Source organism: Monodelphis domestica, chromosome 7 (genome assembly GCF_027887165.1).
Source record: "Monodelphis domestica isolate mMonDom1 chromosome 7, mMonDom1.pri, whole genome shotgun sequence".
NCBI lineage: Eukaryota > Metazoa > Chordata > Mammalia > Didelphimorphia > Didelphidae > Monodelphis > Monodelphis domestica.
In genome coordinates this window covers 146,744,447-146,885,576 of record NC_077233.1, presented here as the reverse complement: position 1 = coordinate 146,885,576, position 141,130 = coordinate 146,744,447, and the positions used below count along the sequence as shown (strand labels likewise).

General features: G+C 42.1%; 7 protein-coding genes across 15 annotated transcripts; 1 reads left to right on the top strand and 6 right to left on the bottom strand.

The window, feature by feature from the left end:
* The first annotated feature begins 7,967 nt into the window (after positions 1–7,967).
* SRRM2 (serine/arginine repetitive matrix 2) lies at positions 7,968–26,089 on the top strand. Of its 8 annotated transcripts, none has more exons than XM_007499149.3 (15): positions 7,968–8,249; positions 11,880–12,150; positions 12,948–13,055; positions 13,404–13,568; positions 13,769–13,846; positions 14,325–14,384; positions 14,469–14,501; positions 14,704–14,754; positions 14,947–15,039; positions 15,735–15,951; positions 16,378–23,318; positions 24,230–24,520; positions 24,770–24,883; positions 25,034–25,144; positions 25,504–26,089. In XM_007499149.3, the coding sequence occupies exons 2-15, from the start codon at positions 11,909–11,911 to the stop codon at positions 25,511–25,513; spliced, it is 8,514 nt and encodes a 2,837-aa protein (XP_007499211.2). In that variant the 5' UTR covers positions 7,968–8,249; positions 11,880–11,908; the 3' UTR covers positions 25,514–26,089. The 8 variants fall into 8 exon arrangements, with proteins under 8 accessions (XP_007499211.2, XP_007499210.2, XP_007499208.2 ...); XM_007499148.3 differs by having other exon boundaries at positions 14,322–14,384; positions 25,037–25,144; XM_007499146.3 differs by having other exon boundaries at positions 14,322–14,384.
* Positions 26,090–28,554: 2,465 nt separating this feature from the next.
* Positions 28,555–31,672, bottom strand: ELOB (elongin B). The gene is made up of 4 exons (XM_001371533.4): positions 31,549–31,672; positions 31,166–31,300; positions 30,075–30,180; positions 28,555–28,726 (listed from the first exon to the last, which is right to left on the bottom strand). Exons 1-4 carry the CDS (start codon positions 31,549–31,551, stop codon positions 28,614–28,616), a joined length of 357 nt encoding a protein of 118 aa, XP_001371570.2. The 5' UTR covers positions 31,552–31,672; the 3' UTR covers positions 28,555–28,613.
* Positions 31,673–32,512: 840 nt separating this feature from the next.
* Positions 32,513–40,554, bottom strand: LOC100018359 (serine protease 33-like). The gene is made up of 6 exons (XM_007499154.3): positions 40,185–40,554; positions 39,430–39,474; positions 38,866–39,040; positions 37,478–37,752; positions 35,466–35,617; positions 32,513–34,435 (listed from the first exon to the last, which is right to left on the bottom strand). Exons 1-6 carry the CDS (start codon positions 40,240–40,242, stop codon positions 34,166–34,168), a joined length of 975 nt encoding a protein of 324 aa, XP_007499216.1. The 5' UTR covers positions 40,243–40,554; the 3' UTR covers positions 32,513–34,165.
* A 5,583-nt stretch (positions 40,555–46,137) lies between these two features.
* On the bottom strand, positions 46,138–50,634 carry LOC100018399 (serine protease 33-like). The gene is made up of 6 exons (XM_056806286.1): positions 50,433–50,634; positions 49,905–49,969; positions 48,995–49,332; positions 47,774–48,045; positions 47,267–47,436; positions 46,138–46,707 (listed from the first exon to the last, which is right to left on the bottom strand). The coding sequence occupies exons 1-6, from the start codon at positions 50,482–50,484 to the stop codon at positions 46,471–46,473; spliced, it is 1,134 nt and encodes a 377-aa protein (XP_056662264.1). The 5' UTR covers positions 50,485–50,634; the 3' UTR covers positions 46,138–46,470.
* A 26,783-nt stretch (positions 50,635–77,417) lies between these two features.
* On the bottom strand, positions 77,418–85,445 carry LOC103106146 (serine protease 48-like). Its single transcript, XM_007499153.3, has 6 exons — positions 85,273–85,445; positions 85,055–85,081; positions 84,725–84,887; positions 83,975–84,267; positions 78,208–78,371; positions 77,418–77,997 (listed from the first exon to the last, which is right to left on the bottom strand). Exons 1-6 carry the CDS (start codon positions 85,337–85,339, stop codon positions 77,710–77,712), a joined length of 1,002 nt encoding a protein of 333 aa, XP_007499215.1. The 5' UTR covers positions 85,340–85,445; the 3' UTR covers positions 77,418–77,709.
* A 9,198-nt stretch (positions 85,446–94,643) lies between these two features.
* Positions 94,644–99,566, bottom strand: LOC107649624 (testisin-like). The gene is made up of 5 exons (XM_016424128.2): positions 99,161–99,566; positions 98,666–98,828; positions 97,081–97,361; positions 95,343–95,509; positions 94,644–95,216 (listed from the first exon to the last, which is right to left on the bottom strand). Exons 1-5 carry the CDS (start codon positions 99,267–99,269, stop codon positions 94,908–94,910), a joined length of 1,029 nt encoding a protein of 342 aa, XP_016279614.1. The 5' UTR covers positions 99,270–99,566; the 3' UTR covers positions 94,644–94,907.
* Positions 99,567–100,521: 955 nt separating this feature from the next.
* On the bottom strand, positions 100,522–108,808 carry LOC100618901 (serine protease 27-like). 2 transcript variants are annotated; one of them, XM_016424131.2, is made up of 6 exons: positions 108,053–108,808; positions 107,778–107,804; positions 107,421–107,583; positions 106,594–106,643; positions 104,782–104,948; positions 100,522–104,603 (listed from the first exon to the last, which is right to left on the bottom strand). In XM_016424131.2, the coding sequence occupies exons 1-6, from the start codon at positions 108,108–108,110 to the stop codon at positions 104,319–104,321; spliced, it is 750 nt and encodes a 249-aa protein (XP_016279617.1). In that variant the 5' UTR covers positions 108,111–108,808; the 3' UTR covers positions 100,522–104,318. The 2 variants fall into 2 exon arrangements, with proteins under 2 accessions (XP_016279617.1, XP_016279616.1); XM_016424130.2 differs by having other exon boundaries at positions 106,360–106,643; positions 108,053–108,807.
* Positions 108,809–141,130: the final 32,322 nt, after the last annotated feature.

The window sequence follows — 141,130 nt, the reverse complement described above, 5'->3', positions numbered from 1 at the left end:
TCCTATCCAATAATTTGTATTTTGTTATATATGTTATTTCCCCAATTGAAAGTAAGCTCCTTGAGGGCAGGAACTGTCTCACTTTTGTCTTTGCACCTAGCACCCAGCCTAGAATGTAGTAGGTACCAAATAAATACTTATCTATTTGGATGAATATTACATGAGGACTTTTTGTACAAATTAGTAATTACTAAGAGAGTGCTTTACATAGTTCTCACAATGAAAGGTGATTGATCTTCTGCACATAAGCTCTGCTCACTGAGAAGACTTAGGTAGGCCTAATGTCCCTTTCTACATTGTAAAATTTATGACATATGCTTGAATCTACCCATTTCTTTCTGAAAATCAATAGACCATTTAAGAGTTATCTTAAATTAATCATGAAGAGTATTAGCTCTAGCTTGAAATAAACAGAATACATACAACCCTGACCAAGGGTAAACTAATTCTTCTATCTTTTCTATTCTAACTTTTTTAGGTCCAATTCTTCAAACCTGAATACCTTGTAGTACCTCCTAAAACAAAGAATGGGGATCCTTTTTACTATTTCCCCCCTCTATAGGCAATAGGAAGCAGCTCTCAATCAATGGCTATTTGAGGGGGAAAATTATTTTAGTTTTTTTTTTCTTTTCAGAGAAAAATGTGAGGTTTAACAAGATTTAGCAGCTATTAACTCCTCTGTCAGTATCTTTTGCAAGGCAGTAAATGATGGTGCTGTTTGAAGGTAAAGACTGAAAACTCAATTTGGAATGTGATAAGGAAGCTATAAATATGTAAAAATAAACTAGAGACTTTCCCTGGGATTCTGACCTGGAAGAGGGTTCTTCCAGACCAAATGAGTGGTCTGGCCATGGATATTCAGAACCTAGGGATCTCTAAGAAGACTTCCATATTTTTGCATTCACTTAATTCTTCCTGTTATTGAGTTTGTATCTTTTAGAAATTCTCATGATTGGAGTAGAATTGTAGGGTTTAGAATTAGAAGAGACCTTAGTGATCACCTAGTTCCAGTGATGGCAAACCTGTGGCATGTGTGCCAAAAAGGGCATGCAGAGCCCTCTCTGTGGGCATGCCTGCAGTGGCCTGCCGGAATTCATTACTAGAAAGCCAGAGGGACTCCAGGTAGAGCTGTTCCTTTCCCCTTCTCCCTGTGTTTTAGAACACAGGGAGGGCAGAACCCAGTACTCCATCTCTAAAAGGTTCACTGGCCTAGTCTAACTTCTTAAATTTCAATATTTCAATATTTCAATTTCAATAATTATTGAATTTCTGAGTTGAGTTACACATCACTGAAGGCTTTTTGTGTGATGGCTGAACATTGGAGATGTAGAGAGGATTCTTCTTAGGTAAGAACTAGGAGTGTCTTTGAAGTTATTTAGTCCAATCCTTCATAATATAAAGAAACTAAACCCTAGTATATTTACCTTGGGTATAATATGGACTTTTAAAAATGCAGTTGATATGAATTTATACATGCATAAGAAATATATACAACACATATATGTACACATACATATATATTTAGTGGATTGGGGCAGTTCCCGATGGAACTGGATAGGATTCTTAATCAATCCTTTAACCTGGGCAAGCCACTTAACCCCAATTACCTAGTCCATACTGTTCTTTTGCCCTGCAATCAGTACTTAGACACCATTTATTGGCCCAAAGGATCCTGGGGGAACAGTGAGATGTAACCTCAATGTAATAGTAATATATGTAATAAATGCTCCTTCAGGGGGCAGTTGGGTATCTCAGTGGATTGAGATCTAGACCATGAGATGGGAAGTCCCGGGTTCAAATCTGTCCTCAGACACTTCCTAGCTATGTGACCCTGGGCAAGTCACTTAACCCCCATTGCCTAGCCCTTACCACTCTTCTGCCTTGGAACCAATACACATCATTGATTCCAAGACGGAAGGTAAGGGTTTGGGGAAAAAAAAAAGAAATGCTCCTTCAAGCAGTGGGGTCTAAGAAGAGTCAGTGTTACACTAGTGTTAAATGATCTTTTACCTGGGACTTCACATAGCACTTTGTACTATAACTCTGTAATGTACTGAGTATATTACATATTTTATAGTATAGCAGTTACCTGTGTCTTACTTCCCTTTTTTTGGTTAAAAGACTAGATTTGAAGAAAATGCCATCTAGGGAATTCAGAATGCTCCTTCCTCTATATAAAAGTCTAAAGTTCAGAAGACTGTGTCCTTGAAATCTCCTCTTCGGCTTCATTCCATGCACTTTTACCCAATAGAGAGTGAGTAGGAAGAAATCACCACCACCACCACCATGACTCTTTCAAGAGATAAAGGAAAAAGGTGAAGAGATAATCCTGAAAAATTTAGAGCTTCCTGAAGAGTTCAATTCTTCCTCCAGAGTTAACTTTCAAAAGCTGATGAGTCCAATCTTCATGCTGACTGATTCAGTGAGGTCAACTTTCTCTTTAAAGCATCAAAAGCATGGTCATATGCAACAAGGTGGATAGATTGCTGAACTTGGAGTCAGGAAGACTTGAATTCAAATTCCCAGCTCAGATAATTACTGTGTGACTTTGGACAATTTACTTAATCTGTCTCAACCTTACTTTCCCCATTTATGAAATGGGATTAATAATAGTATTTACCTTACAAGGTTGTTATGAGGAACAAATGATATAAGATGTGTAAATGGATTTGTACAACTTAAAGAGCTATACGAATGCTGGCTATTATTATTTTAGAATGATGTATTTAGAACTGGAAAGAATTTTAGAGACTATCTAACCCAATGTATTAATTTTACATATGAGAGAATAAATATTTGGTGATGATCTTACAGTTTTTAATCTATCAGGGTTAAATAGAGGGTTCACCACTTAGCAAAATTGAGTGGCAAAGGCACAGAATTATAAGCATCCAAACTGAAAATTATTTCCATTTGTTTGAACACATATGTCAAACTATCTTCCCTCTCAATGTGTATATATACACACACAGGGGAACATACCTTAAATTTATTTCGTGCTCACCTATGGAGTAGTATACCATGGTTAGATGTAATAAAACCACAAAAGTCTGGGGTTCTGTGAAACTGACTGATAAATGGCTATTCTGACTGGTTGTAGGATATCCAGAAGTTGATAAGATGATTGCTAATATACCCTGATGTCCCCTAAAGGCTTGTGGGCCTTGTTATCTATTCTGCCACTGAACCCTTAGGAACTCCAAACCTTGTCATCTTCCCTGAAGCTAAATTCTCTTCTATGTATTGTCTCCTCCAACTAGAAGTGAGTTCTTCCAGAGTGGAGGGAATAACATTTTCTTTATTGTCCTTAGCCCTAAGTACCATATTTGGCACACAGTAAATACTTAATAAATGTTTTTCCATTAATTCATTAACAGGAAGTTCTTACTTCCTGTTAATAAATTCACTAAAGATAACAAAATTCTTGACCACCTCCCTGTGGGATACAATAAAACAACATAATGCCAATATATTGTTGGCATTCCATTATGTTATGGAATTATGTATTATGGCACAATTTTTTAGAGAGTTTCCTACAAGCTCTAGGTTTGCAAAGATGGCTAATGTCCCACAGGATATTCAAACATGGATAAAGTGGGCAGCAAGTTGATTAAAAGATCTTTAGTCTTTTACACTGAACAATTACTCTCCCCACACTGGCTGATGAAATGATTCAGAGAAAACAAGGTGTTTCTGTCCTAAGTAAAGGGCAAAGAAATGTCTGTACTTTGTCTTTGTTACCCTTTTTTGAGGTGTAGAGTTCTTCAGTCAAATAGCATAGTTAGAGGGCAGCCAGCTATTGACTGGCCAAAGGATTGCCCCCTGGTGGCCCTTTGAAAAGTAAGATAATCTCTCGAGAGATTCCTTGGAGGCATAGCTATCAGGTCTGTAATCTCTGGCAGCAGAGAAGAGACATCTATAGAAGAACGATAGCTCTTCCGAGGAAATTGTGTTTCACCTGAATCCAGCAGAGGGGATTTCTCTTACTGTCTCTATTCCTACTGGCTATGGTGACTTGCGTCAGAACTACATTCTTGTAGGAAACACTGAACCTAGCAGGGAGTAGGCCCAAACAGTCAGGGCAGTATGTGAGCTGTGCTGTGCATTGAGTAAAGACTCAGACCTGGTTGTGGAAGGCTGAATTGCAGAGAGAAATGGGCCCAAGGTGCTTAGCTTAATGAATGACTTGGATAGAAGAGACACGACCTCCAAAGGGAACAGAAAGGAAACATCATGAAAGCCCTGTAGTACTGAAGATCTGAGTTACATGGGCCATGTTGTGCCTTATGCATGTACCTCTCTATTGAGGTATTATTCTGTGTGAGTACCCACTCTTCCCACTGCCACTATATGTAGTTCTGGAAGACTGAGCCCCAGGATCATGGGGCAGTGTTTTGTTACAATGATTCTTCTGATGCTATCTCAAGAAATTCCTTTCCTTTGGGCTAAAGCTAACTATTGGCTGACCATTAAAAGTATATGCACTGGTAGAGGACAGGGAGCTCTAGTTTTAGGAGTATGGACTCCTAGAATGAACCTACAAAGCAGTTATCTCCCTGGACACCCTACCTGTAAAGTGTGATTTGAGGAATAGTTCAGAGAAGGGTGATAAACTAGTATGAGGGATGAGGCAGAAGGTATCAATGACCTAAAGCTTAAACTCCTGCAAAATATAACATTTACTATTTTCAGCTTGATCATTCCCCAAGACCCTCTAGTTCAGCCAAATAGTCTTTCTCATAGCTATCTGAACATGTGTTGTGAATTCTCTATCCCCATGCTTCCTGCAAAGGAAACATTGTGAAGACAGGGATTGTTTCTTTCTCTGCCTGTCTCTTTTTGGTATCCTCATCACCTAGGACGGGGCCTGGAACTTGGCATATAATAAATATATCTTATAATATATTTATATTATATATAATAAAAATAATAAATATATATATTTACATATAAATATAATAGAATAAAAATTTATTAACTGCCTAATATATATTATGTTCTGGAGATACAAGTACAAAAAAGAAGGAAAGGCATTCCCTGTCCTGAAGAAATTTATAGTTGATTGGAAGAAGACAATGAATAAAAGGAAGCTGAAAAGAGAGTGTGAAAGTATATGCAGGGAAAGATACCCAAGTGTGGGGACATGAGAGAGTTCCATCCAAATGAGTATAGCTAATTGGAAATGAAGAAATGGCTGGCCTGGGAACCTCCTTTAAGTAGAGACTTTGGAAAGTTATTTGCTCCGCCTTCCACTTCTCCAATAAGAGGAGCAGAGGGTACTGATGAAATGTGAGTAGCAAGGCTGAGGAAATCTTGAAAGATGAATTTCCTGATGAGGAGGCACTTAATGTTTGCTGATTGAGTTGGTCAAGGGACTCCCCATACTGATCCCAACTCTTGTATTTGAGGAAGTTATAACCTAAATATTGATACTACCAAGGTTATGATACAATATTATGATGCTGCCTACTGAGTATGTTTTTTGTGATAAATCCTTTGTGTGAAAAGGATTTCATGAAGTGAAGAGGGTGGTGTACTAGATTCATGGAGTTCCAGAAAGATAAAATTTTAATTTATTTTATTAAAAAAAAATCTTACCTTCCATATTAGGATCAATACTATGTATTGGTTCCAAGGCAGAAGAGTGGTAAGGGCTAGGCAATGGGGGTTAAGTGACTTGCCCAGGGTCACACAGCTAGGAAATGTCTGAGGTCACATTTGAACCTAGGACCTCCTATCTCTAGGCCTAATTGAGTTCTCAATCCACTAAACCACACAGCTGCACTCAAGAGATAAATTTAAGATGCAATTTTGGGTCTCAAGGACCCCATAGTTCAGGGAAATGACTGGCTACTTACTAGCTATGTGAATTTTAAAAGTAATTTTAATCCTCTGACTCTCAGTTTCCTCATCTGTATAAAATGGGGCTAATCATACATATATCAATTAACTCAGGACTTTTTGTGAGGAAAGTGTACTATAAATATAGAAACACTACAAAACGAATTTTCAGAGGTTCTCTATTGTACATGAGCAAGATTCAAACTCATTTGTTGTCATTCAAGGTCCTCCACAATCTGGTGATACTACCTTTTCAGTCTTCTATGGTGTGATAATATGGTGAATGGAATGACTATTGGATTTGGAGTTAGAGAACCTGAATTTAAAACCTAGCTCTGCCATTTAACAACTTTGTGTCAGGGTTAGGCAATTTGAGTTAAGTGTCTTGGCCAGGGTCATATTGGTGGAAAGTGTTTGAGGTCACATTTGAACTCAGAGCCTCATGTCTCCAGCTCTGGTTCTCTATACACTTGAGCTTTCTAGCTGCCCCTAAATCTAATATGACTTTAATATGGGCCACAGACATTCCTTATTAGACAAAAATGGAATCTAATGCTTTTTTGGATCAACAATAGACAAAGTAGAATCTTGTATTCTTTGGACCTTTCAGTCAATTGTGTGATTGTGAAGATGAAACCTACTGTATAAAATTGTTTAAGTTTCTTTTCCTTTTTCCTTTTTAATTGAAGACACTTTCTAAATGTATATAAATTTCATAAAAATTTTCAATAGGAAAATAATTTCATTTTTTGTCCTTGTATCATCAGCCCCTAGTATACTACCATGTACATAGTAGGCACCTAAAAAATGTCTGTTGAAGAATTGCTGATGTTTCTTTATTATCTTTTCTGCTAATGATACCATCCCTGGTCTTTTCAGTTTTTTCCTCTTTGAGGTATCTTTAAAAATTGATCCCAATGTATTATAGAACTTCATGTTTTTCTTTTGTGTAAAATAACCACTCACATTTTTGTATCACTCTAAGATTTCTCTCAATGGTCCTTTGATGCATGTAGTAGATATTTAATATTTGATTGATGAATATCAAAGATTCCATTGAATTCATTCCATTGAAGCAGCTCACAAACCCTCATAAATACAAGGGATAGCTTTCCAAAATTCCTATGGGCAAAAAATTAATCAACTTGTAGGTGATAAGCATCTATGAAGGAAAGGAGGCTGTTCTTAAAATAACACTTACATAAACTTTACTCAAAGCTTTTATACCTTATTGGGACATGTCTGACTGTGTTCTTTGTGATATTGAGAATCTAGCTTGATGTTTGATGTGGCATAAAATAGGACTTTTGTGGAAGTCTGAAGATAATTTCATTTTATGTTAGAAAATGAAGGCTAAAGCTATTAGTGACTCTCAAAGTCACATAATGAATGTGTGTTACACTGAGGTTTTTATTGTACTAGGTTGCCTGAATAATATACTGGTAACTATTAGGGGTGAGCTGCTAGGGGCTGTTAATTGTCTAACTCTAGGGGCCAGTGGGCCATCCCTAATCATATGGCCTGCTAGAGAAAATGATGTTTTAAATCTGCCTGTTCTCCGTTACTTTCATCAAGTACACCCTGGATATGTTTGTGGACCCTTCTAATAAACACTTCATACAAATGAATTATGGGTAAGGACCGATGAAGGTCAGGACATCGCCTCTCAAGATGGCGAAAGACAAAATGGCAAACCCATCCCCCCAGACCCTTGCCCCTGGGATGATGTTAATAGACAATTCCTCTCCCTTCTTAAACTACGACTCCCAGAATTCCTCCGGGACTAGAGGAATTGTGGTTTAGGCCTTCTCAATGCCTTATGGGCATCTTATTGATGTGGCGTTAAGACAATACTCCCTTTCCCCCCAGTGGCCAGCCTCCAGAATACATTTCCGCTGCTTTCCTTACTCTCCCCTACCCGTAGTGCACGACGGGAGTCGTAGTGAGTTTCTAGTCGTATTAAGCAGACGTACATGCTAACGGGACTACACTTCCCTGAAGGCATAGCGATTCAAAAGTTTGTGGGGGTTGGGGTGTGTGTGGGTAAATAAAGGAAAGGGATTAGCGGCTTGCGACTGCGCGGAGAACCAGTGTAAAGAACGTGGAAAGAGCGCCTCCAACACTACGCTTCCCGACGATCCCTGCGACGTGCGTGCGTGCTGACGTCCTCTGTTAGTCGTGCTGACGTGCGGCGCGGCCCAGGCGGGGTGCGAGTGGCGCAGTCGGAGCCCGCTGCGGCCCCCGAGGAAGCGAGGAGGCGGCGGCGGCTGTGGCACGGCAGAAGAGGAGGCAAGGCGAGGTAGCGACTCCAGGTCCCGGAGGACTCAGGACCCCGAAAAGCAGTCGCAGAACCCCCCCCCCCTCCCCGACCCAGCGGACGGAGGCGGAGGAGGAGTCGGCGGCGGCGGGTGAGCGGGTGAGAGAGAGCCGGGCGGTGGGGGGAGGGGCGGCCGCGCGGTGGCCCCGGCGCGAGGCCAGGCGCGCGGAGAACCGACCAGGCCTCACGCGCACGCGCTTTCGGTGGCTCGCGCTTATTCGTTCCCTACTCTTAATACCCCTCTCTCTCTGTCCCCCTTCCCTCGCAGTCGACCCTGGCGCGGGTACTCCTTCCCCCCTCCCCACTTCCCCCTCCCCCTCCTCTTCCCCTTCGGCTGCGGCGCGCGTCGCCAACCGAACGCGGTCTCGCGCGCGCGGGGGAGGGGATGTGGGGGGGGTGATTGAGACTCGAGGGAAGGGTGCGCGCTTCTGTAACTAACCCCCCCCTTCCCGTTCCACGTGCCAGTTGTGGAGAACTGGAGAACTGTACGCCTGTGACGACCTGTGGCCAAACCCTTCCCTTCCAAAAGGAACAAAATCCTGTTCCCCTGTACCTTCCGGTGGGGGAGCCGGGTACTCTATAGTAGGCCAACCTTGTCGCTCCTTTCTCTGCTTATTTTTCCTATTCAGCTCCTTCGTCCACCATTAATTACAACCCTTTCGGCTCTCCCTTATAGGCCCTTGACCCCCCTGGTCTTTTACTCTCTACTCGCTTGTCTTCCCGTTCGCTGGGTTCCTCTTAACTCTCAGCCTTTTCTACCTAGTTCTTATATTAGCCGTTTGCTGCTCCCCTTTCCACCTATTACGGTTGTTTTGGTCTCCAACCTTCTCATTCTTTTACCCAATATTTTCCAAACTGTTTACCCCTTCCTCTGCCATCTTAGACGATTTCCCCCCTCTTTCCCCACGTAAATGCCAAAAATGTGTACTGATGGTCTTTGGAGGCTGTGCCTTTTGTATTGGGTACTCCAAAGCTTTAAACAAATTTGAACTGGAAAGCCTCTTAACCTTAAAATGCTATAAATACTGAAAAGGAGCCATACAAAAACATGTATTTAGTATAGTTTCTTGTGTAGGTTACATTTATTCTTTTTTACTTTAAATAGGCTTTTGTATGCCAGACACTGTGTTAAGCCATGGGGATACAAAATTAGTCAAGAGACAGTCCCTGCCCTCCAGGAACTCACAATCTAATGTCTCCTTGAATCAGTGTCTCCCTGAGAATAGGAATGAGGAGTCGGGAAACCTGGGTTTCTGTTACCAATTGTGTGACCTTGGGCAAGTCACTTCTTTCTCCTCCTTTTCCCTCATCTATTAAAATGAGTGGATGGATTAGATGAACTCTTAAGGTCACCTGCTCTTATATTCTATGTGGATTCTCTGTTACATGCATAGTTATTCCCCTGAGTTACTCAGTTATAATCATCTAGTATCCTTTTATTCCACATTGCTGATATGATCAAACAAATATAACTTTTTCTGACTCTTTAACAGGTTTTATCTAGCTCCAGTCATAATATATGTCCTTTTTCCAGGCCCTCCCCATGTGTTTTGGTAACCTCCCTTTTCTCCTGTTAGTCTTTTACTTGTAGATCCAAGTTTCCTTAGTCTTGTATTGTTATCTTGCATTATTGGCATTCTTTTTTTTTCTTTTTTTTACTGTAGTTCTTTGAGAGAACCTATAAGTTACTCCTTCCTACTGTTTTCCATAAAGGTCCTCCACAATTCCTAAAGTGTTTTAAGATTCATAGCAGTGTTCTCTGTATGTGTCTTTCTCCCCTTTTTGCCTTTTAGTTTTTTTTTAAATACACTTTCCCACTTTCTGAATACTGTTTTCAATACTTCTCCCACAGCAAGAGATTCTTTTTTTTTTTATTACAGTTCTCCCATTCCTAATGATTCTCCTCCACTGTTTCCTGAAATGAAGTCACTTGGTTTTTCCTTCTCTAGGGGAGTGGAAGGGAGTTTGGGTGAAGTGGTATGGAAGTGTGGGTGAGTGAACAGGTTGAACAGTTTGAGAACAAAATTCCAGAACCTTGGAAGGGGTGTGGAAATTAGACCAAAAGGGTAAAAGAGGATTTGGGGTTTTGAGGAGTGAGGAGAAACGTGAGAGGATGAGACTGGGATTCTGGATTATTAGGGAAATCTTTCACTTAAGGTTGTCTTTTTCTTTTCTCCTGCTTTCACTTTTTTGCCCCTTGCTTGCCCCTCCTTTTTTCTTTGCTCTGGTTTTTATCATCTTCCTTTATCCTTTTCCTTATGGCCTTTGGGGCTCAAGAAAAAGGCCCTTGTTGTTATCCTTTTTTTTAGAGCAAGTAGAGTTCTAAGATAACATCCTCCCCTCTTTGGAATAACTTTCATACATTCTATCCTTTACTTTCTAGCTTTTCCTAGACTGTACTTCTGGTATACATTATCTACAGTTCTACTTATTTAATTTTTTTGCTTCTATTTTGGTTTTTTCATTCTTTTCTCTCTCTCTACATGGGACTGAACCTCAGCTTTCTACTTAGTATCTCTTTTTTTGTGATCCTTTCCCTCTGTAGGACATTTTGAAAAAGTGGGAGAGAGGAACAGAGTGTACAGGAAAGCAGTTTTAAGAGGGCCAGATGACAGTTGTAGATGGGGAAATGTGGTGGTAGGGGGGAGGTCATGCCAAAGAAAGAATAGTGTGATAGGTCAGAAGTTTGTGGGAAATAAGATCTAGGGGACAATGTTTTGAATAGGTGATTTAGAAGTAAAATTCTTGGAATCGAGGTACTGGAAAAAGTGGGGCTACTTGAAGGGAATGAACTTAGAGAAAAGGGACATGCTGATGAAGAAGGGATGAGAGGAATGTTGAAAAGGTAGAAGAGAAATTACGGTAATTGATACTTTGGAAAAAATGTTTTTCTAAGTTATAGGTAGGATTCCATGTGAAGAAAGGATAAGTAAGAAATTGCAAATATTTGGGTTCAGGAATATGATCATTTTATACTGGGAGGCAATATAAGACTAGGAATGTGAAAACAATGGGTGGTAAGAGGGTGATGTTCTCCGAAAGAGCAGTTCCTATTCCAAGGCTATATTTCATACATGTGTTGGCTTCTAGTTTTCTTCTGGGACTACACAGAGCATTTCAGTTTATCCCAGTAATGGTTTAGTATACTTGATCTTGTAGACTTATGAGCCTCTTTAGGTGACCTGATGCTGCTGTGAATTCCTGTTCTGATCTCAGCTTACATTTTTGAATGGCTTTTGGTGACTTGGAGTGGGAAGTTTTGTGCCTCTAAAATTTATGCCTGGTGTATGTGGTGCCCTCTTCTGGAGGCCACTTGCCAGCTACCAAAGGTTTAGAGTTAAGTGTTGGTTGTGGGTACTGTGGCCAGAGGCAGCTTCAAGAATTGTGATAAGGTTAGTAGAATATGAGTTCCTGTTGGCTTGTGGAGGAATCGGACAGAAATTTGCAGTCTGAAAGGGATTAGGCCCATTGAGAATATAAGAATAGGATGGTGGGGAGAAGAGTATCTCAGTAGGGTGGAAATTTGAGGACTAGAGTTACTTTAAGAAGGGCAAAGGAAAGGCTGTGCTAGAAAAAAATCCAAATGAGAAGTATTGCAAGTGGTGAGCTTCTTGTATGGATATTATAGAGAAAAATAATAGCGGTGAAGGAGAACATGGTCTTGGGTGGTGGTTAGCATGGGGTCAGGGACCTGACCCGTGTTTCCCCCGCTCGCCTTCAGGAGCGGTGGTGCCCCCTGGGCACGGGGCCATGTACAACGGGATCGGGCTGCCGACGCCCCGGGGCAGCGGCACCAACGGCTACGTCCAGCGCAACCTGTCCCTGGTGCGGGGTCGGAGGGGCGAGCGGCCTGACTACAAGGGCGAGGAAGAACTGCGGCGCCTGGAGGCTGCCCTGGTGAAGCGGCCTAACCCTGACATCCTGGACCACGAGCGCAAGCGGCGCGTCGAGCTGCGATGCCTCGAGCTGGAAGAGATGATGGAAGAGCAGGGGTGAGGGGAGGGCTGGGGGAGAGCTGAAGGCTGAGTGATTGAAGAGCAGGAGGGAGCTGGGAGTGAGATTGAAGTAGAATACAGGAGGCTGAGGATTGGTTGAAAAGGATGTAAGAAGGAATTGGGGAAATAAGTAGCTAAGAGAAGGAACTGGGAAGGGTTAAGTAACAAGTTTGGGGTTGTTGGGGAGATGCTTGAATAGTTGTATTATGGAATATTGGGAGAAGGAAGATAATAGAAGGGGAACTAAGAAATTTTTGAATTGATTATTAGGAAGAGTTTGTGGGAGGCAAAGGGCTTTAGGGGACCACATATAACAGGGAAGGATAAGCAAGTGTTGCTTTAAATAAGGCAGTGTAGGAAGGTGGATAGGAATAGGAGTAAGAGTTGGAACAAATCTTAGGATAGCTACAAAGGCAGGGGAGATCCAGGGCAAGTAAAGCCAAGGGGACTGGGGCTAAATGCTACACTTGACAGATCAGGAGTGTGAAATGAAGAGGACAGAATAGATAGAATTTGGAACTGGGTGGTGAACAGAAAATGTAGGTATCAAGGGGTGGGGCATATACAGATTAAGAAATTTGGAGGGAGAATATAGTTAGATGGAACATTATAGAAGGGAAAGGGTTAGGGAGTAGGGTCTTTTAGATTGTATCAGAGTGAAAGGTTTGTGTGTATGGTGAGAAAAGGGTGAATGTATGAGGGGAACTTGGACCCTGTTGGAAGACAAAGGGGATATGGTATAGGACTAAGGAAGGATGCTCCTCAACTCCTAATCTGGGGAGTTTGTGCTGCAGGTACGAGGAACAACAGATCCAAGAGAAAGTGGCAACCTTCCGACTCATGTTGCTGGAGAAGGATGTGAATCCTGGGGGCAAAGAGGAGACCCCAGGGCAGAGGCCTGTGTGAGTGTTTTGTCTCATAGCCTTTTTCAGCCATTTGCCTGTTTTTGTGTCTACCCCCAAACTTGGCTTTTCTTGTATTCCACTCTATCCTTCCAGTGTCTCCTACTGTCCTGCTTCCTGTACCTATTCAACATCTACCTATGGTTCTACCCTTTGCATGTATTTTGTGAGTGCCTTGTTTTTTCTCTTCTCATTATAGCCTTTATATTACCATGTCTTTTTTCTAGGTCCTCTTTGTATATACAGTTGTGCTTTTTGGTTCTTTGCCCTATGTTCCCAACTTTCCTAGTCTCCTAGTCCCAGCTTTGCTTCAGTCCAGTCTTTGACCCTGATTCTCTTTCTCTGCAGAGTAACTGAGACTCACCAGCTGGCAGAGTTAAATGAGAAGAAGAATGAGCGGCTCCGAGCTGCCTTTGGTATCAGTGACTCTTATGTTGATGGTAGCTCCTTTGACCCTCAGCGTCGGGCTCGAGAGGCTAAGCAACCAGCAGCAGAACCTCCTAAACCTTATAGGTACTCAAGGAATACAGATGATCCGTACTTTAGACTCCATTTCTTTCTGTAAAAGTGCAGGTCTTCTACCCTAGTCTTCTTTGAGAATGTTCTTTCTGAAATTCTTGCATTTTGATCTAGGATTTATATTTCTCCTGGGATATGAACGTCCCAGTCAACTGCCCTTGTTAACAATTTTACCTTCTCCCTCTATTTTTTAGTCTTGTTCGGGAGTCTAGTAGCTCACGATCTCCTACCCCAAAGCAAAAGAAGAAGAAAAAGAAGAAAGACAGAGGCCGGTGAGTTATATTGAGAATGTTTTTTTTTTTAATGGATAGTCAAGGATAGCTGCTGGTTGTGCTGTGGAATTAGGTGTGACTATCAATGATCCTGAGTCCTAGGGTGAGATTTTTTTAGTGATGCTAAAGATCATCAGAATACTGCTCTTCACAGATGAATAGAAAACAAGTATTTGGTTTTCTCCCATAAGACCTAGGACTGAAGTATGGAGTGTATTTATGAATGAAGATCAAATTCTGGAGTTTTTTTTCTAACTAGAGCTAACAGACAGGGTATCTGGAACCTGTTCTTATTCATTGCCTGAAGTATTTAGAGGTTTCTTTTTGTCTTTCTCTCTTTGAGAATTAGAAGATAGAAGTAGACCAGGAATCATTGAATGGTGTCTTTGGGGCAATGTAAATGGGATAGGTAGATCATGGCAGAATGTTGAAGGTGTTACCTATCCAATGACTTTCCTTCTGAACACATTTTTAGCAGGTCAGAGAGTAGCTCTCCTCGAAGGGAGAGGAAAAAGAGTTCAAAGAAGAAGAAGCACAGGTATGATGCCTAGGCATTTGAAGTGATTGGGGACCTTGAAAGATCTTTGGGAAACATATTAATTTTTATGTTTCTACTTTAAAGGTCAGAGTCTGAGTCCAAGAAACGGAAGCATAGGTAAGAGCTCTCTTTATCTTGCTGGGTTAACTGGTCGTTTGGGAGTATCCAAAGCTATGTTTTTTTGCTCTGTATTCTTTAGGTGTCTTTCAGTGGAGCTCTTTGGCTCTTTTGAATCTCCTGTTAGTAAATTGTTATCAGTTTCTATTTTATCTAATATTGTTTTTTGCTTTCCTCTTAATTTCTTTGTTTGTATTTTCAGGTCTCCTACTCCAAAGAGCAAACGCAAATCCAAGGACAAGAAACGGAAAAGGTGAGTTGATTATCTTTGGAGAAGAAAGGAACTTTTGATGTTATTGTGGTATTTTCTGAATGTTTGTCCTTGAGGGCGGGAAAAGTGACACCTGATTTGTGAAGAGTGATAGAAGTAGAAAATCTAATTTGAGAGGTCTAGAGCAGGAAACATTCGAATTCTTGATCCTACTCATATCCCCTTTTCTTTTAGGTCTCGAAGTACATCACCTGCTCCGAAGAGCCGCCGGGGTCATCGTTCAACCTCAGCTGATTCTGCCTCATCTTCTGACACCTCCCGCAGTCGGTAAGGGGTGATCCAAGAGGAAGGGAGGGAATGGGTCTAATGGGTTAATTAATTTAATATTTATTGAGCGCCCACGGTGTGCTAGGCGCTGCACAGAGCATTCCGAAGACACGGTCCCTGCCCTCTAGGAGCTGACAGGCTAAAGCGACAGGATGGACAGACATATACATATCCCCTTCTCTTTTTGTTGTTTTTATTTTGTTATTTTTGTTTTGTTCTGATGTATATGGACTGCCAGGCTAGGGGGGGTGGTGGTGGTTTGTCAGCAGTTCCCCCGGGGAGGAAGGAATCCTTACCCTGGCCTGCTTAAACAGGGAAGGCTTCCTGGAGGAGGTGGGCTCCGAGGTGAGTTATGAAATGAGTTGGGGGGTAGGGAGTGGAGTGGGTGGAGGGAATGGGGAAGACATCCCCAGGTGGTGGGCATGGTCTGGGTGGGTTAAATAGAGGGTTTGAGGGAGGGATTATATTGGAAAACAAGGGAGTTAATATAAGCCAGGATAGGATTGATTATTAGGTTGCATATAAAATATAAATCTTTTGATTAGAACAATGGGAAGATTAGGAGGAAATTTTGAGAAAATAGGTAATATGGTCTAAGAAGTATGGGTAGATGAAGAGGGAGATGGGGAGGGGGCCTTCTCTTCTCCCGCTAGCTGATTCTCCATATTCTCCCCTTCCCCAAATTCCTTACATAGGTCTAGAAGTGCTGCAGCTAAACCCCGTACAACCGCCTTGACTCAGCGCAGCTCCTCTCCTGTTACACGTCGTCATGGAGAGGGAGATGCTCCATCCAGGGAATCTGCAACCATCAGCACAGAGCGGCCCCACAGCCCTGAGGTGCCGCTTCCTGCTCTACGGTCCAGCAGTCCTCATGAGGATAAAGATAAGGAAAAAGAAAAAGACAAGAGGGAGGTGAGTCCCTACATGGAATTAACATTGAAGTTCTAGGACCTTAGAAATGGATTTATGAACAATTGCAAGAAGTTAGGAATGTGAGAGGTTTTGAATTCTTGAAGTTTGCAGTAGGCATGTGGGATGAAAATTATTAGAGGGAATCAGGATCTGATAGAATTGGGAGATAGAGGCAAATGAGTTAAAATTGAATAAAAGTAATACTTTAAACAGTATAAAATTTTATATGCTTTATTTTTACACATTCTGTACAAATGGAAAGTTATACCCTGCAGGGGAGAAGTGACTAGGAACACTTAGGAGAGTAGGGGAAAAAGTTTCTTCAGAAAATGTATTCTGAAATTTTGGTGTTTATGCATTCCCTACTTTTTCTTCTAATCCCTACTTTGGTGTTTATGCATTCCCTACTTTTTCTTCTAATCCCAGAAATCTGCAACCCGAACTAGCCCCTCCCCGGAGAGGAGCAACACAGGCCTAGATCGACCTGCCCCTACCCCGCTCCTTGCTGAGCGAAATCGCAGCTCCCCGGAACCCCCTGCAGCAACTCCCCAGAGTCAGGAGCCAGTGAAGCCCTCAGCTGAACCCTCCCCATCCCGGGGCCACTCGCCCCCTAAGTCTCCTGAGAAACCTATTCGGTCCTCTTCCTCAGAAAGCTGCCCAGCATCTCCTCAACCAGCCAAAGCTCCCCGACACGGCAGTTCCTCACCTGAAAGTCCCCCCAAACCCGCACCAGTTCCTGCTCCTCGCCGGGAGCTTTCTCCTTCCCCCACAACCAAGAGCAGCCGTTCACGGGGACGTGCAAAGCGGGACAAATCAAGATCTCACACCCCTACCCGTAGGGTGGGAAGGTCTCGCAGCCCTGCCACTACTCGAAGGGGACGGTCACGGTCCCGGACCCCTAACAGGCGGGGTCGTTCTCGATCTAGGACCCCACAATGGCGTAGGTCACGGTCCCCACAGCGATGGGGAAGATCTAGAAGTCCCCAGAGGCGTGGCCGATCGAGGTCTCCTCAACGGCCTGGCTGGTCTAGAAGCAGGAATGCTCAGAGGCGAGGAAGATCTAGGTCAGCAGCAAGGCGAGGCAGGTCACGCTCTAGATCCCCAGCAACCCGGGGAAGATCTCGCTCTAGGACACCCGCTCGGAGGGGCAGATCTCGCTCTAGGACACCTGCCAGACGGCGGTCACGCTCTAGGACACCTGCCAGACGAAGGTCTCGTTCTAGAACTCCAGCCCGTCGTGGTAGGTCTCGTTCCAGAACACCTGCTAGACGAAGGTCTCGTACAAGATCACCAGTACGACGGAGATCCCGAACCCGATCACCAGCCAGGCGAGGTGGCAGATCCCGTTCCAGAACACCTGCTAGACGAGGTGGAAGGTCCCGCTCTAGGACTCCAGCTAGACGAGGTGGCAGATCCCGTTCCAGGACCCCTGCCAGGCGTGGTAGGTCCCGTTCCAGGACCCCAGCAAGACGTGGACGAACTCGTTCTAGAACCCCAGCCAGACGAGGGAGATCTCGTACTAGAAGCCCAGTCCGCCGTGGAAGATCTCATTCTAGGACACCACAAAGAAGAGGCCGGTCTGGCTCATCATCAGAGCGGAAAAACAAATCAAGAACATCTCAGAGGAGTAGATCTAACTCCAGTCCAGAAATGAAAAAGTCTCGCATTTCCTTGAGGCGTAGCCGGTCTCTTTCTTCTCCAAGACCCAAAGCAAAATCTCACCTATCTTTGAGGCGAAGCCGCTCTGGATCTTCTCCACGTCCTAAACTTAAGTCTAGGACACCACCCAGAAGAAGTCGTTCAGGATCATCTCCTCGTCCTAAAGCAAAGTCTAGATCTCCTCCTAGGCGGAGTAGATCTGGTTCCTCTCCACGTCCTCAAGTGAAATCCAGGACTCCACCCCGGCGAAGTCGATCAGGATCATCACCTCCAAAACAGAAATCTAGAACTCCACAACGGCGAAGTCGTTCTGGGTCTTCTCCATGTCCAAAGAGGAAATCTAGGACACCAACAAGACGAAGCCGATCAGGTTCTTCTCCACTCCCCAAAGGGAAATCTGGAACGCCACCCAAACAGAATTCTGGGTCAAGTCCCGTGACAAATGCAAGATCTAGAACACCCTCAAGGCGAAGCAGATCTGGGTCTTCTCATACTAAAGAAGAGTCTAGAACTCCAAGACGTAGCCGCTCTGGGTCTTTTCCTGGACCTGAGGTAAAATCTAGGACTCCAAGACGTAGTCGTTCTGGTTCTTCTCCCCACCTGAAGGCCAAGTCTAGGACATCTCCAAGACGTAGCAGGTCTGGATCTTCCCCACGTCCAAGTGTGAAATCTAGAACTCCACCAAGGCATAGCCATTCTGCATCTTCTTCTCCAAGTCCTAGTAGAGTGACTTCTAGAACACCACCAAGGCAAAGCGGATCAAGATCTCCATGCTCCAAGGTGAAGTCTAGAACACCTTCAAGACAGAGCCGTTCTCGGTCCTCTTCACCTGATACCAAAGTAAAAACTAAAACACCACCAAGAGAGAGTCACTCAGGGTCTGCTTCACCGCGTCCCAAAGCAAAAACTAAAACACCACCAAGGCAAAGCCATTCTCGATCAACTTCTCCATGCCCACAGAATATGTCAAAAACCTCACCAAGTCTAAGTCACTCTGGATCTCACTCCCCTTGTCCCAAGGTGAAGTCTAGAACACCACCAGGGAGGAGTAGATCAGGGTCCAACTCTCCACCACCGAAAGCAAAATCTCCAACTCCAACAGGTCAGGAGTCAGATTTATATTCACCAAGTCCTGAAGAGATATCTAGAACATTATTGAAACCCAGCTGCTCTGAATCTTCTCCATCTTTGAAAAGAACATCCCAGACACCCCCTAGGGGCAGCCGGTCTAGGTCTTCATCTCCTAGCCTTGAAGTGGCATCCATAATTCCATCAAGACAGAGGGCAGGATCTTCAAGTCCTAAGATGAAATCTGTAACACCGCCTGTGCAGCCAAGCAGTTCCATGTCTGAGTTTTCACCATGTCCCAGAATGGACTCTAAATCTCCTCCAAGACTCAGTAGCTCTGGATCTTCTCCAGAAAGAAAAGAGAAAGCTAGTTCGCCCCCTAAGCAGACTCTCTTTGATGAATCTCCAGGACCAAGGGATAAATCTAGACCTCCTTCAGTTCAAGGTAGCCCTGAGTCCTCACCAATGAACAAAGACATATCTAGGAGCCCTCCAAGGGAAAGAGAGGGCTCAGAGTCATCTCCAGAAGTCAAAGATACTGTACTATCTGGGCCACATCAGATTGAGGTATCTGCAGATGTAGTAGAGAAATTTGAAGTACAATTCAATGAAAGCTTGTCTCATTTCTCTCCAGAACTTAAAGATTTAGCTAGAAGCATCTCTGAGTCATCTCCAGAAATAAAAGAAAGCCTTGCTGTGCCTCTTGGACAAGTTCTGCCACAGACTTCTTTAGATGTGGCAGACATTCCATCAGTGACCCAAGCTTGGACTGTGGCGTCACAGTCTCCAGAACACAAAGAACTACTTAATACTGCATTCAAACAGCAGAGTTTTGGATCTCCTTCAGAACTCAGAACAAACATAATTACAGAAATTAAACCTGCATTATCCCCTGAAATCAATGATGATTTAGGGGTTCCTTCCCTAAGTCAACTTGGGTCAGGTCCTTGTCTTGCCATAAATGAACAATCTAGAACATCTAGGCACAGCAGTTCTGAGTCATCTCCTGAAGTAGAGAAATCCAGAATGTTTTCAATTCAGAGCATTACTCGGTCACCTTGTGGATTTGATGGTGCACCAGATACACCCTTAGGAGGAAGTGGTTCTGGATCTTCTCCAGAACTCAAAGATATACCCAGAACCCCATCAAGGAGGAGCAGGTCTGGGTCTTCTCCAGGACTGAAAGATGGGTCTGGGAGTCCCTCTAAGCAGAGCCATTGTGGTTCTTCACCAGGAATCAAAGATATACCAAGAACACCTTCAAGGGGAAGGAGTGGATCAGATTCCTCCCCAGAATCAAAAATGCTTGATACGCCAACCAGAAAAGGGAGTCATTTTGGATCATCCCCAGAACTGAACAACAAATGTCTGACACCCCAAAGAGAGAGAAGTGGGTCAGAATCTTCAATAGAACACAGGGGTGTTCCTAGAACTCCACTAAGGCAAAGCTCTGGCTCTTCTCCAGAACTTGATATAAAACCCAGAACACCCCCCCAGGGAAGAAGTGAGTCTGATTCTTCTCCAGAACCCAAAGGTACAACTCAAACTCCAGTTAGGCAAAGGAGTCGCTCTGGATCATCTCCAGAAGCTGACAGCAAACCTCGACTTGTTCCTAGACGCAGTAGGTCTGTTTCTTCTCCGGAAGTCAATGATAAGCCAAGAGCTTCACCTAGGGGCCAGAGTGGCTCAGAGTCCTCTCCTGAACCCAAAACTGCTGCTCCTCGGACTCTCCTTAGGCGGAGCCGATCAGGTTCATCCCCAGCCAGTAAAGGGCGAGGACCATCACCTGCAGGGAGCAGCAGTTCTGAGTCTTCTCCAGAACATCAACCAAAATCCAGAACTCCTCGCAGAAGCTCTAGGTCTTCTCCAGAGCCAAAGGCAAAATCTCGCACACCACCTCGGCGTCGTAGCTCCCGATCATCACCTGAGTTGACTAGGAAGGCCAGACTTTCCCGTCGAAGTCGATCTGCTTCATCTTCTCCAGCAGCCCGTTCTAGGACCCCTCCAAGACGACATAGAAGTCCATCAATTTCATCTCCAGAACCAACTGAAAAGTCAAGGTCCTCACGTCGTCGACGGTCAGGCTCGTCTCCAAGGGCTAAGACAGCTTCCAGAAGAGGTCGTTCTCCATCACCAAAGCCTCGGGGACTCCAGCGTTCCCGTTCACGCTCAAGAAGGGAGAAGACAAGAACAACCCGTCGTCGGGACAGATCTGGTTCCTCACAGTCAACTTCACGGAGGAGGCAGCGGAGTCGTTCAAGGTCTCGGCTTACTCGTCGACGGCGAGGAGGCTCTGGTTATCACTCACGCTCACCCACCCGACAGGAGAGTTCTCGGACATCATCTCGACGTCGACGGGGGCGTTCTCGAACACCACCTACAAGCCGTAAGCGCTCTCGTTCTCGAACATCACCAGCTCCTTGGAATCGCTCTCGCTCTCGTGCTTCCCCAGCTACTCATAGGCGGTCTAGGTCAAGGACACCTCCAGTCACCCGTAGGAGGTCACGATCTCGAACCTCACCGGTTAGTCGTAGAAGGTCAAGGTCCAGGACATCACCTGTGACTCGAAGAAGGTCTAGGTCTAGAGCATCACCAGTGAATCGTAGGAGGTCCCGTTCTAGAACACCACCAGTAACTCGCCGCCGATCAAGATCCAGAACACCAGCAAATCGCAGAAGGTCACGATCTAGAACTCCACCAGTGACTCGTAGACGATCCCGATCTAGAACTCCTCCTGTGACTAGAAGAAGGTCTAGAAGCAGAACCTCACCAATCACTCGCAGAAGATCAAGGTCCAGAACATCTCCAGTGACTCGTAGAAGGTCTCGTTCACGTACTTCTCCAGTGACTCGACGGAGGTCCCGTTCACGAACCTCTCCAGTTACTCGGCGTCGGTCTCGATCTCGAACACCACCAGTTATTCGACGCCGTTCCAGGTCCCGAACGCCTTTATTAACCCGCAAACGTTCTCGAACTCGTTCACCACCTGCTATCCGCCGGCGTTCTAGGTCCCGTACTCCACGAGGTGCTCGTGGCAAGCGTTCCCTAACTCGGTCCCCTCCAGCAATTCGACGGCGCTCTGCTTCTGGAAGTTCCTCTGATCGGTCTCGGTCTGCCACTCCTCCAGCAACCCGGAATCATTCTGGCTCCAGGACTCCCCCTGTGGCTCTTAACAGCTCAAGAATGAGCTGCTTCAGTCGCCCTAGTATCTCACCAACTCCTCTAGACCGCTGTAGGACTCCCCCTGGAATGCTTGAGTGCTCTGGCATTTCTGGGGCCTTGGGGAGTTCTAGAACACCATTATCGGTTCTGCAACAAGCTGGTGCCTCTATGCTTGATGGACCTGGTCCTAGAATTCCTGATCACCCTAGAGCCCCCTCTGTGGCAGAAAACCATGCACAATCCAGAATTGCCCTTGCCTTGACAGCCATTAGCCTTGGCACAGCTCGACCACCTCCCTCCATGTCAGCTGCAAGCCTGGCTGCCAGAATGGCCCAAGTACCAGCCCCAGTACCCCTCATGAGCCTTAGGACGGCTCCAGCTGCAAACCTTGCTAGTAGAATACCTGCTGCTTCAGCAGCAGCCATGACCCTGGCCGGAGCTAGAACATCTACTTTACCACCAGCCGTGAACTTAGCTGAATCTAGAACACCTGCAGCTGCAGCAGCCATGAATCTAGCCAGCCCAAGAACACCAGTGGCACCCTCTGCTGTGAACCTTGCTGACCCTAGAACACCTGCCGCCACAGCAGCTGTGAACCTGGCTGGAGCTAGAACCCCTGCTGCTCTCGCCGCTTTGAGTCTTGCAGGCTCAGGCACTCCACCAACTGCTGCAAATTATGCAGGTTCCAGAACACCCCAAGCTCCAGCATCTGCAGGCCTTGTGGGTCCTCGGACTGCTCATGCTCCAGCACCTGTGAACCTTGCGAGCTCTAGAACACCCCCAGGTCTTGCGCCTGCAAGCCTTGCTGGTTCTAGAATGCCACCGGCATTGTCAGGGGCAAACCTCACCCCTTCAAGGATGGCACTCTCTGCCTATGACCGAGTCAGTGGTAGAACCTCACCACCCCATCTTGAGCGAGCCCGTTCGAGAACCCCACCTGGAATCCCAGGCTCTAGAACCCCACCCTCTGCCCCAAGCCAATCTAGAATGGCTTCTGAGCGTGCTGGCTCTCCTCCTCCCCCCCTTACCTCTCGAATGGCCCTAGCTCCTTCTCAGTCTGTTCTCCCTCCACCTCAGGATCGGGCTAGGTCCCCTCTACCACCTATTGTTTCAGACCAACTCCATTCCTTGTCTACCCAGACCCATCCTCTAGGAGGGTCTCAACCCCTACCCCCTGCTATGGTGGCTAAGACCATGCCACCTTCTGGTGATCAAAATGGCACCCTCTCTGGTCCTGCTCCTGGGGGACCCTGCTCTGATGGTGCAGAACCAGTTGCTGCAGCTGGCTCCCAGCTGCCTTCCTCCCCACTGGCCAGCTTGCAGCCTGCCAAGGAGAGGAGGAGCTCCTCCTCATCTTCATCATCATCCAGCTCCTCATCCTCCTCATCCTCTTCATCCTCCTCCTCATCTTCTGGATCTAGCTCCAGTGACTCAGAGGCCTCTAGCCTCCCATGTCAACCTGAGGTGGCACTGAAAAGGTGAGAAAAGGTTGAGGTTTGGGAAGGAAGGGGAGGGAAGTGGTTATAAAGTTTCATATTCTCTTTCATATTACACTTAATGAGTGGTTGAACTGAACTTTTAGAAATAATGTTGGGGAGGGCAAAAGTCTTGGAGAGTGCTGGATTTAGTCAATTTGAATTTAAATTTTGGGGCTCTGTTACTTAACTATCTGTATGACCCTGGCCAGGGCAATTTATCTAGGCCTGTTTTCTCATTTAAATCAATGAAGTTGGACTAGATGACATTTTAAGGTCCCTTCCAGCTCTGAATCTGTCTTTCTAAGAGGGGAGGTTAAGCTTATGCAAGGGTGGGAAGGGTCTTGGCTCTGTGGAGATGGGGGAAACTTGATCTTTAAGCTGGGGTGGTGGGGGGTACACAAATCTCCAAAGGTTTACTCTCTCGAGGGTAATGATAGTTTTCCATCTCTACAGAGGACAGAACTAGAGGAAATGGACTTAAATTTGCAGCAGGAGGGATGGCAGTTAGACCTCAAGAGGAACTCCCTGGGCTGGAAGGATCTTCAGAGGTCATCCTATCCCTCTCCCTGCCTCTAGGCAGGCCAGCCCCTTCCCCAGCCCTTACACACAAGGGCTTCCCTCTTTCCAAGGAAGGAGATAACCCAGCCTTCCACACCTGAGCCAGGTTCTTGGATTCCTCTGTCAGGGAAATCTTGAGGTTTAACCTTTTCTCTGTTGTGCTGTGGTGCTCCAACTTTGTGCTTATGTTAGCAGAGGTTGGAGGATACCAGCTCACTACTCTTCAGAGAATAAACACTTGGGGAGACTGAAGTCCGTTCAGTTACCCCTCCACTGCCATTCCTCTAGGCCAAATAAGGTAGGGTTGGGGTTGGAGCAGTTCTCTATCTGACAAAAAAATCTTTTTCTCACAGGGTCCCTAGCCCCTCCCCAGCCCCAAAGGAGGCTGTCCGAGAGGGGCGCCCCCTGGAGCCTACCCCAGCCAAGCGGAAACGGCGCTCTAGTAGCTCCAGCTCCAGCTCTTCATCTTCTTCATCTTCTTCCTCCTCCTCTTCCTCTTCCTCTTCCTCCTCCTCCTCCTCTTCCTCTTCCTCCTCTTCTTCATCTTCCTCTTCCTCCTCCTCTTCTCCCTCCCCTGCCAAGCCTGGTCCCCAGGCCTTGCCCAAACCTGCAAGTCCTAAGAAGCCGTCCCCTGGGGAGAGGAGGTGAGTACTATGTAGGTTTTCAGGCCCAACTTATCCTGGGATGCCAGCTCACTGCCTAATCTGTGTTGGGAGTATGGGTGAGTGGGAACAATTGAAGTCAAGCTACCCAGGTCCATTTGTATAGTATATGAAAGAACTTGGGACACTAGATTCAGGGCCAGTATCTGCTTGTGGTGATAGAGATGATTAGAGAGAAGATAGAGAAGTGTTAGGGAGGGGACCTTGGATGACTCCTCTATTCCCCCTTAGATCCCGAAGCCCCAGGAAGCCCATAGATTCCCTTAGGGATTCCCGTTCCCTTAGCTACTCACCTGCTGAGCGCCGCCGCCCTTCACCACAGCCCTCTCCGCGGGACCAGCATAGGTAGGAATTTGTATTTTTTTACTGCCTCCCCACAGTGTGCTGTTGGACTCCACTCTTCCCCTTCCCCAGATCTCCAGGCTAGGCTTGGAAAACTTAATATAGGGACCAGTAGCTCCAAGCATACGTTATGTATCCTATTTTATGTTACAGTAGCAGTGAGCGGGGATCCCGGAGGGGCCCACGTGGGGATAGCCGCTCCCCAGGTCACAAACGTAGGAGAGAGACACCCAGCCCTCGACCTGTCCGTCATCGCTCCTCCAGGTATGCACAAAAGGGGGAGTGGAAGGTTCTCTTGAATCATAGATTGTTGGAAGTTGGAAGAAACCTTAGTCCTACTTTCTCCCTTAATAGAGATCTAGGATGGGAAAGTACTTTACTTAATTAAGGATTATAGAGCTTAGTTGGTTGTTATATGTAGAGTTGAGACTAGAACCCAAGTCTCTTGACTGATTCAATCCAAGGCTTTTTCTGCTATATCTTACTGCTTCTGTTCTTCGCCCCACTGAATCGTTTTTCTTTCTGTTTCTAGCGTGTATCCGTAACTCACCTCCATTCTCTCTTATTATTAGTGAATATAAATGAAAGTTGTTATTTGGACTCAATTATCTTTTCTGTTACAGGTCTCCATAGTTCCTTTTTGGGGGAATCACATCGCACCCCAAGTCCTGGAGCCGCAGGGAGCACCCCTCTTATCTCCCCAACAGAGCCGCAGGGGATGGGGACCCCCATCTGCCTCCCTCTCCTTTGAACTCTGGCAGCGTCTTGGGGGGAGGTCCCCTTTCTTCCCCTCCCCCCTTTAATTTTTTTTCTTTGTTCCTGTGAAATGTTGATCTCTGTGAGTTTTTTCCTGGTTCACGTGTTTTGGGGGGTTTGGGGTGGGAGGGTATGAATAGGGAAAGGTACAGTTTTGGGGTTCCCCAACCTTGAGTTCACGATGATAGGAGGGAGCTGCCACCCCTCAGACTCCTGAGTTTACCAGGGGCTGATGGTTTGGAACTTGGGTGGAGGGGACTATAAGGCAAGCTCCCGGGGGCAGGGTTAGATTGGAATGAGTTGGTTAGCTCCATGTGCCGCCCCCTCCCCCCAGATTGGCCATGGGCCCCTCCCCCCAACTTTTCTTCACGTTTCTTAAAGGCATTTTGGTTTTTTTTTAATCTGTACAGCGAGAGCGACTTTTTCTGTCGAATAAAAATGAGAAATGCAGGAGCCGGGTGTGGGGGTCTGTTTATTTGTTATTGAGAAGTGAAGGTGAAAGGGCTGGATACCTGGGTTATTCAGCAAGGTAGGATGAAGTGGGGAGAGGAGACAGAATCTAAACCCATCTGTACTGTGATTTAACATCCCCATAGAGATACTCTGGGTAGCATTTATACCCCCCTGCTGGACAAAAAGAAACTACAAGCCTCGCGGTGATTTCCTTTCCTTTTCCCACTCAATGCTTGGTGGAGGGAGAGACAAGAATTCTTAGAAATCACACACAAGATGCTAACTAGACCAGTTTGGATGTTGAGGAGAAAATTTTCATATTGTCATTGCTTTCTTAAATGACTATGAAGAAGTTATAGAAGAATTAAAGCTATTTTAGGAGGGCCTATAACAGGACCAAGGCATAAAAGAGGAGGCAGTAGATGGTGGTTTAAATGTAAGGACTTTTTAATAGGCATTTAAATAAAGTAAGATGCTTTGCTAATTTGTCGCTGAAAGTCTTGGAGGACATAGTGGAAAAACCCTTTGAGAAGGATGTGAAATATTCAGATATATTCCCATTTGGTGAGGATGCAGCTGAAAGGTTACATAAATGACTCCCTGGCTTGTGTCAGTACTTGCTTCTTCTAGTGCCTTTTCTACTATTTTCAAAGACACTCTTGGAACAGCAATCCAATTTTGACCATTTGTCTCACCAGTAAATAATTTTATGTGCCCCATGATATATAGAAATTATGTACTATACACTAAATATTACATAAATTTCAATTTTCTTTAATGGTATGGACAAATTTTTTTTTGGCAAGAAAACATTTAATAAGCATCACTCTTAAAGCCCTGGGGATAAGAAAGACTAGACAAGCAGTGAATTTTTAATATACTTTAAGAAGATAAATGGTAAATACAGAAAAGAACATAAGTGAGCATGAGAACTTTTTAGAGGTATATTTTGGGGCAGGTAGGTGTCAGGCTGGAATGCCATCCTTGGAGATTGGAGATCCAGAATTCAAATTTGACTTCAGACACTGCTAGTTGTGACCCATATCAAGTCATTTCTTTGTAGCTACATATATACAACACAAAACCAAGCAAAAGTGGCTAATTTCCTTTGTTGTGTGTGTATATTTTAAATGTTTTTGTTGCATATTTTTTCTATGAATGGGACATACATGTGATCTAGGAAAACTTGTATGACATGCAGAATTGGAAGGGGGAAATGTTAGGCAAAACATTATTAAGAGATGATTGTAATAGCCCAGGAAAGAAGTAATGATCCTGTAATGATAGAGGAGATACCAGCAATGTTGTGAACTTTACAACTACAATTTGTGTACTCAGACATTTCAAAGGAATATGGAAGTTGTAAACCTAGATGTTCAGAAAGATGATTTTAATCTTGACAGAAATGGGGTGAGTTTTTGGTAAGAGATAGACTATTATTCCATGAGCCCCATAAAAACAAGAGCCAATCTTTTTTCCCACCCTCTGATCTTATGCCCCTCAGGAGTTATACTATAGGGCAGTAATGGGTAAGCTTTCAGAGGGGAGTGGCTTGTCATTTGAGAAATGTTCTCAGGTGCTTGTGGAGCAAGCTGGCTACTAATCCTTTGATTAAATAAGCATGAACTTTGCCCAATGTTGTGCCAAGTACCCCTTTGGCACATGGGCTATAGGTTTGCCACCATGGCTATAGATTACAGGCTATAGCTGTTAAATTAAAAGGTCATTTCTCTTAAGGAGTTAGGAAAGGAACTAGAATCCTAAAGTTCTGATTCTAGATGAACTTGAAATGGCTGTATATTGATTCCTGCACAATGTTTTAAAATTTTTTTTCTGCCTTAGAATCAATAGTATGTATGTATTAGTTGTAAGGCAGAAGAGTGAAATGGGCTTGGCAGGGTAAGTGATTTGCCTAGGATCACACAGTTTCTGAGGCCATTTTTGAACTTGGGACCTCCTGCCTTTTAATCCACTGAGTTACCCAGCTGCCTCTCACAATACATTGAACTCTTTGGTTTCCCAATATTCTTCACTCTGCTCAGCTTATATACATCACTTTGGAGTATGCAAGGCCTACACTTCATCTATTGTATATTTTTTACATCAAGAAGCCAGGAAAAGAACCACATTAAAATGTAATGGGGAAATGCCTGACATGTTTTTCTAAGTCAATATGCAACCCACCTTGATATCACTACTTTAGATAAATAGCTAGAGGACCAGGGCCATCCATCCCCTGCCACAGGTCCACTTCACTACAGCTTTACTAGAAGCATGTGCTTGCCCAAATAACATCTGGCTTAGGGCATAAATTAGGTGTATTTAGAATCTCGGAGCAGGAGATGGGTAAGGGCATATGTTTGATTAAATGGGGAAAAAAGCTTGTGCTGGCAAAAAACTCAGAATACTTCTTGGGACAAAAAAAGAAGAGTAAAGAACAGGCCACAGGAAGATGGAGGCAACAATCCTGACACCAAAATTTTTTATTGTATTAGATCACTATAGAGGGTGGGGCCTAGGGCCCTTACTGCACAGCTTGCTCGTTGGTGCCACTTCCAGAGTCTTGAGGCTTCATGACATCTGGGAGCTCTGGGGGACTGGAGAAAGACTCAATGCGCAATGTTTCAAATGCATCATCTGTGGAGTGGGAGAGAGAAACTTACTGGTTTGGTCCAGAGTAGTTGAAAGACTTTACTTGCCTCATTTTATTATTCCCTGGGGTAACTTGAATGGGCTATTATATTCTTTTTAATAAACCCTTTACCTTCTATATATTGGTTCTAGGGCACAAGAACAGTAAAGGCTAGGCAATGGGGAGTGGGGTGGGTATCAAGTGACCTGCCCAGGGTCAGAGCTAGAAAGTATCAGTCCATATTTGAACCCAGGACCTCCCTGTTCTCTGGGCCAGCTACTCTGAACCACTTAAGTTGACCTCTACCCCTTAAACTTACCTGATTACTCCCACCATGCCTTTCTTTCCTCACTATCTACAAATCACTTGATATCTGTGCCACTATTTAGTACTTCAGTAGAGGTCTACCTCTAGGATATGGTTTCATTATTATTCTCCATACCAGTGCAGATAGTTTTCTATATTTGCAGTAACCAACAAATTCATGACTCAAGTTTAGTGATGAATCTCTCAACTTAGTAGGATAGTTCTCACATAAGTCTACAGCCCACAAACTAGTTTGTTTTGACAATTTGACTTGTCAGAACTATACTGGCAAGAATTCAGGGTTATCCTCCACACCACAAGGAGGCATCATGCAGGATTTTAATGGAGATGGTTCTCATAACAGTTTTATCTGCTTCACTGGACTGTCAAGCCTCTTGGCATCCACCCCTGGCTTAGCACAGATTTTTGGGCCAGTGCTTATGGACTGACAACTATGACTAAATGAACTTTGTTAGTAGGCAGATTTGATAACTACATTCTGAAACCTAGAGCCCAACTAGGCAGTAGTAGCTCTATACAATATCACCAAACCATTATTGTAACCCCAGGCATGTCCTTTTAGACAACATTATTGATCTCGGCCTTAAGAGTTGTCGAAAAAAGCACTTCGTAAATTTCATATGGGAAATGTTAATATAGGCAACATTATAGTCTATCACATCACTGCATTTTGAGGCCAGAGTGCTGTGCTGCCTTCTCCCTGTAGTAAGGGCAACCTAAAACTTGTTTTCCTGTAGTTCCCTGAACATTAGCCACAGCCATTGGAGTGGTGAGTTTGTGAGCAAAATCCTCCTTACAGCACAGAAGTATGAAGTCTCCTGGCCCCTTACCATAATGTCATCCACATGCCCAAGAAAAATGCAGTATGTGTTGAGAGATACAGCTTTATGTGTATTTCAGAGCTGTACAGTCTCACTGTTAACAAAAGTTCTAATTCACACCCTAATTTCCAGCTAGAACTTTGTATTCTAGGTTATATAACTACCCAAATACTCCCATTTTTTTTTTCTGGTCCTCTTTCCCTACCTGCTCGAAAGGCTAGCCCCACAGTTGCTGGAGCTTGAGGCCTGGCTGTTTGACTTGTGAAGCCACATTCACCCAAGGTCTTACTGTCATCCAGCAGCTGGTCATCCTGGGAAAAGAAAAGCGATGGGGAGATCCTAAGAGTAGATCAGGGATAAGACTGATGACAGCACGTGTGGCCCTATGGCATTCCTTTCTGGATGGGATGCGTTTTAGAGAACACTCCTGCCAGGAGAGGTAGGTCTTCTGGTATGGCAGGAAGAGAAAATGGCGTATTAACATGGTGAGAATGGTGGATACTTAAGATATGGTACTATGATTGTTCCCACTGGGCATAAAGTTCATGGACTGACTTGCCTAGGGTCTTAAAGAAGCTAATTAGTAGCAGAAATGAGGTCTGAATTCAGGTCTCTTAATTATTCCAAATATAGAATTTCTAATTTCTATAATTCCAAAACACCATGCAGTTTCTTAATCAGGTGATGCCAATCAGTAGTGTTGGTCAAAGTGAAGATGACCACAGGGCAGACTAATTATAAATCATGAAAAGAAACAGCTAGCTCTGAGATGGGGCAGGAAGGACCACGATCTTTTCTCCTCAGGGTACAAAAGGAAATGAAACTTAGTGCTGTGCAAGACAGCTGGTTTGAGGTTACCCAATAAAATCTTTAGTAAATAAAGCCTCTGCTTTAAGTGGCATTAAGGATATGGGACATGAGAAAATACTGAGTTGAAATAACCCTTCTACCTTCTCTCTAAAGGAAAATGTGTGGAGATCTTGGTTCTGGCATTCCAGCTAAAAGAGGATGATAAGGTTCCACTCAAGAGGGAGGTTCAGATTTAGAACTGAAGCTCGACCTTGGAGACCCTCTAATCAACTTCGCCCCCTCATTTTACAATTAGGAAAACTGAATCTGAAAAAAGTTAAGTGACTTGTCCAAGGTCACACAATACTTGCCAGAAATTGGATTTTTGAATCTAGTTATTTAATTTCCAAACGGAGCGTTCCACGACAAAACAAGGATGGGCAGAGAGGAACAGAGGTGTGGGTATGTAGGGAGGGGGGGAGGGCGGCCGATAGCCGGACCGCAAACCTTATAGAGCCGCTGCTCATCTGGGGGCCTCTTGAGGATTCCTTCCACGATGCGCTTCAGCTCATATACTGTGCTCGATTCCTTCGCATCTGTGAAGATGGTTGTCTTGTGGCGCCGGATCATTAGGAACACATCCTGGGGGCCGGGGGCTGGAATGAGTCTTCTCCGACTCAGATAGCCCCGGACGCATTCAAGCCCCTCTCCCTCCAACTCAGGTCAGAGCTGGGCCTTCTTCACACATCCCCAGGTTTCCCATTCCTATGCCCCGATCCTAGCCCAGTTCCCCATCTCATCCCCAAGCCGGCCCGGACCCCCTAGCCTCCAAGCCCCCAGCCCGACCCCTCCCCTCGGGGCGCCCCTTCCTTCTCTTCCTCCTCACTTACCATCTCGGCGTCTACCTTCCCTCCCCCCCCAATCAACTGCCCGGCGCAGTCTCAGTCCGCCCCAATCCCGGGATGCTTTGAGCATGCGTCAGCGGAAGTTATATACCGGGAGGATGCGTGCGCGTGCTCGCACATCCTCCCCTTTCCGTGCGTCGCTGCCGCCATCTTAGTAAGGGTTTGTACTATAAATAGCAGTCCCGTGTTGCTCCAAGATGACTATATTGGTAGATTGGTTCTTTCGGATGAACTAGGAAGCCAGGAGGGGAAAGCAGCAAAGGATTTCGAAGGCACAAGGCAAATGCCATCTTGGTAAAGGTAGAAATGATGCCGCCATGTTGTTAAGGTCCCGGAGCAGGGAGGAAACAATGCGACGGCGAGGCCATCTTACTGAGGTCGCAGCGGGGCTTTGGGGGTGGTGACCTAAATATCGCTGGGCCGGTGCTAAAACCCCAACAGGATGAAATAGGCTGAGAATGCCCCTTCCTTACTGGTTAAGCTACTTTTGTGGGAGTGAGGGAATACAGACCCTTTATATTGACATTTAAAAGTCGAAGCTACGTTTTACGTAAAGGAAAAAAATACCTAACAATGGAAAGGGCCTTCTCCTGAAGTGTTCGAAATGAGGCCGGCTGACCACCTGAAATAGTTTGTAGAGGAAGGGATATATTTGGTGGGATATAGTATACAACGTGTTTATCAGATCTTGGACGAGCGACAGCCTGTCGCAAAAGGCTTCCAAAAGTAACCATATTGAGAAGGTCTGTCATTCCAGGGATTCTGCTTCCTTAGTAGTAGTCAAAGACTTTCTGATCGCCATGATGAGAAGGTCATTCTGGGACCTGTCCAAGCTTCCATTTTGGGATAGTTTCCCACAGGTTAACTCAAACATTCCTGAATCGAAGGCTTCCCAAAGTGGGGCAGAGGAAAGAGGAGAGTAGGAAGAAATCCTGAAAGTCAGAGCTGCTTCACGGAAAGGGAAACCAATTTAATACTAAACCGAAGGGATTGAAATCAGACAGACAGGAACTTCCTATTGTAAATGTGTGCTGAGAACTAAATATGAGGCAGGCCATGAATTACATATCTTAAAAAATATCCTCATCCCCCTTCCTCTCAATCTGGGTGTCTCTGGGCCTCTCTCAGTCTCTTGTCTTGTCAACGTGGAAATCTAGACATCCCCAGTTTATTTAGTAGGGAGGTAGAAACCCCAGGTTTTGACCTTGTCACAGGAGAGTTTCCCCCTGAGGGAAGGTCCCACTTCACCAGACAATGGACATCCTGGTAATTTGGGTGGCCATCATAAAGTCAATCAACTGTCCCTCTCACTCTAAGCCTCCAGGTCATCTAGAATGGTATATAGGTTCCCCATGTTCTTTTGTTCCTCGGAGTTCATCCCAGTGGCCAGAGTTCAATCCTCAGTGGCCAGAGTTCAATCCTCAGAATCGTGGGGAGCGAGCAGCTCTGTTATCTAGGTCTATTAGTGCTGAACCCCTTTTGCCCTTGATGAGAGTGATTTTGACTATTTAATAGTTATGTTTTTTCTAGTTAACAGACTCTTGTCTAAATTATTAGTCTATCTCTTGAATCTGTTTTCTCTTTTTGTCTTTCTGGGGCACTTTTCTATCTCTTGTTTTAGCTTTTGGCTAGTCTCTTGTCTCTCTTCTTCCTGTAGTCTTTTGTCTATGAATTTTTTCTTCTGTCTCTTAAAATTCTTGGTTTTTCTGATCTCTCATTTCTCAGTTTCTGAATCCTTTGGTCTCTAATCTATTTTCTCCTTTCTCTATTTCTTTGCCCTCTCATTGTATAGAGGTTTTCTTTTTCCACTGTTCCTTGAAGATCACCAAGGGGCTGGTTCTTCCAGTGGCTCCTTTCCCTAAACATTTCACCTGAGTCCTCCCCCATCCACAACAAGCCCAGGCTGCCTCTTCTGGGAATCCTCTATTACAACACCCAAGAAATAGATACAACAAGTCTTCTTGAGCATGAAAACTGAGGTACATTAAGCATTCACTTTTCTCATTCATTTCCTGGAAGGATGTCTTAGCTTGACCCCTTGCAGGCTTATAAAATATTCACGAGGGGCAGGCTTTTGACTTTATGGGGCCTCCATTTTACTGAGGAGAAAATGAAGCCCAGGGAGGGAAAATGATTTGCCCAATGAATCCTTGGCAAAGTGGGAATTCTGTAGGGTCTTCTGGCTCACAATCCAGGTCTTGCATTCCTGCCTCCTCTTCTTCAGCTGCTTCCCCCTCTCCCTTTTGCTTTGCTCTCTAATGACAGCTGCATCTCCTCTGCCACTCGTTGGAGTAGAGAGACAACTGGTAGGATTGGTTCCTGGCTGGGGCCCAGAAGACTTTCTGTTAATCTTTCCCCTGGCATCTTTACTAGAGAGAGATGGAGGAGTTAGATACTGAAGCGCTATCTTTATCTCACCCTAGTTGGGGGAGATGTATGGACAGGACAGGGATACCCAAGTCTCTAGGGTTATACTCAGGGCAGAGGAAAGGTCCTTTGACAGTGAAAGATACTTGAGAGGAATTTGGAAAAGGATTTGGATGTGTGTGGGGCACAGTGGGAGGAGGGCTAGCAGGGGAAGCAGCAGCTGGTGAGGAGGAATTCAGCAGCAGCTGGCAAGGCTCCACAGGATCAGAAGGAAGCTGGTGAGGTGGAGACCACGAGTCTGTATGTTAGCAGCACTCCGGACTGTGATGTTATAGAAGCCCAGCTTTATCTCTGTTGCTTTACTCTGGATCCAGGCCCCATAGGCAGAGACAAGGGTGTAGACACCTGGTTTTTGGGGTTGGGCACAGCCAATGCCCCAACTTACAATTCCTACCAGGAACCAGGAGTCCAGATAGGGACACACCAAGGGGCCACCAGAGTCACCCTGAGGTAAGAAAGACAATTGATTAGTTTAGGCTTGATTAAGAATATGTTTTCTTAGTTTTTCTCCAAGCCCATGTTCTCCAGGACATTACTGATTGCCCCCCTCCCCCCACCCTCCCACCGCAGGCCAATATAAGCTATACAATCTCTTGCAAGTCTCAGTTGCACAAATTTGAGAACAGGAAGGGCCCTCAGATACCACTGAGTCCTTTTACCTGAGAGGATGAAATTGACTTGGTAAAAGTCACATGGTAAGTGGCAAAGCCAGGTATAAAAATTAGGTCTCGACTCAAATTAGGGTTCTTTCTAATTTATTCATAATTACCATCCTAAAGTGATATGAATAGGGTTTAGTCTGACAGCAGAAAGAGCCCAAGCTTGGAGTCTGAAGACCTGGGGTTTGGAGTCTTGTCATTAATTCACTTATAACCTTCATTAGGCAAATCTGGTTCTGTGCCTCAGGTTCTCTGTAAAATTTTGGGGTTGGTCTAAGTTAGAAATTTTTAACCTAGGTCTTTAAACTTAAAAAAAAAAAGTCGATAGTAGTCAGGCCCAGAGAGGGGAGGACCTGGGTTTAAATCTGGCCTCAGACACTTCCTGGCTGTGTGATCCTGGCACACTTCCTGGCAAGTCACTTAACCCCCATTGCCTAGCCCTTAACACTCTTCTGCCTTGGAACCAATACACAGTATTGAATCCAAGACGTAAGGGTAAGGGTTAAAAAAAAATTTGATAGCTTCAATTCAGTATAACTAGGTTTGGGGTAATTGTGTGATTTATACATTTAAAAAGATATTCTGAGAAAGGATGAAATGACTTTTTTACGAATTGCTAAAGGGGTCCCATGACACAAAATAAGGTTAACAATCCTTGAACTAGTGATGATTCCAGTTTCCCTTTCAGCTTTGACATAGCATGATTTTAAAATAATTTTCTCTCAGGGTCTTCTGAATCTCTCCTTCTCCCCCTAAAAGAGGCAATAATTGTATGAGACCATGATTATCCAATCCAACTGACATCTATGCCCTTACCTGACAGGCATCCACACCCCCTTCCGGATAGCCAGCACAGATCATTTCATTGGTGATCTGGTGCTGATGATTGTTTAAGATCTTGTCACACTTCTTGGCATCAATCAGTGGCAGCGTTGCTTCCTGAAGGGTGTATGGTGGGGACAGCTGGACTGGGGAATGGGGGAGAGAGCAGAGATATTTTATTTATGGGAAGAGCTGAACCCCAGTCCCTCTGTTCTTTGTGGGAGGGCAGGAAGAAGATTCTGAACTCAGCCAGGTATAAACACCCCTTTATGAACTGCTTTTCTGATGTTCAGTGAGCTGTGAGCTAAGTAAACAGTGTCAAAATTACTGTAAGTTCTCCATCTATGACTCCGTGTGTGAGTATGAAGCAAGAAACCTGGATTCTAGTCCTACCTCTGCCACTTAACAGCTTTTTTGACCTTGGGCAAGTCTCTCTCTCTTTGAGCCTATTTCCCTATTTTTAAAATGAAGAGACTAGATTTTTATAGTCACATCTAGTGATTAGATTTTTAATATAGGTTAGACTACAAATGATTAATTCTAGATGACTATGAGTCTAGATTCTTTATCTTTTAACTCATGGCCCTTTGCAATCTAGCCTCAATCTAATCCTCCTATCTTATTTGTGGTACAATAATAAAGTGATGGACCTAGAGGCAGGAGGATTTGGCTTCAAATACAACCTGGGGTATCTCAGAAGCTTGTTGTGAGCATCAAATAAGATAATGTTTGTAACACACTTTACAAAAGCCTAGAGGACTATATGAGTATCATCTATCATTGTTTTCTGACACAAATCACTGCTAGGTGAGCATTCCAGGTTTTTCTCCAGTTCTTGACTGGCCTTCAACCCTCCACTGGCACCCCCACCGCCACCGCCACCCCAGTTCCTCTTAGAGCCTTCCTTGATCACTCCCAGTCCCTAGCAATGTCTACTTCCGTTGAACTTCTATGTTGCTAATGAGTCATTTTAGACATATCTGACTCTTCATGACCGCATTTAATGTTTTTCTTGGCAAAAATACAGGAGTAGTTTGCCATTTGCTTCTTCACTAATTTTACAGATGAGGAAACTGAGCCCATCAGGGTTAAGTGATTTGCCTAGGATCACACAGCTACTAAGTTTCTGAGACTGGATTTGAACTCGGGGAAGATTCCCAACCCAGCACTCTATCCATTGTGCCATCTGGCTGCCCTTTTAACTTCAAAAGATAGTATTTAAGAGACAATACATTTGCTTTTAACACCAATTTAGATATCCTATTCAACTTCACAGCTTATATGCTCCTGAGAACCAGAAGGACTGGGACAATATCTTGACTTCCCAGTAGCACCTAACAAGGTCTGGATTAAAACTTGGTGAATTGAAAATTTCCATTTTTATTTTCTTGTGATAAGATGATCTTCTTTCTCTTAGACTGAAGGAAGTTATGCTTCAGCCAAAGCAGGAGAATGTTTGGGGTATTTCTCCTTTGGTTTCTGTTCTGCATCAGTCTTGGAGATGATGGTGTGGGGAGATCCACAGGAGAGAGAGAGAAAAGAAGCTGGTAACAGGGAAGAGTTCAAGAGGAGGACAGGATTTTTTCTTAGATTAAGGACATCAGGCATGGCCATATTTAGATGTGGGCAAAAATCTCAATTCCTAATCTTAGTAGTTAGGGGTAAGTCACTCTTTCTGAGCCTTAGTTTCTCAGTTTACATTTTCACTACTTCCCTTATAAGGTTGTTGAGAGGAAAGCATTTTTGTAAAGGTTAAAGTGTTATAGAAATCTAAGGTATCACTATTAAATAGTAAATATTAAATAAGCACAGTCAGAAATCATTTAGAGATCACCTGCTTTTTGAAATTATCTAGGATCCCTTCTACTCATTCCTTGGACAACTATTGACTGAAATGCTGAATCTCCCAGCAGAGGCTGGGCAGGAGAGCTTCACCTGGATCTGGGAAGAAGCTTCATCAGAGTCCCTTTCCCTCCCCACCCCCCCCCCCCAGTAGGGTTGCTCACCTCCCTCCTTTATGTTCCCCCATCCTGTCACAGAGCAGCTCACATTGGTGTAAAAGGGGTTGTGGGCCTTGGGGAGACAGGCAGGCAGAATCCATGGGGAGAAGCTGAGAGGCTGCGCCAACTTCACAAGGGCGATGTCCCCCCGAGAGCCGTCTGACCCGGAATAGTCTGGGTGCAGGATCACCTTGCTCAAAGGACTTGAGATTGACTGTTTTGGGCTGGAGAAGAGCTGAAGTTCCCCGAGGACTACCTGGAACTGGGGCAACTTGACAGGCCTGTAAAGGGGTGGGGATGGGAGTAGGGGGGAAATTGTTGGGACAGGACTAGGAGTGTGCTGGGGGAGGGGAACCCCAGGTCCAGCACGATGGTAAGCTTTGCAGGAAATCCTAAAACATGATCCGGATTAGCCTTTTTCCTGAAAGTTACCCCAAATGTACATGAGCACCCTAGTGTCAGGAGACAACTTTCCTTCTAACTGTCCTTGAAGGCCAGGCACCCTGGGGAATTAGGAAGGACGCCATGACTTGTTTATATATTGATTTGGTAGGAGGAAGTTATGACTGACTAGTTCCATTAATCCCCAACGGTTTCCACAATTGTTACTGCTCCTGTTGTAGCTTTCCTGTAGAGCCATAACTAGAGCAGGGTAACTGGAGTTTTGCCCCAGGCCACAATAATTGGCCAGGCCACAATAACAAAAATTTATACTTGGATTCTAGCTTCCAGGCTAAACCTTGTCCTGGGGTGGCAGTTTTCCCAGGAGCACCCTCACACAGATCTCTACCCAGCATTTGAGGATGAGGATCCAGTTTATCCCATCAGCTGCTTTTGGCTACTTGTCCTCTGTGCCAGAATTAGTAGCTCTGCTTCCTCTTCCCCTCTAACCCCCAAATGACTGGAGGGATGGCTGATTTTGAAGTAAGAAGAAACCAAATTATAACTAAAGTCATAAAAATTTCTATTTCTTTAGAAATATTCAAAGCAATCTGGATTATCTATCTACATGTTGCCCAGAGATGTTAATATGTTTTTCACCTGTCACTGATCTTTCCCCTAGCCCAGGGTGCAATAACTTGGCCACATATCTACTTCTGGGGGAGATGCAAATATCTTAGAGGAGGGAGAATGACAGTAGAAAGAGCAGGGGAATGGAAGTGAGGAAACCTGAGTTCTAGTTCCAGCTGTCAGTAATTGGATGTGACAATGTGACAATGGGTAGAGCAATTTTTCCCCTCCTGGGCTTTGGTTTGGGGCACAGCTGTGTCGTCTGGGAACTGGATCAGAGGGATTGGGGAGATGAAGTTGTTGATACAGTTGGGGCTTGGATAGGGTCATAAGCCTGGGGGGAAGGGATGATTAATTGGATGGGAAGGGGCCTGGTCACTCACGGGGGAAAGCAGTGGGCAGCTGTGAGAGCCCAGCTATGGGAAATGAGAGTTGCCCCACAGATGTGGGCATGGTTGCGTCTCAGACTAGCCTGCCATGGCCAAGCCCCTTCATAGGCTTTTTTGCCTCCAACGATGCGCCCATTCACCTGGTTCTTCAGGATTGACTGACCACAACCTAAACAGAGAAGGCAGACTTGGGACCAAGGCCTGGATATCTTTGGGGTTCTGCCTTCCCCAGTTTGCCCAGTGGCCTCCAATGCTCCCTAGAATCTCTACACTTTCCCTTTAATTCCTCCCCAGTAACAACCCAAACTCTCTTCATTTAAAAAAAAAGAAAAACAAACCCTTACTTTTTTTCTTAGAATCAATACTAAGTATTACTTGCAAGGCAGAAGAGTGTAAAGGCTAGATAATTGAGGTTAAGTGACTTGCCCTGGGTCACATAGCTAGGGCATATTTGAACTCGGGACCTCCCACCTAGGCTTGCTATCCAGTGAACCACCTTGCTGCCCCAATATCCCCTTCTGTCCTCCACTTTACTTCTCCTTGTCTACAGTGGCTTACCTGAATTTGTCCAATGATCTTTTTCTGGGAAAGGAAAGGCAGGAACTGTGGAGAGAGACCTTGAGCTAGTTCATGATTAATTAACTTGGCTGCCTATTAGGGAATCCAGCTGGGCTGCTGGGGACCTGGCTCTGCTTTCTTCTACCCTTTTTCTTCCTTTATCTGTCCCTCAGTCTCTCCTCTCCAGTTCCTTCCCCCAAGTCTTACCTAGATGCCCCAGAATTTCCTCTAGATCCTCCATCAGCACACTCTGGTCCTCAGTCTCTATTTCCTGCCTCCCCCTTTCTGCCCCCCAATCTCCAGCCCTATAGATCATCCCTTGCTTTTCCTTGGACTGATTTCTCAGTGGTTCAGGGGGCATAATTTTCTCAGAGATTTTTGTGCGATGAGAACTGATCTCTGAATAGATAGAAGGAAGCATAGGACTCTAGGACCCTGGATCAAAGGGAACCTTTTGGAGCAGGTTTGTTCTCAATCTATACCCAGGAGAAGCAGGGTAAGACAGCCAGATAATGGAGTGATCTTAGGGTTGTCCTCAGGACTACTAGGGCTGGGGTACAAGATAGTTGGGTGCTGAGGACAGATCCCTGCATCTTAGAATCAGGGTTAGAGGATAGGGCACCGAGGCCTGGGAGAGGATAGGGAACCTGATCCTCTAGGGGCAATTGAAGAGGGAGGAAAAGAGTAACAGGGAGGGATGCTTGAGTCCTATGGACAGGTAGTTTGGGGCCAGGACTTCTATTTCAAGGACTCACCCGTTGTCGTGGGCAGTAACAGCAACGGCAGGAGCCAGGCAGTTCCCAGTTGCTTCATGTCCCTTACTGGGCCTTGGGGTGGTGGGCAGAATGCCAGGGTTCCACAGCTCCTGTCCCTTTGTCCCCAGGGCCGGGGGAAAGGCAGAAGTGGGCAGGTCCTTAGAGTTATTGACTCCACCCCCTTGGACCTCCCCTGTGCCACCACTCTAGCTTGGGTGCTTCCTTGACCTCACATCTGGTGTGTGGATGTGTTTCCCTCTCGAAACTTGTTCCCCTACCAAGAACTTCCTGCTCTACTGGCCAGTATCAGCTAAATCAACAAGTTGTGGTTTTGATTTTTGATTGGAGTGGAGTGGAGGAAGCCAACTATCCCACTCCCAAGCTGCTTGCCTGTACTCAGTCCAGCCACCACTAGCATTTTGACCCAGGCATTGTTGCCCACAGTCCATATTAAACTTTATGTGCAGGGACTGTTGGGGATATAGTCTCAAGTGATAGAATTTTATAGCTGTAGGGAAAGAGGCAGTTGAGTGCTGAGAACTTTTGGCCTGTGACTCAGGCATGATTGAGGACTGGGAGGACCCAGGAGACACAGGGACAAGCATATTCAAATATAAATATATATAGTGGGGTGGGAAATTTCCTCAAGTGCTTATCCTTATTTCTCCCTTTCACAAATAGGAAGATATCTCCATTCTTTACCTCTGCTTAGTCATCTCCCACTCAGTTTTTGACCCCTTACAATATGACTTCTGACCCCACTGATAGATTGAAATTGTTTTCTCCAAGACCACCAAAAAATATCTTACTTGCCAAGCTTTCTAAGTCCTCATCCTTTTTGACCTCCACAGCATTTGACACTGTTACCGTCATCCTCCCTGTCTGGCTGCTCCTTCCCAGTGTTCTGTGCAGGGTCGGTATCTATGTTCTGACCTCTATTTTGTGCTGTGGTAAAATACACCCAAGTTTCTAATAGGGTCTTGTCCTAAGAATGGGAGGCTCAAACTTCCATTCAACCCAGAAATATGAAAGAGCTTTATTTAAAGAACAAGAAGTTTTTTCTTAAGATAGTACAATAGTCTAGCCTGGTGAAATGGCCTCTTTGTAGCATAGCCTCCCCACTGGTGGAATAACCTATGGGCTGATGGAATAGTCCAATAGCTCTGGAGGTGTGGATTACAGTTTGTATATTTATTGTGGATCTGGGGGCTTGTCACCTCCCATTTCTGGTAAATCTCCACCTTTTTCCCAGAATGGTTCACTCCTTTGGTGTTCTGGAGCATTATATGTGGAAAACCCCAGAAAATGAGCCTTGAGAAGGTAGGTCTAAATCCAGGTAGAGGTGTGGTTTTGGGCCTGACATATCATGGGTAAGGAAACTTAGGGATATCAGAAAGGGAATAAGGAGCATGAACAAATTTGGAGGAGTTCCCCTGGACTGCCAGAGCCCTTTGTGCACATGTCCCATGTTTCCCCTTTATCAAAGAGGGGAACACAGGGAGGACATAGTACAGTGGATAACCACTGTAGGTAATTAGTAATATCTAATGGTAACTAGATAATACAGATTTCACAATTTATACTTAACTAGTGCTAACTAGTAAGAAATACAAGATTTCAGAACACTAAGATGCCACTTCTATCGCTGCCCTATATCATTAGGCCTGGCTCTATCTACTGAGTTACCATAGTTGCCCCAAACTGATTTATTTTTACATTACATTTATTTTTAAAATTATCATACTTTTTTCCTCTACCAAGTGGTCCATTCTTTGTTAGTAAATAAAAACAAAGAGAAAACAGCTCAGCAAAATCAAGAAAAACTCATGATAGTATGCACAATATTACCTAAGCAGAGTATATATGTAGATACTCTTGGGCACATATATGGACACATGCAGCTATATGTTGGCATACAGGTACACACATTGATAATACAACAACATGCTCAGAATACATGCAAAAACCTATAGCCTGAAGAAGGAGAAGAAATCTAAAGGATTAAATGCTGACACAAGGAAGTTGAAATAAAATTCTCTGGAGAGAAAGAGAGGGACAAATGATGTGACAAGGAACAACAATAAGTAAGCATTTATTATTTACTTACTATGTGTGAGGCACTGTGCTGGACACTAGAGATAAGACAAAAAAAGAAGCTTCCTGACTTCAAGGAGTTTACATTCTAAATAGTGAAATGACACTTGCAAGATGTGCCACACATGTGAGATATCCTCTGATGACTGCTTGGGGCCCATGATTCTGCAAAACAAATAGGAGTTTAAAAAAAAAAAAGGATCAGCATAAGATTTGAGTCAGAGAGCACTGCAAATTCTGCCCTACTTCAGCACCAAAGGGTGGTCTCCTAGCCTGATGACTGAATAATCTGAAAAGTTATTTGTTAGTGAATAAACAAACCTCTGGCTCCATCAGAAGAATCAGAGACACTGGAACCTGGGGGAGGGAGGAAAAGAGATGGAGAGGGGAAGAATGAAAGTGAGAAGGAAAGGGGGGAAGAGGAGAGAAGGCAGAGAGAATAAGTATGAAGGCAAGCAGAGAAAAGGATAGGAGAAAGGACAAGCAGGGACCAGGAAGTTCAGTCTAGCCATCTTGGACCAGAACCAGGAAATTAAACTAGATGGAGACAGGGATTAAATAAGAGATAGCAGGAACCATGCATGGGCTTTTTAAGTCACATTCAGCCCCTAAACTGAGTTATATTGCTGTTCTGGCCCTAGGAAGGTTGGTCTAGGGGATATTGATTCTCTGAATAGGCTTCATACTCCTTTTGTGACCTTCAAGACCCCTGGCTTGAGAGTGAGTGACTGTAGACATGGAGGCAGTGAAAATAGTACTGGCAGTCAGAAGCTCTGGTTTTAATTCTGTCTACCATAGATTATTTGTAACTTTGGGCAAGTCTTTTCTCTGTTTTCCTCCAAAATGAGGGAAATGGAGTTACTATATGATTTCTAAGGTCCCTTCGAATTCTAAATTTTTTATTGAGAACTGCTTTTGGCCACACAGGGTTTGAGGAACTATATCACTCCTTTGTCCATTAGGGGGCTCCTTTTTCTGGGACCCAAGTGTTTGGTTTATACCATGTTTGCTCTTCGGGGAACCTGTCCTCTAATGAATGATAGAACTAGGTTCCTTGTTCTCATACTCTTTGGCTTATAAAACCTCCATCCTAGGGCCTTAGGGGAATTTTTTTAACCCTTACCTTCCATCTGAGAATCAATATTATGTATTGGTGCTGTCAACGTGGAAATCTAGAAATCCCCAGTTAATTTATTTGGGAGGTAGAAACCCCAGGTTTTGACCTTGTCGCTGGAGAGTTTTCCCCCTGAGGGAAGGTCCCACTTCACCAGACAATGGACATCCTGGTAGTTTGGGTCTGAGTAGCTAATCCCTTCCGAATATAAGTATCTCTTTTGTCCCAATGGTTTCTCCCCCTAGGCTAAAGTCCATTACCAAGGTGGCCCAGCCCGGAGTTGGGTCTTTCCCTTTTATGTCCATTGTGGGGCATCAACCCCTCACTGTTATTCCTGTCTGGAACTCCTCATTTTCCTTTCTTACCATTGTAAAGTCAGTCAACTGTCCCTCTCATCCTAAGCCCCCAGGTCATCTAGAATGGTATATAAATTCCCCAAATACTTTTGTTCCTCAGAGTCCTCATCTAGCTTTGTGGCACTCCCTAGGGATAACATCCCCAGAGTCTAGGGTTTATACCCTGAAAAAGTTGTGGTGCTGAACTCTGAGTAAAGGGCCAAATTGGACTTATCCCTATCCTGATTAAAGACTTGTTTTTTTCTGACTATTTAATAGTTCTGTGTTATTTCCAAGTTAACAGTGCTAAGGCAGAAGAGGTATGCACTGGAGGTTAAGTAATTTGCCCAGGGTCATACAGCTAGGAAGTATCTGAGTTTAGATTTGAATCCAGGATCAGTCTATCTCTAGGCCTGGCTCTCAACCCACTGAGCTATCCAGCTGCCCATTTTTAATAATGAAATTATTAAAAACTCAGATTATCTAAGACATTTCCTCAGTGGAAAGGTGCTCAATGTACACTACAACTCGGTTACTGAACAGGCATTTCCTACACACGAAAGGAATGCTTAAGGAGCATTTAAAACTATGTATTTGACAAAAACAAATTTTAACTACAATTCTAGCCTACATTGTTTAAACCATTCCAGGTAAACTGACTGCTAATAAAGTGGTCAGTCTTGGTCCAATCCTCTTTCGTTGGAGACGTTAATTATGTCAGCCCACTACATTCCTTGGACCCAAGACCTATGGACATCTAAGACTACTTGAGATCACTAGAGATCCAAACCTGGAACTGTCCATACCAAGGCTAATATTCACCTATTGAGGGAATCAAATGCAAAGAAGAAAAGGCAGCCAAGGGCCCATGTGAAGTCGATGTGACTGGTAAATGGCAGAAGTAATCACTCCGGAGTTTGCCTTATAACAGAAAATGAAATTCAGTGTTGAGTCAATACCTGGCCTGAAGCAGTCCCCAAAGCTCCCATATGGTTGCAAAAACCCAGAAGAGACCTTTCTAAAGTATAGGTCTAGCCATGTCTCAACTCACCTATTCAGTAAATTCTAATAGTTCCTGTTTGCCTAGAGGATGGATCGAATAATATAAATTCCTTTGACTTTTAAAACCTTTTGTGCCTTCTCTCCTTCCTACCTTTCCAGACTTTTAAAAATTTAATTTTTATTGAAAACCCTTACCTTCCATCTTGTAATCAATACTGTGTATTGGCTCCCAGGCAGAAGAGCAATAAGGTCTAGGCAATGGGGGTCAAGTGACTTGCCCAGGGTCACACAGCTAGGAAGTAGCTAAGGCCACATTTGAACCCAGGACCTCCCATCTCTAGGTCTGACTCTCAACCCACTGAACTACCCAGCTGTCTGTCCCCCCCCCCCCTTCTTATACTTTACTACCTTCCACATACTCTTTGATTCAGTAACTCAAACTTTCTTACATGTTCCTTTCATAAAACCTCCATCTATCTACTCCATGTTTTGACGGGCTCTCTCATGCTTGGAATTCTCTCTCACCTCCTTTTTGTTTTCTGGCCTCTCTGGCTTCCTTTAAGTCCCAGCTAAAATTCCACCTTCTGCTAAAAGTCTGAATCTTCCTTGCGCCAGTAGCTTTTTCTCTGAAGTGGTTTCTAAATTATATGTATATATATGTATATGTATGTATGTATCTTGTCTGTATATATTTGTCTGTTGCCTCCCTCCTTAGATTGTGACCTCCTTGAGGGCAGGGAATGTTTTTACCTTTCTTGGTATCCCCTCTCTCCCTCTTGCTTAGTCTGGCACATAAAAGGTACTTAATAAATGTTCTTGACTTGACTATGGCCTTCATTATGCTATGATCCTCCTTAGCTCTAAGAGTCTATGATTCTATAGGAGGTGTGGGGGAGTGGGCAAGGCTCTGTGTGTATGTTGTATTCCTGTGGTCCTAGAATGGCTCCTTGATTTCTTCACTGGAAAAAAGGTAAACTGATTATAGACTACTAGAATTTGAGGGGAACTTGAAACAAACTATTAGAGGTGAAAGAAACCTTAGAAGATTATTTGGCCCAACCCTTTTTACAGATGGAGGAATTGAGGTCCAGGAAAAGTGACTTGCCTAAGGTCACACAGTGGCAAAATTGGGACTAGAACCTAGGTCTGCTAAGTCCCACTCTAAATTTTACTTCACGATACCATCCTGTTCCCTCACTTGTGCATTGGCTCTGGGTTAGCTAATGGAGAATATTTTTGTACTTTGCTCCTTGCCATAGTCATATCATCCTCACCCTTTGCATGGCTCTGGTGGAGACATATCAGTGTTTGCTTTTGCTATCTTTGACTTTTACATGCTTTTTTTTTTTTGAGGAGGAGATGAATGTGAAGGAAGGAAAGGGAAGATGAATAGAAGAGTTCATACCACTCATCAAACCACAGTTTATTCAATGTTATTAGGTACGTTAGGTTAAAATTAGGAGGCCTAGCGTTTAGGAGGCCCAGTGTTTCCCAGAGGTTAAAATTAGGAGGCCCAGCGTCTCCCAGAGTAGAACTAAACAGGAGAAGCAATTCTAGAAGTAGGAGGATTCTGGGGTGAAATGACCTCTTGAGGTTGTTGGGAAAGGAGTGGGGGAAGGGACCCAGACACTTATTCCTGTTTCTCCCTGAAAGAACCATTACTCAATTTTCCATGCAAATACTGAGTCTCTCTTCCCTTCTCCTGTCTCTTTCCCAACACACTGAACTGAGTTACCCATTTTCAGAAGCCAGAAAGGAATAATGGCAAGAGTTGGTGGGATCTGGGATGACTGGGCTCTTGGGGGTTGACATGTGGGGCCCAGGTGCTTAAGTGAGCCTGGATCCAGGGCCAGTAGTAGGCCACACTGGTGTAGACACCTGGACGGTTGGGCAGAGCACATCCCTTGCCCCAACTCACCACACCTTCAAGGACCCATCGACCAGACTGGATGCATACCAGGGGGCCCCCAGAGTCTCCCTGAGGGAAGACAACAGCTCAGTTCTCCTGGAGTTCTCCACCCCAGGTGCCCTTCTTAGAATATAGACTATTGCTGATCTAGCTCCCAGCTCTCAAAGGTCAGCCCAATAATTGTACCATCTTTCTTCCCTTCTTAGCTTGCCAGCCCTTTCTTCCATCTTGGAATCCATGTGTCAGGTCTTAGGGCTGCTACAGCTGAGATCCCCACTGCATCCTGTCCACTTATGTGTGGGGGATGGAAAGGGTCAGGCTACCTGAGCCATGGCTCCTTTCCCAAGTCAGTCAGTCTTGCTGAAGAAGGCTCAGATAAACCTTGGAATGATTTCCAACATTCTCTGACCCAGGTCTGAGGTCCTCCCAACCTCCTGCTGTCATTTAGCCCCTGGCCATGGCTACACCAGCCATACTTTTCCTAGTGCTCTAGTCAGTGAAGGTCCCTTGGCAGGGGTTCTCAACAGTTTCATCCCCACTTTGAGGTCGGGGAGGGAGGAGTCCCATCTCCCTGGGATGGCACAGCTTGGAAGAGGGTGATCCTAGGGTCCAGGGGGTGGGGCCTCACCTGGCAGGCATCTCTGCTGCCCCTGGCATAGCCTGCGCACAGGGTACCAGGCAAGACAATGGGCTCGGTGAGGGGGATGTTGGAGTCCACATGGTAGAGCCGGTCACAGGTCCATCTGTCTATCAGCGGGACCTGGACACCCTGCAGGGGCCTGGAGCCAGGCAGTGGCACTGCGGGAACAGGACAGGACAGGGATGGGGCAGCCCTGGGGCATGGAGAGGAATAGCAGATTCTCAGAAATACTTCCCTAGCAACGGTAGGGGAAGGAGAGACAGCAACAGAAATCTGTCGGAGGGGATAGGGGTACAGCGGGATCCCCGACTGGTGGGGAAAGGACTGTGGGGTCGATGGAGAATGAGGAGGTGGCGCCCTCCTGGGCTCATTGGCTGCGAGGAGATAGGTAGGGATCCCCCTGCCCCCTGCCCCTCCTTTGGGCTAAGTGGGTGGGGCGGGATGCAGAGTTTCTCCACTGGGAGAGGATTCTTCTGGCCCTCCCACTCGACTCACCTCCCTGTCGGAGGCTGCCCCAGCCAGTGACCCAGCACCGGGTTCCGGGGGTTGGGAAGGCTCCAGGTGCAGGTAGGCAGACGGGTCGGACACGTGCACTGAATGACACTGGGCGGCGGAGCTGGACCAGCGCGATGTCGCCTTGGGCCCCTTCTTCCGTGAAGTTGGCGTTGAGCACTACCCGCAGCAGTTGCGAGGAGAGGGCTTGGGGTGAAGGCCGGGCCAGGCGGAACTCCCCTAGTCGGATGCGGTAGTCTGACAGCTTCACGGGTCTGGGGGAGAGAGAGCCAGCGAGAGGCTGGGGAGGAGCCAGACGGGGAGGATTAGTCTCCAGCCCAGGGCTGGGGAAAGGAGGAAACGTAGCCCTTAGGGATGCTCAGTAACTTCTTCCAACAACCCGCTTGCTCAGGTTCTCCCCGAGGTCCGAGTTTGGTCCGCAGGAGCTCTACTCAAACTAGTCCGCGTCCCCGCCCTCTCGTGGCGCCCCCAGCCCTGCCCCCTCCTCCCCCAGCTTCCACGTAGTGCAGGGCACCAGCTGCTGCTGTCTTTCTGCTGGCAGCTCCTTGCCCTGTGGTCTTCACGGTTCAGCCCGGCAGAGGTGTCAGATGTCTCACTTCTATAGAGGTCGGAGCGAAAGCGTTTTTATCCTCCAGAGCGTTTACTGCTGGAAGGATCTCAGAGGTTATGTCACCCAACCTCCCATTTTACAGAAGAGATTCAGAGCAGCAAATCGAGTTACCCAAGAGCAGCCAGGCCCCAGGTGGAGTTGGATTTGAACTTAGGTGCTCTGACTCCAAAATTAGTGTTCCAAACACCCTGCAACCAGGCCAACTGATCCTATACTGCAAATGCTTTCTTAGTGGGACCCAGGCATCCCTCCTTCCCTTCTCTGAAGATCCCCTTCTTAGGCTTCTTTTTGGAGGCTTCCAAGCTCTTACTGTCCCAGACTTAGGTGCCCTGTTCTTCCCATCCCCTAGTCCAAAATGGGAGTCCCAGATCCAGGATTTAGAATTCCTAGGGACCCCATTTCTTTCCAGCCACCCAGACATCCACTTTTGTCCACCCTCACGGGCACCCCCATTCCCCAATCTCTCAGGCATCAGGTTCTTTTGCCCTCAGACCCAGGCATCCATTCCCTTCCAGTCTCTGTCCTACCTAGATCTTTCTCTTTGGTTCCTTCCCCAAACACAAGAGTCCTGGAGGATTATTTAATCTTCAAACCTTGGGAAGCAGTGAGCTGCTGTCAGCACCCACTGTCGAGAGATGAGCGAGGCCCCGCACACATGGGACCGCTGGTACTGCAAGCTGGCTTGCCATGGCCATTCCCCCTCCCGGGCATCCCTCCCGCCCACGATTCGGTTAGACATCCGTGGCTGCCCACAGCCTGGGGAAACATATGGGCAGACCTGGTGAAACACAGCACCAAGGCCTTGTGAAGGGGGGGTGGTGGTAAAGAGGACCAGGAAGATGGGACACTTCTGGTTCTGGGAATGGGGTGATGACAGGCTGAGAGGAGACAAGATGCCAAAGTTCCGTCTGTGAAGGGCAGGGTAGAGAGGCTGGGAAACAGGTCACCCCAGTGCCAAGTGGGTAGACACCCTGGGGAGGGGTTGTACCTGGAGACATCTGTGTCTCTGCAGCTCCTGGAGAAGGAATAATAATTATAGCTGACTTTTATGTAGCTCAGTAGAAGGTGCTTTATATAAATCATTTCATTTGAACCTCATAAAACTTTGGGAAGGAGGCAGACATTATTTTCTCCATTTTACAGATGAGAAAATGCAGGCTAAGAGAGGACATGTTGTTTAATGAAATGACTACTGATTTTAGTGTCTGCAGAACCAGTCAGGAATCCAAGCTCAGTTACTTACTTCTTGGATAATCTTGGGCAAATTTGTTTTCACCCCCAGGCCTCAGTTTCCTCCTTTGTAAAATGAGGGTGTTTTAATTGCCTCAAATAAGGAATTTGTCTAAGTTTATTCAGTTATTAAGTGTCAGAGCCAGAATTCAAACTGAGGTTGCTATTACACCACAGATGCTCCACAGAGAAAATTAAGAGATGAGGCTGGATACTGGTTCTAGGTGTAAAATTACTGGGGATGGGAAATAAAGTAAGGTAGGACTTAGAGACAGTAGGAATCTGATAACTGAGCTTGGAGAACATAAGGGGAATGGTAATGTTAGTTCTCTTGTATCCTGTAGAGCTGGAGCAGAAAAGGGGAATTCAAGTCTAGAATGGGTGGAGGTGAATGTGAATAATAGAGAAATGAGTGGTACTACATGGATGCAACATGTATCTGCAGATGCTTGGGGTCTGGGTCTTGATAATCAGGCTGGTAATGAGAAAGCAGAAAAGAAAATATCTGTGTTCTAGAACGGGGAGCCAGTGTCTTCTGATATGTTTGGGTTGCAGGGGAGCCTCTAGAGAAGAGGATCTCAGAAGGGAAACCTCCTCTATCCTTTAGGGATGCAGAGGTGTCAGAATGGTGGAAAAGAATAAATCAGAGAAGAAGGAAATCGAAGGGGAAGAGGCAGAATAGGAATTCTGGGAGGGGAGAGAAATAGCTCAGTAAGCTAAGAATTAGTGTTCCTCAGTATTTGTTCTTTTTCCCACCTGTAATCACTGTCTCTACAGTCTACCCCATCTCTCCTCACTTACCTAGTAATAGCAGTAGCAGCAGAGGGCCCTGGAGGCATGAATACTCCCTCATTCTTTCTCACTGGGTCCTGAGGGAAAGGGACAGAGCCAAGAAGATAGGAAGGATAACTCTAAAGAGGGGTGGAGGAGAAGGTTAAGTGACTTCAGAAGCCTTGGCCCCCACCCTTTGGTCAGCAACCCCCATTCCTTGTCACCTCCTGTCTTTGAGGGTCCCAGCTCAGCACTCTATTTGCTATTGTCTCCTAGAACCCAGGGTTCTGGATTCTTCAGTCCTTACAGCTTTTCTGGGACCCAGGAATGCAGCATCCCTCCCTTCTCATCTCTTGGACTGGACTCTACTCAGCGACTTTATGGAAGACATTGAAGGGGGTGGTACTGGTTGGGGGAGAGTTTAAAGTGCTCCAGAGGGGAGGAGGCTGGGGAAGATGGAAGCAATTAAAGGGGACTGGTCGTGCTTGGAGTGGTATCCTCTGAGGTTAAAGAAACAAAGATGCTTTCAGAAGCTTATTTGTGAGTGTGCAAGGTAGGGAACAGGACACCTGGGTTTCCGGAAAGGAGCTGCTTCTCCCATTCAGGACACTGGTGTTTAGGGAGGATGTTGGCCTGGGAAGGGGTGGGTTGAGGTCTGGAGAGTCAGATGTCCTGTGTTCTGAGAGGGCAGCAAGCCTAGGGGAATATGTTAGAATCTGGCAAAAAGGTGCCAAGTAGGCTGAAATCTTTGCTAGACTCCCGGAAGCCCCTAGGAGGATAATTAGCAGCTCATCCTGGAGGAGCCTGTCTCCATTCTGAATCCTGTCTCCATTCAGGTTCATATTTCACCTTCTAAGCCACTATTGTTTTGTTCTGGACAGTTAGCACTACAGAGAAAAACTCTGTTCCACCGCCCCACACTGATCCTTCACTCTGACTCCAGACAGAATACCCCCAAACCCTGGCCCCAGACCAATGGTCATCCCCCAACCTGAGACTGCCTCATAAGCTTGACTTTAGACTGCCCACTAACTCTAGCTCTAATGTGATGCTTAACCCTGGCCTCCAGGCTGACCTAGGATTACAGAAAATTGGAAAGGATTTTAGAGAGCATTTAATCCCTTATTTTACAGAAGAGAAAAGTGAGCTCCTGAGAGATAAAGGGACTTGCTTTAAGTTATACAAGTGGCTGACCTGAGGCTGAAACCTAGTTCTTCTAGCATGGGTCCTCATAAGCCTCAACCTAGCCTAGTGAAATAGCCAACTGGTTGATCTCCAATTCTCAACACCCAATTCCAATTTCTCTTCCACTCAGCTGCCAAAATAGTCTTCCTAAAGTAAAGCTTTGACTATATTATCCATCCTCTCCCCAGGCACTCAGCACATTCTAGTAGCTTCCTATTGCCACTAGAATGAAATATAAAAATACTCTGGTATTGAAAACCTTCATGACTTGACCTCTTTTAGCTTACACCCTTCCACCTTCCACTGATCTACTTGTTCTTCCTTGCACATAATATTCTAGCTGAAAATTAATTTAAAAAACCATTTATTATCTCTTTTCCCCACTTCTGCCTCTTACTACCAAATGATAAACATTAAAATAAAAAGGAAACCTTCATAATGAACCTATGTAGTCCAGCAAAACAAATTGTTACATTGACTCCATCCAAAAATGTGTATCATATTCTGAATTTTAAGCTCCTCACCTCTCGAGGTGGATAGCATGCTTCCTCTTTGTTTTTGATTTATTGTTATATTGAACAGAGTTCTAAAGTCTTTCAAAGTTGTTTTCTTTTCAATATTGTCACCAAAATTGTGTAAATTGTTCTCCTATTCTTGATAATTTCTGCATCAATGGAAGAGGTTCTTTCAGTTTCCTTTGCAACTATACATTTCTTCATTTAAAAAAAAATAAAGATATTTTATTTTACCAATTACATGTAATAAAAAATTTCCATATAAGTTTTCTGAAGGTCTGTGATCCAAGTTGTCTCTCTTCCTCCTTTCCTTCCCCCCCAAAGTTGGTGAGCAATTCAGTCTGGGTTGTACATGTATTACCATGCAAAGCATATTTCCACCTTGATCATTTTTTAAAAAACCCTTATCTTCCTTCTTGAAGTCAGTTGGCTCCAAGGCAGAAGGTAAGGGCTAGGCAATGGGGGTCAAGTGACTTGCCCAGGGTCACACAGCTGGGAAGTATCTGAGGCCAGATTTAAACCTAGAACCTCCCGTCTCTAGGCTTGGCTCTCAATCCACTGAGCTACCCAGCTGCCCCTGAGATTTTTTTTTTTAAGCCCTCACCTTATGTCTTGGAATCAATACTGTGTATTGGTTCCAAGTCAGAAGAGTGGTAAGGGCTAGGCAATGGGGATCAAGTGACTTGCCCAGGGTCATGCAGCTGGGAAGTGTCTGAGGCCAGATTTGAACCTAGGACCTCCCGTCTCTAGGCCTGGTTCTCAGTCCACTGAGCTATCCAGCTTCCTAAAATATGGACAGTTATACCTTGTTAATTGTGCTTTTTTTTTTTTAACCCTTCCATCTTAGAATCAATACTGTGTATTGGTTCTAAGGCAGAAGAGCAGTAAGAGCTAGGCAAGGGGGGTGAAGTGAACACCTTGATCATTTTTGTAAGAGAATAATCATATAAAACAAAAACCTCAAAATAGAAACCCAAATAAACTAAGGTGGAAAATCATATGCTTTGATCTGCATTCCACTTCAACAGTTCTTTCTCTGGAGGTGGATAGCTTTCTTTGTCATAAGTTCCTCCGACTTATCCTGAATTACTGTATTGCTAAGTCTATCATAGTTGATCATCATACAACATTGACAATACTGTGTACAGTATTCTCCAGATTCTGCTTATTTCATTCTGCATAATTTCATGTAAGTCTTTCCAGTTTTTTCTAAAATTACCCTCTTCATCATTCCTTACAGCACAATAGTATTTTATCACTACCATATACCACAATTTGTTCAGCCATTCCCTTAGTTGATGGACATTCTGTAGGGACATTTGGGATATAACATTAGAATGGCGAGACTACAGCTCCACCAATAATACATCAGTGTGCTTGTTTTCCTCCAGCCCATCTGATTTAATACATTTTTTTTTAAACCCTTACCTTCCATCTTGGAGTCAATCTCTAAGGCATAAGAGTGGTAAGGGCTAGGCAATGGGGGTCAAGTGACTTTCCTAGGGTCACACAGCTAGGAAGTATCTGAGGTCAGATTTGAACCTAGGACCTCCTGTCTCTAGGCCTGGCTCTTAATCTACTGAGCTACCCAGCTTCCCCCTTAATACATTTTTACTGGCTTTCCTACATATACCTTTAATGATATTCCTGATCAGCCTCCTGACTTTCTGACTGATGTCACGATTTAGATCAAATTCCACCTTCTTTAAGAGATCTTTCCCAGTCTCCTCTTCCAATCTCCTCCTTTGAGATTGCCTTCAATTTATATGATATGTTTTACATGTCTATAGTTGCTTACTTTATTGTCATCTTTATTAGATTATGAGCTCCTTGAGAGGAGACACTGTTTTTCCTTTCTTTAGATCTGTGGTGCTTAATACAATGTTTGGCACTTAGTAAGCACTTAATAATAATAATAATAATAATAATATTTGTCCTATAGAGAGTCTCTAACCTCATCACTTCTAGTTTTCATTTTATTCCTGCTTCTCTTGATGACCACTGTGGGAATTTTTCACCTGAAAGTGTTTCTCTTCCCTACTTTGTTAATTCCATGCTGTTTCAGTAAGAATAATACAGATTCTGTATCTGTGGCTCCAGTCATATATCCAGTAGTACAGATAGGCTTGAAGTTAAACATATTGAATGAGAGGCAGAGTAAGTAAAGGAGGGAAGGGAGTAAAGGGGGAGAAGGGAATAAGGAAGGAGAAAACCAAAGAAATGAAAATGTATGCAGGTCACCATTAGTCACCATCTTGGAACGTGGTCTTCTTTTGATCAGTCAGTGGTCAATAAGCATTTATGAATTGTGCTAAATACAAAGCACTGGAACTAGAAAAGCAAAACCAGCCCTTGCCTTCAAAGAGCTCATGATTAAATGAGGGGAACAACAATGTAAACAACTGTGTACAAATTAGTATATATAATGTAAATGAAAGGTGAGAGGGGAAAGCATTCTAGGTATTGTAAGGGGTAAAATTTATGGTTGGATTGAATATATTTTTAGTTGGTCACCAAGGATTTAATGACTAAATCCCAATGAATTACTCAAGTCAGGATGGAATTTATGGTAGTTTATTTACAATAGAGGGAAGATATTAAGGAAATGAGAGAGAGAGAGAGAGAGCTTCTCCGGCCTGGTCTGAACCAGGCAGGAATTCAGAGGCCCCAGCCAAGGCTGGGGGGGGGGGTTGAGGGGGCAGCAGAGGATTAAATCTAACCCCACTTCCAGCCACAAGGCCTCCTCCAAGATGAGGGGTCTCTCCAGAGACTAGTGACTCCAGAAAGCCCAGGAAAAAGGGGTCCCAAGATGATGGGACTCTCCAGAGGCTGGCACCTCCAGAAAAGCCAAGGAAAAGTGAGTCAGCCTTTCACTCACCACATGACAGTCCAAGGGAAGCAGTCTGAGGTCTCATACCCAGGGGGTCAGTCAGTTGTTTATGATTTGTCACTTGCTAGAACACCTGGGTCATAGATCTTCCTCCCCCACACTTAATTCTTAAGTGGGGTGTATACATTCCTGGTGGCTAAAATTCTAAAGACTAACTAGGGTGGAGTTAATTTAAATTTCACAGTATAGAGGACAGCCAGTGAAAATGAATAGAGTTAGAGCTGCTATGTGGCTCAGTGGATAGAGAGTCAGGCTTGGAGATAGGATGACCTAGGTTCAAATCTAAACTGGGACACTTCCTGCCTGTATGAACCTAGGTAAGTCACTTAATTCCTATTGCCCTTACTGTTCTGCTATGGAACCAATATTTGGTATTGATTCTAAGACAGGGAGTGTTTAAAAAAATGTTTGGAGTCAAGAGATGGAATGTTGCATGTATATAGTAGTGGGCTAATGTAGCAAGGTCATGCAGTATGTGGATGGGAGTCAGGTATAAGATTGGAAAAGTTATCTAGGAGCCAGACTGTAAAGTATATTTTATATTTAGTTCTGGAGGTAATGGGGAACACAGAAGTTTATTGAGTAAGGGAATGGCATGGTCAGATCTATGCTTTAGGCAGTTGAGTGGAGGATGGAGTGCAGTGGGAAAAAAATTAAAGAAGACCAACCAACAGATTATTTCAATAGATCAATGATGAGATCTGCACCAGAATGGTGGCTGCAGAAGTACAGTGAAGGGGACATATATGAGAGATATTGTGAAGTTAGAAATGACAAGACTTTGCCATAGATTTGGTATGTCGATGAGTATAAAGAGTCAAGGATGAATTGCCTAGGTGCCCTTGACAATAATATGGAAATTTGGAAGAGGACAGAATTTTGGAGAAAGAAAAAGAATTGTTTTGGGTATGTTGAATTTTTTATGTCTACAAGGGATATAGGTCAAGATGTTCAAGAGGCAGTCAGAGATTGGATCTTAAGAGAGAAGTTAGATCTGGATAAAGAGGTCTGAAAATTATCTGCTTGGAGATGACTGTTGAACCCATAAGAGCTAATAAAACTGCTAAGGGAAATTGTAGAGAGAGAAGAGAGCCCAGGACAGAATTTGAAGTTCACCAACAATTATTGAACATGACCTGTAGGTAGATCCAGCAAAGGAGATGGAGAAGGAGCAGCTAGAAAAGTGGGAGAAGACCCAAGAGAGGAGAAAGAGCATTCAGAAGAAGAGGATGAGCAACTATGTCAAAGGTTACAGAAAAGCCTAGAAGGATTAGGATTGAGAAAAGGCAATTAAGGCATCATTGGGTAAATCTGGAGAGGGTAGTGTGAGTTGAAGAATGAAGTCAAAATCCTGATTTCAGAGGGTTTAGAAGAAAGCAAGAGGAGATTTGGAACTATTATCATTCATTTAGAATCATTATTGGTAGATAATAAGTATTATTAAATTATATCTATTGGTTTAATAGTAAGAGACAGTTCTAGTTATTAGTTGATTGAATAACTGTGTATGAGCTGTAGTAGTAGTGAGACAATCGTTTATAATCTACTGACCTTATAATTATAAAGACCTATGGAAGTGATATTAATCTTTTCCTAGTACTCTCCCCACTTTTGCAATCAACTTACCCGCTGAAGAAACTTGTTTTTGAGATGACTATGCAAAATGACTAGAGACAAAGGTGACAACAGATCATTGTCAGATTTCCCACTGATGGCAGGAACATTTTATCACCATCATCACCTTCCCTTGAGTCCTCTCAAAAGGAACAATAATGAGATCTTAGCTTTCCAAAAACACAGAACTCCTCTTCTTGGAGAGGGCAGTAAACAAGGGTACATTCCTTCCCCCTCACCCCTCCCCCCCCATGAAGATCTGTCACATTTGATGCTCAGGGGCTCAGACTATCCTGGCTGTGTCTTCAGACCTGTGGATTCTGTTAATGTACCATTGGCTTTGTGTGATATGCTTACTATTATCATGAAAGTCAATTTGCTCAGAAACTTTGTCCTCAGACTTTTTTTTTTTTACAAGATGAAGTAGAAGCAACTATTCTAGACTGCTATCTTGAGGATTTTAGGCACAGAAGGGGAAGAGAGATATATGCTCATTATTGAAGGGAGGGAATGAGGGGTAAAGAGAAAATGGTTGGATGGTGGGGTATGGGGAACACTTCTCCATGAAACACTTCTTGTTGATTTTTTAGCTGTTTCTTTTTTTTTTTTCAGAAGAAATGCTCACAATTGCAAGAAGTATTTGACCTAAGACAAGTCATTTCTGTATTTTTTTTTAGTTTTTTTTTCATCTGTAACATGAATTGACTGTACTAGATAGTTTCTTTCAGTTCCCAGATCCTAAATTCTGTCCCATTCTGAAATAAATATGTTGGAGGCTTAGTTCTGTGGTTGATGAGCCATGTGGCCATAAGCAAGTCTCTGAACATTCTTGAGTTTGGGGGAAAGCTGGGTGGCTCAGTGGATTAAGAACCAGGTCCAGAGTTGGGAGATCTGGGATTCAAATTTGGCCTCATACTTTCTAGCTATGTGACCCTGGGCAAGTCACTTAACCCTTTTTGCCTAGCCCTTACTGCTCTTCTGCTTTAGAATCAATACACTGTATTGATTCCAAGATGGAAGATAAGATTTAACAAACAAAACCGAACCAAACCATTCCTGAGCTCGAGTTTCCCCAACCTTAAAATGGGAAAAATAATTCTACTATTTTTATAAGAATGAAATGATTGGGAGGGTTGTATAAACTTCTGTACGTGAAAGCACTTTATAATCAAGGATCAGAGAGCCTCAGGATTGGAAGGGACCTCAGAGATCATCTTTCCCAAGGCTTATTGCTCTTGGATGGATGCAATCCATCAGCTTTACAGTACCCTGACAAGTGACTTTTTCCTTGAAGGCTTCTTTTTAAGGGAACCCACTCCTGCCAGAGACAGCTCATTCCCTCCCAGTTAGCCCTAATTGTTAGTAATTATTCCTCCTTATAGTAAACATTAATTTGCCTCTTCATAATTTCCATATATTGCTTCCACTTCTGCCCTTGGGGGCCAGCGACAGCATTTTAGATATCTATTACATGAATAACAATAATAATAGCTAACATTTCTAAAGCAAAGTTTGCCAAGTATTTTACATATTATTTGATGTTCACAGTAACACTATAAGGCAGGTGCTGTTATTCTCCCCATTTTATAGATGAGAAAACTGAGATTTGGGGAAATTAAATGACTTGCCCAGGGTCACATAGCTGAGATGATAGTAATTGTGGGAGGTAGAAGGTGGGCTCAGGTCACCCTGTCTCCAAGTCCACCACTTTATCCACCCTCTCACCTAGCCGGCAGGTGCTCCCCCAACTTTTGCCTTATCCAGGCTGATTAGTCCCAGATCCTTCAGCTGAGTGGTAAGGTCTAGGCAATGGGGGTTAAGTGACTTGTCCAGGGTCACACAGCTGGGAAGTATATGATATCAGATTTGAACCCAGGACCTCCTCTCTCTGGTCTTGGCTCTCAATCCACTGAGCTACCCAGCTGCCTCCAGTGTCATTTCTAAAATGTGGTATATAGATCTGAAGTGAACAGTGCGCCAGATATGGTCTGACTAAGACAGACTATGGCCAGATTTATTCCTTATTTCTGGAAACTTCCCACTGAATGCTGCCCGAGATCACATTGGCTTTTTTGGGTAGGGACGTTGCAATACTGACCCAGTGTAGAATTTGTAATCCACCAAACAACACAGCTCTTTTTTGGACGAACTGCTGACTAATCATGCTCCTTCTTCCCCTCTTTCCCAAAGTACTTGTAAAACCAATTTATTTTAATTAAAAAATTTTAATTTAATTAATTAAATTTTAATTGATTAAATAAATTAAATGATTAATTAATTTAGAGTATTTTTCCATGGGTACATGATTCATGTTCTTTCCCTTTCCTCCTCCCTCCTCCTTCCGGAGCCAAGGAGCAATTCCACTGGGTTTGTAAAGCCAATTTTTAAACCTAAATATAATACTTTCCATTTATCCCTCTTAGATTTCATCTTCTTAGATCTGGCAATGTTCTAGTCAAGCTATCGGATTCTGGCTCTGTCACCTGGTGTTTTAGCTCACTAGCCCTTCCAGCTTTGTACTTAGGGCAAACTTCCCTAGTGTTAATGCCAAGTTGGCAGATAGCTGCTTTGGTGATCCTTATCGGGGAGCCAGCAGCCATTACTGGTGTTTGCTGGATGATCTTTCCTTGGATAGTGCTTGGGGATTTATATCAGTATGCCTTTGAACACAAGCAGCCAACCTCTCCTCTTTCCGAAGAGTTTTATAAGCCACATTGCTTAGTTCCCAATGTTTGGTGGTCCTCCCTCTTTCCTGCCTCCTTTGGGCACATTTTTCAAACCTCTGTCTTGTAGTTGCTGACTTGGAGTTTGAATCCTCTGCCTTGGAGGATGTCTTGTTTTGACCGTTTATGTTCTCAGGTAGGAATCATTTGTGTTGGGTTCTCTTAAATGTAACCTATATTAAATATTCTGTGATCTTAGGGGCAGCTGGGTAACTCAGTAGATTGAGAGCCAGGCCTAGAGATGGAAGGTCCTGGGTTCAAATCTGGCCTTAGACACTGCCCAGCTGTGTGACCCTGGGCAAGTCACTTGACCCCCATTGCCTAGCCCTTACTACTCTTCTGCCTTGGAACCAATAAACAGTATTGATTCTAAGATAGAAGGTAACGGTTTAAAAAAATAAATATTCTGGGAACTTGAGAGTTTCTGTGAAAGCTGAGGTCCTCTTTCCTTTTGGCTAAGGATAAGACAGGAGCTAGTTGAAGAATATCTGGGATTTGGGGGAAAACTAGAGGTGGGGGCAACCGTGAACCAAAACCAGATCTAGGTTCTAGGGGAACCTTGGATGTGGGCACAAGCGATAAGGTTCTTTGCTGTTTAAAAATAGTATTTTATATGGAAATAGGTCTTGATCAATGACACATGTAAAACCCAGTGGAATTGTGTGTCAGCTAAGGGAGGGGGGTGGAAGAAGGGGAGGGAAAGAACATAAATCTTGTAACCATGGAAAAATCTTCTAAATTAATTAATTAAATAAAAATTTCCAAATTAAAAGAAATATTTTATTTTTTTCTCTAATACATGTAAAAACAATTTTTATCACTTTTTAAATCTTCTGTCTTAGAATTGATACTAAGTATTGGTTTCAAGGCAGCAGAGCAGTAAGGCCTAGGCTGTGGGGGTTAAGTGACTTGCCCAGGGTCATACAGGCAGGAAGCAACCGAGGCCACATTTGAACCCAGGACCTCTCATCTCTAGGCCTTGCTCTCAATCTACTGAGTCACTTAGCTGTCCCAATATTAGTTTTTTAAAATTCTGAGTTCCAAATTCTCTCCCCTTGTCCCTCCACCCCCCATATGACAAGCAATCTGATATAGGTTATACGTATGCAAGCATGTAAAACATTTCTGTATTAATCATTCTGTGGAAGAAAATTCAAAGTAGAAAAAAAAGAAAGTAAAAAATCATCTACTTTGGTCTGCATTTAGTCTCCCAACTATTCTTTCTGTGGAGACAGATGGCAATTCTTCATGAGTCCTTTGGGATGGTCTTGGATCATTGGTTTGCTGAGAATAGACAAGTCATTCACAGTTGTTCATTGTAAAGTATTCCTGTCACTGTGGACAGCATTCTCCTGGTTCTGCTCACTTCACTCTACAGCATTTCATTTAAGTCTTTCCAGTTTTTTTTCTGAAATTATCCTACTCATCAGTTTTTATGGCACAATAGTATTCCATTATCGTCTTGTTCAGCCATTCTCCATTGATAGACATCTCCATATGTTCTCTGCCACATAGGATTCTTTATTGAGAAGCATCCAACATTGAATCTGCTGATTTATGTCTAGACCTGCAATTATTGGACATGGTTTACATCTCTGAGGAGGGAGACTAGCCTTCACTTTGAGCATTGATAATAAGTACTTGAAAAGATAAACGTTGTGCATCTTATGGGGATTAGTGCAAAATTCTTACTGTTATCCATAGTTTCTAGAAAGCCAGATCCTTAGTTCTTTTTCATTCATCTTATGCAAATGTGAATTCTTCTTATAATTATTAATATTATCATCACTACTACTGGTATTCTTCCACTAAGTAGAATAAGTTTTATACAGCAGGAATTCTTAACCTTTTTTTGTATCATGAATGTCTGGTGAAGCCTGTGGGCCCCTTCTCAAAATAATGATTTTAAATGCATAAAATAAAATATATAGGATTACAAAAGAAATTATATTGAAATGTAATTATCAAAATTAAAAAAAACATTCTAAAACAAAAACAAGTGCATGGACTCTAGGCTGGGGAACCTCTGGTTTTGCAGGTTTTTTGCAGAGAGGCAACAAAGGGAACTGGAAAAGTTGGTTTTTTATTCACATGTCTGAAAACATTTTTTGATAGGAAGCTTGATCATCTTTAAGTGCTTCCACATTGCTCAAGAAGGTAATTACTGGGGGGCAGCTGGGTGTCTCAGTGGATTAAGAGTCAGACCTAGAGATGGGAGGTCCTGGGTTCAAATGTGACCTGACTCTTCCCAGCTGTGTGACCCCCATTGCCTAGCCCTTACCACTCTTCTGCCTTGGAACCAATACACAGTATTTACTCCAAGATGGAAGGTAAGGGTTTTTTAAAAAAAAAGGAAAAAAATAAGATAATTACTGATTATGCCCCAACATCTTTGGTCCTTTTATTGGTGCTAATAACAACCCTCTCTATATTATAGTAGGTGGTTACATGGTAAAAATGGTTTAAAAATGGTAAAAAAAAAAAGCATTTACCTTTCTGGCCAACCTGGTGATGAACCTTGCCACACTTTGGTTAGCTGACATAAAGTCTATTGTTAGCCTGCCCATGAAACCTTGCCAACTTGGCAGGACCTGTCAGAGCCACTGTTTCATTGACATCATCTTTAGAAGCCCAGGAGAATACTCTCCATTCGACACTAGGGAATCTCAAAACTTTCTAGAGGCTATCTAGTTCAGCTTCCAACCACATGGGAATGTTTCTTCTCGAGGTGGCTCCTTCAGAGAACCCTGAAGTCTCAGGGGAGAGGAGCCATCGTGTAGCCACCAAGATAGCAGTGGGCAGAAGAAATGTCACAGCAACAGAGGAATTTCTAGAGGAAAAGGGAAATGTTTGTCCAAATCTGGAGAACACTGAATTCTTGAACTAAGGCGATACAGTGGATAGAGTGTTGGGCTTGGAGTCATGAAGACTTCTTTTCATGAGTTGAAATCTGGCTTCAGACACTTACTAGCTGTGGGAACCTGGGCAAGTCATTTAACCCTGTTGACCTTAGTTTCCCCATCTGTAAAAAGAGCTGGAGAAAGAAATGGCAAACTACTCTAGTATCTTTGCCAAGAAAACCCCAAATGGGGTCACAAAGAGTTGGATACAACTGAAAAATGACTGAACAACAACAAACTTGAACTAAGCCTCCAGAATACAGATTTCCTCCCAGAATGCTGAATTCAGGGATCAAGTGGAGAAGACTTGATTTCCATTCTGCAGACAGAACAATAATATTGTTGGATCTTGTCCTCTATTGAGAGAGTTAGATGGAGGTGGACTCTCTGGCAGTCCCTCTGTTCTTCTCCCTTGGAGGTGTGTGTGTGTGTGTGTGTGTGTGTGTGTGTGTGTGTGTGTGTGTGTGTGAGGGAAGTGCCATAAAATTGGAGGACTGTATAGATCTATGGGGGAAATAGATCTTGGTGGAGTGTGAGTGATTGATTCTATATTGATCTCAAGTGCTTTCCCATTTTAGGAGATCCTCAGCCGGTGAGGGTAAAATGACTAAAATTTTGACGTTCTCAGGGAAAACCTTGGGTGGAGGCATGAGCCAGAGAGAACAATTTATGAAAATGATAGAAACCAGTCCATACAAACACAGAACTAGGGTTCTTAGTCATAGGTTATAGTGCCATGCTTCTTATAGGATGGATGAATGAGATCAGGAATGTGGGTGGGAGAGAGGAGGAGATTTTTGTATCTTAGATAACTTCCTGCTGTCCTGGGTCATTCCTGAGGCCTCTGGAGGCCCAGTCCTGGGTAACATGGGACAAAGAAATTAGTTTCTTTTCCTTACCAGTTTATTATTCTTTTTTTTCCCCTAGTTCATGGCTCATTTTTCTAGACAGCCCCCTCACTCCCTGACTTTTCTGGGCACAAGTCAATTCCTTCAACTGATTCCCTAACCTTAGACTCAATTTTTGACCTTTATCACCTCCCACTCCTATCCTTATACTCCAAGTTACAAAGCTAGTGTAGGTTTGTGGGAGTGGGGGACATTTGTCATTATTTTAGCTGAACCGGCATTCTTGACTGATCTGTTTCTTTTGCCTGATGTTTTTGATGAGTTTATTTTCTGCAGGTCTTTATTCTATGCAGCCTTTCTTCCAGAGGAAGGGGAGGATTCTATTTTATCTTTTAAATAAGAGTCCAAGGGGGGGGGGTGGTCAGCTAGATAGTACAGTGAATTTAGAGATGGGAGGTTCTAGGTTCAAATATTATCTCAGATACTTCCTAGCTGGGTGACCCTGGGCAAGTCACTTAACCCCCATTGCCTAGCCCTTACCACTCTTCTGCCTTGGAACCAATATGTAGTATTGATTCTAAGGCAGAAGGTAAGGGTTTAAAGAAATTAAAAAAAAAAAAGAGTCCAAGGGGCTATTTTGACTCTTTTTGATCATAGAGCCCAGAGTCTGTCCCTATCATTCACTGCTGTGGGAGACCTTTTCCAGGTCCCTTAGCTATAAGTGCTTCTACCCTAAGATAACCTTTCATGTATGAACCTATTTCTCTGCATGTTGTCACCTCCATTAGAATATAAGTTCCTTGGGGGCAGCTGGGTAGCTCAGTGGATTGAGAGCCAGGCCTAGAGATGGGAGGTCCTAGGTTCAAATCTGGCCTCAGACACTTCCCAGCTGTGTGACCTTGGGCAAGTCACTTAACACCCCCTCTCCCCCCATTGCCTAGCCCTTACCACTCTTCTGCCTTGGAACCAATATACAGTATTGATTCCAAGATGGAAGGTGAGGGTTTATTAAAAAAAAAAAAAGAATATAAGTTCCTTGAGGGCAGAGACTGTTTTTGTTTTTTCTTTATTGCAGTGCTCAATACCTGACATAGAGTAAGTATTTAATAAATGTTTGTTGATCGATTGATTTGAGTAAAAGTAAAAATTTCCTTTTAACCCCTTTTGTTCATTTGGCTGTGACCCCATGTCCCTGAAAATAATCCTGAGGATTACTCTTAGCAAAATTGCAAAGCAGCTTGGTGGAGCTCTGGCAAGGAGATTCCTTTGGTAAAGGAGGTAGAGTGGATGCAATCACGCAAAAGATTGAGGAACAGGCTCTGGAAAGGAGGGAGGACCCATAATGGAAGGGTCTTGCTCCTTCAGCTCAAGCATAGGCAGATATTCTATAACTGATTTTTGTTGGCTAACCATATGCTAAAAAGAAAGGTTGCTGATTAGCTACTGAGCCAGAAATGGGATGTATTCAAAGGTATTAATTAGTCAAAGCAAGGCTCTGCCTCTTTCCAATTCTGGCTGTTTAAATGAAGATCTGAGAACTGCTGAAAGCTCCTTGATAGAGAGAGGGCTTCAGGTCTTTATCTTGCCACCAGAGAAAAGGATGAAATCGTGAGCTAGCAGAAGTTGGGGAGCTGGAGTTAATGCCCTATTTTGTGGCCAGCCCAGGTAGAGAGAAATGAAGTCTATACTACTCTTCATGACCCAATATAGGTCGAAGACAGTCAAATGGGAACTGAAGCAATTAATCCATTTGTTATACTGAATTCAGAAGAATTTTTTGGGCAAGTGATATATAGAAACTACTTTAAGTTGGGATCTATTCTTCCCAGGCACTGAGGTGGCAAGAGCATAATGAGACAGGGCATGTTTATATTTCAGTTTTTGCTATATATTCATAGTAAATATCCCTTTGTAAAAGTTGATTGATGTTCATTGGTGAAATGATACTGGAGCACGAATTACTGTCAATTAATATTGACAAGTCAGAATTGTTGCTTGAGCCCATAGCATTAGAGAAAGACATTCTGGATCCTTTAGGGAGACTTCTAGAGCCCTGAGTGGGGAGATGTAGCCAAACTCAGTCTCAGAACTCTACCTGATAGCATGCCTGTGGGTTGGGACAGATGCTTCAGTCCCACCACACTTCCAAACGCCACCATACTTTTGATCACCTGTCTTAATTCATTCAAATCACCCTAGACACAAACCAGGTTGGTGAAGTTGGTAACCTTTACTCTCCTTCTTGTACCTCTTGACCAAAATCTAGTCCCTTTAATAGTTATTTGTATACAAGTATACTATTCTGATTCTGTTTTTTGCCTTTTACATTATTTAGGCCAGATCTTCTTTTGGCCAGGCCCTGTAGTATTCCAAATTTAACGTGATCAACACAGTAGTAACTGCAAAGAGAACCATCTAGATCTTCTTTGTAAGTAATCCTTCTACCACTTGTCCTTTGTCCTGGACAGTTTCCTGGTGGTACCTTGACCTGGGCAAATGGAATTTTTATTTTATTGGCATAGGGAACTCTCAGTGAGGAAACTCCCTTTGCTGTACATAGAAACAGTTAATGCTTGTTGAACAGTTAAACTAGAATAAACAAACATCTCTTAAACATCCATTATGTGAAAAGGTACTGTACTAGGTAGGGGACAAAATTTTCAGAGGTGAAAAATGATAATCATTCCTTTCAAAGAAGTTATTACTTAATAGAAGGTTTATAGTATACACACCAAATCTTTTGACAGAAATTGGAAGGCAATTGGGGGGAAGAACAGTCTATATCCGTGATGGCATACCTATGGCATACAGAGAACTCTCTGTGGGCATGTAGCCACATTCTCTTCCCCAGAGCTCATTACTAGAAAGGCAGAGGGACTCGGGTAGTCCCCTTTTCTTTTCCATTGCACCTGTTGACATTTTCCTCATCCCCCACCCCTCTGCCCAGCAGCCTAATGGGAACTCACAGGGGGTAAAGGGGAAGGCTCATGGGTGGCAAAGCTGGAGGGGAGCAGAGAGCTCAGGTCACTCCCCTCCCCCTCTCCATGCACCTGAAGACAACATTCCTCACTTCACCCACCCCTCTACCCAGAAGCTCGAGTCCTTTCTCCCTCCCTTGTATGAGGTAAGGGGAGGGCAAGGTATGTCCAGCACTTGTGGGGGGGGGGCATGGCTCTTGGTCTGGGGCATGGGGTGAGAGTGAGTCCCAGCACTCTGTCTCTAGAAGGTTCACCACCATTGGTCTAGACAAAAATGTTCTAGAAAATTTGAGCAGGGAGAGAGTTAACAAATTAAAAAAAAGCAGTTATCAGGCCCTCATTATATACTGCTTCCTATGCTAGACATTGAGGGAGACAGAGAGAAAAAATCCTAGTCCCTGTATGTCTTCATGGAAGAGCTGGCACCTGATTTGGGTCTTAAAGGATGAGAAGGAAGGATGTGATCAGGGAAGAGTTAGCATGCCCAGTTTGACTGTGCACGAATGCATTAAAGGGAGTTGAATGGAATAAATCTGGAAAGTCATGTTGGAACCATATTGGTGAGGCTCTTAAATGCCAGACTGCATTTTATTCTCTAAGTGATAGAAGGTTAAGGAAGATTTTTTGGCAGGCAGGGAGGTCCTGGTTAGCCCTGTGTGTTAGGAATATTGTCATGGCAGCTTTGTGAAGGAAAGTTCAAAGTCAAGGACAGACTGGAGGTAGGGATACCACCTCAGAGACTATTGCAATAGCCTTGGTGAGTGTTGAGAAGGGTCTAAATGTGGAAGCAGAGAAGAGAGCATTCATTGGAAAGACAATGAATTGAAAGGACTTGAAAAACTCATCTTTCAAGACATAATGAAAAGGTTACTTCTTCAATGAGACCTTTCTTGAATCCTTCCAGGTGTAAATTATTATTATTATTATTTATTTATTTCTCAGAACTCCCATATAGTCAGCAGTTCCTTCTTCATGCACTTTTCATTTTCTCCTATGTATTCTTTTGTGGTTCAAGCCAGAGACCTTGTCTGTTTCACAAGAGCCAAGGTAGCAAATAATGGGAGGGCTCCTCATTGATAGGCTGACCATTCAGTATTTGGACTTGACAACCCATAAAACAAGGACAAATGTAAACTATCCCTGAGACCAGTGCATTCCTCTTTTGTTTCTGCAGTTTTAATGGCAGAAAGATGGAGGGGGTGGGATGGGATATAGGATACTAAACTCAGTTTTTAGATTATGAACATTAAAAAATAACTATTTGTACTATACATGTGGGGCAGCTAGGTGGCACAGTGGATAGAGAATCAGGCCTGTAGTCTGGAAGATGGATCTTCCTGAGTTCAAATCTGTCCACAGACACTTACTAACTTGTGACCCTGGGCAAGTCATTTAACAATTTGCCTCAGTTTCCTCATTTATAAAATGAGCTGGAGAAGGAAATAGCAAACCACTCCAGTATCTTTGCCAAGGAAACCCCAAATGGGATCACAAAGAATCAGACTGAAAAGGACTGAACAACATGGACACCACCACTATAAAGTAGGGGTCCCCAAATTATGGCCCATGGGCCACATGCAGCCGCCTGAGACCATTTATCTGACCCTCATTGCACTTCCAGAAGGGGCACCTCTTTCATTGGTGGTCAGTGAGAGGGGACACTGTATGTGGCGGCACCCCAAAGCGTGGTGTCACTCATTTACAGTACTACTTCTGGTGACATAATCCTTTGCATGGCACCTTGTTCTGAGAGTAACTGAATGAGAATGAAGTGCAGCACAAAGGATTATGTGGCTGCACAATGGAAGTCATCAGCATGGTGAGTGGTGATCTGGGGGAGGGGATTCCACACTGTGTATAATGCTGCCCAGTATAGTGGTGGTGGTGATGGAAACTGTGCAAGTTGTGACAGGCCCAGCGCTGAAGCCTCCGCTATCCCAGACAGTGGTGTACAGATTTGTTCATAGTTTTTTTTAAATAGTCTGGCCCTCCAACGGTCTGAGGGACAGTGAACTGGCCCCCTGTGTAAAAAAGTTTGAGGATCCCTGCTATAACGTATGAGTTTCTTGTCTAATGACCAAGAAGTATCCCTATGTCTAGAAAAACTGAATCATATCAGTCTTGATATTCTCCCAAGAAATAAAGCCAGAAAACAAAAGGAAGTTATAGTTAAATGAAAGGATGAGTCACAAGTTCTCCTTGGTGAGGCAAATAAAGATTTGTTTTATTGTGTATTAAAAGGGAACAAGAAATATTACTTCCTGGGAAACTTCATGAACTTATCATACCAAACTCATGATCAACATTTTTTGAAGGCTGCTATGAAAATACTTGTAACCTATATAGTTCAATATCTATTTCAGAAAAATTGGATAACTCTATAAGACTCTAAATTAAATCAAATTAAAACAGATATTATGACTTTAATGAAAAGATGGATAGAAGAAAAGATGGTCTTTTGTAGCCCTTGCAGTTGCCTGTAGATCCATCTTATAAGTACAAGACATCACTAATATGTGGTTATTGAACAACACTCTTCAGTGAATGTTGACTGTTTTATTATTACCAGTACTTTACAGTCTGGATATTGGCTTGAGAACCTTAAGAGCTTAGGGAGCTGAGCCTGCAGTCTCTTAAGGTTCAGGGTCCTCTGTCTAGGTGTGGCTGTCAGTCGACTAAGTGGTGAGAGACATTATATGCTCAATCCTGTGTTTAGGCATCACACAGTGTTCTGCCATGCACAGAGTTTGTGTTTATTTTATAGGTTCACTGTGTAAGGGGTAAATTTAGGGGTTTTTGACTAATAGATTATACTTATAGTCACCAGGGATGAATTCAAATCCCAATAAAAACACTCAAGTCAGTTTGGGAATTTTATGGTGGTTTAATTAATATAGAGGGAAGGAATTAAGAAGAAGAGAGAGGGAAAAGGGTATAAGATTTCTCCGGCCTAGTCTGAGCCAAGGGGAATTCAGAGACCTCAGCCATAAGGCTTCCTCCAAGATTTAATCTAGCTTGGCTTCCAGCCACAAGGCCTCCTCTGAGATCAGGGTTCTCCTAGGAGGATAGCATTTTAGGAAAGGTAAAGGAAAAAAATGAATCAGCCTAAACTCTGAGAGAGCTCAGGGAAGACTCCTCACCTGATCCACGCCAAGAATCCAAGACGCCAAAATGCTGCCATGAGCCACACCACTAGTTGAACCCAATGTCTCCGAGAGAGAGAGAGAGAGAGAGAGAGAGAGAGAGAGAGAGAGAGAGAGAGAGAGAGAGAAGAGAGAGAGAGAGGAGAGAGGGAGAAGGGGGGAGAGAGAGAGAGGAAACAGACAGACTGAGAGAGATAACCTGCCAAGAGGAAGTGACACAAATATATAGGCTATTTTTTACATCACTTCCTGTGTCTCACACGTACCAATGGTAGATTAAGATTGATTTAGGACAGCCCCAGTTGTTTCTTATTTGTCATTTGCTAGCACATGTCTGTCATAGGCCATCCTCCTCAACACTCACTTAATCCTTAAGTAGGGGTGTATACATTCCTGATTGTTAGGCTAAGTAGGGTGGAGCAAATTTAAAATTCACAAGTGAGTACATACTTTTCTGGCACACAATCATTTCTCAACATACATGTTTCCATAGAACCTAACAACAGACACGAAGCCTAAGGAGATAGTCAATGAAACATTGTTGCTGTAACAGAAATGATGAATGACATAAACAGGGTGATCTGGAGATTAGTTCCCCCTGATCTATGGGATGAGCAGCTAGGAGAGTCATTGTTGCTTTTGATCAGTTTTCACAATCAATCACAATTACTTAGGAGATGGGTAACAAAATAATTCATAGCTAGGTGCAGGGTTAGAAGGTAACTTAAAGCAGGCCAGAATTGAATTTTCCTTAATTTCCAAGTTGCATTTTTCTTTTGTTTGATTCAAGCACCTGGCAAAGTTGCTTGTTTATGGTAAACATAACGAACCAGTGAAGTGTGTCTGTAACTTGTGTTTCAGAGGAATGATTGATGTATCTGTCATGCTTGGCCTGCAATGGGTGTGGAGCCTCTGAATGTATCTCTGCTAAGAGAAAGAAAGGAGGGGGTAATGGTTAGTGATCTTAATTCTGTGAATGTAATCTTTTTGGGGTACTATTCTAAGGGGGTTAAAGTGGGACATATATGTGTTAACCCTATAAGTATTTGCTCTCATATTATTTCTCCTGTATTGGTGAGAGAACAATAATTATAACAATTCCATTAGTAAGGGAAGTTAGAGAAGTAATATAGAGGGAGTTCCATGGGTGTCTTATTTTCTGGGGGCTGCTTTTCAGTCTCCATTTCCCCAGACTGGGGATCTATCAGACAGCGGGGGGTGGGGGTGGGGTGGTAAGATGGCTCCCCACATAAGAATTAAGTCAGAAGTTCAGATCTTGAATAAACATAGTGGCATCTTTATTCTTTTCTTTGTTATTATTTGCTACTTTCAGCTCTGAGAATACACAGATAAGAATGTTTTCCCCAACTCAAGGCCAATAAAAGCAGATCCCTATTTTTGTGTAGTGAATAGTAAAAGTGCAGTCAGTTGTGGGATAAACCAGAGTCATGTCTCTCTTTGTCTTCTCCCTCTTTTACTCTATCAACTAATTATAATGCTCAAAGTTCTCAAGAAATAAAATTGGGAATCAAAGTCTCTGTAATACAGAATTCCTTAATCTGATATCTGTGAACCTGTTTTAAAAGTTCTTTTGATAACTGTATTTCAGTATTATTGATTTCCTTGTAATTCCTTGGATTTTATTTCATGTATTAAAAAACATTATTCTGAGGAGAATATATATCAGTCTTTTTTTTTTTAAACCCTTACCTTCCATCTTGGAGTCTATACTGTGTATTAGCTCCAAGGCAGAAGAGTGGTAAGGGCTAGGCAATGGAGGTTAAGTGACTTGCCCAGGCTCACACAGCTGGGAAGTGTCTGAGGCCAGATTTGAACCTAGGACCTCCCCTCTCGAGGCCTGGATCTCAAACCACTGAGCCACCCAGCTGCCCCCTAAATATCAGTCTTTTAAAGTGATTTCAATATCACAGGATCTAAAGGCTTCCCCAGACCAAAAAAGGTTTTTGGTACCTAACACAAGAAAGGTTAAGAACCCTTATGTATAGACTCTCTTGGAAGTAAAGAAAACTGGTGAGGTGTCACCAAAATATGTCAAAGATGGAACTACACACACACAACATATATATCTGTATGAGAAGTTAAGTGGTACAGGAGATAACGCACCAGACCTAGAATTAGGAAGAACTGAGTTCAAAAATGTGGCCTCAGACATGTACTAGTTGTGTGACACTGAGTAAGTCATTTAACTTTGTCTCAGTTCCTCATCTGTAAAATGGACTGGAGAAGGAAATGGCAAGCCACTTTAGTATCTCTGTCAAGAAAACCCCAAATGGGGTCAGGAAGAGTAAGATGTGACTGAAACAAATGAACAACAACAACATATCTATATACATATATGTGTATACATACATATAAATGTAATATATACTATATAAATGTAAATACAAGTCTACATGTGTATATGGATATTATAATTAGTACATACCTCTAATGAAATGTTTATACAGAAATATATGTGTTATTTTGTAATCCTTAAAATGCTATATAAACATTAGCTAATATTATATAAGGGGCAAGCTAGAGAGCCATTTTTGTGCTTCTGTTTCTCAAGAACTGGTCTGGGGATACTGGTGTTTTAGGGAACAAATGATTGGGGCAAGACACAATTCCTGGATAGACTCCCATAATACCCATGTCTTTAGCCCTTGATCCTTTTTCAGAGGCCTTGGCTGGCTACAAAATAGCCTTTAATAAATTTCACTTGGTTCCATAAGCTTTGTATGTGTACTGCCTTTTATTTCTTTGTTGGGCTAGCAGATATACTAATGATCATCCATTAGAGAGCATTTGCTACTAAATAGTGGAAGACATACAAAAGAAATTGATTATCATTCTAATGTTTTAAAAATGTCTCTACAACCTAATATAGTTGAAAAAATGTTGAAAAAGATATTATAGCCCATGGAAGGCTGAGGTTCAAATGATGGCAGTACTAGGACAGTAAGAATCATGGTGTGGAAGGAAAAATCTTTTATTAAATGGGGCTAAGCTCACATTTACAGAAGCAAGAGGAAGCCCTGTGTTTTAGGCTGGGCTTGACAATTAGGCTAGTCTTCTGGTAGTTTGAGACTGATACTGGAATGAAACAAAACATCTATAATTCATTCAATTTTTAATAAAGGGAGATTTATCTATTCATAGCAGGGGAAGGATATTCAATGAAGATGTGCATAGAAGGTACTTTGAGTTGATTCAGCTGAATAAAACTTCTTTGCCTCTGAACTATCCAAGGTGGTCCATCAGCCTCAGAAAATAATTGGAACTGTGATGCCAGTTTCTTGAGTTAATTAAATCTGGAGGATGTTGCCAATGACTTCTTTTTTAACCCTTATGTTCTGTCTTACAATCAATACTGGGTATTGGTTCCGAGGCAGAAGAGTGGTAAGGGCTAGGCAATGGGGGGGGTAAGTGACTTGCCCAGAGTCACATAGCTAGGAAGTGTCTGAAGTCACATTTGAACCCAGGACCTCCCGTCTCTAGGGCTGGCTCTCAATCCACTGAGCCACCTACCTGCCCCCACCAATAACTTTTAAGGAAAACTAACCTAACATGTATGACACAGGCAGGTACAATGTTGCTATTATCAACATTTTACAATATTTTGTAAATATTGCAAAATTTACCACTTGGTAAAGACTGAAAAATGTCTGCCTGGAGAAACTCGCCACTGCCTCATACCTGTGCGCTGCCCACTTCTGCAAGGGTTGGGGGAAAGGTGTCTTCTCATATCTCTTCTTTGGGGTCATGTTTGATCTTTTCAATTTTGAGGCATGCATTGTTTTATTGCTTTGTGATTGTTCTATTTATATTGTTGAAATCATTGTGCATAACTAACTTCACTCTGCATCAGCTCATGTTAAATCCATGCTTTTTTGTAATCATTACAATCGTCATTTCTTACAGCACAGGAATATTCCATGACATTCACATACCATAATTAGTTTAGCCATTTCCCAGTTGATAAGCGTCAACTTTGTTCCCAGTTTTTTGCTAGTATGAAAGTGTTATTATAAAGATATTAGTGTAAACCTAGCAATCAATGATCTCTGGGGTACATGCATGTAGAATTTTTATTGACTATAAGAAAGGCTCATTTTTTTCTTCCAGTTATGTTGTGTGTTTTAAAGTCATGTAATGTCACAAGTGCTGAAGAATCAGTTGTGGGAGCACCTAAAAGGCAGAGGTAAAAATAGCTTTCCCTCTTCAAATTTATTTATCTTATTATTATATACTCTCTATTTTTAAACCCTTACCTTTGGGGGCAGCTGGGTGGCTCAGTGGATTGAGAGCCAGGCCCAGAGATGGGAGGTCCTAGGTTCAAATCTGACCTCAGACACTTCCTAGCTGTATGAGACACTTCCTAGCTGTATGACCCCATTGCCTAGCCCTTACCACTCTTCTGCCTTGGAGCCAATATACAACATTGACTCCAGGACGGAAGGTAAGGGTTTAAAAAAAACCAAACAAAAATCCTTACCTTCCATCTTAGAATCAATGCTGTATATTGGTTTCAAGGCAGAAGAGTGGTAAGAGCTGGGCAAAGTGACTTGCCCAGGGTCACATAGCTAGGAAGCATCTGGGGTTAGATTTAAACCTCCCTCCTCTCTAGGCCTGACTCTAAATCTACTGAGCCACCTACCTGCCCTGTATCTATATTCTTAAGAAACAAGTAAATATTAGTAAATAAATAAAGTCTATCTGGATTTGGTCTCCAAAAAGTGTTCTACAATTCAATCTGTTCCCATTTTGATAACAAAAAATATAACACAGAACAAGAGCAGTAACCCTACTCAGAATTAGTTTTTTTGTGTGTGTGAATTTAAAACAACCTTTAATGTGCAATATTTAATAATGAACTAAATAGCCTGTGAGCATCACAAAGCAACATAATTCAGACTCAGCTTGAGACTGAAGGAGGCCATCTTTGTCATAAAAAAAAATATATATATATATATATATATATATGTATATTGCTGCAATCAATGTGTGTGAATTGTCTTCTTACTCCATTGACCCTGCTTTATATTGTTCTATCTTTCCATAGCTTTTAGTATTCTCGAAATTCCCCATTTTTTATAGTATTTATAGAATTTGAATGTTGGAAGTGGTCTGCAAGTCCAGCTCATCCACGAAAGGAATATCTACCATAGCATACTTAACAAATGGTTGACCAATCAATGCTTGAAGCCCCCAGACAGGGTTCCATCCCCTCAACAAGCTGACATTCTGGTTCTGTACTGTCTTTTCAGGACATCAAGCCTAAATTGGCTTTTTTTCATTTTCTGCTCATTTCTCCTGGCTCTGCCCTCTATGGAGAAACAGAACAAATCTAAGCCCTTCCCTCTAGGAGAGTCCTTCAGATGTTTGTGGACAGCTCACAACCCCATTGAGTCTTCTCTTCTTCAGGATGAACATGCCCAATGGGCACAAAGTTCACCATCCTGGTTGCCCTTTTCTGTGTACTTATTGATGCCCTTCTAAAACTATGGTGCTCAGGTGTAAACACAAGAAGTCCGAAGAAGGCAGAGGACAATATAACTCTCATCTCCCTATTCCTGGAAGCTCTGCTTTTCTTAATGCAACCTAAAAACAGATGAACTTTTAATGTATAGAGCACTAAATAACTTTTTTTTTTCTCAGATTAACTGGCGTCTAACTAGTCACCCGCCCCCATCTTATATTTGAGAAACTAGGGGTTTTTGTATTTAAGGGTAAGACTTTATACTTACCCTATAATATTTTGTGTCATTAGGTTTAGCGCAGTGCTCTGAGAACCTAGCCAGCTCCTTTTGGATCCTGAATCTATAACTCAGTGTGTAATCTCTTCCTCTCAGCTTGTACCAGGTGGAAATTTGATAGGTTTTCCATCTATATTTGTTTCCAACTCATTGATAAAAATGTTAAACAATACAGAGTCAAGCACGGATCTCTAAGGTACTTAGAGGCCTCCTGCTATGTTGATTTAAAAAACCATTAACCATCCAATGAGTCCAATCATCGAATTACTTATCTATTTGAGATAATATATATAAAGTACTTAGCACAGTGCACGGCACACAATAGGCCCTCTATAAATGGTTATTCCCTTCCCTATATAATAAATTATTCAATCATTCTTTAAATTATTGAACATATAGATTATTTCACTTTTTTACTGAGATGAATAATGCAGCTATGAGTGTTTTTTTGTATAAAGTCTTTTTTAATCCTTTGAATTAACTTAGGATATAATCATAGCAGGGGAAACAGCAGGTACTATTGGTTTTATGACTTATATTGCATATTTCTATGTATACCATGTGAAAAATTTTAGGCCAACAATGTATGAATATTTAATTCCCCATAGTTCAACCATCATTGAATTTGGCCATTTTAGTTATTTTCATCCATTTGCCATGGTGGCAAACCTATGGAATGTGTGCCAGAGGGAGCACTCAGAGCCCTCTCTGCAGGCATTTGCCATCACCCCAACACAGATATCACCAGAGTTCATTACCAGAAAGCCAGAGGAATGGGATGAAGGGGGGTGCAGATTGGTCCCCTCTCCTTCTTCATGGGCACCTGAGAATGTTTCTCACATCATCCGCCTTTCTAAAAGGGTTTACCATCGCAGGTAGAAGGTGTTACTTAAAGGTTGTTTTAATTTTCATTTATCTGGTTATTAAAAAAACTAAACATCTTTTTATGGCTATTAACTATCAGTTTGTACTACTTTTAATCACAGACGGCATAGCTAACTTCTAATCCAGACCTTACCAAGATTCAGGATACTTTCATGCTCATTATGGTTGCTATGGCCCCTTGTTCTTTTGAAGAGGTATGCTGGGCAAGTGCCATGTTCTCTGTGATTCACAGAGACTCTGAATCACATCATTCCTCAGCTCTGCATGACTCTAGGAGGCTGTGTTGAGTTAAACTAGGGCTGAGATTACTAACTTTTTTTTTTTTCATGAAAATCTTTGTCAGTTGGGTGAAATGTATGGATCTCTTATCAGAAGAACATGCTCAAATACATAAAACAAAATATGTAAGATTACAGGGAAACCAAGTATGTTGAAATAGTTATCAAAATATTAAAAATACGAAAACAAGTATATGGACCTCATGTTAAGAATCCTTCACAGGATGTGTAGTTACTGTGGATTTATCCAAACAGAATCAGATTCAGGCCCCTACCTAATGGTTACCCTAGGATTGAATTTCTTCATCAATAAAATAAGAGGGTTAAACTAGACTGTTTATGATTCCCAAATTATCTCTAAAATCTAAATGTATAACTTATAAAATCTAAAATTATATGATGTGAAACTTTGACATTCCATCCTTTGAATACCTTTGAGCAGAAGCCTTTCCACACTAGTTCATACTAAACCAATTCTTTGCTTTTATCATCATCTCTGGGACCTTGACCCATCCCAGGCCAGTTCCATATCACTACTAGCTCCGTACCACTGTATTCAGTACTCCACTCTAATGGATCAAAGTCCCATAGTTAAGGCCTTAGACTACCTCAGCTGGGGCTACACCATCTTCTTCTAGTTAAGTCCTTCTTACTTAAATCCATACCACATGCCCCTTGAATTCTAAGCATCCCATCTGAAGCCATTCTCCTCTTTTATAATTTTTGGGGCTTTATTAGTCCAAGGCCCATTTCTTAGCCTGTCTCACCTAGGAGTGGGAATCACCCCCTGCCCTGCTGGACATAAACCAGTAGCCAACTGCACTTTGAAGAAAATGAGGAAGGATGTCAGAATCTCTGGAAATGATCTTTTTGATAATGATTCAGAAAATGGGGAAGAGATAATGAGAAAGGGTCTTAGGCAAGTAAATAGATTCATACTGAGGGGTAGAGAATGCTCTACAGTTCCAGGAATTCAGAAATGGACTAAATGGTTTTTGAATTCTCTTCTAATTATTGAAGCATGTGATTCTGTGAATTGGAGCCATCTGGCCTTATATTTAGATTCTGGTTCCAAAGGGTAGTGAGAGGGACTGGAAAGGATATGAGTGGCACAGAGGTCATAGAGAGAATGAATCCCTCTAGCAGTCCTCTTGAAGAGAGAAACAGAGGGAAGCTGTGTCAGAGTTCTCAGGAAAAGTAAGACTTTCACCTCTACCACTGCCCTCTGCCAAGCTATGATTAGTGATAGTATAATAAGGAATCAATTTAAAAAAGAATCCACAGAGAATCCACACAGTCCACATAAAAAGAAAATCTTTATTGTAACAGTCAATCCATGGTAAACAAAGAAAGAAGCTTGTGAGTGCATAAAGGACCCAAAGTTTTTCTGACCTCCATCCTTAAGTATTACTACAATTTAATTGTCTATTTCTAATGTGCCAGCTTCCTTAGGTGCTGGGGATGGTGGTGTCTTCAAATATCATTTAACTGGGGCAAGTAAAGACTTTGACTTAATCTTTGCTATAATGTCTAGCCTTGGGTTGAGAACTAGTTCTTAGCCACACTTGCTGAATCTTGACTAGGATAAACTAAGAAATGATGAACGTGATGAACTTGATTAGGATGAAGGTGAAGAGTGAACTAAGGGGGCCTAAGAAATCCCAAAGTAACAGCAGAGGGAAGGTGCAGAAGATCCCTGAGGGATGCAGGTCAGGGGTACTTGAGTTAGTGGTCTTTAGGATCCAGGGGGTATAGATGCTGATGTTGGTGTAGACACTAGGCAGGCTAGGAAGGTCACAATTCATCTCCCAGCTCACAATCCCAGCCTGACGCCAGGTACCATTAATCTTACAGGACAAGGACCCTCCAAAGCCACTCTGGAAGAAAACAGAGGGAGACAGATAAGAGGATGAGTATAGTTTTTTTTTTTTAAGGGTTCATAGGGTTGAACAGAGAGGGAAAGGAACCTAGAATATGTGGTGGTGGTGGTTGAGGCCACAGGAGAGAATCCTGGATACAATTTAGTAATCTTGGTGGGAATTTGGAAAGGTCAACAGTCAAATTTTTATTTAATTGTAACACCTCACCTGGCAGATATTCTTGTCACTTGAAAAGCCGGCACAAAACATATCATCAAATACCAGACTCACTTGACCTGAAATGTTTAATCCCTTGTGATAATAGATGTCACAGGTCTTTTGATCAATGAGGGGTACCTCTAGCTCCTGCACGTGACTATGTTTCTTTAAATCTAATGACGTGGGAAAAGGAGGGAAAGAAATAGCTGGAGTTAGAGATGGAGAGGAGAAAATTCAAGAATAACATGCAAAAGTGGCTGACTCTATGATGGGGAGCCAAAACCTTGATTTTCAATGTTAACAAAAGTGTAGAATGGTCTAAAAATATAAAACACTGGACAAATTAACTCTCTTTTACATTTTGCCTGGAGCAGAGGTTCTTAATTTTTTTGTATTGTGGACTTTAGCAGTTTGGTGAAGCCTATGGCTTATACTCAAAATAATGTTGTTTTTAATTTTATTTTTAAACGCTTTCCTTCCATCTTAGAATCAATACTGTGTATTGGTTCCAAGGCAGAAGAGTGGTAAGGACTAGGCAATGGGGGCCAAGTGACTTGCCCAGGCTCACACAGCTGGGAAGTATCTGAGGCTAGATTTGAACCTAGGACCTCCCATCTCTAGGTCTGACTCTCAGTCGACTGAGCTATCCAGCTTCCCCTCCAGAATAATGTTTTTAAATACATAAACAAAATATGTTGGATTTCAATAGAAACTGAATGTATTCAAATAGTTATAAAAATATTAAAAACAAGTTTATGGAGACTTAGTTAATATCTGTTGTTCTCAAGTGTGATTTTTGTCTTTCCTTTGTAATAGGGGATTTTCAGAAATTTTGGGAATTTGTGCTTTTGAATGAAAAAGTGAAGCTACTCATTGAGGATATAGGTCAAATTTAGCAAATTTATTCAAAGTCAAGGCACTTGAATATGTCATACCCTTACCTTTTCAGTCTTAAATTCTGGTCATGTTGTTTCCCTTTCCTGAAATGTTCTTTTCACCCTCTGAAATTCTATCTGCCTTTGGCCAGAGTCAAGTCTCACCTCTTCCAAGAGTCTTCCCTGACCCACTCAGCTCACAATGACCTTTTCTTATAGCTTTTTCCAGGCAAGATCACTCCCTTGGAACTTATTAATCCTTGCATGGTATTACTCTTTACATTTTCATATGCCTGTATTTTGCCTCTTTAATGAGATTATAGTAAGTTCCTTGAGAGTAGAAACGGTCTTATATGTCTTTTATACCTTCCAAGTGTTTGCAAACTATTGGCTACTTAAGACACATTCAATAAACATTAATTAATGATGAAAGAAAATCTATCTTGACTTAGACTGTGCTGGAGAGGGGCCCATCTCTTCCTGTTTTTTGGTTATAAAAATATAAATTCTGGGGGTAGCTGGGCGGCTCAGTGGATTGAGAGCTAGGCTCAGAGATGGATGTTCTGGGTTCATATGTGGTCTCAAGTACTTCCTAGCTGTGAGAGCCTGGGCAAGTCACTTAACCCTCATTGCCTAGTCCTTAATGCTCTTCTGTCTTGGAACTGATACGTCGTATAGATTATAAGACAGAAGGTAATGATTTATTTATTTTTTTAATTTCTTCTGACCTCAGACACTTCCCAGCTATGTGACCTTGGACAAATCACTTAATCCCAATTGCCTAGCATTTACCACTCTTCTGTCTTGGAATTGATACTCAGTATAGATTCTAAGACAGAAAGTAAGGGTTTAAAATATATAAAATATTATATATATTAATATGGATACATCCATCCACACATTATTCAGATGTACACACACACACAGAAACACCGTAAGTTCCTTAAGGGCAGGAACTTTCTGCTTGTGAATTTTTATCCTGTTTCTAGTGTAGTGCCTAGTACATAGTAGATGCTTAATAAATAAATAAATAAATAAATAATTATATATTGATTGATTGATTGATGGGTCTTTTGCCTTCTGTCAAAGGAAGGAATCTCTTCTCAAATTCTTGTGTTATAATTACTTGGGGAGAGTTGCTCCTCCTTTCTTGTCTTTTGTACTCAGACACATTCTTTGGGTTGGGATGGGCTTGTTCATTTGGTTATGAAAGTGTGTTCTTCCCATTTGATGACAGGGGACATGGTAAGGAGGTCTGCTGGTTGGAAAGAGCATGAAAAGGAAGCATCCGAAGTCCTGTGTTCTAGACTTGTGGATGAGTCTCTTCATCTCTGGGCATTGGTAGAAAAAGCTCATGATGAATTCATTTTAAGTGATCTCAAACCCTTTAGGGCAGGAGTTCTTAATGTAGGGGGTCTGTATATTTGCTGTTTGCTTAAAATTTTTCTTTAATAACTGTATTTCAACATAATTGACTTCCTTTTTAAGGTACTCCTTGGAGGGGCAGTGTTAGGGGCTCCTCCACAATTTGAAAATCCACAAATCTTTTTCGACTCTCCCTTCACACCAGAGAAGTCTGAATTTTTTTTCTTCTTTCTTTATGGGGTACTAACAGCATCTTATATGCATTTATGAGTTAATAAACCTTTAATGATATGTATATTTAAAAAATCTTACCTTCTGCCTTCAAGCAGACGAATGGTATTGGTTTCAAGGCAGAGGAGTGGTAAGGGCTAGGCAATGGTGACTTTCTGAGGGTCACACAGCTAGGGAGTTTCTGAGGTCAGATTTGAACCTAGGAACTTCCATCTCTAGGCCTCACTCTCAATCCACTGAGCTACCCAGCTGCCCCCTTTTTAATATTTCTACTATTTTAGCCTTTGTGTGTTGTCAGCTGGCCTTCATGTTCTTTTTGCAAACTAACTGTACTTATTTTAACTTGAAAAAAGAAATTGTGTATATTTATGGTGTTAAAAGATAAACTACATGGAGATTATATAATACTATGCATATATATTTTATACATTTCCAAATTTCTAAACATTTTCTGTGTTTCCTGCTGGCATTTGCATGTCATCTGTGGCTTCTGCAAAACTCAAGAATTCCCATTTTAATTTTTTATGCTGACCTGAGAAATATCAAAAATGTGATGGAGAAAGTCAAGATGTGGAAAGGATGCTTGTACTTCATTTTATGCTTTTAAAAATATCATTCTGAAAAGGAGCTCATAGGTTTCACCAGACTTCTGAAGAAGTCCATGCCCAAAGAAAGGTGAAGGACATTAGTTATACGATTTAGAAGATAAAGATTATCTACTCTAATCACTTATAGATGAAGGAACAGAGGCCCTGATTGGTTAAGTGACTTGCCCAAAGATACACAGGCAAAACCCACAGAACTTTCCTTAGGATAATATTCTTTTAAAAAATCTCTCATCTTAAAACATAGCTGTATTTTTTCCTTTATTAACCTTTAATTATGTAATTAATTTAGGATATTTTTCCAAGAATAATATTCTTTAATACATAAAATAAAATTCTTAGTTTTACAAAGGAAATCTAACATATGGAAATATGGTTATCAAAATATTAGAAAACAAAAACAGGGTCACAATTCCCAGGTTATGAACTCCTGATGGAAATAGTTCAGCTTGTCCCCTTCCTTCTTAAGCCAATTTAATAAGGAATGACATTAAGAATGACCCAGAATGAACAGTTCTTAGCTTTGATTCCAAAGTTGAGATAGGTTATTGAGAATGGCATTGCTTTCTTGATCTGTGGACATTCATGTCAATAGCCAACCATGGAAAGTTATATTTCCAAGATGTTTCTCATAAATGACATTGCAGTTGGTCAGAATCTGATCAACATAAGCAAAAAGCATTTGCTGATCCTTGCATCCCTTATAAAATGATTCCCCCACCTCCACCCAATCCCATTTCCTTGATAAGTCCTTTGGAGACTTAAATATCAGTGAGGTGAACTTTTCACAGATCATTTGTTCTGTTAGAAAGCAGTAACCCCTTATTTTCTTCATGTTTTTCCTGCTCTAACAAACTCCAAATCTGACCCCTCCCAATACTCCTCCAAAGCCCAGTCTTCTGTCTCAGCTACAAAATCACTCCTCAAACACTTGCAAGCACAAATAGTTGTATAGAACAGGAATAGAGAGGAAGGGAATTAGATGCAGAATCTTGTCCTTCATTATGTTCAAGTCATCTTTTTTACTCATTAATTCATAGTTGATTTAGGTTAAGAGGATGGGTATTACATAGGAAGCTGTAGTTAGCTTTTATAGAATGCTTTAAAAATTGGAGCTCATTTGATTCTCACAACCACTCTGGGAGGTAGGTACTATTATCATTCCCATTTTCAGATGAGGAAAGTGAGAAATCAAGTGACATGTCTAGCATCACACAATGCTAGGGAAGTAGCTGAGTCAGTATTTGAACTCAGGTCATCCTGGCTCCAAGTCAGGGCTCTATCAACCGCACCACCTAACTACCTAGGTGATAATGCATCAACTTTATTTCCTGTTACTTTTTGACTTGTATCCTCTATTCCACCCAGAGAGATCTTCTTACTGCTCTTTACCACACACAAACCCATCATTGCCTTAGACTTTCCCAGTAAGATTATTTCCCCTTGAAATGACTCCTTCTCTCTACCTAACCAGTTCTCTTGTTTCTCTGGTCCACTCCGGGCAACCTCAATTCAGTTTGTGCTTCTGTGGTTAATAAATTTAGAGGGTACAGCCAGCCTCATCCAGAGCTTCCTCTCCTTAACTCTAGCCCCTTTTTTGCCTTACCTTCTGGCTAGCAAATTTAGAAGACATAAACAGCCGAGTCTGGAGCTTCTTCCTCAACCAGCTCTTTGCTTGCCTATACCTGAGTTAGGGGCAGGAACTGCTAATCCAGCTCTGCTAAATCTCACCTATTCCTTCAGCCTTGGCTCAAGACCTATCTCCTCCATAAAGTCTTCTCTAGCTACTTTATCCTTATTCTTGTCTTCTGACTTGGATTACAGTGAGAACCGCATCATTTAGCTCCTAATTATTCTCTAATTACTTAATGTAATTGTTGGCAGCTAGTGGATGGACTACCAGACCTGGAGTCAGGAAGATTCATCTTCCTGAGTTGAAATTCAGCCTTATACACTTACTAGCTCTGTGACCTTGGGCAAGTCACTTAACCCCATTTGCCTCAGTTCCTTTATAAAATGAAACTGAAGAAGGAAATGGCAAACACTCCAGCATCTTTGCCAAATAAACTCCAAAAGGGTCATGTAAGGTCAGATAGGTCTGAATCACAATGATTGCTTAGAGTGTATTATGCTAGTTTGCTTTCAAGAAGCTTGTTTAAGATGAGACATCAATAACTTAATTTCTTCTGTATCTCTCAGAGCAACCAACAAACCAAAGGGTACATAGTAGGCTTCAAATTCTTCAACAATTAAAAATACATATTTAATAAGCATCTATCTCATGTGGCAAAGCATGTTTAGAACTCTGTATAAAAGCTAAGGAACCCTTCTGGGTCTCAGTTTCTTAGATTACTTACTGCAGGCTCAAATGAGATGGGGGCTGTGCAGGTGCTTTGGGAGTTGTAAACTGTAGAAATGCAAGATCCCTCTTAGCAGGGATCTAGGAGGAAGTAGTCCCCTAGAACCATGTTGGAGAACCTATGGTACACAGGTGGGAGGGGGCTACTCCCCTCCCCCTCTCCACATGCCTGAGGACATTTCTCACATGCCCTACCTCTGCCCAGCAGCCCAATGGGAGTGCTTCCTCCCTCCCCTGTCTGGGATAAGGGGGCAGCTCACATGCTGTGGGAGGGTTGCAGTTTGGGCACTGGATCTCTAAAAGGTTTGCCATCAGTGCCCTAGAACAACAGCTCCTCTTACTCATTCTCATTTGTGCTTCCTGCTCTCTTCCCCAGCCAGTCAACCAGCAGGAGGTCACATTCTGAAACTCTTCCAAGGAAGTAGGGAGACAAATGGGCTGGATGGTATGCATGAAGGATACTGGGGAACTCATCTTGGCCAAGGCAATGTCCTTGGACGGATTTCTATTGTAGTGAGGGTACAGGATGATTTCTGACACATGTCTGTCATAAAACTGGTTAACATTTGGTTGATCGAGCCTGATTTTCTTGGATCCTAGGTGAACTTTCCAAAGCCAGGGATTTTTTGTTTGACTGTAGGAAAGGAGGGGAAGAAAGGTTAGAATGGCCTCAGAAATTGTTGAGTCTGGGGGACTTTGTCTGTTGGGGGCAGGGAGTGTCCCTGAGGTTAGGAGAATATTCTTGGGCTAAAAGTCCAAAGGAATGGCTCATTCTGGCGCTGTGAACTTTTTAGAGGAGGTGAGGTCTTGCTTTGATGCTTAGGAACCTCCGGTGGTATTCTCTGAGTGATTAGTTCAATTCAGATGAACAAAGTTCCTCAGTGCTGGAGACAGAGTCTGGGGAAGAGGGGATATCTGGGGTGAGTGTCAGATCCGGAGACGGGTAAATTAATATAGCATCTCTCTCCACCCCATCCTCTCCCCATTCCGTCCTGGAAGGGAGAAGAGAGGGCCAAGGGTTCTGGGCTCCCCCATGGGCCTTAATTGGGATCCGTGAATCCTACCTCCTCTTGCCCACAGTGGGCACTCACTTGCGGAAGCAGTGGGCTGCCGTTAAGATCCAGCTGGGCGAGATGAGGGTGGCCTCACACCAGTGTCTCTTCTTATAGATGAGTTTGGCCTGCCAGGGCCACCTGAGCAGAGATGGGTCCACGTCCTTCAAGGCTCGCCCTGATTGGTGGGGCCTTCCGCATACTTGGAGGAGAGGCAAAGGCGATTGGAGGGATTCAGGCATTCTGTCCAATACGATGTTACCTCCTCTCCGCACCTGGCCTCAGGAGTCCTGCCCATTTCTATAGTCTGCTCTTCCCTCCCCTCCCCCCATCCGCTCAGAAGCTCATCTCTTCTGAGAAGTGCCTTACCTTCCTCCATATTTATCCCATCGATTTCTGGGGGAGGCAAACAGGGAAAGATGAACCTCTGGGTAGTCTTCCCTGGGAATCTTAGCATCCCATTGGGCTGCCACCCAACACACAGCCTTTGTCCTGTTCTCCATCCCACCCCACAGCCATGAGGAGCCCTGTCCTCAGCACCCTCCCTCTGGCCCCTCCCCAAGGGCTGGACCCCTTCCCGGCCTCACTGTATCCCTGGGTCCCCAGGAGGAGGAGAAGCAGGAGGGCCAGGGGGCCCCAGCACGTGGTCTTCATGCTTGGGATGGGGCGCCGAGGGCCGGGGAAGGATTCTGGGGCAGATTATAGGGATCTCTCTTACTCCCTGTTCTCCCCACCCTGCCCCCTACTGGTTCCTCTTCTTCCTGCAACACAACTCGGGAGAGTGGCGTCCCCTGCAGTCCTAGGGGACTGGGACATGGGGAGTGGTGGCTCTGTGTGTGTGTGTGTGTGTGTCCCTTCTTCCCCTGTGTCTAAATCTAACTTGTCCCCTTTACATCCTCCCAGATTTTCATTTTTATTACAAATTCAATCAACAACAAACACAAACATTTCAGTATTCTAGAATGAACAAAAGAGAGGATTGAATATGAACCCAAGAACTTATATCCAGCATAACATATATATATATATATATATAGTGTACATATATGTATATTTATTTATTTGATTTGAACCTAGAACCTCCCGTCTCTAGGCCTGACTCTCAATCCACTGAGCCATCCAGTTGCCTCCTTTATATATATTTAGAAATTAAAAATAAACATATAATATCTGTCCAATAAGGCAATAAATATATCTACTATCATATATGAACATATCATAACACACCATCACAATATATGCATAAGAGTAAATTATCATATTATCTGTATAACATGCCATCACTATATCTAATACTATGGTATCATTATACATGCATCATTATATACACATATACATAATTAGGCATAACACACAACATACATATATAATTATATCTAAAAGAGGGCACTTTAAAAATGGACTTCTTTGTGTCCTCTTCTGGATGTCTTTTTATTTTCTTCTGTGTATTTTATAAAAAGCTTGATTGGATTTCTTTTCTTTCTCCTTTCCTCTGCCCTTACTGATGATGGAAATTATGTGATACTTTAACTGTCCTTGTAGTTCTTGTGAAATCATATGCTGCATAAGAGGGATCCTTTGGGGCAGCTGGGTGGCTCAATGTATACAGAGCCAGGCCTGGAGATGGGAGGTCCTGGGTTCAAATGTGGCCCCAGACACTTCCTAGCTGTGTGACCCTGGGCAAGTCACCTAACCCCCATTGCTCAGCCCTTACCACTCTTCTGCCTTGGAACTATACACAGTATTAATTCTACGATGGAAGGGAAGAGTTTAAAAGGAAAAAAAAATGGGGATTCCTCTGCTGAGGAACAATAAAACAGTCTGACCTTGAACCCGAGGAACAGTAGGGCAGAGCTGGCAGGCTTGACTGGGACAGGTGAGGAATAGCTTTTGGACCCCAGGGCTGTCTGAGAGGCATTAGTCTGACAGACCCTGAAAATAGGAGTTTTATACTCATTCAGGTTCAGTGGGAAAGACTGATGGGAGCAGAGATAACAGAAGGCTGTTCTTACCTAACCTAGGTCTAGAAGGACCCAAGTGCTCTAAGGACCACAAGAAATAAGGATCTGGGATCAATGACCCTGGGAGAGAGGGGCCTGGCTATATCTCAGCACATCTAGGATATGGGGCCTATTAGAGAGGAAGAAAAACCTCTGAAAGTTTGGTCTTCAGCTCTGACCTCTGACCTCTCTTTTGCTTGGAGCAAGTCACCTCTTCTCTGTTTGCCTTTGTTTCTTCATCTGTAAAATGGGTATAATAATAGCCTTTCATGAAGATCAAATGAGATAATAATCATAAAGCTCTTAACACAGTGCCTGGCCTGTAGTAACAACTATATAAATGTTAGCTCTTATTATTTACATTCTTTTTTTTTTTAAACCCTTACCTTCCATCTTAGAATCAATACTGTGTATTGGTTCCAAGGCAGAAGAGTGGTAAGGGCTAGGCAATGGAGGTTAAGTGACTTGCCCAGGGTCACAGAGCTGGGAAGTGTCTGAGGCTATTTACATTCTTATCAGTGCTTTTCTACCTTTTCAGCTCTGCAGAAGCTGCTTGTGACATAATTATCCTGCCTGTGCTTTCTGGAACTTTCCTCTAGGTTTTTATCTCCTGATACCTTGGGGAAAGCTCTGGATCAGAACAACCAGATAATGTTGGAGTTCTTTCTTCATCTCTTGCTAGTTGTGTGACCTCAGACAAGTCACTTTTGGACCTCAGTTTCCTCTTTTGTAAAATGAGACTATTAGACTATATAGGGCTGGCAGGTGGCACGATGGATAGAATGCTAGACCTGGAGTCAGGAAGACCTGAATTCCAACCCTGCTTTAGATAATTACTGTGTGACCCTGGGGAAGTCATTTCATCTTTTTTTTTACCTCGGATTTCTCCTCTGTATAATGAGCTGGAGAAGGAAATAAAAAGTCACTCTCATATCTTTGCTAGAGAAGACCCCAAATGGGATCATGAAGAGTTAGAAACAACTGAACCATAACAAAAATTTTACTAGATCAGGAGTTTTTAGGTGTTGAAATAAATGAGTGCTAAGCCTGGAGTCAGGAGGATCTGAGTTCAAAATCAGCCTCCATCACATACTAGCTGTGTGACCCCCAGACATGTCACTTAATTTCTGTTTGCCTCAATTCCCTCATTTGTAAAATGAGATTAATAATAAGGTTGTTTTGAGGATCACATGAGATCATATTTGTAAAATATTCTCCGGCACCATGCCTGGCACTTAATAAATATTTGTTCCCCCTTTTTCTCCGCTCCCTTTGTAGTCTGTACATTTTATCACATGCATCTAAAAACATTCAGAGGAGTCCACAGGCTTCAGCAGGCTATTAAAGGGGTCCATGATAGGAAAGGGGTGAAGTAACACCAAAGTCTGCCTCCCTCTCTTTTTCCCTTTGCTAGGGAGGGTTTACAGGGGGAACCATCTGAAGGATTTTTGAATTTAGAATTCAGCAGGTGTGGTGATGGGTGGGAGGGATAAGGGAGAAAGCCCAGGCCAGGAAGGAAGGAAGGAAGGAAGGAAGGAAGGAAGGAAGACCTATCGATCAGAGACTGATGAGGGACAGAGAGAGGCTCAGACTAGATGAGAAAAACCAACCTGAGTGAAGGTGCCCTGGGTGAGATGGGAAAGAAATAAATCAGAGGGGTTGGAGGACCACAGATTCTTTGGAAGGAACCCCAGGACCATGAGGATCCTGGGAGATTCTCTGGGCAGGAGGAGTCTCTTATATGACTCAGGCCAACAGGACTGTGATTTGAAAGGACATGAATTGGAATAGATGACAAAGATCCTTGCCATTTCAGTTTTATTATCTAACAGCTTGGCTTAAAGCAAAAAGATATGAACTTGGACTTGGACCTGGGAGATTTTGATTTGAACTCTGAAACTTGTTATCTGAGTGACCAGGATCAAGTTACTCGTAAACTTGCAATATGGGTTGATAGGGCCAAGGCTCAGTTATTTTTTATCTGTGAAATGTGACAATAATTAATATCTGCATTACCTGCTTCACAAGGCCACTTACAACACTAAGAACCCTGATGGTCCTTCTAGCCATCTCTCTAACCTCATTGACTTCTCCATTCTCTTCTCTAGCAGGACCTCTAGTGTCATTTGGAGCTGGGCTGCCTGGGTGGACTTGGGGAAATACCCTGAAGGACAGTCCTGTGAAGTGTATTTAAGATATGATTTAAGACTGAGAAAAAAAGAATAAAGTGGAGATGGACAGAAAGCATGGACTTTGATTAGCCAACAGGAGATCTCCAGAGCCACAGACATGTGGGTACCCCCCCACTGCCCCCCAAACTCTTAATTCTCAGGGCTGGCTGGGGTTTGGGTAAACTGGGGTAAACTCTTATATTCTATCCTGTAAACTGGCTTTTGAGAAAAAATAATGAGTTCTATTTTGAACATGATGATTTTGAGATGCCTAACAAAATGCCCAAAATGTCCCGTAGGACTTCTCAGGGTAGTATTATTCTTTCCTTGTTTGAACTGAACAGTTGTAGAGACCCTTTATTTTTCTATATTCTATTATGTAGACTGAACAGTATCATGTCCCCAATTTCTGGGGAATGCAGGAGCTTTTAACAAAGGAATATTTATGTCCAAAGGTATAATCCCAAGCATCCAAACTCCCACAACATGTAGGAGTCATAATCCTCCTTCCTGCCTTCCTACCAGAGACTACCTAGTCTCTGGGGAGGGGAAGAATATTAGATTTATATTTTAGTTCTGATAGAACACAATTCAAAGTACAAGCCCAGCCCCTGCCTGACTCAATCTTGAGTCCTGGGAACCCTGGCTTTAAAGGGTTAATTAACCTGCCAGAAGGGCCACCTGCAATCCTGGCTCCCCGGTCACCATGGCTCAGCTTCTGGGTCCTGGTGGGATCACCTTTGGTGCCTGAAACTAAAGACAAACAATCCAGAAAAGAAACAGACCCCCCTGGAGCCATTTTTGGGGAGTTGGGGTAAAAGACAGGGAGCAAGGAAAGGATGTTGTACTCCTCTTCTAATTGTTTTGGTTCATGGCATTTTACTGGGTGCAGCAGGTAAGAGCTGCTGAAAAAAACACTGCTTAAAAGATGGGGGGGGGGAAGAGGGTGAAAGATAGCCTCCCCAGTTTTAAAGCAGCCAATCAAGGGAGATGATCTCCACTTATATGGTAGGAGATGAAGAAGACTTCATATTAGGCAAACTAGGAATGCTCAAAAAGGCTCTTCAAGGGCGTCTCCATGTTAGAACTGGAAATATCTAGAGAAACCCAGGCAACATTTGTTTTATGGCTTGTTTTATATTGTGTACCAAACATGGGTAGGAGGGGAGCTAAACTAACCAAGATTAAGCTGTTACTATTTCCAATCCAGAGCAACTAAGCAAAGAGGCTTTTGTTCTGAAGCCCCTAAAAGCACGGTAACCTTATAATGCAAACATCTGAGCGGTAAAAGATAGATATGATTTTAACCCAGTGGCTCTCTTGAAAATAGGACAGTGAGAGAGATTACTACCTAGTCATGGCCAAAGTGGGGTAGGTCATTCCAGATCATATCTACCTAAAACATTTCTTTTTCACTTCAGCTATTTGGTGCTTATTACCCAGTTCAACCTGCTACACTGTAAATAATCCAAAGGGTACCTACACAGCAGTAAGGAATTGAAAGGGCACCAATGTGTAAGGTATGCGTAAGTGGCAAAGGGATACTTCCATCTTTTGACCCCAGAAGTGCTTTTCTCCCTTCATGGGTTCTCAACTACAGTTGTCTTTACCTGTACCTTTTTTTTTTTGCTAGACTTTTAGGATCAGTGCCTTTGTAGAGTTCATAGTAAATGTTTTTCTTTGCTATGCGGTGTCATAGTTCCTGCAGCTACTGCCATTTTCAGAGGTCTGTCTTCTGTTGTCAGTGAAGTCAGTGATTGATTTCAGTAATCAGGAAGACAGACCTCTGATGGATCTCCTACTTACCTGGACATTCCCCTTTCAGGAAACGAATTTATCTTATATAATTAATAATTTATCTTATATCTTATATAATGGGAGTCTGGTGCTTCCTAGAGTGCTTCAAATGGTATCTTCATGTGGAAGATGCTAAGAAGATGTTATCTCTCCACAGGGAGGACATTACTTCTAGGAGAATTGCAATGATGTGTAAGGGAAGTGTCTTGTAGAGACAAACTATGGGCCATGTGTAGACAGACATTCTGCAATTAGTTCCAGATAGCATACTATGTGATAAAAATCAGGCTCTTTATTTGGCTGTAGGATTATTCAAAACATCTCCTCCCCTTGGTCAACAGTCTAGAGGGAGCTCAGCAACCAGTAAAGGGAGGGTAACCTATGACTTTGTGAGTTACAAAGATCTAGAAGGTTCCTTGGCCTCCCATCATCCTAGGGTTTGGGTCTGCAGCTAATTTGGCTTCAGTGTCTTTAGGTATGAAGAGAGTGGAGCCTCCTTTAGCATCTTGTCATTCCAGAGTCTGGGTTTCACATCCAGAACATCACTGATGGATGCCCTGAGCAACAAGGAGAGATTTTGATGAGTGGCCTTTGGCAGTCTAGCCTAGCAGTAGTTAAGAGTCAGGCTCATCCAAGAGTCATGCCACAGCTAGATATGAACATGATGGGAACTATATAGGAACTGAGCTAAGTTTTGAGCTGAATCTTCCTGCCTTGTTCTCTGCCTGTATGACTCCTGAGTCCAAAATGCCATAGTGGGAATTATGCTCTTGAGGTGTTGGGGGAAAATGTTTGTTTTTGTTATATCTTTGAAGTAAATATCTTTTTGTAAAAGCTAATCCAATGCTGAGTGGTTAAATAGAAGTGTGGGTACTAGTCACTAGGAGGCACTGGCCTCCTAACAAATGGGAAGAGGGGAACACAGGCAGTGGGGACTTCAGCTGCTGGCAGAGGAAAAATACACTCGAAATCCTTCTCAGGGTACCTTAGAATCCTGAAGGGGGAGATATAATTGGTCCAGCCCTGAGAGAGTAGGTCTAGAGTCAACTGTATTACATTAAGATCTTGGAAGAGTAACCCAAAGACACAAAGGCATCTTTGCTCTGCTCAGGGAGCTCAAGGATCTGCTCAGGGACATGGTGAGAGCCAGGTGAACCACCCTTCCCCATACTGGGCAGCCAACATTAGATTTACCTGACTCCTGTCAAGGGAGCACAAGGATCCACAAAGGAGTAGATCGTTTCTATATGCAGCTATGTGGAAGGACTTGAGATATAATGACCAATTAAGAGATTATTATACTAGAGAGAGACTGAACTAGGGACATGGCCCTGGGACAGATTTGAGAAATGCTGTGTAGAAAGAATTGAGAAGATCTGGCAATTGATAAGACACGTTAGATGAAAGAGAATGAGGAGTCAAGAGTGATTGGAAAGGAATCTGGGTAATGGAAAGGATGGAATTATCCTTAACAGAAACAGGGAAGGTTGCAAGACAGATGGGCTTTGGGGAAGAAAATAATGAGTTTTATTTTGAACCCGATGATTTTGAGATGCCTAACAAAATGCCCAATAGTCTTTTGATAATGCAGGGTTGGAGTTCAGAAGATAGAACAGGACTGAATATATAAATTAATGTTTAACAGCTGGTTCTCTGGGGCAAGACCATGTATACATGATTCATATTTTTAGTTTAATTTGTATTATTAACATTTTCTCCATTACTTTCTCAAGTCTAGACAATGATCAAAACAATAATGATGATGAGCTAACACAGGGGACTGAGGAATGTTTGGACTGGTAAGAGGAGAACTAAGAGAGAGCAACATTGTGAAAACTCCTAGTGGTGGAGGGAGAGGCAGTTGGATGGCTCAGTGGATTGAGAACCAGGCTTAAAGATTGGAGGTCCTGGGTTCAAATGTGACCTCAGTTACTTCCTAGGTGTGTGACCCTGGGCAAGTCATTTAATCCTCATTGCCTAGCCCTTATCACTCTTCTGTTTTGGAACCCATACATAGAATTGATTCTAAGATGGAAGGTAAGAACTTAAAAAAATAATAAAATAAAATAAATAGGAAAACTTTTAGTGAAGATGGCATTCAGAAATGTTTCAATGGTTGACAATAAAGGAAAATAATAAAGGTTGGAGGGGATGTGGCAAAATGGAGACACTAATACATTGCTGATGGAGTTGTGAATTAATACAACCATTCTAGATGGCAATTTGGATTTATGTCCAAAGAATGCCTGCCTTTTGATCTAGCAATACCACTACTAGGTTTGTACCCTAAAGAGATAAAAAAATGTTTATACAAAAATATTCATAGCCATGCTCTTTGTGGTGGCAAAAAAATTGGAAAATAAGGGGTTGTCCCTCGATTGGGGAATGGCTTTACAAATTGTGGTATCCGATGGTGATGGAATTCTATTGTCCTATAAGGAATGATGAACTGCTTGATTTCTATAAGAACTGGAAAGACCTCCATGAACTGGTGTAGAGTGAAATGAGCAGAACCAGGAGAACATGGTACACAATAACTGAAACATTATGGAATGATAAAATATAATTGACTTTGCTACTAATAGCAATGCAGTTCCCTCATAGTTTCCTTGGAATTGTCCTATGAGAAAGAACACTATCCACATCCAGAGAAAGCACTGTGGGAATAGAAATGCAGAAGAAAACATATGATTTATCACTTGTTTTTATGAGTGTATGATTTGGGGTTTTGGTTTTAAGACTACTTACTGTATTACAAAAATGAATAATATGGAAATAGGTATTGAGTGATAACACATGTATAACCCAAGGGAACTTCTTGTCAGCTCTGAGAAGGGGGAGGGAAGAGGGCTATACATGTATTGTTATGCAAAACATATTTCCATTTTGATCATTTCATAATAGAATATAATCATATAAAGCCAACCCCCCCCAACAAAAACCCAAATAAACCAAAGTGAAAATTAATATGCTTTGATCTCCATTCTGACTCCAACAGTTCTTTTTCTGGAGGTGGATAGAATTCTTTGTCATAAGTCTTCAGAATTGTCCTGGACAATTGTACTGCATAGTACCCAATTCTGACAATAAATTTAACCTTGAGTTCTGGGCCTCAGATGGGTTTCTTCTTTCTGCCCCAGAATGAGGACTAATATCAGTCCCAGACTGATTCTTAATTTTGGCCAAAGTATGACCTTTTAATTAAAACTAATTAATTTGTTAGATCTGATCACAAACTTAGACCTAATTCTTCCAATGTATCAAGCTTCTTACCCAAATTCTAAAGTGAGTCCCTAATCCTGGTCCTCAATGGACTCCCTAAATTGACCACAGATGAATCTCCTAACCCATGGCCATTTGTCTTGACCACAGACTAGGCCCCTAATCTTAAACCCAGATTGTCCATCTTATTTAATTCTTGGATTGATCTTTAATACCCACTATAGGCTCATACTATTCATGAGCCTCCTTTGACCATAATCCCTGAATGACCAACCCTGGCCCCAAACCTAGTTTGGATTCTACCCTCATATTTAATCTCCTTTACTCAAAAGATCCCCATTTCAATTTGTCTTGTGGAATCTTTCCTATCCCTAGGAAACTATTGGTTGGCTAGCTATGCTGAGAAAAGGATGGAGAGAGGAGCTGAGATTTTTGGAAATAACCCTCTGGACATCAGTTTGGAAGGGAGAGGAGAGAAGAAACAAGGTCTTAAGTGTAGGCATGCAAACCTAGGATCAGCAGGGGATGGATGATGGCAGCTTACCTGCCTTAGGGAACCATGGAACATTGTTTTCTTACTTTATATCTGAATGAGTTTCTTATCCCAGGGGGTAAAGTTAGGGACAGGAACAGCCTGAGGTAGGGCACTCAATCTCTAAACTGGAGTGAGACCTTTGGGCTCTGGAAATGAAATTTTCATTCTTCAACTCTGCTCTTCAATGGGAGAACTCTGGGTTATAATTCCTGAGGCCTAACCTGAGGAAATAAATTGGTGGAAACATTCTTATTACCATGAAAAAATCCCTTTATTGAAACGGTCAGTCCTCATTAGACAGATGAGGATCACACAGAGCTGATGAGGACAATCTCCCTGTTTACATCCAGGTTCTCTTCCAGTACTTAGAACTCTGCCTCTTTGGCCATGGGACTGAAATCTTCTAATATCCTTTAAGGATCTTTTCAGTGGAGCCAGTGTGAACTTTGCCCAGGTGCCTAGCCCTAGGGAACATGCTGGGATCCCTACTCCAGCTCTTAAGTCAGGCCATGACCATATTTGCCAAATGCTAAACAGGACTCATGAGAGATGGACTCAGGGAAAAGGCTGGGATTAGTATTGAGTAGTAGCAGAGGAGGGAGAAGGAGCAGGAGAAGAAGGACACAAGTTGGGTCTTGAGTAGAACTTTTAGACTTTATCACCTCCTGGATCCAGGAAATGTGGAAACTGACATTGGTATAGACACCAGGAAAGTAGGGACTGCCACAACCTATTCCCCAGCTTATAATCCCTGCTTGATACCAGATTTTATTGACTTCACATACTAAAGGTCCCCCGGAGTCACCCTGTAGAAAAATAGATCAAGTCAAACTGTTCAGAGAGTGTTTAGAACCTTATGTGGTAGAGTTCAGAGGTAAAGGGTAGTGGGGGACTCCTGAATCCAAAGGAGAGATTTCAAGGGGCTACTTTACCTGGCAGGCATCCTTCTTGCCCTCTAAATAACCAGCACATAACATGTCATCAAAAATTGAAGGAACATCTTTTTTATCATTCAATATCTTTTGGTAATTTTGGTCACAAGTCTTTTGGTCAATGAAGAACACTTCTGCCTCCTGTAAGATCCAGGGTTTCTTCAGTGCTGGAGATTTAGGAAAGAAAAAAGGAATGAGGGACAAAGAACAATAGTTAAATATAATAAATATAATCTGAGTGAATGAACCCAGAAACTGGTTGATCAAACCCTAGATGTGGGCTGGAGGCTAATGTGATTTATATAATTGAAAACACTAGACAAAATTTCATTTATATGTAGAGCTGGAATATCTATTTTTGTCTTTCCGTTGAACTGAGTGTGATCTCTTCAGAATTGCTGAGAATTCATAGTACTTCTGACTGAAGAGTGAAGAAAGAGGAGAAAACTCTTAGGCCCTCCACACGACCTTTCTAGCTTTATGCCAGGTCACCTTCCAACCATACCTATTTTCTTACATTCTCCTCATATACTATCCATATTTTCTCTCTTTTGAGATACTACTCAGTGCAGTGAAATGTCCTTTTCTCTCCACTTTATCCACTGAAATGCTGTCTAGTCTTAGATCATCTCCCTTCTGGTTTCCACCCCTCTTCAATTTTCACCCTTCCCAGGAGTCGTGCCTCCCTGAGTGAGACGTTGAGCTCCTCAAGGTCAGGGACTACTTCTTCTATGTCTTTATGCCCCACAAATAACTTGCAAACTGTTGGAGATTTAAAATCTCCAACATGACAAAATAATATATTCCATTCTTTCTCAATGGGTGCTATAAAGATCCCATTCCCTTTTTTATCCAGTCATCCAGATTCTCCAATTTTCTCTGGGTTCTGGGAAAGGAAGGCATTTCCTTTATTGGGAGGCAACAACCCGAGGAGAACTGAGCTTTTTTTCTTGAGTTTGCAGACACTCAGGAAATGATCTGGACTGGGCTAATTAAAAAGATATTTTGACTATAAAAATCAGTCTTCCATTTACTAATGGGAGTGTGGGACACTGGAAAGAAGACTGGGACTAGAGGTAAGAAGTCCTGGATGCTAGAGCTATTGGCACTTGCTAGCTTAGGAGCCCTGGGTAATGTGGTTTGCTTTCAGTCATGTCCAATTGTTTGTGATCCCTTTCTGTGATTTTCGTGGCAAATATTCTGGAATGGTTTGCCATTTTCTTCTTCAGACCATTTTATAAAGAAACTGAAGTAAACAGGGTTAAATTACTTGCCCAGGGTTACACAGCTAGTAAGTATCTGAGGCAGGATTTGAACTCAGGACTTCCTGATGACTATAGACCCTGTTCTCTATCCAATGTAGCTGTCCAGAATCTTGAGTGCAAGCTATTTAATATCTCAGCCTTACTTTACTCAGCTGTAAAATGAGGGTAATCATACCTGTCAAGCTGCAGCTTCAAAAGAGATGAAGGTTATGAAGACTAACATGCTGTACAAATGTGAGGCATTATTACTGTTAGGAAGGAGAGGAAATGGAGTAAATCAAGCAAATCAAGAAAGGGCTAAAGAGAGCAAAGCAAAAGATTGTGCCAATAAGAAAATAAAATCAGTATTTCCTTTATAGAGAATATAAAGTGGTTGGTCTGCTTTGGGAGAGAGATGCAACTGCCTGTGTTGTAGTAGTTGGGGTCTAGGAGGAAGGGTCACCCAGTACAATAATCTTTGCAACCAGCCTCACGTTTGCCTTTGTCTGTTTTTCCCCAGCCTGTTATCCAGCACATAGTCACATTCTTAAAGGTATCCGTGGAGTCTGGGAGGCAGACGGGCTGGATGTTGATCTTCAAAAAAGCTGGTGATCTTAGCTGTAACAAGGCGATGTCCTTGGGTGGCTTATCACAGTAGTTGGGATGCAGGATGATTTTTGTCACAGAATAACGAAAAAGACGCTTTATATTGAATCTTGGTATTCGGAGAGTATCTGAGCCTAGTTGAACCTTCCAGTGTCTGGGATTTTGAAAACTAATGGGGGAAAAGGAGGAGAGTAGATACCATGATAGTTCTAGGCTCCCTGGGTCTTGGGTACGTAAACTCAAAGGATTAAGATTTGGAATGTATATTGGGGATATAATTTCATCTACCCCTCTGATTTTACAGATGAGAGAATTGAAGTTCAGAGAGGCTAAATGATGTCCTTGATATAGTGGAGATTGCCATGGTATCACATGGGTAAACCATGGACTCAGGGACTTTGTAATATAAGAAGGACTGGCCTTATGCTTTAGTAGAGCCGGCAACCTTGCATCTGTTAACATTAAAGCAGTCCTTAATTAACATTTATTTTAATTATAAATTATATTTATATAACTTATATAATTACACATTCATTATATTAAATAATATTTATATAATTTTATCATACATGTATAATAATATGATATAATATTAAATTACATTTATACACTATGCCACATTTCTTACCAAATGTTTGTCCCAGTGCCTAAAACTGCAAACAGAATGATAGAAAGGAAGGCAAGCTGAATGTGGAGTCAGATACCTTGAGTTGAAATCCATTTCTGATTTTCACTAGCTGGGTGACCTTGGGCAAGTTATTTAACTTTTCTGGCCCTCATTTTTCTCCTCAGTGAAATAAAGAACTTGGACCAGTTTCTTTCAGCTCAAAATCTGTGATTTGTGATCATGTGACCTATTTCTTTGATCCTGAAGGGTTTGGCTCTGGATCAATTAAAAAAAACATTAAGTGCCAAAGGAAATACAAATATTCCTTGGTGAGAGTTGAGGGGAATATGGAAGGGTAGAAGCAGGAGAGGAGTGGAGGGAAGTTCAATGACCATAACTTTCTGAGCCACCGTTTTATGGGGATTAGTTGACAGCTAAATGAGGGCAAGGGATTATAGGACTTTGGAATGGGACATATATGGAAGGGATGTGGGATATATGAGAGGGCAATGGGAGCAGAAACTGGGGTTCCAAAAGACTTCTTTTCCAACCTTTTGTGGGCAGACTTTTGGTACCACAATTTATTCAGGTATTTTTTGAAGGGTCGTTTATTACTTTATAGTCTATATTTTTGGATGTCTTGAGTCCTTCAGGTCTCTGCTAAATATGAAGTACAAAGTGGGGAATTAGCGGTTAGGGACAGGGAAATGACAAGATGGGAAAATGGATGGGAAAGCAAATGGTCTAAGGTAGACCCTCTCCACTTCCCCCACTCCCCCTACACCAGGGAACAGGAATTTAAGCCTTCTCTGTTCTTGTCGGGCCCTTTTGGGGCCTTCCAGACTCTGCTCAGACGGGAGACTCACTTTAGGAAGCAATGAGCGGCAGTCAGCACCCAATACTGGTGGATGAGGGTGCCCCCACATAGGTGGTGGTTCTTATACAGCAGGCTGGCCTGCCAGGGCCATCTGGTCACGCTGGAATCTTTGCCCCCCTTGATTCGGCCAGAGTATATGCGTCGACCACAGACTTAGAAAACAGGGAAGAGAGATTGGAGAGATTGAGACATCCTTTTTTGCTCCCCCTCCTCCCTATCACGTCCCCCTCCTCCCTCCCCGTGCCCCCACTGCGTTCCCTGGGTCCCTGGCCCTTCGACCATCTTCCTTTGGCCCTCTGCCCTCCTGCAGATGTGCTCTCCTCTCCTGAGGCTCTGCATCCCTGGCTCCTACCTTTTCTCTCTTTAATTTTAACTCCTGGACACTGGGAGGAAGGAAGCAGGCTGGGCTGAGGTGGGTCCCTCTAGTGGACCAGGCCCACCTTCTCTGTGCAGGGTGCCCCCACAGCCTGGGGCCCTTGTCTACCTTGGTATCTGTGGGCCTCCAGCAGCAGGGGAAGCAGGAGGATGAGGCAGAGCCAGGACATGGCCTGCCTGTTCAGGGTCTCCGGATGGGCCTGCCATGTAGGCCTCATCCTCTTAACAGGGCTGTGAGGCTCTTCTGGGAGGGGCCTGTCCCTGCCTGCCCCACTCTGGGGTTCAGAGAGCTGTTGGCGCCCCCTAGGAGCTGTCCTTTATTTCTCCCTGGAAGAGGGGGTGGAGGGGGTTTCCAGACCCCAAAGAAAGCCTAGATAGTTCCAGACCATTCGACTCCCAGGATGGAAGCCAGGGATGGACCCACTGGATAAGGCAGAACTCAGGATGCTCAGCGCCCAGAATCACCCTTCCCGCCATACCATGGCAGTCTGGGCCTCTATGGTCTTCACCTTGTGACTTCAGGGGGAAACTCCAGGATCCCCAGCCTCTGGCCCCCCCTTAGGCCTTTGTCTCTCCCCCCGCGCCCCCCCCCCCCCCCAGCATGGGGAAAAGTGGCAGTGATGCCTATATGAAGTGCTTGGGTGGTCTCTGACTTTCTAAGATGGACCAGTAGGTGAACCCCCCCCCCCGGGGGAGGGGGGGAAAAAGAATTTTCTGGGTGCTAGGGCTGTCAGTGAGGCATCAGGCTTGCCCAGCCTGAAAATGGGTCCATATCTGAAAAGTCTGTGGGCCTCACCCTGAAGCAGATACTTGATAAGAACAAGAGAAGAGGGCAAGGGGAAGGGAATAAACGTTTACGGAGTGCTTACTTCTGCTAGGCACTGCACTAAGGACTTCTACAAATAGTATCTTAGAGATGCTTCTAATTACCTGGGGACACAAAGTGCTCTTATCACCCCCATTTTACAGTTGAAGAAATGGAGACAAACAAGGGATATGATTTGTCCAGGGTCACACAGCTAGTATGTGGCTGAACTCAGGTCTGACTCTAGGCACAAAGTTGGAATTCCAGTTCCATCTCTAAGAGGCCTGGGGGAATTCAGGAACTGGGTGTGATAAGACCTGATGATAGTAGTAAAGAAGGGGCTTACCATTCTGGAAGGTCTAGAGGAGGGTATAGGTATAGGTGGTTGTATTCTAATAAAAAAACAACAACAACCCAACAACTTATTAGCTACAAAAAAACCCCAATCAAATAAATGTATTAGAATAAGAGGCAAAATTTTACCCCAAACTTATTCCTAGCCTTTAATAAGGCAGGACTAAGCAAGTTAGTTTTTTTGCACTTTTAAGGACCATCTGTTTCAGAGGTGATGATCATTCTGCCTGTGTGTGTGTGTGTGTGTGTGTGTGTGTGTGTGTGTGTGTGTGTGTAAAAGGCAGCTATCTTTTTTTTTGTGTGTGTGTGTGTGTGTTTGATTTTTGTTTTTTGGTCAAAGAGGACAGAAATTAGATATCAAAGAATTAGGCAGTTGTATGTGTGGCAAAACCATTAACTGGCCATCTTAATCAGAGGATTATTGACTGGGTAAGAGTGAACCTGGGATTGTAGAATGAACCAGTAATTAAAAGATCATAGATTTAGCACTGAAAGTCATCTGAGCACTCAGAAGTCATCTGAGTTTAGCCCTTTTATAGATGACAAACTGAGACTCAAATTGGCTAAGCAATTTGCCCAAATAATTTAATATTTAATACTTTGTATTACATAGGTAAGAAATAGTAGTCATAATTTGAACTCAGATCTTCAGACCTCACATCCAGTGTGTTGGAAGCTCAGAAATGCTAAATGTACTAGAGATAAAGGTTTAAGTTCATTACAGTGCTACATTACAGGTGAATTCCTTCTAAATTGAGCTGATTTCCCTTTAAAGGAAGAGGATGCCTTCCCTGAAATTTGATTGGTCGGAGGGCTAGGATTTGTGAATCCTTGATTTAGCCTTCTGGTCCTGGGAATTTCAAGACCTCAGTCTATGGGAAACTGGGATCCTGGAGATCTGGTGGAATTGTCATTATGCTGTTGGATAGCCTTCTGATCAAAATCTCTGTCCAGCCTTGTCTTTTCACACTCAATGACTCTGCATAGTTAATCTGTTGTCAAATCTTGTCATTTCTGTCTCCACAAAAATCTTTTGTTGATGTCCACTTGTCTTTATTCACTCAGCCGTCAGCCTAGTTCAGGGATTCATTGTCTTTTACCTGGACTTTTTCAATAGTCTTCTAACTGGTCCCCCTTCCTGAAGTATTTCCCCACTCTAATTTCCTCTTAGCAGCTAACTGATTTTTCTAAAGTTTAGGTCTAGAAATATTACCCTTCTGCTTAATGAGCTCCTTTGGCTTCCTGTACTTCTAGGATAAATTTTCGTAATTTCCCCCCCAAGTTCATTTCCAAAAATGACATTTCTGGTGAATGAATTTTTCTTCTTTTTAAAAACCCTAACCTTCTGTTTCAGTTAAAAAAAAACAAACAACCAGCCAAACAACAAAAACCCCTTACCTTCCATCTTAGAATCAATATTATACTTTATAAGGCAGAAGAGTGACAAGGACCAGACAATAGTAGTAAAGTGACTTGTCCAGAGTCACCTTTAGGAAGTGTCTGAGGGCAGATTTGAACCCATGCCCTCCTGACTCCAAGCCAAGCCCAGTGTTCTATCTACTGTGCTACTTAGTAGTTCCAAATATTTGTATTTTAAATATTTTTTTAAAATTCAACTTATTCTTTGTTCCTTGAGTACACATTCCATCAGCTATCTCTTTACCATTAGGCTGGATACTGCCCTTGCTCTCCCTCCTCTGCCTCAGTTTCCTGGCTTCCTTCAAGCTTAAATCTCATTTCCTGCAGGAGGCTTTTCCCAGTTTCCTCATTTGCTAATGGCTTCCCTTCTAAGGTTACCTTCCCTCTACTCTGTATTTTGGAAGTAGCTAGGAAGAGTACTTTAATGTCCGAAAAGCTCTTTACATCTCATCTGTCTCCTTTTATTTTCCTAATAACCCTTTAAAGTGGGTGCTATCATTATCATCATCTTTTTAAAGCTGAGGAAATGAGGCTGAGAGAGGTATCTGAGGGGAGATTGGAACTCATTTCTACTTGACTCCAGGATGAATGCTCCATCTCCTACCCCATCTGGCTCATTACCTTTGCTTGCAGACCAGCAATGACAACCCCCTCACTGAGGAACAGCCCATTTCAAGTCTGAATAGCCCTTATACAAGAAGTGTTTTTCCCCTTTATTTCAAGTCTAAATTTGCTTATCTGTAACTTTTACCCTTTGCTATAGACTTGTAGGGAAATGGCAAGCTGCCTGGGATAGATGACTAGATTGCTGTCTGTGTGACTTCAGACCACCACTTAACACCTTTGAGTTTCATTTTCTTCTTTTGTAAAATAAGGAGCTTAGATTAGATAACCTTCTTAAGGTCTTTCCTCCAGAAAATCCATGATCCTCATTCTTGATCACATCATTTGAATTCAACTGTTTCATTTCATTGGTATACCATAGTTTATTTTTGGACATTAAAGCTGCTTCCAGATTTTAGAATTTATATTATATTAGCCAAATTAATATGGCCAGTTTTTGAACAAATAACTCTTTTTTGTTGATTGTTTTTGGGAGCACTTTCAGAGATCTTCTCCAAAATGGAATTGGGTTGAAGGGAATGATTATCTGTGTTACTTTTGCTATGGGCTACTATTAGGTCTCTCTCCATAAAGATTCCATAAGTAAGCAAATACACGAATAATGAATGATTGTACCCATTTTCTCACAACTCCACCAGCATTTAACTTCATTGCTTTGAATTATTTCTGGAAAAAATATTCTATACGTAAGCAAATATATGAGGAATGAATGAGTGTACCTATTTCTCCTCAACCCTACCAGCATTTAATTTCTTTGCTTTCAATTATTTTTTGAAATTTCGTTAACATTTTTTGAAGGTGGTGCTCCCTCAAAGTTGTTTTCCTTTGTATCTCTATTACTGATAATACTTTTTTCAAGCGATTATTAACAATTTATGTTATATCTTTTGAAAATTACCAATTTGTATACTTTAACCATTTATGAATCTTAGATATACAGCTGCAAGGAATTTCAGAGGCCATTTAGTTCAACCCCCTCATTTTGCAAATGAGGAAACTGAGGCTCTGGAAGATTAAATGTGTTGCCTACACTACTGATGTAGTAGGATTAGAGTCAGAACTTGAACCTAGGTCCCTCAAGACCAGTGGTTCTCAACCTTTCTAATGATGTGACCCTGCAATACAGTTCCTCATGTTGCAGTGACCCCAAACCAAAAAATTATTTTGGTGGCTACTTCAAAACTGTAATTTTGCTACAGTTATGATTTGGAATGTAAATACCTGATATGCATTATGTATTCTCATTGTCTCGACCCACAGGTTGAGAACCGCTGCTCAAGATGATGATTGGTGGCTCCAAAGCCAGTGATCTTTCCAATGCAAAATGCAGCCTCCACTTATCTAATTTAATCTTTTTATTTTCTTTTAATGTAGCAATTAGTATTTTTCTTTATTTCTGACTCCACATTCCGTTCTCCAGTCAAGTTTCCCAACTACCACATAAGGCTGTTGGGCATACAGACCTAATCTCATAGATGGTGGCTTATTTTCCACAGGGAATTTAGACCTAGAGCTCTGTAGCCTCCTACTGTGCCTGAGCTAGTTCCTAGCTCCAGAAGTCAAGTGAAAGCTAAGACTGAATGCCAGGAAAGGATGGAGAGTGGAGATACTCTGTGGGTCAGGAGTCCCCACCATGGAGAGAACAAAAGTTATTTTGAGCCTAGAACTACATGTATAAATATCTAGTTTTAACCTTTATTTCTCTTATATATTATCACTTTCTTTCCTGCTAAGAGTGATTCTTGGCCATGATTGGTGACATAGGGATAGAACAGCAGGAAAGTCAGAGTAAGGACCGATATTGTCATGAATTTTTTAAAAATTAAAATAGTCAACCAAGAATAAATAGAAAGACAAATATAAGAACACAGAGAGAACACCAGTCTCCCTAACCCCAATCACCACTTCCTCCTGCTAGTTAGTATTTTGTTTCTTGCATGATGACTCTCAACCCAGAACCTAGGGGGCTTCAAATGCCCTTTTGGGGGAGCAAACAAGAGCCCTGAATTAATCTTAGCCAAAGTGTCTGGCCTTAAGAGAGCCCTGTCTTCCTCACCCTCAGACCTTAGCTTAGGTCATGGCCACACTGGTCAGACCTTAAGTAGGCCCCTTGGGAAATGGGCTCAAGGGAGACATAGTACAGCTGCAGAGTGAGGAGGACAACAAGCTTAGAGGGTATTAAGCTAAAGGTACTTGAGTTAATTGTGGTTAAGATCCAGTCAGTGTGCAAACTGACATTGGTGAAGACACTAGGCCGGAAGGGCCGACCACAGCCATCTCCCCAGCTCACAATGCCTATTAGATGCCAAGAACCATTGACCTCACATGCCAAGGGGCCTCCAGAGTCACCCTGGGGGAAGATAGAGAAAATGAGTCACTCTAAAAGAATAATCATAGCAAAAATCGATTTCCTAGCATGGAACAAAGAGGTGAAGGGAGGTGGAATAGGACGGAAAGTAGTTGGGGGCTATCCATTTTAGGGATCTCAGGAGTAATGTTAAGTAAATGAAAACAATGGGCCATCTCACCTGACAGGCATCCTTACTGCCGTCTTCAAAGCCAGCACATAACATGTCATCATATATCCTGGCTATAAAAAGAGGAAGGGTTGTTCCAACGTGATAGTACTTGTCACAGGTCTCTTGATCAATGATGGGCAACTTTGCTGCTTTCAAATACCAGGGTTTCCCTAGGACTGGAGATGCAAGAACAGGAGAGGTTATAGTTATAGTGTTGGAGATGAATAAAGGCAATATTGAGGCAGCTGATTCTCTGGTATGGAGCCCTTGAATAATATAACCTTGATTAATGTTAGCAAAAAATATTACTGGACCAAATGATTCAAAACACTAGATAAGCTAACCCTCATTTTTAGGTAGATCGAGACTGTGCATTTCAGTCTTACCATGACAAACATGGGTGTTTCAGAGTCTGAGGATTCATGACATTTTGGACTAAAAAGTGAAGCTAATCAATGATATAGGATAAAAGTCAAACTTTTAGTGTGCCATTTAAGGCTCTTCCTAATATGGTTCCACATCACCTTTCCATCCTTTATCTTACCTACTGCTATTCCTCAACATGAAGTAACTACTTCAGGCAAACTTGATTCCTTACCTCTCCTATGTTAAGTACATTCCTTTTCCTCAATTTCTGCTCATGTTTCTCTGACTGAAATTCTACCTCTCTTTAGGAGCTAGATTGATCAAATCTCATCTCTTCCAAGAGTTTTCCTTGGCTTTTTCAGCCCACAATAACCTCTTCCTGGCCAGATCCCTTCCTTGGTACTTACTTTCTGCTATTTAAGTTTTCACATGATTATGTCTTGCCTTACTAATGAGACTGTGAACTTTTTGAGGAATAATCTGTCTTATAAGTCTTTATGTTTTCCAGTCCCTTGCAAACTTTTGGACCTTTTAGCAAATATTAATTGAATGACAAAAGAATGTAGTCTACCTTTTCCCCAAGGGTGCTGGAAAAGGTCTCCATTTCCCTTCCTGGCCTATAGTTCAATTTGCTTAGATTTTGTCCTGAATGTTGGGGAAGTGTGGCACTTTCTCTCAAAATTGTTTTGTAGTAGTAACCAGGGCAGAGCTTAACTTTCTCTCCTTTTTTTGATTGCCTCGTACCTTCCTTAAGTATTTTGGTTATGCCATTCTGTCCTCCAGTTCCTGCTAGACTGCAGTGGTAAGGAGGCTACCTCTTGTGGTGATAAGAGCATTGGACTAAGGAAGTAATCAGAAGCCCTCTGTTTTAGTCCTGACTTACCTTTATAAGCTTTGGGACTCTGGGGCTTTGGTTTGCTCATCTATAAAACAGGGATGGTCATACCTGTCTCACTTACTCATTTTGGTCACTTTGTAAATGTGCTGTTCAAATGTAAGGCAACACCATTATTAGGGACAAAAAACCCCCCAACCAAAACAGAATGAATCAAGCATGTAAACAAAGGATGGAAGGGAACAAATCAGTAATTATAATTGAGGCCCCCAGTTTTGCTTCAGAGTGGTTGATCTGTCTGGGGAGGTAGAAGCAGGCAACCCTGTGTGGTTAGGGGCTGGGTAATAGTTTTGCCAAACGTTCATTGTCCCATCATGAATTCTTACCTTGGTTTTCTTTTATTTTTCCCCATCCTGTCACCCAGCAATTGGTGAGGTTTTTAAACTCATTTATGGAAGATGGGAGACAGATAGGCAGGATACTTCTCATGAAGAATATTGGGGACTGCAGCTTGACCAGGGCAATGTCTTTGGGAGGCCACCCGAGGTAGTAGGGATGCAAGATGATTCTGGATACTCGCCGGGCATGCAAAAAGCTAAAGCTTAATTTGTGTGACTTACTTGACTGTGAGCCCAGTTGAACTCTCCAAACACTGGGATCATCAGCCAAGCTGGAGAGAAAAAGGGGAGCAAATGTAATCATCTCAGAGGTAAGTGAATTTTGGGGCATGCGGGAGGAATTTTGGGAATTTGCTATTTTAGAGTTGCTTCTAGTCAGTGAGGAGGTGAATGTAGGTTAACAGTCAGAGACAGAATAATTCTATGTATTGGGTTTTCATAGTGTGGGTGAAAAATCTAAACTCATGTTTAAGAAGAATTACCTGTTGTCATCTGAGATGCTTGGCAGACTCCTACACCAAAATTTCCCCCATGATGCCTAAAAATTCCACCATTAAAGATTCATTCCTTTGTATCTTAAAAGTTTGTTTTTTTTTGGCTCTTCAGTGGTTCCAAATGCAAATGCAAATGTGTGTGTGTTGGGAGAATGAATAACTTAATTATCCTGGGGGTTAAGGGACAGCCAGACATAAGTTTCGTCAGGAATTTGACTCAGTTCTGGAATGGACTTGGTCCAGGAAGGTCACAGGGCTACAGAAAGGAAATCCGAACAGCTACTTTTCTATGTGTGAAGATAGCCTTATCTCTGCTACATTTTTTCAGGATCTTTTTCTAAGCACTGAGAGAAGGTTCAGGAACAAGAAATTTGGCCAGGAATAGAGGTTAGGGCCAGAAGAGGGGAAATGGCTAGAGGTGGGGCCCTAATGTTGGCCCTGTCTCCCCATCCACCCCTACCATAAAGAAATGGGGATCCAAGGACCCCCTGCTACCTCCCTTCTCCCTTTGGGCCCTTTCATGCCTTCCAGATTCTGCTGAGAATGGGCACTTACTCCTGGAAGCAATGAGCAGCTGTCAACACCCAACTTGAGTGGATGAGGGAGGCCCCGCACCAGTGGTGGGTCTTATACTTCAGACTTGCCTGCCACGGCCACTGACTTTGGGTAGTGTCTTGGCCTCCAAGGATTCGTTCATGAGTCTGAGGTTGTCCACAAACTTGGATGAGAGGAAAGGAGATTGTGCAAAGGGACTCAGGAGACCCGTCTATAATTGTTCCAGGTTCCTGACTATCCCTTCTGTCTGCATTTTGAGCACCAAGCTGTCCTGGCCTCTTAAGCTTCCTTCTCTCCTGGAAGCTCGCACCTTCCTCCCAGAATTGGGGCTTCTGGCCCCTAGTCTGGACATCTTACCTGTGGCCCATTCATATGCTTGAATACCTGCGGGGAGAATATAGGGAGGACTGAGATTCTTTGTATCTTAGCACTCCTGTGGATTGCTGCTCACCCCTGGGGCCAGGACCCCATCCAACCCTGGCCTCTCCGGCCTCCCCAACTCAGGGACCCATCCTGGTTAAACCACCCCACCCCCGTGACATGAACACATGTGCGGCCTATAGCCCGTCCCTGCTCTCATCCTCTACCTCCCACCCCAGCGGCCTGCCCCAGGCCCTTCTGCCCCGCCTCACTGTGTTCCTGGACCCTCCAAAGAAGGGAGAGCAGGAGGGGGAGGCTGACCCAGCCCATGCGTTTCTGGTTTTGAGAAGCTTCCTAGTCTCTGCTTAGGCTGGGAAGTTGCTGGGAGTGGCTCGGCCCTGGCTTTTTTGCCTCCTCTTCTCTTCTTCCCGCTGTGGGGCCCAGGGGGCAGAGTGGAAGAGGCCCACACTTCCCTGGGAGAGGGGAGAGGAATTGTGGGATGAGGCCTGGGGCGGAGCAGTGCCCAAGCTCAGCCTTTTCCTTCTCTTCCCTCCTGCTTTCCCCTAGTGGCCTTGAGGGATCTAGGTGGTGGCTCCTGGTTCTTCCAGGCCTGAGGCTTCATGAAGCAGAGGCAGCAGTCTAGGAGAGCATTTAGGAAGATCACCAATAAAGCCTCTTAGAGAGAGGGAGAGGGAGAGAGACAGAGAGAGACAGGGGGGGAGGAGGAGGAGAGAGATAGAGACAGAGAGCCTGGGGGAGAGGAGGAGGAGAGAGACAGATAGAGAGACAGAGAGACAGGGGGAGAGAGACAGGGGAAAAGGGAGAGAGAGAGGCCGAGGGAGACAGAGGGAGAGGGAGGAAGGGAAGACAAGGGAGATGGGGAGGGGGAAGGGAGAGAAAGTAAGGGAGAGAGAAGGGGGAGAGGAGAGAGAAAAAGAGAGAGACAGAAATAGAGAGGAGGGAAGGAGAAAGGGGGGAGGGAGACAGGCAGGGAGAGAGAGAGACAGAGACACACAAAGAGAAACAGAGGGAGAGGGAAACAGAGATAGAGGGAGAAGGAAAGGGGGAGGGGAGAGAAACAGGAGAGAAGAGAGAGGAGAGAGAGAAAAAGAGAGAGAGAGAGAGAGAGAGAGAGAGAGAGAGAGAGAGAGAGAGAGAGAGAGAGAGAGAGAGAGAGAGAGAGAGAGAGAAGGGAGGGAGGGAGGAAGAAGGAGGCCTGAGGGACCACCCAGGGTTTGCTACTTTATCCTGAAATACCAATCCCTTATAAATTGAGCCACTAATGTCCCAGGAAGTTGCTCCTCTTTCCCTACCCTCTAGGCATGTCCTATGAGGTGAACTCAAATCTACCTCTGGATAAAATTGAGTAATTGTAGAACTGAAGAGGACCTTAGAGGTCATCTAGTCCAACCCTTTCATTTTATAGATAAAGGACTTGAATTTAAGTGATTTCTTCAAGGTCAGACAGTAAATAGCAAAGTGAAAATTCAAACCTAGGTAGAGGAGGCAATTTATTGACTATGAGGGTTAGGAGAGAGGAAAGAGTTGAGATTTTTGAGTCAGGATGACTAAAAAGATGGTAGTGCCCAGAAGAAACTATTCCTTTTATTTCTTTATTTGATTCCTTATTGCTACCTTTTGTTTTTTCTTCACTTCCATTTCAATATATCCTTTCTGCCTTCCTCTCCCAGAGAGCTCTTTACAACAAGAGTGGTGCTGTTAGAACTTTTTTTTTCTCCTGATAAAAACAGTTCATCATTTTAAGAGAGTTTCTTTTTAAAAATCTTTTTTGTCAATACCTTCCCCCTATTTATCTCTCCTTTCCCCACTCCCAGGTAGCCAACCCTTAAAACAAATAATTTTTTAATTTTTAAAATTCAGTTTAATTTTTCTCCAGTTACATGTAAAAACAGTTTGCAACATTTTCCAAAGAATTTTGAATCTCGAATTCTCTTCCTCCTGACTTCTGCTCTCCCACTCCTGCAATCTCATATAGATTTGACTTGTGCAGTCATGTAAAACATTTTTCTATATTAATCCTTTTGTGAAAGGAAACTCAAACAAAAAAATTAAGAAAAAGTGCAAAAAATTTGCTTTGTTTTGGATTCAGACTCCATTAGTTCTTTCTCTGAAAGTAGATGGCATTTTTAAAAAACCATGAATCATTTGGGATTATTCGGGATCACTATTGCTGAGAATAGCTAAATTATTCGTAGTTGTTTATTGTCCAGTATTCTTGTCACTGTTTATGATGTTTTGGTTCTGCTTATTTCACTTTGCGTGGTTGGTTCATATAAGTCCTTCTCTGTTCCTCTTGTCATTTATATTATAATATAGCACAATGGTATTCCATTACAATCATATTATCTTACTCAGCCATTCCCCAATTGATGGGCATCCCCTCACCTTCCAATTTTCTGCCCCCACGAAAAGAGCTGCTTTAATTTTTTTTTTTTGCACATATAGGTCCTTCCTCTTGTTGCTTTTTATCTCTTTGGTATACAAACCTAGTAATAATATTGCTGGATCAAAGGGTATGCACAGTTTTATAGTCCTTTAAGCCTACTTCCAAATTGTTCTCCAGAATGGTTGAATCATTTCACAACTAGCCCAACAGTGCATTAACTCCCAGTTTTCCCCACATCCTTTCTAAGTTTTGTTATTTTCCTTTTTTATCTTAATAGTCAATTTGATAGGTGTGGGTGGCACCTCAGAATTGTTTCAATTTACATTTTTTCTAATTAATAGTGATTTCATGCATTTTTTCCATGACTATAGAGAATTTTAATAACTTTGAGAACTGCCTATTCATATCCTTTGACCTTTGGAGAATGACTTGTAATCTTATACATTTGATTAATTTCTCTGTATATGTAAGAAATGAGGCCTTTATTAGAGAGATTTGTAAAAAAATTTTTGGACCATTATGCATTATATGTATTACTCTCCATCCTATTTCCTCCTGTTTAATTTCTGACCATCACTTCCCCCAATTTGCTTTCTTTTATATTAGCCTCATCCCCTTCTCTTATCCTCTTCTCTTCCTACTTTCCTATAGGATAAGATAGATTTCTATACCCAATAGACTGTGTATGTTCTTCTCTGAATGAGCCAGTTCTTTTTTTTTTTAAACATTATTTTATTTGGTCATTTTCATACATTATTCATTGGAAACAGATAATTTTCTTTTCCTCCCCCCCCCCCCCCCCCCCACCCCTTCCCTAGCCGACCGTGATTCGTCTGGGTATCACATGTGTCCTTGCTCTGAACCCATTTCCTTGTTGTTGGTATTTGCATTAGGGTGTTCATTTAGAGTCTCTCCTCAGTCAGATCCCCTCAACCTCTGTAGTCAAGCAGTTGCTTTTCCTTGGTGTTTTTACTCCCTCAGTTTGTCCTCTGCTTGAGGGTAGTTTTTTTTCCTCATAGATCGCTGCAGATTGTTCAGGGACATAGTAAAACCATTACTGGAGAAGTCCATTACATTCTCTTGTACCACAATGTGTCAGTCTCTGTGTACAATATTCTCCTGGTTCTGCTCCTCTCACTCTGCATCACTTCCTGGAGGTTGTTCCAGTTTCCATGGAATTCCTCCACTTTATTATTCCTTTTAGCACAATAGTATTCCATCATCAAGATATACCACAATTTGTTCAGCCATTCCCCAATTGAAGGGCATCGCCTCATTTTCCAATTTTTGGCCACCACAAAGAGTGCAGCTATGAATATTCTTGTACATGTCTTTTTCCTTATTATCTCTTTGGGGTACAAACCCAGCAGTGCTATGGCTGGATCAAAGGGTAGATATTCTTTTGTCGCCCTTTGGGCATAGTTCCAAATTGCCCTCCAGAATGGTTGGATCAATTCACAACTCCACCAGCAATGCATTAATGTCCCTAGTTTGCCACATCCCCTCCAGCATTCATTACTTTCCTTTGCTGTCATGTTGACCAATCTGCTTGGTGTGAGGTGATACCTCAGAGTTGTTTTGATGTGCATCTCTCTGATTATAAGAGATTTAGAACATTTTTTCATGTGCTTATTAATAATTTTGATTTCTTTAACTGAAAATTGCCTATTCATGTACCTTGCCCATTTTTCAATTGGAGAATGGCTTGATTTTTTGTACAACTGGTTTAGCTCTTTATAGATTTGAGTAATTAAACCTTTGTCAGAGGTTTTTGTTATGTTATGTTATGTTATGCTATGAAGATTGTTTCCCAATTTGTTGCTTTCCTTCTAATTTTAGTTACATTGGTTTTGTTTGTACAAAACCTTTTTAATTTGATGTAGTCACAATTATTTATTTTGCATTTTGTGACTCTTTCTAAGTCTTGCTTGGTTTTAAAATCTTTCCCTTCCCAAAGGTTTGACATGTATACTATTCTGTGTTCGCCTAATTTACTTATAGTTTCCTTCTTTATATTCAAGTCATTCACCCATTCTGAGTTTATCTTGGTGTAGGGTGTGAGGTGTTGATCCAAACCTAATCTCTCCCACACTGTCTTCCAATTTTCCCAGCAGTTTTTATCAAATACTGGATTTTTGTCTCCAAAGCTGGGGTCTTTGGGTTTGTCATAGACTGTCTTGCTGAGGTCATTTACCTCAAGTCTATTCCACTGATCTTCCTTTCTGTCTCTTAACCAGTACCAAATTGTTTTGATGACCGCTGCTTTGTAATATAGTTTGAGATCTGGGACTGCAAGGCCACCTTCCTTTGTATTTTTTTTTTTCATTATTTCCCTGGATATCCTTGATACTTTATTCTTCCAAATGAACTTTGTTATGGTTTTCTCTAATTCAGTAAAATAGCTTTTTGGTAGTTCAATGGGTATGGCACTAAATAGATAGATAAATTTGGGTAGGATGGTCATTTTTATTATGTTAGCTCGTCCCACCCATGAGCAATCAATGTTTTTCCAATTGTTTAGATCTAGTTTTAATTGTGTGGAGAGTCTTTTGTAGTTGTATTCATATAGTTCCTGTGTTTGTCTCAGCAGATAGATTCCTAAGTATTTTATATTGTCTCAGGTGACTTTAAATGGAATTTCTCCTTCTAATTCTTGCTGCTGAACAGGGTTGGAGATATATAGAAATGCTGATGACTTATGTGGGTTTATTTTGTATCCTGCAACTTTGCTAAAGTTGTTGATTATTTCAATTAGCTTTTTGGTTGATTCCCTAGGATTCTTTAAGTAAATCATCATATCATCCGCAAAGAGTGACAGCTTGGTCTCCTCATTGCCAATTTTAATACCTTCAATTTCTTTTTCTTCTCTAATTGCTACTGCTAGTGTTTCTAGTACAATATTAAATAATAAAGGTGATAATGGGCATCCTTGTTTGACTCCTGATCTTATTGGGAAGGCTTTGAGTTTTTCCCTATTGCAGATGATGTTTCCTGATGGCTTTAGGTATATACTGTTTATTATTTTTAGGAAAGGCCCTTCTATTCCTATGCTTTCTAGTGTTTTCAATAGGAATGGGTGTTGTATTTTGTCAAAGGCTTTTTCTGCATCTATTGAGATAATCATGTGATTTTTGTCGGTTTGCTTGTTTATATGGTCAATTATGTGGATGGTTTTCCTAATATTGAACCATCCTTGCATTCCTGGTATGAATCCTACCTGATTGTAGTGGATAACCCTTGTGATGACTTGTTGGAATCTTTTTGTTAGTATCCTATTTAAGATTTTTGCATCTATATTCATTAGGGAGATTGGCCTATAGTTTTCTTTCTATGTTTTTAACCTGCCTGGCTTTGGGATCAGTACCATGTTTGTGTCGTAAAAAGAATTTGGTAGAACCCCTTCTTGGCTTATTCTGTCAAATAGTTTATATAGTATTGGGGTTAGCTGTTCCTTGAATGTTTGATAGAATTCATTTGTGAATCTGTCTGGACCTGGGGATTTTTTCTTAGGGAGTTCCTTGATGGCTTGTTCAATTTCTTTTTCTGAAATGGGGTTGTTTAGGTAATTTATTTCTTCTTCTTTTAGTCTAGGCAATTTATATTTTTCTAAGTATTCATCCATATCACTTAGATTGCCATATTTTTTGCCATATAATTTGACATATTAGTTTTTAATGATTGCCTTGATTTCCTCTTCATTAGAGGTGAGGTCTCCCTTTTCATCTTGGATACTGTCAATTTGGTTTTTTTCTTTCCTTTTTTCCTTTTTTCCTTTTTTATATTATTATATTTTATTTGATCATTTCCAAACATTATTCATTAAAGAAATAGATCATTTTCTTTTCCTCCCCCCCACCCCCCCATAGCCGACGCATAAATCCACTGGGCATTACATGTTTTCTTGATTTGAACCCATTGCTTTGTTGATAATATTTGCATTAGAGTGTTCATTTAGAGTCTCTCCTCTGTCATGTCCCCTCAACCACTGTATTCAGGCAGTTGCTTTTCCTCGGTGTTTCCACTCCCATAGTTTATCCTTTGCTTATGAATAGTGTTTTTTTCTCCTAGATCCCTGCAAATTGTTCAGGGACATTACACCGCCACTAATGGAGAAGTCCATTACGTTTGATTATACCACAGTGTATTAGTCTCTGTGTACAATGTTCTCCTGGTTCTGCTCCTCTCGCTCTGCATCACTTCCTGGAGGTTGTTCCAGTCTCCATGGAATTCCTCCACTTTATTATTCCTTTTAGCACAATAGTATTCCATCACCAACATATACCACAATTTGCTCAGCCATTCCCCAATTGATGGGCATCCCCTCGTTTTCCAGTTTTTGGCCACCACAAAGAGCGCAGCTATGAATATTTTTGTACAAGTCTTTTTGTCCATTATCTCTTTGGGGTACAAACCCAGCAGTGCTATGGCTGGATCAAAGGGTAGATATTCTTTTGTCGCCCTTTGGGCATAGTTCCAAATTGCCCTCCAGAATGGTTGGATCAGTTCACAACTCCACCAGCAATGAATTAATGTCCCTACTTTGCCACATCCCCTCCAGCATTCATTACTTTCCTTTGCTGTTATGTTAGCAATCTGCTAGGTGTGAGGTGATACCTCAGAGTTGTTTTTATTTGCATCTCTCTGATTATAAGAGATTTAGAACACTTCTTCATGTGCTTATTAATAGTTTTGATTTCTTTATCTGAGAACTGCCTATCCATGTCCCTTGCCCATTTATCAATTGGAGAATGGCTTGATTTTTTGTACAATTGATTTAGCTCTTTATAAATATCAGTAATTAAACCTTTGTCAGAGGTTTCTATGAAGATTTTTTCCCAATTTGTTGTTTCCCTTCTGATTTTAGTTACATTGGTTTTGTTTGTACAAAAGCTTTTTAGTTTGATGTAGTCAAAATTATTTATTTTACATTTTGTGATTCTTTCTATGTCTTGCTTGGTTTTAAAGCCTTTCCCCTCCCAAAGGTCTGACATGTATACTATTCTGTGTTTACCCAATTTACTTATGGTTTCCTTCTTTATGTTTAAGTCACTCACCCATTTTGAATTTATCTTGGTGTAGGGTGTGAGGTGTTGATCTATTCCTAGTCTCTCCCACACTGTCTTCCAATTTTCCCAGCAGTTTTTATCGAATAGTGGATTTTTGTCCCAAAAGCTGGGATCTTTGGGTTTATCGTATACTGTCTTGCTGAGGTCGCTTTCCTCCCAGTCTATTCCACTGATCTTCCTTTCTGTTTCTTAGCCAGTACCACATTGTTTTGATGACTGCTGCTTTGTAATATAGTTTAAGGTCAGGGACTGCAAGGCCCCCATCGTATGTGTTTTTTTTTCATTATTTCTCTGGATATCCTTGATCTTTTGTTCTTCCAAATGAACTTTGTTATGGTTTTTTCTAAATCAGTGAAGAAGTATTTTGGTAGTTCAATGGGTATGGCACTAAATAGATAAATAAGTTTGGGTAGGATGGTCATTTTTATTATATTGGCTCGTCCTATCCATGAGCAGTTAATGTTTTTCCAATTGCTCAAGTCTAGTTTTAGTTGTGTGGTGAGTGTTTTGTAGTTGTGTTCATATAGTTCCTGTGTTTGTCTCGGGAGGTAGATTCCTAGGTATTTTATTTTGTCTAAGGTGATTTTGAATGGGATTTCTCTTTCTAGTTCTTGCTGCTGAGCTGTGTTGGAGATATATAGAAAAGCTGATGATTTGTGTGGGTTTATTTTGTATCCTGCAACTTTGCTAAAGTTGTTGATTATTTCAATTAGCTTTTTAGTTGAATCTCTAGGATTCTTTAAGTAGACCATCATGTCATCTGCAAAGAGTGATAACTTGGTCTCCTCCTTGCCTATTTTGATGCCTTCAATTTCTTTTTCTTCTCTAATTGCTACTGCTAGTGTTTCTAGTACAATGTCAAATAGTAGAGGTGATAATGGGCATCCTTTTTTCACTACTGATCTTATTGGGAATGCATCTAGTTTATCCCCATTGCAGATGATATTAGCTGATGGTTTTAGATATATACTGTTTATTATTTTTAGGAATGACCCTTCTATTCCTATGCTTTCTAGTGTTTTTAATAGGAATGGGTGTTGTATTTTATCAAAGGCTTTTTCTGCGTCTATTGAGATAATCATGTGGTTCTTGCTGGTTTGCTTGTTGATGTGGTCAATTATGTGGATGGTTTTCCTAATGTTGAACCAGCCCTGCATCCCTGGTATAAATCCTACTTGATCATGGTGAATGATCCTTCTGATCACTTGCTGGAGTCTTTTTGCTAGTATCCTATTTAAGATTTTTGCATCTATATTCATTAGGGAGATTGGTCTCTAGTTTTCTTTCTCTGTTTTAGACCTGCCTGGTTTTGGAATCAGTACCATGTTTGTGTCGTAAAAGGAGTTTGGTAGAACTCCCTTTTTGCTTATTATGTCAAATAGTTTGTATAGTATTGGGATTAACTGTTCTCTGAATGTTTGATAGAATTCACTGGTGAATCTATCAGGCCCTGGGGATTTTTTCTTAGGAAGTTCTTTGATGGCTTGTTGGATTTCATTTTCTGATATGGGATTATTTAAGAATTCTATTTCCTCTTTATTTAAGAATTCTATTTCCTCTGAACTCTTTCTTTTTGGATCCTTTTCTCCTTGACTTGGGAGTTCTGAGATTTGGTTATAATATTTCTGGGAGTTATCCTTTTGGGATCTCTTTCTGGAGGAGATTGATGGATCCTTTCTACTTCTATTTTACTCTTTGCTTTTCGGATGTCAGGGCAGTTTTCCTTGATAATTTCCTTCCTCCCTCTCTCCCTCCCTCCCTCCCTCCCTCCCTCCCTCCCTTCCTTCCTTCCTTCCTTCCTTCCTTCCTTCCTTCCTTCCTTCCTTCCTTCCTTCCTTCCTTCCTTCCTTCCTTCCTTCCTCCCTCCCTCCCTCCCTCCCTCCCTCCCTCCCTCCCTCCCTCCCTCCCTCCCTCCCTCCCTCCCTCCCTCCCTCCCTTCCTTCCTTCCTTCCTTCCTTCCTTCCTTCCTTCCTTCCTTCCTTCCTTCCTTCCTTCCTTCCTTCCTTCCTTCCTTCCTTCCTTCCTTCCTTCCTTCCTTCCTTCCTTCCTTCCTTCCTTCCTTCCTTCCTTCCTTCCTTCCTTCCTTCCTTCCTTCCTTCCTTCCTTCCTTCCTTCCTTCCTTCCTTCCTTCCTTCCTTCCTTCCTTCCTTCCTTCCTTCCTTCCTTCCCTTAAAAGCAATACTATGTATTGGTTCTAAGGCAGAAGAGCTGTAAGGGCTAGACAATGGGTGTTAAGTGACTTACCTAGAGTCACACAGCTAGGAAGTGTCTGAGGCCAGATTTGAACCTAGGATCTCCTATCTCTAGGCCTGACTCTCAATCCACTGAGCTACTCAGCTTCCCCCTATAATTTTTTGAAAGATGATGTCTAAGGTATTTTTTTGATCATGACTTTCAGGTAGTTTAGTAATTCTTAGATGATCTCTCTGGGATTTATTCTCCAAGTTAGTTGTTTTCCAATGAGATATTTCACATTTTCTTCTATGTTATAATTTTTTTTTTACTTTGTTTAGTTTCTTGATGTCTCATGGAGTCATTAGCTTCTACTTTCCCAATTCTAATTTTTAAATCATAATTTTCTGAGTGAGCTTTTGTACTTCCTTTTCCATTTGGCCAGTTCTATTTTGTAAAGAGTTCTTTTTCTCAGTGAATTTTTTGAACCTCTTTTCCTATATAGCTTCAGGGCATTTTTGCATATCTTTTTCCATTTGGCCAATATTGCTTTTTAAGGAGTTCTCTTCATTGGATTTCTGTACCTCCCCTCTTCCAATTGGGCTATTCTCTTTTTTAAATTATTAATTTCTTTAGTATTTTCTTGTACCTGCTTTACCAAACTGTTGACTCTTTTTTCATGATTTTCCTGTATCACTCTAATTTCTTTTCCCAATTTTTCTTCTACCTTTCATATTTAATTTTTAAAATACTTTTTGAGCCTCTCCATTAATTCTTTTTGGGCTTGAGAGCAATGCATATTTTCCTTGGAGTCTTCGGATGCAGCAGTATTGACTTTATTGTCTTCTGAGTTTGTGTTTTGGTCTTTCTTGTCACTAAAATAACTTTCTGTGTTGAGTTTTTTTCTCATTTTTAAATCTTTTTCTTTTCTTTTAATGGGAAAAACTATTAAAGTTGGTCACTGTAACTGTAATTAAAGGAGCACTGTTCCAAGCTTCATGTTCTTTGTGCAATTGCCTTCAGAGCTGGTTCTGAGGATCTATCTGTTTTTATATTTTCCAAGGTAGTATGATCTAAGGAGAAGTGCGTTTAATATTCTCCTGATCTGTGCTCTGGTCTGTGAGTAACCATAAGCATTCTTTTCTGCTTTGGAACTGTAACCAGGGACTTTTATTCCTCTGTGATTGCAAGCATTGATGTGTGCTAGTATTCCTCCATACTATGAGGCAAGGTCCTTGGATTGCTACCTGGATCTGTGTATGGAAAATGCAAAAAGAATCTTGCACCCAGAGCCTACAAGGGGATTCCTGTAATATATTGAGCAGTTGTCCAACCCTCTTTACTGTCTGTGACTGAGAGCTCTCCAAACCCTTGCTCCTGGGTGAGCTTCCCCCAGGGCATGTTGCCACAGTGGGACCTGCCTGGGTGTGCTCTTTGAGCTCTACTTCTACCCTGGTGCACTAGATCTTTTGTTCTAGTCTTCTAAGTTGTTTTGGGATGAGAAATTATTTCGCTCTATCTTTTTGTGGCTTATGCTGCTCTTGATAGAGATTGGGTGGGCCTGTGTCTGGGTGGGTATCTTCTCCACATCTTGGCTCCATCTTTCCAGTAATATATTAAAAAAAATAAATAAAGAAAAAGAGAAAAAACCCATTCAAACTGACACATATATACCATAAAAATCTGACAATATATGCAAAGCTCTACACATCTAAAAAGTGCTAATTTTTGTTTCTTCTTTGCCCATGCTTCTTTCCTAAGTTTCTTTTTCATGTTATTGTTACAACTAACATTTATAGCACCATCCTAAATACTAGTAGTGATACTTGCTTCATCCTTGCTTCACCCTCAATGATTTTATTGGAAAGACCTCTGGTTTATCTCTATTACAGATAATACTTTCTGTGTTTCTGTTCCTCCCCACTCCCCCCAATATTTTCTCTGAAGGCACTCAGTGTCCTAATTTGGCCTATTATCTGCTGAAGTCCTCCTTCTGACTGACCTCCCTTGACAATGTCCAGTCTCATGGTTCTTCATCTCACCCCCAATCTTGTCCAACCTGTTTTCACATAAAGTTTAACTAAGTAATCCAACAAGAATCTTAATGAATGCAGTACCTGTCACAGGCATCAGTGTCTCACTCACTGAGCAGCAGGTACATATTCCTATCTCGAATCTTTAGGAACCTAAGAAGACCCAGAAGTTCTGGGCTATAGTCCAAGATTCAAGTCTATGATAAAGGGTACTGGACCCTGATAATGTCTTTGAGTTATGAGTCATTTAAGCAGGGCAGAGGCAACACTTTGTGTCTCTTAGTCTTCCAGGGTTTGAGCAGAGAAGTCACGGAGAAGGAATCTAGCCAAAGGAGCACTAGGATCCCCAAGACTAACTCATGAAGGTACATTAAATAAACTTTGCCAAAGCTGACAGCCTTGGAGGAAGCATTGGTCTTTTAGCGAGGCTATGGTCACACTCACCACATACCCACTGGGATCAACCCAGGCTGGTTCCCAGGAGGAAGGAATTAGGGCATCAGGAGAGAGGGGAAGAAGAAGTACAGAAGGAACCCCTGGCAGGGATGCTTGAATCATTGTCTTTAATGCGGTTTTGTACCCATCCAAAAGATCATTTAATCCAAGAGTGTCAGGATAAAGACTTGGCTATTTGGGAATCATATCTCATACTTCTAATTTATAATCCTATCATGGAACCAGATATCTTTGATCTTATACATGAAATTCTCTCCCTTCTCCCACCTACACCCCCCAGTTGCTTTGAGGATAAGAGGAGAGTCAACCTGATCAAAGGAATAGCCATCAGAAATCAGCCTTCCAAAAGGAATTGAAAGATCTAGGGAACCAGGGCCCACAGCAGTGATTTCTGGATTGAATCTAAGGTGTGGGGCAAGCAAATGATACTTGAATTCAGCAAGGAACATTTGAGAAGATGGAGATACCTGGGTTCATTGTGAAGTATGGGCAGATAAGGATGCCCCTCACCTCTAGATACAGGGGCAAAAGATATACCCCTTACATGAATGATAATATTTCTAGTGATAGCAATGTGATTACTTCATTATTGTTGAAAGTCCTGTTGTAATCAAGCTTTGTTATGAAGCAATAAAGCAAGCCTTTTCTAGCTTTCTACTTTTAGTATCAAAAAGGAGGGTTAGGTTGTAGCTGTAGTGCTGCCTGGAACAGGGTGAGAATGAGTTGGGTGGAGGAAGGAAAAGGGGCTCAGTCCTTACTGAGTTTAAGTCCTGCCATGGAGGAAAGGGACTAAGCTTCCACCTCACTCCCTCATTTCCTGAAACTGATGGAATGAATGAAGGTACCTCTGTAAATGCATCTGAATTGTGATATTCCAGCTTTTCCTTTAGAATTTTTTTTTTGCAAACCATGATTGACATGTGATCAACCATCTAACATACAGATCAAGTGAGGCAGTTAGTGTCAGTTTATAAATTAGTGCCAATAAAACTCAATTACCTTATTGTAGTTTCTGTTAAACTCATCCCTGCCCATCCTTGAGCTGGATAAGTACCATAACCTCAGATGTTCCCCCACTACTTCCATTTAACTTATTGTAGTCCTTGCGACCACTGTTGCCAAGCCTTTGAAGGGAGGAAAAGAGAGAGTAGATCAGGACTGTCACCAATAACACAGAATATCCTTTATCAGAGACCAACTCTGAGGGGAGATGGTGAAGCCTTTAAGCTCATATTTTCTTTCCATACCCCCATTCTGAAATGGTACAGTGGACAGCGCTCTCTCTAAGTTTGGAATCAAAGGATCTGAATTAAAATCCAGGAGTTTTATACATAATATATTCATAATAAATGATTTGTGAATGAAACTTAACTGGAACTGGGGTATCCATGAACGAGAGACGTGCCATAAATGAGGCAGCTAATTAGGGTCTGGAATACTACAAATCTCTGAGCTTTTTTCCATTGACCTGTTGAGATTATTAGTAGGACCTACTCTATGGGAATTCCTTACAGAGTTAGCTCCCCATATTCCACCTCAGTCAAGTCTATCTTTTCACCCTTCTTGGTACCATGCCATCCTTCCTGGCCTCTCCATTTTTGCATCCATTCCCTCTTTGCTCCCTCTCCAGATTTTTATCCTATGAGTCCCTGCTTATGTCCAATCTTTTCCATATTACCTTGTACTGTAGTTCTATCTGTGGCCATTTTCTTTGCCTTTTCTAGCTTTCTACTTTTAGTATCAAAAAGGAGGGTTAGGTTGCAGCTGTAGTGCTGCCTGGAGCAGGGTGAGAATGAGGTGGATGGAGGAGGGAAAAGGGGCTCAGTCCTAACTGAGCTTAAGTCTTGCCAGGGTGGAAAGGGACTAAACTTCCACCTCACTCCCTCATTTCTTCCCTGTTTACTTTCCAGTGCTTGTAGCAATACCTGTGGGTAGTCTTATCCATGTGTATCTTGAAACTCCACTGCCAAAAGTTCACATAGGGTTTTTTATCTTTGCAGCTAGGCCCATTTTCTTACCTCTACCATATGGCCTATTTGAAACTATTTTTGAAATGACTTCCCTAAACCAATCTTGGATTATCTTGTAAGAACTCCCAAGTTCTTATACTCGTTTGACCATACAGCCTTGTCTTAGACTCCTCTCACAAAATTCTAACCATTGAGTCCATGCTTTCTTCTCAGGCTTGGGGACCACCTCAGGTTCTATCTTTATACCCTCCCCCCACTCTGAAATTATCATCAGTATAATCAGTATTGAAATTATTAACATTTTATTGACATTGTAAGTCACTCCCCAAAGGACCTCTTGGCAGATGGACAATGGTCTTGACAATCTCCCCATCTTTGTTCTTACTTTCACTATTTATTTCTTTGATCCTGATATGTATTTCCCCATTTCAGGACTAGGGATCTTTATATGTCATTTAAAGTGAGTAAAGAAAGGAAGAGTCCTGGATATGGCTGAATTTAGCTAAGCCTTAAGGAAGGCAAAAAAATAAAAAAAAAATAAATAAATAAAGGCTCTAGAAGAACCTAGGGATAGGAGCAGGATAAGGAGGGTGAGTGTCAGTGGATTCAGGGTGGTGCTACTGCTGATCTTTTTCTTAACTCTGATGAAAGTCCTGGTCTTTATTCCTGCCCTACAGCCATAGTTCCAGTTCCAGTTTCCAAACCGGTAATTGATATTTTGAATCTAACATATTAAGGGACCACCTTGGTTACCTTGGGGAATAAGAAAGGTCAGTGAGGAAGTGAGACTCATAGATTGGGTCTAGCTCTATGAAGTAGGGAAGCTTAGGTCTAGTATGAATTCTTGGGCATAGGAAGACTGGGGTCAAGTGTAGAATTTTGGGGATTCTTGGGTTTCTTTGAAGTTTTTAGAGAAACAATGATGGCAGGGTCTTATTGCAAAGTTTCTTATCTTCAGCTGGATGTAAAGGCATGAATATACAAAGTGCATCATTCTGTATTGGAATGCCTGAAGGGGCCACTGGCATTTTTCACACCTTTGCAAGTCAGTGATTTTCACTCTTCTCTCTTGTTCCAAGGCTTTGTAAGGCTAAAGAAGTGTGACAAGGAGACATCAATGTTGAAATGAGGGACTTTAAGAAGTAACAAATAGACTATTGTCAATTCCTGTGTAGGGGGTACAGAAGTTTAATGGTTACATCTCGTTTGGTGGTCATATCTAAGGAGTACAGAATGGCCCAGATAGCCATGACTCTTGGCCTTCTCACCTTTGCTTGTGTGGTGCCTACTTGGCCACATCTTCATCTTTTTATTCTAGGATTCCTTACTTAGCTGTAACTTCTTCCATGTTTGTTACCTTCCTCTGTAGACTTCCTCCAAATCCAAGAAAAAGTCAGGTGCCTTCTTTTGTAACTCTGAAGTGCTTTTCTATCTTTCACATGGTTTTGTCTGAGGTTCTGGGAATCAGAGTACAACAGTGAAATAATAGAATAAAAGTCTAAATGCCCCAGCCCAGCATTCATGACCTTCCCAAATAAGTTCTCCTTCCAACTTTCCATCCTTGTGTTCCAATATGGACATATTTCCTTCCCCAGTGAAATCTGTCTACTTAATGACCCTAGCTATATATCTTGGCCCACCTTTGCTTGTCCTGTGCCTACTCTATCACCTCTCTATCTCTTTATTTTGGGAATTATAGTTTCAGTATAACCGCTTCCATAGCTCTATATGGAATATTCTCTCTCTCCTTGGAATTTACTGTGGATATCACATATTCTAAATCACTTTTTGGATATGGAATCCTGCCTCAGACTGCTACCAAATGTTTCACATCTAGTCTCTCCAGTGAAATGAAAATGTATTCTTTGGTTTCTTTCTATTGAGAACCTTGTCTAGTGCTGAGAAGATGGCATCTCTTCTAGATAACAATATTGGATATCATTTTTAAGTTTGCAGAGGACTTTCTTCACATTATAGAGAATTCTTCTTGTATAAAGCCACAGTGAATGACCAAGTCCAGAAGAAAAGAATTCAGATCATGCCTTTGACATTAGATTTAGAGTTGGAAGGGAACTTAGAGTGCAACCTCCTCATTTCACAAATAAGACAACTGAGAACCTGAGAAGTTATGTGACTTGCCCAGGAACATATAGCTAATAGGTGATTGAAGCAGAATTAGAATTCAGGTCTTCTTGATTCCAAGTCTAGGACTTTATCCCCTACACAGTGTCACCACTTATTTGCTGTGTGACTCTGGGCACTTAATCTTTCTTTGAGAATCAGTTACCCCATCTGCAAAAAAGGGATTATGATAGCACCTAATTGACAGGGCTGGTTATATCAAGTTCTTCACAAACCTTAAAGCACTATAAAAACACAAACTTATTGTCTTATTTGAGCATCACACAGTCACATAGTTACTACTGGTATTATTATCCCCATATGGGGTAGGCACTGCAGGAAGAATTATTCCCATTTCACAGAAGAGTAAACAATGTTTTAGAGAGATAGTGACTTACCCATGATGACATAAGTACTTGAGATGGCAACTGAACCCAAGTTTCCCTTATCTGAGGTACTATAATCCTATCTCTCCAAAGTACCAGATTGCTTCTCATTCCACCGGACTGCAAAACGCTGTTTTGAACTGAATTGACTTCCTTCTCAAAAGGCTTTCATAGGTTTCCTGGGATGGGGATGATGCTTCAGAATTCTGTTTAAGCTCTTGTTCTTGCAGTTTCTATGAGGGTTTAAAGAGTAAAGGAATAAGCTGTCAAGCAAGCAGTGTTGGGAGCAAAGCAGGGGATGGCTAGTTCCAGAAAGCAGTAGAAAGTCAAGGTTTCCCCAGACTGATGGCAGTGAGCTTGACCTGCCTAAGTGAGGGAGATGTAGCTGACTTTGCAATGGAGGCTCGGAGATGGTGTCACCCCAGTAAAATAATAATCCCAGTGCCCTTAGGTAAAATCTTCACCCCCATCTTGTTAACCAGCACTGCCTAATCTTTTTTGCCCCTCTTTAGGCAATCTGGCAGACCATTTCCTAGTTTTATTAAGCTGATGATAGACTTAGTGTAGACGCCTAATCGGCTTAGAACATCCCAAGCACTAGAGATCTGCCAGCCTCAGCCTCTCTGGTAGCTGGGATTACAAGTACGTGCCACCATGCATCGTTATTATTTTATTTTTCAAAAAAGCTTTTTGATGCCTTTGGTTTGCACTTCATAATCATTTTTAGTTATGTCCCAACCAACCCCACCTTTTCCCAAATCTTTCCCTTCAGAACTGAACCCTCCTTTGTAACAACAACAACAACAACAACAACAACAACAACAACAACAACAACAACAACAACAACAACAACAACAAAGCCATAGGAAAAAGAAAGCTGTTTACTTAGAATTTAGATGTCTTTGAGAGGTCTTTTAACATTTTTATTATAGTCACTATATATGTTCTGATTTCCTTCTGACTCTCTCCTCATTTCTGGCTGCACTTTAGGACTTCTCTGATTGACTTCTCCACCATGTTCCAGGAAGCTCATTATTGGGAAAATTTCTTCACCCAGAAGATTGCATCAATCTTGGGACTCTTGTCTCATCTCTACCCTCTGTCTCTGTCTGGAGGATGGACCTCCATTTAAGGAGCAAGCTCAACTCAAACATCCCATTTACTCACCTGGTTACACTACTTTGGGACTTCTCTGAGTAACTTCTCCACTGTATCTTCAATTCAGGTACCTTCTCCTCCTCTATTTCCCCCCTCCCTTTTCAGCTTTCCTTGCCCCCCCCCCCATTTAGATTGTAAGCTCCTTAAGGGCAGGGACTGTCTTTTTCATTTTTGTATCCCCAACATTTAGCACAGTGCTTTGCACATGGATAGCACCTAATAAATTACTTATCGACTGACTGATTCACTGGTTTTGCTTATTTTACTGTCAGTTCATATACATCTTCCCATGTTTCTCTGAATTTTTCACACAAATATTTTTTTCTATACTTAACATCCCATTATATGAATATACTACATATTCAGGTATTCCTCAATTGATGGGTAATCAATTTGTTTCCAGTTGTGTGCTTCAACTAAAAGTGTTGCTGTGAATATTTTGTTGAAAAAGGGATCTTTTGTTCTCCCTTTGACCTTCTTGGGATATATACTCAATAGTGGGATGACTGAGTCAAAGGGGATGCACTGAAGAGTTACTTTTTCCAAATGATTCCAATTTTTTTTTTCCAGAATGGTTGAACCAATTCAGAGCTCTGTCAATGATGTGTCAGCACTCCTGTTCTCCCATAGCCCCTCCATCATCCACTGTTTCTAGCTTCTGTTACCTTTGTCAACTTGCTGTGATAGGTGAAACCTGAATTATTTTAATTTGTATTTTTTATTAATATCACTGACAGTTTGCAATTCTTCTTTGAAAAATTATTCATTTTCTTCATCTACTTATGAACTTAGGGAATGTATCTTGGGCTTATATATTTGTGCTAATTCCTGACATATCTTGAATATCAGACTTATCAGAGATGTTTGTTGAAGATTTCCCCTCTACTCAATGGTTTCTCTTATTCTATCTGCATTAATTTACTTTGTGCAAAGATTTAAAAAATTTTACAGACTTGAAATGTATCCATTTTGTATAATTATCCTCTACCCCTTGTTTAGTCAGTAACTCTCTCTCTGGCCATAGTTGTGAAAAGCACTTTCTTTTGATCCAATTGTATATTTAAAAATGTTTTAACCAGTTACCAAACAGTTAAAAAAAACTCCTAACCTTCCATTTAGAATTGATTACTACATATTGGTTCCAAGGCAGAAGAGTACTAAGGGCTAGGTGATTGGGGTTAAGGGACTTGTCCAGGGTCATATAGCTAAGAAGTGTCTGAGGTCATATTTGAACCCAGGACCTCCCATCTCTAGGCCTGCTCTCAATTCACTGAGCCATCTAACTGACCCATATCAAACAGTTTTGATGATTACTGATTATAATGTAATTTGATGTATGGAACTTCCACCCTCTCTTTATTCCTATGTCTTTTCCTGTAAAGATATTTTATTGTACCAATTACATGTGATAATAATTTTTTCACATAGGTTTTCTGAAGTAATATAATCTAAATTGTCTTCTTCCCTTCCTTCCTTTCTTCCCCCTTTCTGGACAACATGCATTTTTTTTTACAAAGTGCCAGGAACTGTGCTAAATCCTGGGGTTATAAAGTAAAAAAGTATAACAGTTCCTCCCCTAAAGAGCTTACATTTTTAATGGAGAAGACATTGTGTATACATACATGCAAATTTATATATAGAATACATGCAAAATTAATGCTAGATAAATTTTTGGAGGGATACATTAGCCACTGGGAGGGAAGAGGGAGACCAGGAAAGGCTTCAGAAATACGATGTTAGTTGATCCAAGTCTTGAAGAAAACCAGGGGTTCTAAGGAGGTAGTGTTGAGAGAGGGACACATTTCAGGTACAGGGCCACAAGGCCTCAGAAGGGAGAAGTCTCCAAGGCTTCTCTCCTAGCATCATCTCTTACTGGCCACTGGAATAAACCAAAAGCGAGAATGACCCAAAGGGCTGCCCCTAGGCTTGACTCTGTCATTTTGGAGATACTTCTAGTTCTACCTACAGAATCAATCACAAAAGGTTCTTCCTAACTATGTGATTAGCAGACCAGAACCAGTTACAGAATATCCACACATGCTTTACAATCTCTCCAAGGCCCAAGTCATTGCAATTTATCCCCCACCCCAAAGCAGTTCCTCCAGCTTCTCCATGTAGGGGAAATGCTAGCCAAGGCACTCTGAGCATGTTAAAATGTAAATGCAATGTAAATGTAAATGTAATGTAAAAAAAATACTCATCAGTATGCATCGACAACCACTTAAGTTGTAAGACATCACCCATTGTACTCTCCTGGGAGACAAATGCATGGGACTGGAGAACAGATATTTCCTATTCACCTTAGATCTGCGCTGCATGAGGAGCTCACACAATCTGAATCTCTTTACTAGCCACGTGTATCTCTCTAGGGTTTTTGGGTTCAGTATGATTCTATTAGCAATCCTCTCTCCAAATAAGTGGGAGAATTGCTAGAAGCCTCACCTGCTAGTCAGCCAGAAATGATGTAGGAAATTCACCTTCTTGAACCTATGAGATTATCTTCCAGGAAAGAAATACAAAACAGAAGAGGCAGCCAGGGACCTTAGAGCTAGTCTCAGGCTCTATCTAAGCAAGCATATTATTTTCCATTCCACATGTTCCAGTATAGATGCCACTGTTGTTGGGCGAAAAATGCCTCCCTCTTTCCTTCATCCTATTGAATATTCTTCTATGAGAGTTCATCATCTCTGGTGCTGAATGTTCTCTTTTGACACAAGTTTCAGCTATAGGGACACATAAGGACCAATTAGGCATCATTGTGTCATCTGAGAAGAATGAAACACCTGTCTTTCAGCAAGAGGCTAGTATCCATCTCCATAGAATCAGAGCATGTGCCCAGTTCCATGAGGTCACCCTCATCTATCAGATTAAAGAATTCCCCCATTGCTCTCACTATACACGTACCTCCCAATCTTAGTTGGTAAGGCTAGACTAAAACTTAGCTTAATGGCTATTTGCCTCATAAATACTAAACAGTTCTGGAGTTTGAGGTTCCCCAGTTTTTGAACACGAAATCCTTTTTATTCTTCCATGTCAATGATGGGGTTGGGAAGAGCAAGTTGAACCAAAAGGAGTAAAATCATTATCTCCTTATTTTTAAAAACCATATTCCTGGGCTTTCCATAGGCAGATGTAGCAGCCTAAAGTCTCAGAGGGGCTTTGGACATTCTTTTTCATGTAAATCCTCCATTTTTCAGTTATCTCCTAAATATTTTGTACATTTTAAGTTATTTTGCATTGGAAGAATTTTCATTTTACCTAGTCTGTGAATGGAGGTGTTGAAGATACTTGAACAGGGAATTAATTTGATCAGATTTGTGCAGTAGGAAGACTACTTTTGGTAGCAGTGTGAAGTTTATATATATATAGAAAGCAGAGATATCAGATAGGAAGCTACTAAGACATTCTAGGCTAGAGGTTTAAATTTCCCCCATTTTTAAAAATTATGAATTTGTTAAACATGAACATTTTTCTAAAAAAAAACCCAGAAAAATAAGAATGCTTATAAAACTGTGATTTGCTAGGAAACATAGTTTTTAAAAAAAGGATCCTTCCTTCCTTCCTTCCTTCCTTCCTTCCTTCCTTCCTTCCTTCCTTCCTTCCTTCCTTCCTTCCTTCCTTCCTTCCTTCCTTCCTTCCTTCCTTCCTTGCTGGGAGCCATCAGGCCACAACACCTTGGTAAAGTCACTTTTGGTAGCTAAAGAGGTCACAGGTTGGCCCCTTGGCAAGATGTGATTGTTCACTCAGTCCCCTTTGCATGACCTCTCTCATTAACATCCCCTACCTATGGAACTGACATGATTGCTATTCCCTCCTAACCTCAGAAGGAATAAAAAAGAGCAAAATACCAGCACTCAATTTCCCCAAAACATCACCAAAAGATCAGACCCAATCCCAAAAAACTACCATGAGTTAACTTTTACTTAGGTACATAATTCCCAGTAAAACCATAGCTACAAGTGAAGCCCAGAACTTTCCCACTCACAGAAACTTATTCTCATGAAGTCAGCATACAAATCAATCATGAAGGCTCATGAAGGTACAGGTACACCAAGCTTCATCATGCCTTAGTGACTTGATTCTTCCCCTTGAGAAACTCCCTAGTAAACCCTGAAAAATGATCACTCTCATATTAAATCTGAATTGTGTTCTCAGTACCTCTCAACCTCAATGTTATGATTGTTGAATTGTCTTTAAGAATTTCTGATTGATTATTTCTTTTTATTAAAAATAATAAGCAAATTTCTTTGATTGTAAGCTTAAGCTCCTCACAGGGTAATGAGAAAATTATGCCACCTGTGATGAAATCATTTATCTTGTGTGAAATCTTTATTCTTTCAAGAATCTGTAATCACAATACAAGAATAAAGAATGTTAATCAAGTGATTTGTTAAAAGTTAATGTATCACTTTTCCAATTATCTCTCTTTGAACATGTGTGTTAGGTAAGGTATCTGTGTGCCCAAAAAATGGGTATAAAAATAAACACTAGGCCTGGGGATGGCAGAGCAGCTATCAGGTGTAAAGCATGCCCATGGCCGAATGAACAGCTGTCTTCCGTTTATTATTTTCTTGATTGATCATTCGCCACCTCCAGGGAACCCCTGGAGTCATGAGTAAGGCCAGACCCTGTCCGTGGCACTTCCTTCCTTCCTTCCCTTCCATTTTAGAATCAATATTGTGTATTGGTTCCAAGGCAGAAGAGTACTAAGGGCTAGAGAATGGAGGCGACTAGAGTCATAGCTACGAAGTGTCTGAGGCCAAGTTTGCCTCAAGGCCTGGCTCTCAATCACAGAACCAACTTTTCATCCCCTAAAGTATTTATTTAACAATATTTAATATTTAATCAAATTTAACATAAAGTTCCATCATTACCCTATTTCTCTGTGTCCCCTTCTAAACTTCTCTTCTGGGTATATTCTCTCTCTTTTTTTAATTCAAAGATATTTTATTTTCCAATTTCCTATAATAATAATTTTTAACATAAATTTACCAAAATTGTAAGATCCAAATCATCTCCTTCTCTCCCTTCACTCCCCCATTTCAGAGATGGTAAGCAATTTGATCTGGGCCATATATATATATATATATATTATTATGTAAAATACACTTCCATATTGGTCATTGTTGTAAGAGCACACTCATACAAAACCGAACCCCCAAATAAAACTCTAAATACACTGATAGGAAAGGCAGTATGCTTTGATCCACAACCATCTGACTCCATCAGTTCTTCCTCTGTAGGTGAATAGCATTCCCTGTCAGAAGTTGAGAACTTGGAATTCATCTAAGATATCGATCTGAGTGCCCTCTGATAAGAGGTTGAAACTCAACCTCTGAGAGCTAGCCCAAGTGCCCTCTCCCTTGCCTTCTTTAGGCCTCTCATAGTAATACATGTCTTGCTGGCAAAGAGATGTTGTTGTTTTCTTTTCCATGAACCTTGGATGGTGTTTGAGTCATAATCTTACCCCAAGTGCTTATCTCCATTTTTTGAAAATATTCTCTCACCCTAATTACTGGAATCCTTATCCCATACCAGGTGTCATATCTAACATCCTTGTTGCACTTTCCCAAGGACTGTCTCAGCCCTTTGCCAATGATTGTCTCAGCCCTTTCCCAAGGATTTTATTGGTATGACTTCATTCTTTGTGATCTGTGCCTTTAAAAACCCTTAGATACCTGCAATAAACTGTATTTTGTCTGCCATCAGTGGGCAAAAACCCTTCCAACCCCACACTGTGTCTCTTACTATTTTTCCTCTATAATTTTCCTCATTTCTTATCCGGGGAACCCTGGTCTCAGTCCTGTCCCCCCTTCCCCCACCCCCTCCTGGGGGCATTAACAATTCCCCATCATAAGTCTTTCAGAATTTCCCCAGATCATTACATTGTTGAGATTAGCCAAGTTTTCACAATTGATCAACATACAATATTGCTGTTACTGTGTATAATGTTCTCCTGGTTCTGTTTATTTCGCTCTGCATCAATTCATGCAAATCTTTCCAGCTTTTTCTGAAGTCATCCTGCTTATCATTTCTCATAGCACAATAGTATTCCATCACCAACATATGTCATAGTTTGTGCAGCCATTCTCCAACTGATGGACATCCCCTCAATTTCCAACTCTTTGCCACTACAAAGAGAGTTGCTATAAATATTTTTGTACAAGTAGGTCCTTCCCCGCCACCCCGACTTTAAAAAAAATCTCTTTGGGATACAGACCCAGTAGCAGCACTACAGGATCAAAGGGTATGCACAGTTTTATAGCCTTTGGGGCATAGTTCCAAATTGCCCTCCAGAATGGTTGGATCAGTTCACAAATCCACCAACGCTACATTAGTCCAATTTTGCCACATCCCCTTGGGTATATTTTCAATGATTCTTTGATGAACTTTTCTTTCTGTAGGTTGAACTGACCTCTATAAGCCATCTCAAGGTCTCTCTGTTAAATTGTCAAGGGCTCCATCTAGATGATGATTCAGCATATGGACCCTATGGAATTGTCCAGCTTTCTGACCATTTCTGGCTATATGGTGGCTCAATGCTGAAAGACTGTCAATTTAGTATAATGCAGAAAATCCCAAGTGTGTCACTTGGCTCTCCTCTAACCTATGACACTAGTGCAGTGATGCTGCAATAATGACATGGACAGGGAGTTTCTGCTGTGCCCTGTTCTTTTGATTCTCTGGCTCATATCCTCTAATTCCCACACTTCTATTTGGGGTGGGTGAGCGGAGCTGGCCCTTCTCTGATTTGGCATTCTGTCATTCTTACCCATGCAACAGCTAGAGTAGGAGAATCCAACCAGGCATGCTTGCATCTGAGCCTCGATTATTTTTTCCACTTTGGGATTTGTTTTCTGAGTGAGTGTCAAGACCATCAATCTCTTGGACACGTTGAGGCTTTGAGATGACTTTGTTGGTATGAGGAGATCTTGGCTGAGGTTCAGGGAAGAAATAAAAACACTCAGGGATCACAAACCAGGTGTTTATTTATCAAAGGCTTCTGGGTTGTGACTCCCCAGCCCTTACATCCTCAAGACAGGCATGAGTGACAGCATAAGCATATGGTAGCAATTGAACCTCTCGATGACAGCATAGAGTTCTGAGTTTGGGTGCTTATATCTCATTGTTGTTGCTGGACTGGTTCACAGGGATCAAAGAGGAGAGCAGACTTTTGGGATAGTCAATCAGGGGGTGGCCCAGGCTAGATCTCCCCTAAATGATCACAAGGGCATTATAATTAGGAGGCTGCTAACATTGCACACACTGATTAGATGAAATCTAATCAACTGGTTAAGATCAGGAGAACAATTGTAAACCTTAAAATTTCTTAGACTTATAAACATTGGAAATTTCATCATTGGGAAATTTCATACTTGAAAAATTTCCTATTGAGAGTGGGAACTCTATTGGAATGTGAACCCCATTGGCATAGGACAGAAACCTTTTGCTGAACAATGGAAAGGGCTTTGACCTATGCTTAAGCATAGAACAGGAATTTCTTTGAGTCATGATTGATTTTAGAATTGATACAATGGAGATACTTGGAATGACAGAACCAGGTCTTGGAAATTGCAATCTCCACCCTACTCAGTCCTAACAGGATTTAGGAAGGGCTGCAGCATAGATCAAAATTTAATTATTCCAATCTCTACCCTACTCAGGGTAACAGGATTTAGGAAGGGCTGTAGCAAAAGATCAAGATTTAATTATTTGAGAATATGACCTTCAACAGACATGTGCAAAGTCACAGACCTCTGGGCGGTCCTGGGTTAAGCTAGAGCCACCATTGGCACAGGGATAATGATGGACAGTGATTGGTAGATGTGAGAACTGAGGGGAGGGAACTTGGATGGTTTCCTTAAAGATAGAGGGGTCTGAGGTCTGAGGTTGGTGGGAGAGTTTTTTGGCTCTGAGAAGTTGTGCTGCTCTGAAGGAAGCTGGAGGTGGAGGCCGCTGAGACTGTTTCTCCATTTTGGTCAGGTGAGTAATAGGGAGTGATCTCCTTTCTTTGCCTCAGCTATCTAAGGGCTTGGACCTTTTGGCCCAGCCTAAACAGAAGGGGTATTTAAGCCCTATTCCCTTCTCTCCCCTTTCTCTCTCCCTCTCTCCCTATATCTCTAATTCCTTTCTTCCTCCTGTTTGTAATTAAACTCTATAAAAGGTTGACGGCTGACTTGAGTTTTCATTTAGGAATTACATAGCTGAATTCCTTGGCGACCTTAAATTAATATATATCAGTCTTTTAAAGTGATTTCCTTGTCACACAATGCATTCATTGCCAAATGAAACTAACTAAACCTATTATAGGGTGCATAAGAACAGGCTTGTATGTAGGTGGGTCACACATGGAATCACTCCGGTCAGCCAGGGCCTTGCAATAAGCCAGTCCTCCTGGTGGTTTGTAGAGAAGATAGCAGGGCTTATCACCTGGCCATAGCTGAAGAATTTTCAAGAGCCAAAGACTTTTCTAGGATTTGATGACTTTTGTTGGAGAGCAAAGACTCTTAATGATCTTACTCATTGGCAACAAGACCAAGAAGAACCCAAAACAGAAAGGTAAAAATAGACAATTGGCTCTGAACCTCCTGGCACTATTTGAAGAATGAAGAAGAAGGAATGGGAGCAGGACTTTGTTAAGTATCTTATAAATGCACCAGTATTGGTGTTTGCAGGTCCAAGCAAACCTTCATATTACACTGAAGCCTGCCTGATGCAAATAGTGCCAGTTTTATATTAAGAAAGTGATGGCCATCAGAAGCATTTGATAATAGAGAATTCATTGACCGTAAGAGCACAAATTGGAATTCTTACCTTTGAAGTCATTGATAAATTCTAAGACTGTATATGGAGTTTAACTACAAGTATGGGCAGACAATAATCCTCTGACATATTTCACTAACACTGTTAAATGCTACTAGTTGGTGATGGTAGAGCACTGACAAATTGTTTAATTTAGTGTTCATTACCAGCTAAGGAAAATCAGTGTGAATGTGGATGACCCATGCCAATGACCAAAGGCAATCCTCACAGAAGGTGTGAAGGGAACCATGTCACAAAACCATTAAAGTATACAAGCATTATAGTGCTGGACTAATGTTTTCTGGCCTCTTTATCTTTTGACAGTTGGCAGCAAGAAAATTTGTAGTATGAAGGCCTTTGAGAAGTGGTGGCTTTGGGATTTTGTTTTGCTTTTTCTTATAGATAGAATCAGTAATTGTGACATTTATTTTTTGGTTTTGTCACTAGCTTACCATATAACCCTAGAGAAGCCAATTGGTTTTATTTAATTTTCACAAAGATATTTTTACCAATTACATGTAGTAACAAATTTCCACATGAGTTTTCTGACTTTTTCCACTCTGGCTAGCATTGTAGAAGGAAAATGATCTGCTATGGGTCTTCAGACAAGGGCAGGTTGGACTCATTTTAACCAGAACTATCAGGAAGCCAAGAGAACATGACCCTGCTTTTGTTGTCTGTGTTGACTTTACTTTTTACCTTACTTTTAGGTCAGGGAGATTGGATAAGGATATGGCCTTATAAGCTTCAAAAGGTCATAATATTGAGTCACCAAAGGTCTGGGAGCTGGTGTCTGGACCTTAGATTACTGTGTTAACTTGGAAAAAACACAGAACTATTAAATAGTCAGAAAAGCCAAGTCTTTAAGCAGGAGAGGGATAGTATTTAATATTTAGACTTCCACCCAGTCAAGCACCCAAACCCATACAGAACCAAGGCCCTGGCCCTCTAGCAGACAGCATCCCTGGGAGAAATCACTGGGCTAAATGATAGCTCCAAAGCACCATAGAATTTGGGGAATTTTTATACCTCTTTAGCACCTGGGAACAGGGGAATATGGTAGATTGGCTTTACAATGGCCACAAAGAAATGGGAAGCATAAGACAGAATTATCCAGGAGAGGCTGATGCTTTACAATGGACAAAAGGGAAAGATCCAGCCAAGGACTGGGCTTACTTGGGAAAAAAAAAACTTTGTGGGAGAAACTGCCAGGACAAAAGGGCACTTAACATCTGATTGAGTCTGCTAGCTCCACATAAGGGGACCACCAAGTACTTTAAGGTCTATTGTTAGTCTGAAACTTGTGAGTCTGGGATCTCCCTGTGGGAGAAACTTCTCATGTTATAAGGTCAAACTTGGGGGGTCTTCAAAACTCAGGTTGCTACAAATTGGGGGTTTCTAGATTTCTAGTTGACAACTGGAAGCCAGATAATGAATGAGTAATAAAATTGCCAGTTGACCCAGTCCAGTAGTAGCAGATATTGAGAATCATTCATCCATTGATTCATCAGCTATACCTTATTTGGAAATGAATTGGCAGAGTAGATGCTATGCAGATTGTGTTAAGTCTGGGCCCTTTTTCTCTAGGACTGAAATGATATGGGGAGACTGTATTAAGTAAGTGTTAGGGGCAATTATAAATGTAATTGTGACTTTTACCTTTTTTAAGCCCTTACTTTCCATCTTAGAATCAGTGCTGTGAATTGGTTCCAAGACAAAAGAGTGGTAACAACTAGGCAATGGAAGTCAAGTGACTTGTCCAGGGTCACACAGCTAGGAAGTGTCTGAGGTCAAATTTGAACCCAGGACTTCTCATCTCTAGGCCTGGCTCTCAATCCATTGAGCCACCTAGTTGCCTATAACCTTTATTTTTGGGATATCTTGACAGTAAAGGTCTCTTTATGAAAGCAAGAGAGAGAGAGACAGACAGACAGAGACAGAGAGAGACAGAGAGAGAGAGAGAGAGAGAGTGACAGACAACAGAGACAGAGAGAAACAACTGATAATAATGCGCCTTGAGGTATTGGAGTGAGGGGGGGATAGTATTGTAACTTTTGTTCTTGATATATCTTAGCAATAAATATCTATTTGTGAAAGTATGTGCGTGTGCATGCATGTGTATGTATATGGATGTGTGTGTGTGTGTGAGAGAGAGAGAGGGGGGGGAAGGGAGAGAGAGACAGAGACAGAGAAAGAGACAGAGACAAAGAGACAGAGAGTCAGAGAAGTGACAGAGACCAAGAAAAGGTGTGATCCTTAAGGACTCAACCTTTCCTCCTCCAAGGGCTCCTTTTGTTATGAGATTAAAAATAGTTGAAGCTATGCAAAAGAGCATTTTACAACCATAACTGAGCCACCATACAGTAGAAAAAGACATCTAGTACTACCTAAAGTTTATTGCTACATGACCATCACGGTTGATAGTTGGGGAAGTTTGCCAACATTCCCCCCCTACCCCTACTCCCACAATAAGGGAGACTTTTGCCCAGGTGATGAGAGGTCCGAACTTCATATCTTCTAAAGGAGCAACAAACATTGTAAATAGTTCTTTATATTTCCTGTGTAGCCCCTGAATGGCCCACTTCCAGTTTTGCATCCTTTATAATCTGCAGCTAGGGCGCTCAGAAAATGAGTCTGTCAAGGTCTCCCATCCTTTAGGAAGTGCGAATGCTGCCATTCCAAGTCTGAACGAGACAAAGCTTTAATAACTCATTCTGTCTGCAACTCCCCCTGCCCATTTATGTTCTGGAATCTCATCTGTTAAACTGGTGGGGCAGAGGGAGTCTCAACTGATAAAAGGGCTCCTGATACTCCTCCTGTTCTCCTGTTCTAATCATATTGCAATTATTCAGATCTCTGTGAGCTGCAGCCTTAATCCTTGAGGCTATGGATTGCTGATATTGTTCACATGATCAGTACATCTTCCTTTATATTCCATTTCTGTGAAATAACTGCCTGTTCTTGAGTTACACAACTATAATGTAAGATTGTAAGTAGTAATAGACAACTGCTTGGAATTCTCTAGAAAAGCCTTGGAAAGGTCTATAATCTCTTAGAATTTCATTTTAAGTTAGGAATCTTGGCTTGGTAAAGGAGAATCCCTGAGAGTCAATGATCTAAGTAAATGTGGGATAAATGAATAAATTTGTGTTTTCGATATATTTAATTTCCTAAAGTGTAATCTGAAGTGACTCCGTTTATTTGATTCAATAGACCTATGAGTCTGTTGTATCAGGTTTCCAACACAGGTTAGACTAGTTTTTCTCTTGAAAGGTGACAAAGCTGTTTCTGGGTCTTATTTGTCCCAGGAAGCTAAGGCACAAGCTGTGCCTCCCTTAATGACAGCTTCTCAGTGCCCTTTTTGCCCTTGTGCTGCATCCTGGTCATCTATGGAGTTAGAACCTAGATATGTTTTTGTATGAAGCTGAGAAGAGCTATGCTAAATGCTCTTGTATACTTACAATATAGCCTTTTCCTGCTATGGCTAAGTAAACCTGGCTAAGGAATGATGTATGAGTAAGTCTCTCATTTAGTTCCAATGCCTAGCCAAAACTAATGAGTGGGGCCTGAATCAAACCTACCCATTATGGGGGCAAGACCTTCAAGGACCAGAGATATCAGAGCCTAACTTCTCAGACACAATTCTCAACCCTATTCCAAGTTTGCTTCAAGTTCCACTCCCATTCCAAGCTAAGGATGTGGAGGAAGGAAGAGAGACATTTTCCTAAACTCTGTCCTGAGGAATAAGCCACCAGAAGCATTTTTCATTCCAAGGAGAACTTTTTTGTCAAGATTCCAGTGTTGACTGGGAATCCTTTCCCCTAAGGGTGAGAGAGAGGGAAAGAGAGGGAGAGATAGAGACAAAGAGAGGGAGGGAGAGAGGGGAAGAGGGAGGAAGAGAGAATGAGAGAGAGAAACAGTGAGAGAGAGAGAGAAAGGGAGAGGGGTAGAGGCAGAGACAGAGACAGAGCAAAGAAAGAGAGAGAGATAGAAAGAGAGACAAAGACAGAGACAGAGACAAAGATTGCCAGGTAGGAATGCAAACAGATTACAGCTCAGAATTGGAAGAGATCTCAAAGGACATCTAATCCAAGCAATACTTGGAATCAAGAGCCTGGGTTCATCTCCTGCCTCATCATTTATTAGCTATGTGATGTTGGGGAAGTCACTTAATTGCTTTCTGCCTCAGACTCCTTATCTAAAGTTTTCAGGTCCCATTCTTATCATCGTGTATTTATTTAATCTTTCTCTGTTCCTTTTGTTCCTGTCTCTCTCTCTCTTTCCCTCTGTCTATCTATCTGTCAGTCTTTCTCTCCCTTATGCTATCTGGGAACATGTTGTATCCCCTTAGTAGATAATGGTAACTTGTTGAGGTCAGGGCAGTGGTTGTCCCATTTTTGTATTCATCTCTCCAAAATAGTGCCTGATAATAATTAGATACTTCATAAATGTTAGGTGCTTCATTGAATGACTCCCCTTAATTTCCCCAACCAGTGATCACAAAGTATCAGCATGAAGTTCCCCAGGGACAGGGAAGGTATAGTTTCCCAAGGCACCCAATTCCACTTCTAGACAGCTCTAGAGGTTTGCTTGAGGTCTCTTCCATGTGACAGACTTTCAGCTACTCTAAGACTGTTGTCATATCCTTGACTGATTCTTCTTTCTTCCAGGCTAAATATCTTCAGCTACTTTATTTATTCATTTTTTACTCTTGTCCAATTCTTCCTTATACCATTTTTTTTTTGGCAAAGATACTAGAGTGGTTTGCCATTTTCTTCTCGAGCTCATGTTTCAAATGAGGAAATTGAGGCAAACAGGATTAAGCGATTCATCCAGGGTCTTGTAGCTAGTAAGTGTCTAAGGCAAGATTTGAAGTCAAGAATAGAAATCTTCATGGCTTCAGGCCTGACATCATTCTTTTGGTCACCTAGCTGCCCTTAGCTACTTTGGCTGATCCTCAAATAGTGTGATGCTCCCATTTTTCTGTCCTCCCTCTTTTGGGTAGCTAGGTAAGACCCCAGTTTAAATCCTGCCTCAAATGCTTATTAGCTATGTGACCCTGGGCAAGTCACTCTGTTTGCCTTGGTTGCCTCAATTGTAAAATAGAGATAATATTAACACTTGCAAAGTTATTGTGAGATTAAATGAAAATTTGTAAAGAGCTTAGCCCAGTACCTGGAACATAGTAGAAATTGTCTAAATGTTTATTTCTCTCCCCTTTTTGATGTGCTTTAGCACAGAAATATGATATTTTATTTTTATTTTTCAAAATCCTTAACTTCTTAGCATCAATTCTATTGCAGAAGAGTGGCAAGGGCTAGGCAATTGGAGTTCATAGCTAAGAAGTGTATGAGGGCAGATTTGAACCTTAATTCATGCCTATATCTGCCATGTCTGTCCTTTTGCACAGGCTGATTCCCAGATCTGGAATGAATTCTCCCTTCATCTTTACCTTGTAGAATTCTTTTAAAGTTTAGGTCTGGCACTTACTCTCTGGTTCACATCATCATGTACATTGATATGTACATGTTATATTACTCTACTAGTATATAACCTACTTAGAGACTGTTTTGATTTTTTTTTTTTTACATCTCTGGTACCTAGTGTATTGCTAGTAGTTAATAAAAATGAATGGCATAGATGCATTTTGAGCTAGAAAGCCTTAGCAAATTTTTATTTGCTATTTCATTGATTTGGCTTTCTTCTTTATAATCAGATTGGCTAAATGTTTATCAATTTCATTGATCCTTTCAAAGACCTAGCTTTTAATTTTACTTCTCATTTCTATAACTTTTTTTGTTTCACTTTGTTTCTCCTCCAATTTGCAATATCTTCTCTTTTGTGCTACTTATAGGTTTGATGTTTTTCTGACTTCCTAATTAAAAAAAATTCACATTCAGTTCATAAATCTCTTCTTTTTCTATTTCGTTAACATGTTTCTAGGAATAAGTTTTCCCCAAGGATTTCTTTAGCTACATGTCAGAAATTTTAATGTTATTTCATCATTATCATTTTCTTTCATATAATTATTAATTGTGTCTGTGATTTGTTCATTGTCCTACTTATTATTTAGAATTTAACTGTTAAGTCTCCATTTGGGTATGTGCCTTTTGTTTGTGGTCTCTGAACTGATGATGATGCAAAGGATATATTTAATTTAGTGTATTTCTGGGCCTTAATATATGGTCAATTTTTATAAAAGTTGCACATGATGCTGAGAAACATGTATATTCTTTAGTAGGCTCATTTAGAAGATGACAGAAGCTTTTTTTAGCTCTAGGATCTCCAGCAATTTGTTTAGTTCTATATTTTCTCTTCTGTTTATCTTTGTTTGATTTATCCAGAGTTGAGAGAGGCACTGCTATTATCGTGTTACTATCTGTCTTCTTGTAGTTCAGTTCATGTTTATCTTATGAATTTAGATGCTAAGGCATTTGGAACATATAAATTTAATATTGATGTTGGCTTGTTGTCTATGGTTCCTTTCAACATAATGTAGATTCCTTGTTTATTCTTTTTATGCTTCAAAGGTTTGATTTTTATTTTATCTGATAACCTGATTGTAACTCCTGCTTTTTTTGGGATCCCCTGATCCCCTGGATTCCTTCCCTTCCCTTCCCTTCTCTTTCCAACACCCTTACCTTCCATCTTTGAATCAATACTGTATATTGTTGGTTTCAAGGCAGAAGAGTGGTAAGGGCCAGGCAATGGGGATTAAGTAACTTGCCCAGGATCAAACAGCTAGGAATTATCTGAGGTCAGATTTGAACCTAGGACCT

What these genes read in the sequence shown, in the direction of transcription:
- SRRM2 (XM_007499146.3), top strand. Translation starts at nt 11,909, where the DNA reads ATGTACAACGGGATCGGGCTGCCGACGCCCCGGGGCAGCGGCACCAAC. An exon ending in AAGGACAAGAAACGGAAAAG is followed by an intron (nt 14,755 to 14,946) that starts GTGAGTTGATTA and finishes CTTTTCTTTTAG; the next exon opens with GTCTCGAAGTACATCACCTG. An exon ending in CCTGAGGTGGCACTGAAAAG is followed by an intron (nt 23,319 to 24,229) that starts GTGAGAAAAGGT and finishes TTTTTCTCACAG; the next exon opens with GGTCCCTAGCCCCTCCCCAG.
- ELOB (XM_001371533.4), bottom strand. An exon ending in ATGAGCAGCGGCTCTATAAG is followed by an intron (nt 30,181 to 31,165) that starts GTTTGCGGTCCG and finishes TTCTTTTCCCAG; the next exon opens with GATGACCAGCTGCTGGATGA. An exon ending in GGGGCTAGCCTTTCGAGCAG is followed by an intron (nt 28,727 to 30,074) that starts GTAGGGAAAGAG and finishes CCCACTCCACAG; the next exon opens with ATGATGCATTTGAAACATTG.
- LOC100018359 (XM_007499154.3), bottom strand. Translation starts at nt 40,242, where the DNA reads ATGAAGCAACTGGGAACTGCCTGGCTCCTGCCGTTGCTGTTACTGCCC. An exon ending in AGATCATTGGACAAATTCAG is followed by an intron (nt 39,041 to 39,429) that starts GTAAGCCACTGT and finishes TTCTCTGTTTAG; the next exon opens with GTTGTGGTCAGTCAATCCTG. An exon ending in GCTGCCCACTGCTTTCCCCC is followed by an intron (nt 37,753 to 38,865) that starts GTGAGTGACCAG and finishes ACCCCTTTACAG; the next exon opens with GCCTGTCAAGTTGCCCCAGT.
- LOC100018399 (XM_056806286.1), bottom strand. Translation starts at nt 50,484, where the DNA reads ATGAGGGAGTATTCATGCCTCCAGGGCCCTCTGCTGCTACTGCTATTA. An exon ending in TCAGTTATCAGATTCCTACT is followed by an intron (nt 49,333 to 49,904) that starts GTCTCTAAGTCC and finishes CCTGTTTCCCAG; the next exon opens with CCTCTCTACCCTGCCCTTCA. An exon ending in GCAGCAGAGATGCCTGCCAG is followed by an intron (nt 46,708 to 47,266) that starts GTGAGGCCCCAC and finishes GTCTTCCCTCAG; the next exon opens with GGAGACTCTGGGGGCCCCCT.
- LOC103106146 (XM_007499153.3), bottom strand. Translation starts at nt 85,339, where the DNA reads ATGAAGACCACGTGCTGGGGCCCCCTGGCCCTCCTGCTTCTCCTCCTC. An exon ending in CCTGGGGACCCAGGGATACA is followed by an intron (nt 85,082 to 85,272) that starts GTGAGGCCGGGA and finishes TGCCTCCCCCAG; the next exon opens with AAATCGATGGGATAAATATG. An exon ending in GTGACAAGAATATCTGCCAG is followed by an intron (nt 77,998 to 78,207) that starts GTGAGGTGTTAC and finishes GTTTTCTTCCAG; the next exon opens with AGTGGCTTTGGAGGGTCCTT.
- LOC107649624 (XM_016424128.2), bottom strand. Translation starts at nt 99,269, where the DNA reads ATGAGGCCTACATGGCAGGCCCATCCGGAGACCCTGAACAGGCAGGCC. An exon ending in AAAAACAGACAAAGGCAAAC is followed by an intron (nt 95,510 to 97,080) that starts GTGAGGCTGGTT and finishes CTAAATCTCCAG; the next exon opens with CACTGAAGAAACCCTGGATC. An exon ending in GCAAGAAGGATGCCTGCCAG is followed by an intron (nt 95,217 to 95,342) that starts GTAAAGTAGCCC and finishes ATTTTTCTACAG; the next exon opens with GGTGACTCCGGGGGACCTTT.
- LOC100618901 (XM_016424130.2), bottom strand. Translation starts at nt 108,110, where the DNA reads ATGGGCTGGGTCAGCCTCCCCCTCCTGCTCTCCCTTCTTTGGAGGGTC. An exon ending in AGCATATGAATGGGCCACAG is followed by an intron (nt 107,584 to 107,777) that starts GTAAGATGTCCA and finishes CTCTCATCCAAG; the next exon opens with TTTGTGGACAACCTCAGACT. An exon ending in AAAAATAAAAGAAAACCAAG is followed by an intron (nt 104,949 to 106,359) that starts GTAAGAATTCAT and finishes TTGCATCTCCAG; the next exon opens with TCCTAGGGAAACCCTGGTAT.